At 44.1% G+C, this 108,317-nt stretch overlaps 2 protein-coding genes and 1 long non-coding RNA gene across 8 annotated transcripts in view; 1 reads left to right on the top strand and 2 right to left on the bottom strand.

Moving 5' to 3' along the window:
- Positions 1 to 3,517, top strand: part of LOC140740159 (uncharacterized) — a 10,739-nt gene extending 7,222 nt beyond the window's left edge. Inside the window, exon 3 of the long non-coding RNA XR_012101806.1 lies at positions 2,954 to 3,517. This is a non-coding gene — a long non-coding RNA (uncharacterized lncRNA). The remainder of the gene's footprint in view (positions 1 to 2,953) is intronic.
- Positions 3,518 to 9,598: 6,081 nt separating this feature from the next.
- On the bottom strand, positions 9,599 to 58,130 carry LOC140740157 (microfibril-associated glycoprotein 4-like). Of its 5 annotated transcripts, XM_073069126.1 has the most exons (8): positions 57,506 to 58,125; positions 52,618 to 52,729; positions 43,979 to 44,154; positions 27,453 to 27,549; positions 24,163 to 24,345; positions 18,393 to 18,511; positions 13,743 to 13,860; positions 9,599 to 10,536 (listed from the first exon to the last, which is right to left on the bottom strand). In XM_073069126.1, the coding sequence occupies exons 1-8, from the start codon at positions 57,515 to 57,517 to the stop codon at positions 10,490 to 10,492; spliced, it is 864 nt and encodes a 287-aa protein (XP_072925227.1). In that variant the 5' UTR covers positions 57,518 to 58,125; the 3' UTR covers positions 9,599 to 10,489. The 5 variants fall into 5 exon arrangements, 4 of the variants coding, with proteins under 4 accessions (XP_072925227.1, XP_072925226.1, XP_072925229.1 ...); XM_073069125.1 differs by lacking the exon at positions 9,599 to 10,536 and having other exon boundaries at positions 12,426 to 13,860; positions 57,506 to 58,130; XR_012101805.1 differs by lacking the exon at positions 9,599 to 10,536 and having other exon boundaries at positions 13,770 to 13,860; positions 17,472 to 18,511; positions 57,506 to 58,119.
- Positions 58,131 to 62,946: 4,816 nt separating this feature from the next.
- On the bottom strand, positions 62,947 to 106,560 carry LOC140740156 (shiftless antiviral inhibitor of ribosomal frameshifting protein homolog). Of its 2 annotated transcripts, none has more exons than XM_073069123.1 (8): positions 106,450 to 106,560; positions 81,648 to 81,792; positions 78,943 to 78,971; positions 76,172 to 76,201; positions 75,075 to 75,230; positions 65,863 to 65,966; positions 65,018 to 65,403; positions 62,947 to 63,389 (listed from the first exon to the last, which is right to left on the bottom strand). In XM_073069123.1, exons 1-8 carry the CDS (start codon positions 106,474 to 106,476, stop codon positions 63,181 to 63,183), a joined length of 1,086 nt encoding a protein of 361 aa, XP_072925224.1. In that variant the 5' UTR covers positions 106,477 to 106,560; the 3' UTR covers positions 62,947 to 63,180. The 2 variants fall into 2 exon arrangements, with proteins under 2 accessions (XP_072925224.1, XP_072925225.1); XM_073069124.1 differs by lacking the exon at positions 106,450 to 106,560 and adding an exon at positions 81,923 to 82,856.
- Between the last annotated feature and the right edge of the window lie 1,757 nt (positions 106,561 to 108,317).

The raw sequence follows: 108,317 nt of genomic DNA, 5'->3' as shown, positions 1-108,317 counted from the left end.
TGGGGTAAGAAGGGGAGGAGGGGCAGTAATGGAAGTTAGAGAAGTCAATGTTCATGCCATCAGGTTGGAGGCTACCCAGCCGGTATATAAGGTGTTGTTACTCCAACCTGAGTGTGGTTTCATCTTGACAGTAGAGGAGGCCATGGATAGACATATCAGAATGGGAATGGGACGTGGAATTAAAATGTGTGGCCACTGGGAGATCCTGCTTTCTCTGGCAGACAGAGTGTAGGTGTTCAGCGAAACGGTCTCCCAGTCTGCGTCGGGTCTCACCAATATATAAAAGGCCACACCGGGAGCACCGGACGCAGTATACCACACCAGCCGACTCACAGGTGAAGTGTCGCCTCACCTGGAAGGACTGTCTGGGGCCCAGAATGGTGGTGAGGGAGGAAGTGTAAGGGCAGGTGTAGCACCTGTTCCGCTTACAAGGATAAGTGCCAGGAGGGAGATTGATGGGAAGGGATGGGGCAGGATGAATGGACGAGGGAGTCGCGTAGGGAGCGATCCCTGCAGAAAGCAGAAAGAGGGGGGAGGGAAAGATGTGCTTGGTAGTGGGATCCCGTTGGAGGTGGCGGAAGTTACGGAGAATTATACGTTGGACCCAGAGGCTGGTTGGGTGGTAGGTGAGGACAAGGGGAACCCTATCCCAAGTGGGGTGGCGGGTGGATGGGGTGAGGGCAGATGTGCGGGAAATGGGAGAGATGCGTTTGAGAGCAGAGTTGATGGTGGATGAAGGGAAGCCCCTTTGTTTAAAAAAAGAAGACATCTCCTTCGTCCTGGAATGAAAAGCCTCATCCTGAGAGCAGATGCGGCGGAGACAGAGGAATTGTGAGAAGGGGATGGCCTTTTTGCAAGAGACAGGGTGGGAAGAGGAATAGTCCAGGTAGCTGTGAGAGTCTGTAGGCTTATAGTAGATATCAGCAGATAAGCTGTCTCCAGAGATGGAGACAGAAAGATCAAGCAAGGGGAGGGAGGTATCCGAAATGGGCCAGGTAAATTTGAGGGCAAGGTGAAAGTTGGAGGCAAAGTTAATGAAGTCAACGAGCTCAGCATGCGTGCAGGAGGCAGCACCAATGCAGTTGTTGATGCAGCGAAGGAAAAGAGGGAGACGGCTTACATGCTTACATGTTTTGTAACCTGTAATGCTTACATAGTTTTCAATTGATTTTGACTGCCAATGCCATTATTTTGATCATAAAATATAGGAGCAGAAATAGGCCATTTGGCCCATCGAGTCTACTAGTTAAGCCATTTGTCATCATTTCAAAACGTTTCAGCAGGCTTTACAGTGAGAATAGAAGACCTTAGGTACTTATGCAGAGGAGCAGTGGTGTAGCATAGTGTTTAGTACAATGCTGTAACTACACCAACTACCCGGGTTCAATTTGCCAATGTCTGCAAGGAGTTTTACCCCATGATCACATGCGTTTTGCCCAGGTACTGCAGTTTCCTCCCCTGTTCCAAAGTCTAAGGGTCAGTGATTGTGGGCATGCTCTGGTGGCAACACCTGCTGCCCAGCACAGCCCTCGCCGATTTTCATTTGACACAAATGGCACATTTCGTTTCTTTCAATGTACACGGGACAAATAAAGCTGAACCTTAGATCATTAAAAAATCTCATTTGTTTTTTTGGGAGAACACACAAGGGTAGCGGAGGGCTTTGGCAGCTCAGGCAGCATCTGTGGAGTGGGTGGTTGGTATGGAGAACCTTCCACTGAACCTGAAAGGAAGAGGAATGATTGCCAGTATAAATAGATTGTGGGTGGGGATGCGTGGAGCAAGAGTTGCAGGTGATAGGTGATCCAGGGGAGGGGAGTGTGAGGCAGGTAAGGGGGACGGGAAGAAAGTGGGAGTGATGTGGGAAGTGACAAAGGGGTGCAGAAGAAGGACTCTGATTGGGGAGCACAGTGCAGCATGGAATAAAGGGAAGGAGGTGGGGAAGGGAACCAGTGGGTGGAGTGTGTGGATGAAGCGGGGCAAATAGGGTAAAAGGGTAAAGAGATAGGATGATGAGAGCCAGTAGGATTAGGAGGGGGAAAAAGGAAAGGTCTTCATTTTTTCAGAACTGGACATCGTTGGAAGGCCAGCATTTATTGCCCGTCCCTGAACTGCCCTTGAACAGGATAACTTTCTTGGCCAGTCCATATAAGACATTGGAGCAGAATTAGGCCATTCAGCCCATCTGCCATTTGCCCAGACAAATAAGAAATCCTCCTTAGCGATTAACTCTAGGAAAATTTACTATGCTGTGGATGTCTATATATAATAGTTGCATTATATAATATACTGTGTATATAGTTGAGATGCATTCTATATTGAGTTGTAGTTTATAGCTAAGCAGCGAGGAATGTGTTTCTAATATTTCAGCAATACTGAGTAATCTTGTATATATATGTTGTTTGATTAAGCATTTTTGTTCATTTAAATAATTCAACACTGGCTTATATGTCATCGCGCTACCGTGTGATATGTGCGCGCCTCATTTAAAGTAAAAGACAAAGTTAGACTCGCATCTCGCGGCTCCTTGTTTTCCTTTGAATTCGTTTTGGCATTTTGAAGTTACAAAACTTAACAGGAAGGGGCTTGTTTTGCTGCTGTTGTTCTGCTGAACACGGTGGGGATGCTATGTTGGCGCTGGTAAGTGTGGCAACACTTGCAGGCTGCCCCCAGCACATCCTTAGGTTCTGTTAGTTGTTAATGCAAACAACACATTTCACTGGATATTTTGATAAACTATGATAAATGAATGAATCTGAGTCTGAGGATTAGGGGAGGAGTCTATAACTAGAACTCATTTTTAAGGACTCGATAATTCATGCTCTCAATAGTATTATTTATTATTATAATTATTTGCTTTTTATTTTCGTGACGTTTGTCTGCTTTTGTACGTTGGTTGTCTGTAGTTTTGTCTGTAGTTTTTCATTGACTCTATTGTATGTTTGTTCTACAGTGAATGCCTGCAAGAAAATGAATCTCAGCATAGATGGTGACATACACTCAGTAGCCTCTTTAATAGGTACCTCATGAGTGAGCTTTTGAGTCTATGTTCATGGTCTTCTGCTGCTGTAGCCTGTCCACTTCAACGTATAGTGCATTCATAGATGCTCTTCTGCACAACACTGTTGCATTGCATGGTTACTTAAATTTCTCTCGCTGTTGCCTTCCTGTTGGCTTGAACCAGTCTGGCCATGCTCCCCTGACCTCTCTCATCAACGAGGCATTTATGTCCACAGAACAGCAACAAGATCATTCTGGCATCAACAATCAGTCCATGGCCTGAGCAACAACTGAACCTCTTGACCACGTCGGCATGCTTTTATACACTGAGTTACTACCACATGATTGGCTGATTAGATATTTGCATTAGCGAGCGGATGTACAGGTGTATCTGATAAAGTGGCCACTTTGATAATAAACTGACTTTGAACTTGGGCATCGGCGGTCTGACAAGACCCAGCATAGCTCAGTAATTAATGACCACATCCACAGGCCAAAAGAGGCTTTGAATGATTTATTGTGTAACTGTAAAGTCTATTTGTAAAATAAAATATGAAATACTGATTTTTTGGGACAGGAAGCATCTTTAAGCTCTCACCTGAAGTGCTTTCTGGTGTTCACTGTAAACTAGGCCAAAATAAACTGGCACGTTCAAGCACTTTGCTCTACAACGGACTTCGTTATTTTGTTCTAATCGTATGCTTTTTTGTACAATTCCCATTTTTTTTCTTATCAGTATTGTGTATCATTAATAGTAATGATCTTTCAAGAATCATTAGATTCTGGAATAGTTCCAGAGAACTAGGGAATCACAAATGTCACTCCACACTTTAAGAATGGAGGGAGATAATTTTTAAAAAAAACAGGAAATTATAGGCCAGTCACAAACGAGAGAATATCTGCAGTTGCTGGAAATACGAGCAACACACACTAAATGCTAGAGGAACTCGACAGCCCAGGCAGCATCTCAGAGAAGGGTGCAGTCGACATTTCTGGCCGAGACCCTTCAGCAGAACTGGAGAAAAAAAGCTGAGGAGTAGAGTTAAAAGGTGGGAGGGAGGGAGAGAGAAAAACACAAGGTGACAGGTGAAACCTGGGGGGGGGGGGGGGGCATGGAGTAAAGAGCTGAGAAGTAAATTGATGAAAGAGACAGAAGCCCATGGAAGAAAGAAAAGGGGGAAGAGCACCAGAGGGAGGCGATGGGCGGGCAAGGAGATAAGATGAGAGAGGGAAAAGGGCATGGGGAATGGTGAAGGAGAGGCAGGGTGGAGGCATTACCAGAAGCTTGAGAAATCAATGTCCATGCCATCAGGTTGGAGGCTACCCAAATGGAATATGTTTTTCCTCCAACCTGAGTGTGGCCTCATCACGACAGTGGAGGAGGCCATGGATAGACATATCCATGGTGAGGTGGTACACTTTGGAAGGACAAACTCCAAGGCAAAGTACAAAGTAAATGGCAGGATACTTGGTAGTGTGGAGGAGCAGAGGGATCTGGGGGTACATGTCCACAGATCCCTGAAAGTTGCCTCACAGGTAGATAGGGTAGTTAAGAAAGCTTATGGGGTGTTAGCTTTCATAAGTCGAGGGATAGAGTTTAAGAGACACGATGTAATGATGCAGCTCTATAAAACTCTAGTTAGGCCACACTTGGAGTACTGTGTCCAGTTCTGGTTGCCTCACTATAGGAAGGATGTGGAAGCATTGGAAAGGGTACAGAGGAGATTTACCAGGATGTTGCCTGGTTTAGAGAGTATGGATTATGATCAGAGATTAAGGGAGCTAGGGCTTTACTCTTTGGAGAGAAGGAGGATGAGAGGAGACATGATAGATGTATACAAGATATTAAGAGGAATAGACAGAGTGGACAGCCAGCGCCTCTTCCCCAGGACACCACTGCTCAATACAAGAGGACATGTCTTTAAGGTAAGGGGAGGGAAGTTCAAGGGGGATATTAGAGGAAGGTTTCTCACTCAGAGAGTGGTTGGTGCATGGAATGCACTGCCTGAGTCAGTGGTGGAGGCAGATACACTAGTGAAGTTTAAGAGACTACTAGACAGGTATATGGAGGAATCTAAGGTGGGGGGTTATATGGGAGGCAGGGATTGAGGGTCGGCACAACATTGTGGGCCGAAGGGCCTGTAATGTGCTGTACTGTTTTATGTTCTATATCAGAATGGGAACGGGAAGTGGAATTAAAATGGGTGGCCAATGGGAGATCCCGCTTTTCTTGAGGGATGGAGTGTAGGTGCACGGCGAAGCGGTCTCCCAATCTACATCGGGTCTCACCAATATACAGGAGGCCACACCGAGAGCACCGGACACAGTATATGACCCAACAGACTCACAGGTGAGGTGTCGCCTCACCTGGAAGGATTGTTTAGAGCCCTGAATGGTAGTGAGGGAGGAGTTGTAGGGGCAGGTGTAGCACATGTTCCGCTTACAAGGATAAGTGCCAGGAAGGAGATCTGTGGGGAGGGACAAACGGACACAGGAGTCGCTTAGGGAGTGGTCACTGCAGAAAGCAGAAAGCGGGCGGGGAGAGTAAGGTGTGTTTGATGGTGGTAGCAAGCCTCCACCAACTTCCTCCAATTCCAAGTTGGTGTTTTACCTCCAACCTCCACCCTGCTCTCAAATTTATCTGGTTCATTTGCAACACCTCCCTCCCCTTTCTTGATGTCACTGTCTCTATCACTGGAGACAGCTTACCCACTGATGTCTATTATAAACCCACAGACTCTCACAGCTACCTGGACTATACCTCTTCCCACCCTGTTACTTGTAAAAACATCATCCCCTTCTCTCAATTCCTCTGACTCCACCACATCTGCTCTCCAGATAAGGCTTTTCATTCTAGAACAAGTGAGATGTCCTCCTTTTTCAAAGAAAGGGGCTTCCCTTCCTCCACCATCAAGACTGCCCTCAACCACCTCTCTTCCATTTCATGCACATCTGCTCTTACCCTATCCTCCTGCCACCTTACCAGGGACAGGGTTCCTCTTGTCCTCGCCTGCCACTCCACCAGCCTCTGCATCCAGCACATAATTCTCCAAAACTTACGCCATCTCCATGGGATCCCACCATCAAACACATTTTTCCCTCTCCCCACCCCCCAACTTTCTGCAAAGAGGTGTGATAAAGGTGGCCTTCTCTTTCACTGCCAGTGACTAGTGATGTTCAATAACAGTTGGGACTGCTTCTTTTCAAGTATATATCAATGATCTGGATGATAGAATGGATGGTTTTGTGGCCAAATTTGCAGATGATGTAAAAATAGGTGGAGGGACAGGTAGTGTTGAGGAAGTTCAAAGTTCAAATTAAACTTATTATCAAATTACATTTATGTCATTATATGAAACCTTGAGATTCATTTTTGCAGACATAATCAATAAATCCAATAACCATAATAAAATCACTGAAACACCACACCAACAGGGCAAACAACCAGTGTGCAAAAGACAACAAACTTAGCAAATACAAAAATATATACTGTATATATATATGATAAATAGGTAAGTAATGAATATTGAGAACATGATATGAAAAATCTTGACAGTGAGTCCATAGATTGTGGGAACATTTCAATGATGGGGCAAGTGATGTTGAGAGATATTCTATCCTTTGGTCCAAGAGCCTGATGGTTGAGGAGTACTAACTGTTCCTGAACCTGCTGGTGTGAGTCCTGAGGCTCCTGTTCTTCCTGACAGTAACAGCGGGATGAGAGTATGACGTGGCTGGTGGGGGTCCCTGATGATGAGGAAGCAGGGAGTGTACAGAAGGACATGGATAGATTTGGAGAATGAGCAAAGAAGTGGCAGATTGAATTGAATACAGTGTAGGGAAGTACATGGCTCTGGACTTTGGAAGAAGGAATGATCTCAGATGTAAAGGGGAGAGTCCCTAGTGCAGGATTGCAGGTTGAGTCCATAATAAGGAAGGCAAATGCAATATTAACATTTATTTTGAGAGACTAGAATATAAAAGCAATGGGCACATTTGGAGTATTGCAAGCAATTTGGGCCCCATATCTTAGAAGGAACGTGCTGGCATTGGAAAGGATCCAGGAGATTTACAAGAATGATCCTGGGAATGAAAGGGTTAGCATGAGGTGCAGTTGATGTCTCTGAGCCTGTACACGCTGGAGTTTAGAAGAATGAGGGGGAATATCATTGAAACCTGCCAAATATTAACCATATATAACCATATAACAATTACAGCACAGAAACAGGCCATCTCGGCCCTTCTAGTCCGTGCCAACGCTTACACTCACCTAGTCCCACTGGCCTGCACTTAGCCCATAACCCTCCATTCCTTTCCTGTCCATATACCTATCCAATTTTACTTTAAATGACAATACCGAACCTGCCTCAACCACTTCTACTGGAAGCTCGTTCCACACAGCTACCACTCTGAGTAAAGAAATTCACCCTCATATTACCCTTAAACTTTTGCCCACAAACTCTCAAAACATGTCCCCTTGTTTGAATCTCCAAACAAAGGCTTGAAAGGCTTGATAGAGTGGAAGTGGAGAGGATGTTTCCTACAGGGCCAGATGGTACAGCCTCAGAATAGAAGGATATCCCTTTAGAGCAGAGATATTTATTTCACCAGAGGGTGGTGCATCTGTGGAATTCATTGCCACAGATGAATGACATGGAGGAATTTCTTGAATTAAAAGGTGATGAATCTGTGGAATTCATTGCCTTTGGCAGCTATGGAGGCCAGGTCATTGGATATATATAAAACAGAGATTGATAGGTTCTTGAGGTGACAAAGGTTACGGAGAGAAGGTGGGAGAATGGAGTTGAGAGGTGTAATAAATCAGCCATGATCAAAAGGCAGAGCAGACTCGATGGGCCAAATGGCCTACTTCTGTTACTATGTCTTATAGTCTTTCCGATTGTCTGTGTCTGTGATGTTGCTGTGGATAATTTTCTCATTGTGCCAGTGCTTACCTGTACTTGTGTGCAGGTAAACACAATACCCCTCCGATGGGTGGTTTTGTTTCCAGCAGGGTGGTCACCGCTTGCTTCCTTATCTGGAAAGCATCTTTGTGCCTGACATCCGTCAGAATCAGGATCAGGTTTGATTTCACTGGCATATGTCATGAGATTTATTGTTATGCAGCAGCAGTACAGTGCAATACATAATAATAGAAAAAATGTGTATTACAGTAAATAAGTGTGCGTATATATTTAGTTAAATTAAATAAGTAGTGCAAAAATAAAAATTTTAAAAAGCAGTGAAGTAGTGATCATGGTTCAATGCCCATCCAGAAACCGGATGGCAGGGGGAAGAAGCTGTTCCTGAATCGCTGAGTGTGCGCCTTTGGGCTTCTGTACCTCCTCCCTGATGGTGGCAATGAGAACAAAGCATGTCCTGGGTGGTGGGGGTCCTCAATGATGGATGCCGCCTTTCTGAGGCGTCACTCCTTGAAGAGGTCCTGGATACTCCGGAGGCGAGTGCCCATGATGCTTGAGTCCCTGCTTTTGTTTTACCCTGTGTGATTGTATTGTAGTGTAACGGTCGGTACGATGCCTTTGCGGCTCAAAGCACTCCGGAGTTCGGTGCCGCCTGTAAGGAGTTTGTGTGTTCTCCCTCTGCTGTGTCTCATGATCATCACGCAGCGGGGAAACTCAGTGAACAAAATGGATCAAACTTTGGGTGGCGGTGACCGCAGCTGGTGGATGGTTGGATTATTGAGTACATTGGCAGTTACTGAAACAGGTTTGCCCATTCATCTGATGCAGCTGAGAACAGCATCCTGTCCAGATGCATCGCACCTGCTCTGCACGTGACCACAAGAAACTGCAGACAGCTCGGCACATCGCAGAAACCAGCTTCCCTTCTTCAGCCAGCAGGCGGTGCATCTGTGAAACTCTCTGCTGCAGGTGGCTGTGGAGGCCAATCACTGGTAGAGGTTGATAGGTTCTTGATTAATAAGGGTATCACAGATTACGGGGAGAAGACAGGAGAATGGGGTTGAGAGGGATAATAAATCAGCCACAATTGAATGATGGTGCAGGCTCGAGCCGTGGCCTAATTCTACTCCTATGTCTTATGGTCTTATTACCTTTGACTTTTTTTGTTACCCACAGCCTGTGTCTTTCCCATGTAAATACTTTTTCCTAACTGGGATGAAGACCTACTGGGTGTTATAGACCAGTTTAGAGATACAGCATGGTAACAGGCCCTTCCGGCCTAGCGAGCCTGCACCACCCAAACGCACTCACGTGACCTACTTTGGAATGTGGGAGGAAACCGGAGCACCCTGAGGAAAACACAAAGTCACGGAGAGAACGTGAGAAACTCTTTACAGACAGAGATGGGAACTGAATCCAGGTCGCAGGTGCTGCTATAGCATTATGCTAACTCTGGTTTGAATCCAATCTGCCCTGTGTGTAACCCTCTCACCAGAGGCTCGTAATTAGTTAGTTATTTACTGTGGATGCACACTAACAGTAACGTAAGTCGACGATGCCTGGGGATTAATGATGAGAAGGCTGTCTCCAATATATGAGCAGTTCTAGGGTCGATATGATTCAGGTAACACAACACATAAAAGTTTGAATGTCCCTTTAAGGAAAATTAGGACTTGCATCAATACTGATACACCCATGCAAATGTATCATTTGCCTGGAAGTGACAATTTAACACAGCAGTATAAGCTTAGATTGAAGTTGTTTTGACAAAATATTTTAAACTATAGGAAACACGCAATAAAGAAAAGGGCCCATTACACATATACTGCTTAGCTTACAGTGTGCACATAATTGTTGAAGCTGATTGTTGCATAATCAATCATGTTTGCTCTACTTTGTTTACTCACGGTTCTGAACAATTTTGCCTGAAAACACAGTCCAAATGAAACATAAATAAATGTCCAAGGACAAGGTGTCTCGAACTTTCTCCAAGGCCGTGTGAAAACTAGCTAATTAAAGGTTTTCTGTACGTTCCCTGTGAGACCATTGTCTGCATGAGGATTTTCTGGCAGTGGTACTGGCCCTTCCAAATGTGTTCATGTTCTTCTGCTGCATTTGTTCTCTATTTCCATTTTCCTTCTCCAGAAGCTGGCCACCCCCAATCCTATGAATGTTCTGTGGCAAATTGTTAACAAGACAAATCCTACTGGCTAACTCAACAAGCCTAACTTATCAATCAACTGAGTTACTCGACTGTGTGTGGCCTTAACTCCTGGTGGAGGAGTCGGGGCGCAGTCATGGCAAGCTTTTAGTACCGATCTTTTTGGTGATTGCTCATCGTGCGGCGTGTCTTGAGCCCATCCCTCTCCAAGTTTTTTTTAACGAGGTCGAGTTGCTAGCTTGACTCAACCCAGCACGGATGGAAAGCGTGCAAGGGAGCCGGCTGGATTCGAACTCGGGAGCCTTCGCTCAGAAGTCCAGCGCTGATGCCACTACACCACCAGCTGGTTCGACCATAAATCATTGCCAAAACCTGGGGTTGAACCAGGGACCTTTAGATCTTCAGTCTAATGCTCTCCCAACTGAGCTATTTCACACTGCAATTTGAGAAAATCTGCAGAAAGTAAATACGCAAGAGCATAACAGTATTAATAAAATAAAGCATGATCTTAAACCAAGGTATTACACATGTAATGAATGGATAGGTTCTCTCTTGTTTTGAAAACAGATTTCCTTAAGTCGATTTTGTCCACAGTTTGGAGAATTCACAAAATCACTCACCATAGGAACATGATATTGTAATGAATGACGTCAAAAGCATTGAAGACAGGTAAGAAGGAAGAGGTGTGAGAGAGAACAAGAGGCATGGCAGATGTGCTGGAATCCATGCTGGGTTGGGGGCTGGCTCTCCCATGAGTGCTGCCCTCCAGTGTTCGCTCCCTAGAACTCAAGCTGGATTGCCTTTGCCTGTAGCTGTTCCAGTGCGAAATGAAGAACTGCTGTGTGCTTGTTCTTGCAGAAACATAAGCTCCAGGACAATGTGCCATGCACACAGGAACTTGTGCTAACATAATTTTGTATGTGCTGTGTGTGGCTATATGTTCTATGTTTTGCACCTTGGCCCCAGAGGAACAATGTTTCATTTAGCTGGTAAATGATAAACTTGAACTTGAAGGAACAATGATTAAAAGTGGAAAGAAAGAAGAAACCCATTCAGCTTCTTATAGGAACAATGTACTTATGTATGATCTTTGAAGTTAATAATATTATTAATATTTAATTATTTAATTTAATATTAACAATATATTAATATTTAATTTAATTATTAATAATATTGTTTTACCTATGTATTTATTTATTATAGTATTATGTTAGCTCATAAGTAAAGGTGTCCTGAAACCCAGGGATGGACGGTGTTCACCTGCTGACCTGCCTCATAGTTTATTTACTCAGTGCACCATCTTCATACTGGTTTAGTCGCCTTTACCATGAAGACAGTGGTTCTCACAAAAGCTGTTAATAGAATACAAACAAAAGAAAATATGCTGATGCAGGAAATCCAAGCAACACACACAAAATGCTGGAGGAACTCAGCAGGCCAGGCAGCATCTATGGAAAAGCGTAAACAGTCAACGTTTCGGGCTGAGACCCTTCAGAGGGACTGGAGAAAAAAAGATGAGGGGTCAGAGTAAGGAGGTGGGGGGGAGAGGAGGAAGAAACACAAGGTGCCGGTGAAACTGGGAGGGGTGAAGGGAGATGTAAAGAGCTGGGAAGTCGATTGGTGAAAGAGATACAGAGCTGGAGAAGGGGGAATCTGATAGGAGAGGACAGAAGGCTGTGGAAGAAGGACAAGGGGGAGGAGAACCAGAGGGAGGTGATAGGCAGGTAAGGAGATAAGGTAAGAAAGGGTAAATGGATATGGGAAAGGTGAAGGAGAGGTGGGGGCATTTCCAGAAGCTCAAAAAAATCAATGTTCATGCCACCAGGTTGGAGGCTACCCAGTCAAAATCTAAGGTGTTGCTCCTCCAAGTGTGACCTCATTGCAACAGCAGAGGGTCCACGGACTGACACGTCGGAATGGGAGTGGGAAGCGGAATTAAAATGGGTGGCCACTGGGAGATCCCGCTTTTTCTGGCGAACAGAGTGTAGGTGCTTGACGAAGCAGTCTCCCAGTCTACATCAGGTCTCACCAATATACAGGAGGCCACAGCGGGAGCACCGGGTACAGTAGATGACCCCAACGGACTCACAGGTGAAGTGTGCCCAAAACGTTGACTGTACTCTTTTCCATAGATGCTGCCTGGCCTGCAGAGTTTGTCCAGCATTTTGTGTGTGTTAATTGGATTACAATTACAATTACTTCTGTGAGAGATAAAGCTTCGAATGGTTTGGAACTTTGACATTCGAGTTCTTTCGAAACCAATGAATACATAAGTTGGGTAATTAAATTGGTTTATTATTGTCACATGCACCGAGATACAGTGAAAAACTCGCCTACCATACAGATCAATTCATCGGCGTAGTACATGGGAAAGCAACAACAGAATGCGGAACAAAGGGTAAACACAAAACAGCCTGAAGCTGCTGGGAATCCAGAGCAACACACACAAAATGCTGGAGGAACTCAGCAAGTCAGGCAGCATCTATGGAAATGAATCGACATTCCGGGCCGAGACCCTTCTCCAGAACAAAGTGTTCCATTACAGAGAAGGTGCCGTGCAGTCAGACAATAAAGTACAAGAACATAACAAGGTAGCTTTTGAGGTCAAGAGGACATTTTATTACAATGCAGGACCATTCAATTGCCTTATAACAAGTGCTCTTGAGCTTGCAGGTTTGTGCTTTTGGGTTCTGGTATCTTCTGCCTGACAGGAGATGAGAGAAGAGAATGCCCCGGATGGGTGGGGTCTCTGTGTATGTCAGCTGCTTCACTGAGGCAGTAAGAAGTGTAGGCACAGAGTCCATGGAGGGGAGGCTGATTTCTGTGATGTGCTGAGCTGTGTCCATAACTCTCTGCAGTTAGGACTAACGATCTTGATGTGGGAAATCAGTATACTATAGGTGTGTGAAATGTACCAGGCAGCTCAGATCCAGGGAAACAGTTGAAAGATCTAAAACTGCCATTCTTGACTGGAGTTACTGTACTTAGTAGGTTGCAACAGATTTCAGAGGTAGACATGGCAGATTTATTTATTGAGATACAGCGTGGGATAGGCCCTTACGACCTTACATAGAAACATAGAAAATAGGTGCAGGAGTAGGCCATTCGGCCCTTTGAGTCTGCACCGCCATTCAGTATGATCATGGCTGATCATCCAACTCAGAACCCTGTACCTGCTTTCTCTCCATACCCCCTGATCCCTTTACCCACAAGGGCCATATCTAACTTCCTCTTAAATATAGCCAATGAACCGGCCTCAACTGTTTCCTGTGGCAGAGAATTCCACAGATTCACCACTCTCTGTGTGAAGAAGTTTTTCCTCATCTCGGTCCTAAAAGGCTTCCCCTTTATCCTTAAACTGTGATCCCTCATTCTGCACTTCCCCAACATCGGAAAAAACCTTCCTGCATCTAGTCTGTCCAATTCCTTTAGAATTTTATATGTTTCAATAAGATCCCCCGTCAATCTTCTAAATTCCAGTGAGTATAAGCCTAGTCGATCCAGTCTTTCTTCATGTGAAAGTCCTGCCATCCCAGGAATCAATCTGGTGAACCTTCTCTGTACTCCCTCTATGGCATAAATACGAGTTACGTTCCTCTGCAGCCCCTCATTTAATCCTAGTCTAGTCACGGGACAACTACAATAACCAATTAACCTACCATCCAGCACATCTTTGGACTGTGGGAGGAAACCAGAGCACCTGGAGGAAACCCACATGGTCACGGAGAAGACGTACAAACTCCTTACTGCCGGCAGCAGGCATTGAACCCAGGTCACCTGTACAGTAAAACATCATGCTGATGATTACGTAGAGTTAAAGTAAACACATGAACAACCTTTGAGAAGTCAGTAGGTCAAACAGAATCTTGAAATAAGTATTAATTCTTATTGCTGAATCAACGAGGGTTGGGACCAGGGCCTACTTTTACACCAATCCTAGCCCAATCCATCGTTTATGCAGCCGACATTCTCACCAGCTCCCAACAACACCCCCCCCTCCCCATTTTTTCATCTGCAAAATATGGGCGACTTACAACGATGGTCTTGGCTCGAATCATTGACTGTTTATTTCCCCTCCATGAGAGCTGTCTGACTTGCTGAGTTCCTCCAGCACTTTTTGTGCGTTGCTCAAGATTTCCAGCACTTGCAGAAACTCTTGTGCTTATGGCCTACCAACCTGCATGTCTTTGGAAACCCACGAGTTCACAGGGAGACTGTGCAAACTCCACCCAGACAGGCAGCAGCTGAGTTGAGGTGTGACGCCAGGTCACGGGAGGTGAGAGGCAGCAGCTCTATCATTGTGCCAACATGAAATTTACTGCTATCAAAATTCAGTTCCATTGAAGAAAACCTTTTTTGCCTCTTTTTGATTTATTGTCTGGTTCATTCAAATGATTATTTTTGAACACTTGGCCTCAGCTTATTAATGGAAGTCTGTAGACCGAACACAAGAGATTATGCAGATGTTGGAAATGAAGACCAACGCACAAAGTGCAGGAAAAGCTCAGCAAGTCAGGCAGCATCCACGGAGGGAAATAAAGAGTCGACATTTCAGGCCAAGACCCTTTATCAGGACTGGAAGGGAAGGGTGAAGAAGCTGGAATAAGAAGGTTGGTAGGTAATGGCAGGGGGAGGAGGAGTACAAGCTGGCAGAAGATAGGTGAAGCCATGTGATGGGGAGGGGGGGAATGAAACTAGAAGCTGGGATGTGATAGGTGGAAAGGTAAAGGGCTGAAGAAGAAGGAAGCTGATAGGAGAAGAGAGTGCATCATTGGAATACAGGAAGTTGAAGGGCCACCAGAGGGAGGTGATGGACAGGTACGAAGAACGGAAGGGGCAAGAGGGGAGCCAGAATGGGAAATGGAAAAGGAGAGAAGGGGAAGGGGAGAAACTACTGGAAGACAGAAAAATAACTAGAAATATAAATAGAAACATGCTAATGTAACCACAGCTCTGTGACATGAAGTGTTCTGAGTCCTACACAATCTTTTAAAACAACTTGGATACAAGTCCTGATAACCTAGAGGCCCTTTTACACAGTACCCCCACCCTGAATCTGGAATTGGCTCCATTGTTCGTATATACCGTAGATCTAGGTAACAGCAGAGCATCAGGAACAAAAATAAAGTCCGAAAAAGAAATCTATTGGCGGAAAAAAACGACATCTGGAGAGAATAAGGGTTTCTCTCCTGAAACACAGTGAACACCTAGTGGCCACTTTATTAAGTTCAGGAATATATCAAATAAAGTAGCCACAGGAGAGGATGCCAGTGTGGCCAGGACATCCACTTCAAAGTTCGATGTGTTATGTGTTAAGAGATGCTCTTCTGCACACTACTGTTGTAACGTGTGGTTATTTGAGTTAATGTTATCTTCCTGTTAGCTAGAACCAGTCTGGCCATTCTCCTCTGACCTCTCTCATTAACAAGGTGTTTCCATCCACTGAACAGCTGCTTATTGGATTATTTTTGTTTTTTGCACCGTTCTCTGTAAACCTAGTGATTGGTGTGTGTGAAAATTCCAGGAGACCAGCAGTTTCTGAGATACTCAAACCACCCCATCTGGCACCAACAATCATTCTGCAGTCAAAGTCTCTTTGATCAGATTTCTTCCTCATTCTGATGTTTGATCTGGACAGCTGCACCTCTTGACCATGCCTACATGCTTTTATACATTAATTTGCTGCCATGCGATTGGCTCATTAGAGATTTGCATTATTGAGCGGGTGTATAGGTGTACTTCATAAAGTGGCACTGAGTGTATTACCTGGTATGTTAATTTAAGTCACAAATAGAAGCATTCAACCCATCCTACATCATCCATGGAGTCAATCCATCATTTTTTTATTTAAGCAAAATTTTCTTTTGTACCAATGTTTCCGCAATTGCAAAGCAGCTTCCACATTTATTTTTAAAATGGTAATTCCACAGTGCATTTTGATTGGTTAGTATTTGATTAGTTAACATTTGATTGGCTAGCATTCAATCAGTCAGCCATTCCTTAAGCCCGTCTCCAGGTGGTTACCCTGTAACCAGTAGCAACCCTGCTCCTGTGCTGTTGATGATGGCATCTTTAACCCTGAGGCAGATGGTTCAAGCGGTGTCCGGAAGCTTATCACTGGCTGATGTTTAGTTTGTCTTGCTTAGCTGCTGCTGCAAATTATGATGTCTCATTCTTGGGAAATACTATTAACCATTCCTCTGGCACTATTTTGAAAGGGATAAGATAGTTGTGCCCAACATTTATACCTCAACTAATTACACTAATTCTCTCTCCACGTATGCTGCTTGACCTGCTGAGTGTTTCCAAATTTTTTTTAGTTTTATTTCAGATTTCTAGCATTTGGAGATTTTTTTGTTGTTTTCATTAAGACAAATTGGGAGATGTATTCTCTTAAATATCTCAATATTTAATTAGAGAAGAAAGTATGACCTAAAGCATAATCATTGAATGCAAATGGGATCTTTATATACACAGTACATCATGTACCTATGCAAATTCATCTGCATGCTCAGTACATGAGACTTGCACTAATACAGAGACTATGCATGTCAAATGACTTGTGAAGTATTTATGTTTATGCAAAACTCTTGAGCAAAATCCTGGTCTGTGGGTTCAGGACAGCTGCTGTCTCCAACAGAATGATTCTAACCCTACCAGCTTCCCTTTCAGGGTTTCCAAAACCGAGTGCTATGTATACATAAGCCAAAAATCCCCCCTTCCCCATGAATTCTGTCTACATTTCTTGCTGCCTCAGTAAAACAGCCAATATGATCAAATACCACCCCCCAGGCAGAAGATGCAGAAGCCTGTGTCTATAATCTTGTGGGTAAGCTCACTGTCACTGTGCTTCCACCTTCTTGTGAAGTCCTTGGGGTCCCACTCCCATAATTTCCTTCTGCAGCCCGGCGTGGTCCATCTAGCCAATTCTGTCTGGTCTAACATTACCCACCCAACTAGCCACCAAACTCCAGGCCTCACCAAGGCTCCCATTCATTCCTACTCAAGTCCCATCCTCTCTTTCTCTGTGCAAGCCCCACCTTCACACCCTGGAAGCATTAGCACGTAACAACTTGGCCCTTGTGTATGAGCCCCACAAACCATGCTGGTGTCGAGGTGCCGTCAAACTCTCATCAACTACTTGACGGTCACGCCATTGCTGGAATCTTGCCGTGCACCAGTTCACAGCTGCTTTCTCCGCATTGCAGCACGGGCCACGCTTCAACAGCGCATCCTTCAGCTGCGCTCAGATCACGGCGCTGGGGGTCTCCGTGAATGTTCTTCTTCCACAGTACAGGAGCTTGGAACAGCTGCCACTCGCAGAACAGGAAGGGAAAACTCCCACAAAGATCTCAGGGTGAGCAGAACAAACAAATAATAATATTAACCTGAATCAAAGAATTTATCCAAAGAACAATATCTCCAGTGAGTGTAGTTGAATGAAGGGGGAATCCAGTTTGACGGCTTCTGGCTTTGCATCTATCTGAATCATACAGCCGGCCGGTGGTGGAGTGGCACCTGCACCAGACTCCGAGGCGCGTGGTCGCTGGTTCGAATCCAGCCGGCCCCTTGCATGCTTTCCATCTGTACTAGGTTGAGCGTTGAACTAGCAACTCAGCCTCGTAAGAACAGACAAACGCTAAAGAAACAGTGAGGTTGCTACCTGGTGTACCACAGCGAACGACAACCTGAATCGTAGCATTAACTCAAAACCCAAGAAGCACTCAGCAGGTCAAGCGGCATCTGAGGAGAGAGGTAGGAGAACTTTATGCTTCAGTATGATAATGCAGTTGGGACACCAAGGGACACACACATTGTTGTGGCTTCTTTTAGCCCACACAGGACATCAGCAAAACTGCAAAGTGGTTTTAATATAACAAAGTAATAAGGATCTAGTGCATTTCCAGCGTATATAACAAACAAATTCTTCTCAGGTTTCCAGCTGGGTACGGGTATGGACTATAACCGATGTTTCGATGACAATCTCTGCCATTCCCAATGAAGATGGCAGAGTTTGTCACTGAAACATCGGTTAACATCGATAGCGTACCTGGATGGAAGCCCGAGAAGAGTTTATTTGTAATAAAATTCACATTCAAATTTTAACTTTAATGAGAATGGAACACAAGGACTGCGGGATGTAAACTGGAGACTGAAATTTGTTCTAGCACCTTCTACCCCACAGAGGTTGGCCTCATTTTCATAGCTGTGGCTTTGAGGGAGTAATAATACCCAGTCCATGTGGCCCAATGGATTCCATTGGCGTAGGAAGCATGGGGTCCCCTTAAATAGAGGCCATTAAGGTTTACCGTGTGGCATGACTTGTACCAAAAGGCTCCTGAGTTCTTCTGCGCACAGTTTATGGGGCCTTCTTGATTCTTGTCAAACGTGCTGAATTTGAGCCCATTATGATAGGCCAACGAGTCTCCTACAACAAAAGATATCAGCAACTAATTAGTTTATTGTCCTGTTCACCAGGATGTAATGAAGCTCACAGAGCAGCTTAACCGCAAATCAAGGACAAACTTAATCCAGGTACATCTTGTTTTATTTACTCCATCTCACCTTCCTGCCCCAAATATAGTAGTCAGTCCTCTATCATTGGAAGAGTTGGTATTGGTTTTCCTGTGGTATTGACCAGATATTCATTGCAAAATAGTCCCAACCTCGTTTTTTAACTAACCAGTGTTGCGTCCGGCTGACATCACTGAGCTGGCGACCGGTGATCAGAAAGATTAAGTCCCTAACTAACGTGTCACTGAAGTTGAACTGGGAAGGTTAAGTCACCACGCCGCTGATTCGTAGACCTAACAGCGCCTGTATGACACAGCTAGTAAAGTTGATTCCTCACACTCTGGTCCCTTGGGCTCAAAGCTGATCTCCGACACTGTGACCTTCTTGTGACTGTGGGTTTACTCTGGGTGCCGTGGTTTCCTCCCACATCCTAAATATGAAGCTGTTGATAGGTTAACACTCAAGGGCTGATAGATTAATAGGCAGCGGTTGATAGGTTAGTTGCCCTGGGTGTGTAGGTCAGTGGTAGAATCTGGGGAGATGAGAAAATAAAGTAGATGACCTATGCTCTATGACTATTCAAACGCTATGTCAAAACTCATATAAACTGGCCATGATGATCCATGGTAACACTCTGAGGGTTTCAATGATGGGTCGCTGATCTGAAACATTAACTCTCCTCTCTCTCCTCAGATGCTGCCTCACCTGCTGAGTGTTTCCTGGGGTTTACACTAACTTTATGACTCACGTGGTAGATCCAAAAGCAAATTAAAAAATAAAACATCTGAAAATCTCTGGAATGACGCAGATAAGCTGTAATTGTGCAATCCAGGAATAATTCACTCTCAACATCCTGCTTCAACCTTCTCCTAGCCCACTCTCTAGAACAATACTCCAGTCGTGGCTGAAACATCTCTCTACAGACTCTGTTGTATTCCATGCTATGCTCTCTTCGCAGCATCTACCTGATCTGACAAGAAAAAGGGGGCAGGAGAGGGACACTTGGGCCATCAAACCTAGCCCACCATTCAATATGATCATAGCTGATCTGCCTCAGACCTCACCTTCTCCACTGTGCCAGTTCCCCATAGACCTCGACCCTTCAAAAATGTACCAATTTCCTCATTGAATCTGGTAGTGAATTCCACAGAGTTTGCATAAATACAAAATATTGCACTAGGCGTTTGAGAGACCATTGGTTTAGTTCATTTGTTCATTATGCGCCATGTCATATGACGTGGGCGGTTATGTGGCCATGATTGTTCTTTTCTACAGAAGTGGTTTGCCATTGTCTTCCTCTGGGTAGTATCTTTACAAGACGGGTTACCCCAGCCGTTATCAATACTCTTCAGAGCCTGGTGTCAGTGGTGCATCACCGGGACTTGTGATACGCACCAGCTTCTCATATGACCATCCACCATCTGTTCCTGTGGCTTCACATGACCCTGATCAGGGGGTGGGGGGGGGGGGTGTTGCTACACTTTGCCCAAGGGTGACCTGCAGGCCAGCAGAGGGAAAGAGCCTCCTTTGGTAAAGAAGTTTCCCCACACCCCCCATATGGTTTACGGTTTAATATCTTATCTAAAAAAGCTACACATCCACCCTGGCATGTGTGGTCAAATGTCTGGAGCAGAATTTGAACACGTGACCTTTCAGTTACCCACTGAGTAACCTTGTCAATGTGAACAAGATAATGATATTGATCTCTGATAATCTATTAAATCCAAGTTCAAGTTTAATTGTCATTCAACCATACATGAATGCCATTGAATACGACCAAACGAAACAGTGTTTCTCCAGGGTAAGGTGCAAAACACAGCGCCAAGTCACACAGAGCACAAGGCACAAATAGCACATGAAAGAAATCAGTAAAATACAGTCACACAATGTCCATGAAAGTGGCAGCGGTTTGCAGTCAAACACAATACAGCTTGTCTTCTGCCAAGTGAACACAGGGGGGGCAGTACTGAGTCCAGCATGGACACCATGCCACACTAAGGCTATGTCCACACTACACTGGATAAATCCGTAGCCGAAGCTTTTTCTCTTCGTTTTTACCCTCCGTCCACACTAAAATGGCGTTTCCGTTCCCTGAAAATGGAGATTTTCAGAAACGCTCTCCAGAGTGTGTAATTTTGAAAATGCCGCTTGGGCAGAGCAGTGTAGACGGGGTAACTGGAGAAATCTGAAAACGCTGTCATGACGTGCCGGAACAGATGGTAACGGCAGCAGCGCAGAATTTCATGGTTTTCATGAACGCAATAGAACAACACCGCAGCGGAAACGGAAATAGTAAACCGCTTCCTCTTCAGTTCTTTTCTGTAGTTGTGTCCTGCACATGCCCAGGAGGAGGAGATTCGCCCAAATATCCATTTTAATGTGGACAGAGATATTTTTAAAAACACCTAGTGTGGACGCCTATCGTTTTTACATGAAACTGGCGTTTTCAAAATTATCCGGTCTAGTGTGGACGTAACCCAAGTCCAGTTTGGACTCTGATGCCCTCTGCTGGGCGGCTGTAAGCAGGTGATGCCGCAGCTTGAAGCCTATTCCTCGCTGTGACTGAGGCCACACAGCTCCCTGCTGTCCATCCCTGCAGCCCTCCAATAAATCAGTGAATCAGACGAGCGGCTTTCCACATTAACAATCTCCAACAGGGTGTTGCATTCCCAAGAAAAGCGGCTAAGATGATCATTCGTTGTTAGACTGCACACCACATGCGCACACCGACTCCTCTGATGCATCAAACATTTATCAGTATCATTACAACAGTATTAGTTATTTCCTGATGACGCAAACCAAAAGTTAAATCTTATACAGTATGCCTCCTCTCAGCTCCTAGGAACAGTGTCTGTCTGTGACTTTCGGTGCTTTCTGTGTGGGTTTTTGCATGCTGTCCCTATAACCATGTGGGTTTTGCTGTGTAATCTGGTTACAAGTTTGTTTAATTGTCATTCAACCATACATAAATACAGCCAAATGAAACAGTGTTACTCCAGGGCCAAGGTACAAAACACAGTACCAACAGTCTTTCACAGCACAAGGCAAACATAGTATACATAATACAGCTGTAAAATACAGTCACACTCAAAAAAAACATAGTCCAAGTCCCTGAGTCCAGGAATGTTGCAGCAGTCTGCAGTCGAACACAATACATCTCGACTTTTGCTGAGTGAACACTGGAGGTCAGCACCAACTCCAGCACGGACGTCACACCACACTGACTGTGTCTTGTGTTCGTGCTGCAAACAGGCGGCTCCTGGTCAGAGGCCTAGTCCTTGCTACGACCAGGGCCACGCAGCCACCCCCCCCCCCCTCCATTTGCCAGTAAAACAGTGAATCGGACTTGCAGCATTCCACGTTACTAATGTCCAACAAAGTCTTGCGATCACAAGAAGAGCTACTGAGACAATCACTCACTGTTAGACTACACACTGGCCTCACACTTTCTAACACAGGCAGTAGCATTATTCACATCGTCCAGCTCCCTCAGTTTCTCCGTCAACGAGCAACTTGCTGATGGGGTAGATCTACAGTACTTTAAGTTCGTAATGTTTAGCAGGGTCTTGCAAACATAAAAAAAAATATTTTGTGATTAATGTTGGTGGTGCCAGTCTAGTTGATATTCCAGACTTTTAGATGTTACTCCCTACCAATACTCCGGCCTTTTAACATCATAAACCTGCAAATTGTTTGTTATGTCTGCTCTCTTGCTGAGAAACAGAGACATCTCTTTCTCCCTGAGGGGAGAGAGAGAGCCTGTGGTATGTCGAATACCGGGTGAACGTGTAGTCTTTGGAATACTGCTCGTCCGTGTCTTTGCTGTTGCTTTGCTGCACACTTGAGTGCTCGGTGGTGGGTGCTGATGCTTTTTTTTGCTGGTGGGGGGAGGGGGGTTGTTGCCTGCTGCTGCTTACGTGCGGGAGGGAGGGAGGGGAACAGGGGGAAACTTTGGGTTTCTAACATTTAACTGTCATTCATTCTTTGGATCACTCCTCTGTTTTGTTGCGAAAAAAAAGCATTTCAGGATGTATATTGTATCCATTTCTCTGACATGAAATGTTCCTTTGAAACCTATCAAATCCATATCTTACCTTCCCCTCCTGTCAGATTCCACCATTTGTCATCTCCACCTATCACCTTCCAGCTTCCATCACAACTTTAATCCTTCTTACCCCAACTCTTCACCTGAATCCACCTATCACTTGCCAGCTGTACTTTCAACCCTTCCCTTTACAAGATTCAAGAATCAAGGCTGTTTATTCTTATTCTCCAGTATGCAAGTGTAAAGGAGAGTAAAATGGTTGTTACTCTGGATCTGACGCAGCATAAAAACACACAAAACTGTTTGAGTGTGGCCATCAATACATTAGATTAGCTTCCACACATAGACTGATTGTATGTTAATAAAGGGCACCTGGCACAGGAACGTAAGGTGACTGTGATGGGAAATGATGAAGTGCCCAAGTGACTCGGCGAGAGGAGCTTTTCTAGGCAGCAACTAGGCATATAAAAACACAGCAGGGTAGTAACAGTCCTGCCTCTTTATACTGGCTATCTCCCGTCTACTCTTTCAGTCCAAGTGAATTGACTTGACCCAAAATGTCAACTGCACATTTCCTTCCACAGATACTGTCTGACCTGCTGAGTTCCTCCAAGAGTTTTGGTATTTTTTGTTGCCCCAGATTCCAGCATCTACAGTTTCTTCTGTCTGTTCATTGCACCTATAGACAGTACATTTTACACAGTAGAAAAGCAAACCTTCCAGTGAAACCCGTACAGTTTATGAGATCAGTGAATAAGCAGGAAACAACCTGCTTCCACGCTGTATGACTCCGTGGTTCAGTAATCAGTGAGTCGGGATTGGGATTTCCAAACAATTGGGTGCTGGATTATCGAGTTTTATTGGATAGGACATTCTACAGGGGTTGTATTGAGAGCATCCTGAGCAGCTGCATCACTGCCTGGTTCGGGAATTGCACCGTCTCGGATCGCAAGACCCTGCAGCGGATAGTGAGGTCAGCTGAGAAGATCATCGGGGTCTCTCTTCCCGCCATTATGGACGTTTACACTACACGCTGCACCCGTAAAGCTAACAGCATTGTGAAGGACCCCACGTACCCCTCACACAAACCCTTCTCCCTCCTGCCATCTGGCAAAAGGTACCGAAGCATTCGGGCTCTCATGACCAGACTGTGCAACAGTTTCTTCCCCCAAGCCATCAGACTCCTCAATACCCAGAGTCTAGACTGACATCTACATCATTTATTACTATATTGAAATTTGTCCTCCACTGTGCCTATTGTCTTGTTTAGTAATTATTGTTTTGCCCTGCACTGTTTTGTGCACTTTATGTAGTCCTGTGTAGGTCTGTAGTCTAGTGTAATTTTTGCATTGTTTTATGTAGTCTAGTGTAGCCTTGAGTTGTCTCACATAGTCTAGTGTAGTTTTGTGTTGTTTCATGTAGCACCATGGTCTTGGAGGAATGTTGTTTCATTTTTACTGTACCAGCAGTTTATGGTCGAAATGACAATAAAAAGTGACTTGGCTTAATAAGCGATTTACCTGCTCCTCCATCAGTGAATCCCTGAACTAGGAGAGTGTAGCCATTTCCTTCAGCGTGAATGGAATCGGGGGCCACTGCAAACTGCTTATACTTGGCATGGACAGTCTGGTTCTCAAAGTCCTCCATGTCAATTCTTAGCTCATAGTTCCTCCTTGCTGTTAACAAATGTATGTTCTGCAGACCTGCAAGCAATAAAGATTTACGTTAAAAGTCTATTATAGGTTCATAGCCAAGAGAGAGAGAGCAGCAAGGGAGTGAGACAGAGACAGAGAGATAGAGAGAGAGAGGGAGGGAGGAAGGGAGGGAGGGGAGAGAGAGAGTGATAATATATAAAGATATAGGCAGATAGAGAGAGAGACAGAGAGGAAGAGAGAAATGAATGAGAGTGAGGGGGAATGAGAAACAAAGATGGAGAGACAGAGATATGGAGAAAAAGAGATATATAAAGAGATGGCGAGATAGGCAGTGATAGAGATATACAGTCCAAGATATAGACATAGAGAGAGGAGAGGGAGAGTGAGAGAGGAAGAGAGAATGAGAGAGAGAGATGGGGAGAAAGATAAAGATATTTAGACAGAGAGAGGGAGTCAGAGATGAAGAGAGAAGGGGAGAGATAGAGATGGAGAAAGATGGAGGAGAGAGAGAGAGAGAGAGAGAGAAATGACACATTTCACTGTACACATGATAAATAATCTTGAATCTTGTCATATGCTGCAGTTGAATGAAGAATTGATATTCATTGGGATGGTAATGTTCTTCAAGAGAGTAATGATTCATCAGGAGAAGAATGAGGAATAGATATTCAAGAGGGAAGGAATGTTCAACAGAAGAGGAATGTTCTTCAGGAGAGGAATGAGGAATAGAAATTCATCAGGAGAGGAATGTTCTTCAAAAGAGCCAGGGATTTTCTTTTATATATACACGTGACCGAGGAGCTACTGACTGCAAAGAACTCTGTTTGCACAGTACAGGTTGGTCAGTATAGATTTCTACAAGCAATCTCATGATACATAAAAATTGGCTTATGGTCAAAGGAATTAAGAAGCTCCTTTGGCAGAACCCAGACTAATTTCAAAAGGACAAATATCCAGTAGTACTTGTTATTTATAGAACACTGTAAACATAGTAGATAATCCTATTTGATACCAATCTGAATGGTCAAATATAAAGCTGTGGGAGGTTTGAGCTTTAAAGGATAGAGAGATTAAAGAGATAAAACATTGAATCCTGGGCACAGAGAAGCATTGATATCTTGAAGTTGTGGAGCTACAAAGTACCAAAACCAGACTTGTCACAAAGCCAAGTGAACTCTTAGAGTCTTTTGTACTTGTGGCCTTATAACAGTGTGTTATTAGCAAACATTCTGCTGGAGGAACTTGGCAGGTCAAGGGGCATTGGTGCAGGCCTGATAAAGGGCTTTGATTCAAATGTTCATAACTCATCTCCTCCCCACTGATGCTTCTCAGCCCATTAAGTTCCTCCAGCATCTTGGTTGTTGTTCCAGGTTCCAATATCTGCAATCTCTACAGTGCATTATTAATTCTAATGTAATAATTAATACATAGAACAGTACTGCACAGTAATCCCTTTGGCTCACGATGTTGTGTCGATCTTTTAACCTACTCCAACCTCAATCGAACCTTTCCCTCTGACATGGTCCTCCATTTTTCTTTCATCCGTGTGCCTATCCTGGAGTCTCTTAAATATCCCTAAGGTATCTGCCTCTACCACCATATCTGGCAGCTATGATTCTCTGTGTCACAAACCTACCTCTGACATCTTAAACGCAAGAGGTTCTGCAGATGCTGGAAATTCAGAGTAACACATACAAAATGCTGGAGGAACTCAGCAGCATGAATGGAGGAGAATAAATAGTTGACTGTTGCAGTCCAAGACTCTTCATAAGGAGTGATAAGGGTTCTTGGCATGAAATGTCGACTGTTTATTCACCTCCATAAATGCGACCCAAGAGTTCCTCCAGCATTAGTTATAGGGTCAAGGACCCAACAACTCCTGTTCTCAATAGTATTTATCATTTATTAATGTATTCTTGCATTTACATATTTTGTCTTCTTTTGCACGTTGGTCATTTGTCCATTTTTGCGGATAGTTTTTCAGTGATTCTATTATGTTTCTTTGTACATATTGCCCGCAAAACAAAAGGAATCTCAGGACTCTGTGTAGGTACCTCTGGGCATCATGGTAGTGGTTAGCTCAACAGCTCGGGGCTTTGGAGTTTAGAGTTCAATCCCAACATCCTCTGTAAGGAAAAGCAAATTGTGCAGACGATACGGAGAGTCTGCAGAGAGATATGGATAGGTTAAGTGAGTGGGCAAGGGTCTGGCAAACGGAGTACAATGTTAGTAAATGCACAGTCATCCACTTAGGAAGGAAAAATGGAAGATCAGGTTATTATTTGAATGGTAAAAGATTGCAGTAAGCTGTTGTGCAGAAAGACTTGGGAGTTCTTGTGCATGAATCGCAAAAGGTTGTTTTGCAATTGCAGCAGGCTATCAAGAAGGCAAATGGAATGTTGGCCTACATTGCTAGAGGGATTCAATTTAAGAGCGGGGAGGTTATGCTACAACTGAATAGAGAACTGGCGAGGTTGCATCTGGAGTACTGTGTGCAGTTCTGGTCTCCTTACTTGAGGAAGGATATACTGGCTTTGGAGGTGGTGCAGAGGAGGTTCACCAGGTTGATTCCGGAGATGAGCGGTTTAGATTATGAGGAGAGATTGAGTCACCTGGGACTGTACTTGCAGGAATTCAGAAGGATGAGAGGAGATCTTATAGAAACATATAACATTATGAAAGGGATAAATATAGGAAGCAGTGGAGGCTACCTCGGTAAACACACTTAAGACAAGGTTGGATAGATTTTAGCACAGTAGAGGAATTAAGGGTTATGGGGTAAAGGCAGGTAGGTGGAAATGAGTCCACGGCCAGATCAGCCATGATCTTATTGAATGGCTCCAGTTTCCTCCCACAGTCCAAAGATGTACTGGGTAGGTTAATTGGTCATTGTAAATTGTCCCCTGATTAGATTATGGTTAAATCAAGCCTCCTTGGGCCTCTGGGCAGTGGCTTGATGGACTGGAAGGTCATATTCTGCACTGTTTCTCTAAATAAAAAATAAATAAATATCCCCAAACTTTTCTCTAATAAGCTTTAATTATGCTTTCTTGTATTGGTCACTTCCTCCCTGGAAGAAAGGCACCGGCTGTTCACTGATGCCACTACTTCCCACCGTATATTGAACCAAACGGTCTGCAGGCTGTCCAGCTCACCCAGCCAATATTCACCGTCCGCTGTCCCGAAGCCTCGCTTGTAGTTGTCCCATCCTCTGTAGAAGTCAACAGAACCATCCATTCTTCTCTGAAACACCTGGTAAGCATAAGATTGAAGGTTCAGGTTTATTCATCACACGTACATTGAAACGCACAGTGAAATGCATCGATTGTGTCAACAACCAACGCAACCCAAGGAAGTCGTGGGGTGGGGGCAAGTGTCACCGCACATTCCGGCGCCTACAGAGCAATCCTACCATGTTCAGCAGAACAACACAACAGCAAGGCAAGCCCCCCTCTCCCACCCCCACCCACTCACACATCCAGACAGGACAGGCTGCCTCTGAGGCTTCCAGTCCTTGTTCCCGGATTCTTTGGCCTCCAACTTCAGACTTCATCCCAGGCCTCGACTTCCAGACCCGAACAGAAGTGTTGCAACAACTTGTCAAGAGCCCTTCCTATAGAGCTTTGCTTGAAGGAGTACCTTGCTGAGAGAGGTACATAAAATTATGAGGGGAATAGGTAGGCTGAGTGATAAAAATAGTTACCCTATCTTGGGTGTGTCTAAGGCAAGAGACTGCAGGTTTAAGGTTAGAGGTAGTGGATTTAGAGGGGATCTGAGAGGGTAGTTTTTCACAAAGAGGGTGGCTGGAGTCAGTAATAAACTAGAGTCATAGAGTCTTCAAATTATACAGCTTGGAAGCAGGCTCTTTGGCCCATCTATTTGTGACTATCCACCTTATCTATGCCCCTCCCTCTTCAGCCTCCTTTGCTCCAGGGAAAAGAGTCCCAGCCTTTCCAATCTCTCATTGGAACTGGGACATCACAGTAATGAGGTGCGAGCACAAAGTTTCACAGCAGCCAGCTGTAAGATTGGGGGTTCGATTCTGCTGTGGCCTGTAAGGAGCTCCTTTCCTCTCCCTGTCACTGCATGGGTTTCCTCCGGGTGCTCCGGTTTCCTCCCACATTCCAAAGTCGTGGGTATGCTACGTTGGCATGCCCAGCGCAATCATCACTGAATTGATTTGTCATAAACAATGCATTTCCCCATATATTGTGATGTGACAAATAAAACTAATCCCTCTCTTAAAATCTCTTAACTCAGTCCCACAATCCCAGCGCCAATGGGGCCAGACATTTAAAACCGAGGGGAAACTTACTTTCTCAGATTCCAGTCAATCTCTGGAATCTTCCACGCTTGTGCCAAGTGCAGACCAGATGATTGGGTTAACTTGAGGTGGAGGTAAAGAAATTTTTGAAATATCAAGGAGCCAGTACAGAAGCTGAATTGAAATCAGCTTAGGTCAGCCACAAGCATATTTGAATGATGGGTCAGGCATTGTGTCTTACTTTGGCATCTAGAAAAGGCATAAAGGTTGATCTTCATAACAAAGAAACCAGAGAACAGGAGCAGAATATATTGCTGCACGTATACAGGGAGAAGAGGTATGTTGTACAGTTTTCGTGTCTTACCTAAGGATATCTTCCCTATGGAGAATATTTAGTGAAGGTCCACTATTCTGATTTCTGTGATGATAGGACAGTGAATTAGGCTCATTCACTAGAGATTAGGAAAATTAGAATAGACAAAATTTCTAACAAAGCTGGGCCAGTGACAAGCACCAAGGAATGGTCAAGGGAGGCAGAGGAGTGCTTACACGACTGCTTTGAGTTGTGGACTGGGCAGTATTCAAGGGTTCAGCTTTGAATCTGAATGAATATGCCACAGTTGTCACTGACTTCATCAAGAATGTGTGCCTTCGAGGACATTCCAGACATACCCAAACTGAAAGCCATGGATGAACCAGGAGATTCATAGTCTGTTGAGGGCTAGATCTGTGGTATTAAAGAACTGTACAAGAAGTCCAGTTACGACCAATGGAAAACTATTTTAAAAGTGGGAAAACACCTCCGACTGAGGATACAGATGGAATGGGGCTTGCAAGTCATTGCTTCCTACAAAGCGAAGCTTAACATCTTGAATGGCTTTGATGCCTCACTCCTCGATGAGCTCAATGCCTTTTATGCATGCTTTGAAAGGGAGAAGAAAACTACATCTGTACAAATCCCTGTGCCACCTGGTGACCCTGTGATCCCTGTCTCAGAGGGCAATGTCAGAACCTCTCTTGAGAGGGTGAACCCTTGCAAGATGTCGGGCCCTGATAGTGTACCTGTTAGGGCTCTGAGAGCCTGTGCCAACCAACTGGATGAGTGCTCAAGGACATTTTCAATCTTCCACTATGTAGGAGGTTCCCACCTGCTTCAGAAGGGTGACAATCATACCAGTGCCCCAGAAGAATAGGGTGAGTTGCCTCAGCTTATCACCCACTTGCATTCACATCTACTGTGACAAAGTACTTTGAGAGGTCAGTCATGGCAAGAGTGAACTCCTGCCTAAGCAAGGACATGGACCTACCAGAAAAAATCTACAGCAGATACATTCTTACTGGCTCTCCACTCATCCTTGGATCATCGGGACAGTAGCAATACCCACGTCAGGCTGCTGTTTATTGATTACCGCTCAGCGTTCAACACAATCATACTCTCAGTTCTAATCAACAGACTCCAAAACCTGGGCTTCTGTACCTCCCTCTTCAACTGAATCCTTGACTACGTCTCTGGGAGACTAGTCTGCAGGGATCGGAAATAACATTTCCTCCTCACTGACAAACGACACTGGTGCACCTCAAGGATGCCTACTTAGCCCACTGTTCTACTCCCTCTACACCCATGACTATGTGGCTAGACTCAGCTCAAACATAATCCATAAATTTGCCAATGACACAACTATTGTTGGCAGAACTTCAGGTGGTGACTAGGTGGCATACAGGAGTGAGATAAATCAGCTGGTTGAGTGGTGTCGCAACAATAACCTTGCACTTAATGTCAGCAAGGCCGAGGAAATGATTGTAGACTTCAGGAAAGGGGAAGTGAGGAGACACACATCAGTTTTAATCAAGGGATCAGCAGTGGAAAGGGGGAGCAGTTTTAAATTCCTGGGTGTCAACATCTCTGAAGATCTCTTTTGGTATTACTTATTTAATTTCATTTCTTTTGTATATAACATTGTAACTTATATTTTTTATTTTATGTATTGCAATGTACTGCAGTCACAAAACAATACATTTCATGACATACGACTGTGATATTAAATCTGCCTCTGGTAAGATGGCCCCAGTAGATGGGGACCATGCACCAGAAACACCATCTAAGGATAACGTATACGCCATGAAGGGCTGAGAAGAGGAGAAACTCTTTCACCCTGTGGCACAGAAGCAAAATTGTTAAATTTATTCAGGAAGAAGTTAGACTTAGTTATAACTACTTTCTAAGTGGGGAACAAATTCAGAAATCAGAGGTGCAAAGAGACTTGGGAGTCTTCATGTAGCGTTTCCTCAAGGTTAACTTGTAGGCTGTGCTGCAGAAAGGAAGGCAAATGCAGTGTTAACATTCATTTCAAGAGAACTAGAATACAAAAACAAGGATGTAAGGCTGAAACTTTATAAGGCATTAGTCAGGTCGCATTTAGAGTATTGTGAGCAGTTTTGGGCCCCTTATCTGAGAAAAGATATTCTGGCGTTGGAAGTATTCCAAAGGAAGTTTACAAGAATTACCTCAGAAATGAAAGGGTTAATAAATGAAGTGTGTTGGCTCTGGCCGTAAGACAATAAGACATAGGAATAGAATTAGGATATTTGGCCATGGAGTCTGTCCCACCATTCAATCATGTCTGATCCTTCTTTTCCCCTCCTCAGCCCCACTCCCCATAACTTTTAAAGCCATGTCCAATCAAGAGCCTATCAAGCTCTGTCTTAAATACACCCAATGACCTGGCCTCCACAGCTGCCTGTGCTCACAAATTCTACAAATTCACCACCACCTGACTAAAGAAATTTCTCCGCATCTCTGTTTTAAATGGACGCCCCTCTAACCTGAGGCTGTGCCCTCTTGTCCTAGACTCCCCCACCATGGGAAACAACCTTTCCACATCTACTCTGTATAGGTCTTTCCGCATTTGATCCTCCTTCATTCTTCTAAATTCCAGTAAATATAGACACACAGCTATTAAATGTTTCTCATATTCCCTTACATTCCTGAAATTATATTTGTGTATCTCCTCTGAACACTCTCCAATGCCAGCACATCTTTTCTTAGATGAGGAGCCCAGAACTGTTAACAATACTCAAGGTGAGGCCTCACCAGCGCCTTATCAAGCCTCAGCATCACATCCCTGCTCTTGTATCCTAGACCTCTTGAAATGAATGCTAACATTGCATTTATCTTCCTCGCCACGACTCTACCTGCAAGTTAACCGTCAGGGTGTTCTGCACAAGGACTCCCAAGTCACCTTACATCTAGATTTTTGGATTTTATCTCGATTTAGAAAATAGTCTACACATTTATTTCTTCTACCAAAGTGCATAACCATACATTTTCCAACATTGTATCTCATTTGCCACTTCCTTGCCCATTCTCCTAATTTGTCTAAGTCCTTCTGCATCCTACCTGTATCCTCAACACTACCTGCCCCTCCACCAGTCTCTGTATCATCTGCATACTTGGCAACAAAGCCACCTATTCCATCTTCTAAGTCACTGATAGACAGCATAAAAAGAAGTGGTCCCAACACCAACCCCTGCAGAACACCACTAGACACTGGCAGCCAACCAGAAAAGGATCCTTGTATTTCTACAAGCTGACTCCTACCAATCAGCCAATGCTATAACCATGTCAGTAACTTTCCTGTAATACCATGGGCTCTTAACTTGGTAAGCAGCCTCATGTGTGGCACATTGTCGAAGGCCTTCTGAAAGTCCAAATATACAACATCCACTGCATGCCCTTTATCCATCCTACTTGTAATCTCCTCAAATAATTCCAACAGGTTCAGCAGGCAAGATTTTCCCTTAAGGAAACCATGTTCACTTTGTCCTATCTTGTCGTGTGTCACCAAGTACTCCAAAATCTCCTTAAAAATTGACTTCAACATCTTCCCAACCACTGATGTCAGGCTAAATGGTCTGTAATTTCCTTTCTACTGCCTTCCTCATCTCTTAAAGAGTGGAGTGACATTTGCAGTTTTCCAGTCCTCTGATACCATGGCAGAGTCAAATAATTTTTGAAAGATCATTACTAATGCCTTCACAATCTCGATTGCTACCTCATTCAGAACCCTAGGGTGCAGTTCATCTGGTCCGGCTGACTTATGTACCTTTAGGTCTTTCAGCTTTTTGAGCACCTTCTCCCTTGTAATAGTAACTGCACTCACTTCTCTTCCCTCCCACCCTTCAACAGCTGGCACAGTGATAGTGTCTTCCACAGTGAAGACCGATGCAAAATACTCAATTAGTTCATCTGCCATCTCCTTGGCCCCCATTATTATTTCTCCGGCCTCATTTTCTAATGGTCCTATATCCACTCTCATCTCTTTTTTATTTTTTTACATACTTGAAAAAGCTTTCACTATCCACTTTTCGCTCCTAATGATTCCTTTAGTTGCTCTCTGTAAGGTTTTGAAAGCTTTCCAATCCTCTGTCTTACGACTAATTTTTGCGTTGCTGTATGCTCTGTCTTTTGTTTTTACATTGGCTTTGACTTCCCTTGTCAGCCACAGTTGTACTATTTTGGCATTTGAGTATTTCTTTGCTTTTGGAATACATTTATCCTGCACCTTCCTCATTTTTCTCAGAAACTCACACCATTGCTGCTCCGCTGTCATCCCTGCCAGAAACTCCTTCCAATTTACTTTGACCAATTCCTCTCTCATACCACTGTAATTTCCTTTACTCCACTGAAATACTGCTACGTCAGACTTTACTTTCTCCCTATCAAATTTCAAGTTGAACTGAATCATATTGTGATCACTGTCTCCTAAGGGTTCTTTTACCTTAAGCTCCCTAATCACCTACAGTTAATTACACAACCCCTAATCGAATATAGTTGATCCCCTAGCAGGCTCAATGACAAACTGCTCTAAAAAGCCATCTCATAGGCATTCAACAAATTCACTCTCTTGAGATCCATTACCAATCTGATTTTCCCAATTGACCTGCATGTTGAGATCTCCCATGAGTATCATAACACTGCCCATTTGATACACCTTTTCCTTTCCCATTGTAATCTGTGGTCCACTGATGGGAGGCCTGTTTTTAACTGCTTTCAGAGTCCTTTTACCCTTGCAGTTTCTTAATTCAACCCACAAGGTTTCAACATCTTCCAATCCTATGTCACATCTTCCGACTGATTTAATGCCACTCTTCACCAGCAGACCCACACCACCACCTCTGCCTACCTTCCTATCCCTCTGATACAACTTGTAACCCTGGACATTATATTCCCAACTACAACCACCCTTTGGCCACGATTCAGTGATGACCAGAACATCATACCTGACAATCTGTAATAGTGCAACAAGATCATCCACCTTACTTCTTATACTCCGTGCATTGAGATATAGCACTTCGAATACTGTGCTACCCTTTTTGATTCTGCATCCTAATGCACTGATACTCACCCTGCTGGCTGCAATTGTGTCCTGCCCTTCCTGACATTCTGACTGCACGTAATCTTTGCTTTTTTTACCATCCATCCTGTCCTGAGTCCCTTCACTCCAGTTCCCACCCCCCCTGCCAAATTAGTTTAAATTCTCCCCAACAGCTCTAACAAACCTGCCCATGAGAATACCGGTCCCCCTCGGGTTCAGGTACAACCCGTCACTTTTGAACAGGTCATACCTCCCCCAGAAGAGGTCCTAATGATCCAAGAACCTGAAGCCCTGCCCCCTGCCTCAGTTTCTCAGCCACACATTTATCTGCCACATCATCCTGTGTCTACCCTCACTGGCGTGTGGCACAGGCAGCAATCCAGAAATTACTACCCGGGAGGTCCTGCTTCTCAGCTTTCTAAATTCTCTTTCAGGTCCTCGTTACTTTTCTTTCTTATGTCATCAGGTCCAATATGTACCAAGACATCTGGCTGCTCTCTCTCTCTCTATCCAAAATGCTGTGGACGCGAGCTGAGACGTACCTGACCCTGGCTTCAGGGAGGCCACATACCATTCGGTTGTTCCATTCACATCCACAGAACCTCCTGTCTGTCCCCTATCACTACCACTCCCCTCTTCTCCCCCTTTCCCTTCTGCGCCACAGACCTATGCTCAGTGCCAGTAACCTGGTCTCCATGGCATTCCCCTGGGAGGTCATCCCCCACAACAGTAAGCAAAACACTGGGCCAAGAGTTGTTGGAGTTTGGAAGAATGAGGAGGGATCTCTTTGAAACCTATCGAATATTGAAAGGCCTGGACAGAGTGGATGTGGAGATGTTGTTTCCTATGGTGGGGGACTGTAGGAGCACACAGCTTCAGGATAGGAGAATGTACTTTTAAAATAGAAATGAGGAGGAATTTCTTCAGCCAGAAGGTGGTGAATCTGTGCAATTGATTGCCACAGATGGCTGTGGAGGCCAAGTCATTGGGTATATTTAAAGTGGAGGTTGAAGGGTTCCTAATTAGTAAGAGTGTCAACGAAAGATGGGAGAGAAGGTATGAGAATGGAGTTGAGAGGGAAAATCAATCAGCCATGATTGAATAGCAGAGCAGATTCAATGGGCCAAACAGCTTAATTCTGCTCCTATGTGTGACGTAACTTTCATTGTCTGCTGCGTCTGTGATTTTTTGAACTTATAGTCCTTTAACATCTTTGGACTATTTTTACTGTGCCCATGGTCTGTTTTTTTTAAATCAATTATGCTATTGTTTGCACTGTTGTAACTATATGTTGTAACTATGTGGTTTTGTGCAGGTCTTGTAGCTTTAGTTTTTGGTCTTGTTTGTCTGGTGAATTTGGAGCTCCTTTCTGGGGGACGCGCTAAGACGGTAGCGCGATATTAATACGCAGCAGCCTCTCCGGACTCTGGATTGGGGATTGCCAAACATTACGTGGATTTTCTGGCGTAGTCTGTTTTGTCATATGCTTTTGTGATATCATTCTGGAGGAACGTTGTCTCATTTTTTAACTGCATTGCATTTGTGGTTTCTAAATGACAATAAACTGAATCTGAATGTCTTATGGTCTTATAGTTCTTGGGCTAAAGAGATCAAGAGACAAAGGAGAAAGAAGGAACTTGCATGATCAATATTGAATGGTGGACCAGGGCCGAAGAGTAAGATGGTCAAAGTATGTCTTAGGTCCTATGTTTCTAAGTTTTCTTGCTTCGGCTGCAAGAAACATAGTGATGTTCTCGTGGTAAATGAGAACTGGTAATAGGCTTATTCTTGTCACAAGGTACAAAAAAATCATTCCAAACATGATTCCATCAATGTAGTACAAATGGAAAAGCAATAACAGAATTCAGAATGCTTTATTTTAACAACAACTGACTGTAATGAAAGTACGTTTTTTGGGAGTGAAGTAGCTGGCTGTGTAAGGTGCCATAGAAATGAAAGGGGGCAGAATTGTCCTCAGCGGCCACTTTATTAGAAAAATTTGTACCCCTGCTCATTAATGTGGCAGCAACTCAATGCATAAAGCATACAGACATGATCAAGGGGTTCAGTTGTTGTGCAGAACAAGTATTAGAATATTGGGGAAGAAATGTGATCTAAGTGACTTTGACTGTGGAATGATTGTTGGTGCCAGATGGGGGGGGGGGTTTGAGTATCTCAGGAAATGCTGATCACCTGGGATTTACACACACAACAGTCTCTACAGTTTACAGGAAATGGTGTGAAAAACAAAAGAAAAGCATTCAGTGAGCATCAGTTCTGTGGGCAAAAACAATTTTTTAATAAGAGAGGATGGAGGAGAATGGCCAGAGTGACTCAAGCTGACAGGAAGGTGACAATAACTCAAATAACCACATGTTACAACAGAGGCGTGCAGAAGAGCATGTATGAATACACAACACTTCAGATCTTGAAGTGGATGGGTATCAGCCACAGAAGATCATGAACGTGCAACCAGAAGTTACTTTATTACATACAGGTGGTACCTGATAAAGTGGCCATTGAGTGCATCTCCACTAAGAATGCTGAAAGAATGCAGTAGGTCAGGCAGAATCTATGAAAGGAATAAAGAGTCGACCTGCCAGCCTGGCACCCTTCATTAGGGTCCTGATGCAGGGTATTGGCCAGAAATATTAACTGTTTTTTCCTCATCATAAATGCTGACTGATGTTATCAATTTTATGCTCAAATCAGACTTCTTTATTTCCACATGTACACATTAACCAAATCTGCCCAACCAATGAAGAGGAGATCACCCCACCAAATGACTCAACATGACAACAAACACCACAGTTTATTTTACATGCGGGTATTTGAGAAAGTTATTGTATAATAATGAGGTGTATCCCCAGATGTAAACTGAGTTAGAACAATAACAAGCACTGCAGTTGGTTGTACCTTTTACCTGTGGCATTTGAGTGAGATTTATAGTGCCAATGACCTGGGCTCAATTCCTGCCACTGTGTTACATTTTCCGCGTGACACTGCGTGGGTTTCCTCCCACGTTCCAAGGACATGTGCGTTAGTAGGCTACTTGTTCACATGGGTGTAATTTGAGGTGGTGGGTCTATTGGGATGAAGGGCTTGTTATCGTGGTGTATTTATACATAGTTAAAGGATGAGTTTCTAGACCGTCCGGTCAAGATGGCACCTGTGTACCGCGCTACTTCAGTTGAGATCTTCTGGATAAATCATGAAACCATATATTTCACTTCTTTTATTTTCTTTTACATCTGTTTTTCGTCTTGAATGTGATTCTGCAACTGCTGGAGCCTGTGGATTTCAGTTTGGAGAACTTTTGGGAGTTTCAGTGCTCTGCAGTCTCCGAGAGGATTCCGGGAGGTACGAACCTCCTGGCGAGAAAGCTGCAGGATAGGGTGTGACACAGTGTTTGACTCTGTGTCATGATTAAAGTTTCCATTGTTTACCAATCAAATGGACGAGGGAGAGTGAAACATCGGGGCAAATGTAGAAGGTGAGCGCCAGGTGGGGGATCACTCTGCTGTCAGAGAGGGGAGACTGCCTTTTGATCGCTGGTGGGATCACTCTGCTGTTAGAGAGGGGAGACTGCCTTTTGATCACTATGGGATCACTCTGCTGTCGGAGAGGGGAGACTGCCTTTTGATCACTGTGGGATCACTCTGCTACGGAGAGGGGAGACTGCCTTTTGATCGCTGGTGGGATCACTCTGCTACGGAGAGGGGAGACTGCCTTTTGATCACTATGGGATCACTCTGCTGTCGGAGAGGGGAGACTGCCTTTTGATCACTGTGGGATCACTCTGCTACGGAGAGGGGAGACTGCCTTTTGATCGCTGGTGGGATCACTCTGCTACGGAGAGGGGAGACTGCCTTTTGATCACTATGGGATCACTCTGCTGTCGGAGAGGGGAGACTGCCTTTTGATCACTGTGGGATCACTCTGCTACGGAGAGGGGAGACTGCCTTTTGATCGCTGTGAGATCACTCTGCTACGGAGAGGGGAGACTGCCTTTTGATCGCTGAGACTAAACAAAGTCTTTAGTCCAAGTCCATGCCCAAAATGCAGACAACCTGGGTAACATTCTCTGGGCACTGCTGCAGCCTCTCCCCTCTCCGACAGCAGAGTGATCCCACAGTGATCAAAAGGCAGTCTCCCCTCTCCGACAGCAGAGTGATCCCACCAGCGATCAAAAGGCAGTCTCCCCTCTCCGACAGCAGAGCGATCCCACCAGCGATCAAAAGGCAGTCTCCCCTCTCCGTAGCAGAGTGAACCCACGGCGATCAAAAGGCAGTCTCCCCTCTCCATAGCAGAGCGATCCCACAGTGATCAAAAGGCAGTCTCCCCTCTCTGACAGCAGAGTGATCCCACCAGTGATCAAAAGGCAGTCTCCCCTCTCTGACAGCAGAGCGATCTCACCAGCGATCAAAAGGCAGTCTCCCCTCTCCGACAGCAGAGCGATCCCACCAGCGATCAAAAGGCAATCTCCCCTCTCCGTAGCAGAGTGATCCCACAGTGATCAAAAGGCAGTCTCCCCTCTCCATAGCAGAGCGATCCCACAGTGATCAAAAGGCAGTCTCCCCTCTCTGACAGCAGAGTGATCCCACCAGTGATCAAAAGGCAGTCTCCCCTCTCTAACAGCAGAGTGATCCCACAGCGATCAAAAGGCAGTCTCCCCTCTCTGACAGCAGAGTGATCCCACAGCGATCAAAAGGCAGTCTCCTATTCATCTCTAACCCTGAGAAATCTATTCCAGCAGTCTTATCATTGTTGGCTCAATTTAGTGAGTTTTCTGGGTATAAGTTAAATCTTAATAAGAGTGAATTGTTTCCTTTGAATAGACAGGTCCCAAACTATGGTATTTTACCGTTTAAATTAGTTAAAGACTCTTTTACTTACTTAGGGATTAAAATTACAAAAAACCATAAAGAATTATTTAGGTTTAATTTTCTACCCTTAATTGATCAGATTAAAGGCTTGTTTACTAAGTGGTCACCATTATCTTTGTCTCTGATAGGTAGGATTAATGCTATTAAGATGGTTATTTTACCTAAATTTTTATATATTTTTCAAGCGGTACCAATTTTTATTCCGAAATCCTTTTTTACTAATGTTGATTCAAAAATTTCCTCATATATATGGCAGAATAAAAATCCCAGGTTAGGTAAAATATACTTACAGAAGACAAGGAAGGATGGTGGGTTGGCATTACCCAATTTCAGATTTTACTATTGGGCAGTTAATATTAGATATTTGATATGTTGGTTGAAAGAATGGGATGGTCCTTTTGGCCCTCATTGGGTGAGTTTGGAAACTAAATCGGTATCTGCTTATGCTCTGGGTTCTATTTTAGGGACATCTCTCCCTTTTGCTCTTTCTAAATTGCCGAATCGAATCGACAACCCGATAGTTAAATATACCTTACGTATATGGTTTCAATTTCGGAAATTTTTCGGGTTGACTCAATTCGTGTTAAATAGTCCTATTGTATCTAATTGTTTTTTCCACCCCTCAATTATAGATCAAGCTTTTTTGGCTTGGAAAACTAAGGGATTATTAAGATTTTCTGACTTATTTTTGGACAACTGTTTTATGTCTTTTGAGCAATTAGCAAATAAATATAATTTGCCTAGATTTCATTTTTTTAGATACTTACAGGTTAGGCATTTTTTAAGTACGGTACTTCCTTCATTCCCAAATTTTGTGTCTTCAGATATTTTGGAGAGTTTGTTTGAATTAAACCCTTTTCAAAAAGGGCTTATATCAAAACTTTATAATATAATTATGAAGATACGTTCAGTGCCCTTTGATAAGACCAAAAATGATTGGGAAAGAGAGCTTAATCTTATTATTCCTATTGAGAATTGGGATAGAATTCTTCAATTAGTTAATACATCATCTATATGTGCCAAACATTCATTAATACAATTTAAGGTTGTGCATAGGGCCCATATGTCCAAGGATAAATTAGCTCATTTTTATTCTCATATAAACCCTATTTGTGACGGATGTCAATCAGAAATCGCGTCTTTAACTCATATGTTTTGGTCATGTCCGATTTTGCAAAAATATTGGAAAGATATTTTTGATATTATTTCGGCGGTACTGAATATTGATTTACAACCCCATCCTATTACCGCAATTTTTGGTTTACCGATGATGGGCTCACTTCACTTATCTCCTTCCGCCTGTCGAATGATTGCTTTTCTCACTTTGATGGCTAGAAGATCTATTTTGTTGAATTGGAAGGAAATTAATCCTCCCACAGTATTTCATTGGCTTTCTCAAACTATGTTATGTCTAAATTTAGAAAAAATTAGAAGTGCTGTATTTGATACTTCTATTAAATTTGAAAAGATATGGAGACCATTTATTCAATATTTTCATATGATGTAATGGCCCTGTGCCAGGCTTATTGGTTTTTTCAGCTTTAATCGTATGTATGTTGAGAGGATCGGAGTTGACGACATTGATGTTTATGTATGCTTGTGAGATACTATGAACAGCCCTTTTTTTTTCTTCTCTTTTTTTTATTTTTTTTTAGTTTTTTCTTCCTTTTTTGTTTTTTTTTCTTAGATATTAGATTAATAGATTAGTTAACTTTCATATATAGATCTATTTTATTTTCTCTTTTTTTATATTATATATTATGGAATATCTAGACTTACCTTGTTCATATATATACTATATGGTTTATGTTTGGGAAAGCTTACTTATACTGTATTCATTGTTTATGTATTCCTTCATGTGTAATGGGAGTTTATATGTTTGTAATCCATTATTAATATTTTGATTGTATTTTGTTCATAATATTTTTAATACTAATAAAAAGATTAAAAGAAAAAAAAAGGCAGTCTCCCCTCTCTGACAGCAGAGGGATCCCACCAGCGACCAAAAGGCAGTCTCCCCTCTCCATAGCAGAGTGATCCCACCAGTGATCAAAAGGCAGTCTCCCCTCTCCGTAGCAGAGTGATCCCACCAGTGATCAAAAGGCAGTCTCCCCTCTCCGACAGCAGAGTGATCCCACCAGCGATCAAAAGGCAGTCTCCCCTCTCCGTAGCAGAGCGATCCCACAGTAATCAAAAGGCAGTCTCCCCTCTCTAACAGCAGAGTGATCCCACAGCGATCAAAAGGCAGTCTCCCCTCTCTGACAGCAGAGTGATCCCACCAGCGATCAAAAGGCAGTCTCCCCTCTCTGACAGCAGAGCGATCCCACAGTGATCAAAAGGCAGTCTCCCCTCTCTGTAGCAGAGTGATCCCACCAGCGATCAAAAGGCAGTCTCCCCTCTCCGACAGCAGAGTGATCCCACCAGCGATCAAAAGGCAGTCTCCCCTCTCCGTAGCAGAGCGATCCCACAGTAATCAAAAGGCAGTCTCCCCTCTCTAACAGCAGAGTGATCCCACAGCGATCAAAAGGCAGTCTCCCCTCTCTGACAGCAGAGTGATCCCACCAGCGATCAAAAGGCAGTCTCCCCTCTCTGACAGCAGAGTGATCCCACAGCGACCAAAAGGCAGTCTCCCCTCTCTGACAGCAGAGTGATCCCACAGCGATCAAAAGGCAGTCTCCCCTCTCTGACAGCAGAGCGATCCCACAGTGATCAAAAGGCAGTCTCCCCTCTCTGACAGCAGAGTGATCCCACCAGTGATCAAAAGGCAGTCTTCCCTCTCTGACAGCAGAGCGATCCCACCAGCGATCAAAAGGCAGTCTCCCCTCTCCGACAGCAGAGTGATCCCACAGCGATCAAAAGGCAGTCTCCCCTCTCTGACAGCAGAGCAATCCCACCAGTGATCAAGAGGCAGTCTCCCCTCTCTGACAGCAGAGTGATCCCACCAGTGATCAAGAGGCCGTTTCCCCTCTCTGACAGCAGAGTGATCCCACCAGCGATCAAAAGGCAGTCTCCCCTCTCCATAGCAGAGTGATCCCACCAGCGATCAAAAGGCAGTCTCCCCTCTCTAACAGCAGAGTGATCCCACAGTGATCAAAAGGCAGCCTCTCCCCTCTCCGACAGCAGAGCAATCCCACCAGCCATCAAAAGGCAGTCTCCCCTCTCTGACAGCAGAGCGATCCCACCAGTGATCAAAAGGCAGTCTCCCCTCTCTGACAGCAGAGTGATCCCACCAGCGATCAAAAGGCAGTCTCCCCTCTCCGACAGCAGAGTGATCCCACCAGCGATCAAAAGGCAGTCTCCTCTCTCCGACAGCAGAGTGATCCCACAGTGAGCAAAAGGCAGTCTCCCCTCTCCGTAGCAGAGTGATCCCACAGTGATCAAAAGGCAGTCTCCCCTCTCTGACAGCAGAGTGATCCCACCAGCAATCAAAAGGCAGTCTCCCCTCTCTGACAGCAGAGTGATCCCACCAGCGATCAAAAGGCAGTCTCCCCTCTCCGTAGCAGAGTGATCCCACAGTGATCAAAAGGCAGTCTCCCCTCTCTGACAGCAGAGTGATCCCACCAGCGATCAAAAGGCAGTCTCCCCTCTCTAACAGCAGAGTGATCCCACCAGTGATCAAAAGGCAGTCTCCCCTCTCCGTAGCAGAGCGATCCCACAGTGATCAAAAGGCAGTCTCCCCTCTCTGACAGCACAGTGATCCCCCACCTGGCGCTCACCTTCTACATTTGCCCCGATGTTTCATTCTCCCTTGTCCCTTTGATTGGTAAACAATGGAAACTTTAATCATGACACAGAGTCAAACACTGTGTCACACCCTATCCTGCAGCTTTCTCGCCAGGAGGTTCGTGCCTCCCGGAATCCTCTCGGAGACTGCAGAGCACTGAAACTCCCAAAAGTTCTCCAAACTGAAATCCACAGGCTCCAGCAGTTCCAGAATCACATTCAAGATGAAAAACAGATGTAAAAGAAAATAAAAGAAGTGAAATATATGGTTTCATGATTTATCCAGAAGATCTCAACTGAAGTAGCGCGGTACACAGGTGCCATCTTGACCGGACGGTCTAGAAACTCATCCTTTAACTATGTATAAATACACCACGATAACAAGCCCTTCATCCCAATAGACCCACCACCTCGAATTACACCCATGTGAACAAGTAGCCTACTAACGCACATGTCCTTGGAACATGGGAGGAAACCCACGCAGTGTCACGCGGAAAATGTAACACAGTGGCAGGAATTGAACCCAGGTCATTGGCACTATAAATCTCACTCAAATGCCACAGGTAAAAGGTACAACCAACTGCAGTGCTTGTTATTGTTCTAACTCAGTTTACATCTGGGGATACACCTCATTATTATACAATAACTTTCTCAAATACCCGCATGTAAAATAAACTGTGGTGTTTGTTGTCATGTTGAGTCATTTGGTGGGGTGATCTCCTCTTCATTGGCTGGGCAGATTTGGTTAATGCGTACATGTGGAAATAAAGAAGTTTGATTTGAGCATAAAATTGATAACATCAATGGCTAAATGGCGTGTCAACAGTTTTAGTCTGCAAATGGGTAAATGTCTCATTGGTGAGGTTCAAGATGATTGTCATACAGCATTGAAACATGCCCCTTGTCCCACTGGAAAGCAGCATCCATCATCAAGGAACCCTCACTATCCTGTACCATTCGGAAGGAAGCACAAGAGCCTTAGATCCCACACCACTTGGTTCAAAAACCATTATTACCCCTCAGCCATCAGGCTCCTGAAGAAGGGTGGATAGCTTTACTGGCCTCAACACTGAACTGATTCCACAACCTATGGACTCACTTTGAAGGACTCTGCAACTCATGTTCTCAATACTATCTATTACTTAATTATCATTATTATTATTATTTTGTTTTTCTTTCTGTATTTACATAATTTGTCATTTTTGCACAGTGCTTGTTTGTGTGTAGTTTTTCATGTGTTTCTGTGTATTTGCAATGAAAACAAACCTCAGGATAGTGTATGGTGACAATAAATTGATAATAAATTTACTTTGGACTTTGAACTTCGTATTTGGCAATAAGATTAAAGACTTCCAAGGTAAGACAAGGAAACTAAGTACCAACTTCTAGACAGACAGGAAAATAATTTCATTAGGGCTAAGGCCCCAACTTACAGTCCAGCCTCCGCCATCACTCTCCATGTCACAGTAAACACTGAGTGGAAGGAATGGTCCAGAGGGGTATATCCGATAAACGCCACTTGTGTGAAAGCCCTGGCGGTAAAGGTCTGAACAATCCAGGACAAAGTTAAACCAGAGAATCCCATTGTTCAAGGTATTTGCATCCACTCCTGGATGGGAATGAAAGTATTAGTGAGAGAAATACCTCAGGTTCAGCATCAAGCAGCATACTGACATCATCATTGCCTCAAAGTGATTTGGTTTTCATTTCACCCTTGGTTCTGCATCCTGCCCAACTCAATCCAAATTCAACTCATCAGCACCTCTCTTACACTCCATACTCGCAAAGGCCTGTTAATGATAACTAGCCCCTTTCCTTCACTACTAACATCTCGCTACATTACTCTTATTTCATCACCTGCTTGAACTTGTGACTTCCAATTGACTCTGTCCTCTTTGTAATGAAAGTGGAGTAAAGGAAACTACAGAGACATGGGAGAGGAGATGGGCAGAGTTCACTGGGAAAGAACGCTGGTAAGGATGACAGTAGAGCAGTAATGGTTGGAATTTCTGGAAGAAATTTGGACAGCACAGGATATTCACGTCCCAAAGAGGAAGAAGATTTCTACAGACAAAAAGACACAAGGGAAGTCAAAGCCAACACAAAAGCCAAAGAGAAGGCATATAGTAAAGCAAAAATTAGTGGGAAGTTAGGGGATTGGGAATCATCTAAATACCAACAGAAGGCAACTAAAAATATCGTTAAGAAGGTAAAGATGGAATAGGAAAGTAAGCTAGCCAACAATAATAAAGAGGATACCAAATGTTTTTTCAGATACGTAAAGTGTAAAATAGAGACAAGAGTGGATATCGGACCACTGGAAATGATACTGTAGTGGTAGTAATGAGGGACAAGGAAATGGAGGATGAACTGAAGAAGATACTAGCAGCATGGTGGAATTTCCAGGTGTCAGGGGTAATGAAGTGTGTGAAGTTACCATCACGTTACCATCAAGTGTGTGAAGGATCTTGGGAAACTGAAAGGATTGAAGGTAGATAAGTCACCTGGACCAGATAGTGTACCCCCCCACCAGAGTTCTAAAGGAGGTGGTTGGGTAGATTGTGCATGCTTTAGTAATGATCTTTCAAGAATCACTAGATTCTGGAATGGGTCTGGAAGACTGGAAAATTGAACATATCTCTCTACTCTTCAAGAACTGAGAGAGGGAGAAGAAAGGAAAAGATGGGCCAGTTAGTCTGCTTTTGGGGTACTTGAAGGCACATGATAAAAAAAGCCATAGTCACCATGGTTTCCTCAAGGGAAAATCTTGCCTAATTAATCTGTTGGAATTCTTTAAAGAAATAACGAGCAGGATAGACAAAGGAGTATCAGTGGATGTTGTGTACTTGGATTTTCAGAAGGCCTTTGACAAGGTGCCACACATGAGGCAGCTTAACAAGCTACCAGCTCATGGTATTACAGGAAAGATTCTAGCATGGATAAAGCAATGGCTGATTGGCAGGAGGCAAAGTATGGGAATAAAGGGAGCCTTTTCTGGTTGTGACGAGTGGTGTTCCACAGGGGGCTGTGTTGGGCCCGTTTCTTTTCAAGTTATGTGTCAAGGATTTGGAATGATGGAATTGATGGCTTTGTTGCAAATTTTGGTACGTGGATAGGTGGAGGGGCAGGAAGATTTGGGGAAATGGGGAGGCTGCAGAAGGACTTAGACAGTTTAGGAGAATGAGCAGATGGAATACAGTCACAAACAAGAGAAAATCTGCAGATGCTGGAAACCCAGGCAACACACACAAAATGCCGGAGGAACTCAGCAGGCCAGGCAGCATCTATGGAAAAAAGTACAGTCGATGTTCCAGGCCGAGACGCTTCATCAGGACCTGAATAAGCTTGTAAGGAGTTATCTCTTACTGTGAATACAAACTAACACCAACATAACTCAACACTGCACGGGAATAATGATGACAAGGCCATTTCCCAGTAAATAAACATCTAGGGTAAATATGATTTGGGTAAACACAAACATAAAAGTTTGAGTGTTCCTTTAAGAGAAAGTAGGACTGTTACTTACATCAACACTGACATATTCATGCATTTACTTTTCGCTAGGAAGCAATAATTTAACTCACACCAGTTTAAACTTAAAATTGAAATCATATTGACAAACTACAGTGCCTATAAAATGTATCACCCCCCCCAGAGGTTTTCATGGTTTATTGTTTTACAACATTGAGTCACAGTGGATTTAATTTGGCTTTTTTGACACTTTTCAACAGAAAAAAGACTCTTTTGTGTCAATGTAGATACAAAACAGATCTCTACAAAGTGATCTAAATTAGTTACAAATATGAAACACAAAATAAATCATTGCATGAGTATTCACATCCTTTAACACGACACACCAAATCATCACTAGTGCAGCCAGAAGTCACATATTTAATTAAATGCAGATCACCTGTGTAAAATCAAGCTGTTTCAATTGATTGTAGAAAAAAATACACCTTTATCTGCTTACTAACCTTTTATCAGTATATACAGCAGAATTAGTTGTCATCATTTTGGGCTTACAGTGGGTGGAGGGAATTTGTCCTTACAAAGTTGCAAATCATTCAGATTCTTTCTGGGTGTTGACTAGTCTTAAAACAGGTCAGTGGATCATATTTACTGCTGGAAGCTCTTCAAACTTTATTTCATATCCAAAGTACTTGTTTACATGGCTTTTTCTTATGTGTCTCTGCACATAGAGATGTTGAGGGTAATGAGCAGGTTGATTGTTTGGCCAAAAAAGCTATTAAAAGATCAACTGTAGAAATAGACTTTCCACTTAACAAATCAGAAGTTAAGGGGTTGGTGGAGCTAAGAATTAGTGGACTTTGGCAAGACTTGTTGGAAAATGGGTATAAGGGGAGACTCCTTTACAGAGTACATAAAACTGTTGGATTGATGGGGAAAGGGGGTAAAACAAGAAGGGAGAGAATTATACAACTTGACTTAGAATTGGGCACACTATGGTTAATTATTCCTTATACCTTGTTGGAAAACCACTCTGGGGTGTGTAGGTTTGGCCATCATTATGAAACACTTGAACTCGTTCTTTTACGATGTGAAGCATGTAGGGTTGAAAGAAAGCAAATGCAGGCTGCACTACTAGCTTTGAGGGGTTGATAGTTATAATTTTAAAACTTTAAGTTATGAAAGTAACTTTAATTTAATTCACAATATTGTCTTTCATTACTTACAAACTTTTGGGGGTAATTAAGCTTTCATTTGATAAAGAGCTAGAAGGGGTTTTAAATCCCAAATCTCTACACCACATTCCAGTCCAATTGATGGTAGTGATGGAAGAAGAAGAAGAAGAAGAAGAAGAAGAAGAAGAAGAAGAAGAAGAAGAAGAAGAAGAAGAAGAAGAAGAAGAAGAAGAAGAAGAAGAAGAAGAAGAAGAAGAAGAAGAAGAAGAAGAAGAAGAAGAAGAAGAAGAAGAAGAAGAAGAAGAAGAAGAAGAAGAAGAAGAAGAAGAAGAAGAAGAAGAAGAAGAAGAAGAAGAAGAAGAAGAAGAAGAAGAAGAAGAAGAAGAAGAAGAAGAAGAAGAAGAAGAAGAAGAAGAAGAAGAAGAAGAAGAAGAAGAAGAAGAAGAAGAAGAAGAAGAAGAAGAAGAAGCCAAAATTGAGCTATTTGACCATTAGACTAGATGCTATGTTTGTCATAAGCCAAACACTGCACATTATCAAAAACACATCATCCCTACCATGAAACATGGTGGTGACTGCATCATGCTCTGGGGATGCTTCACTGCAGCAGGCCCTGGAAGGCTTGTGAAGGTAGAGGGTAAAATGAATGCAGCAAAATACAGGGAAATCCTGGAGGAAAACCTGATGCAGTCCGCAAGAGAACTACAACTAGAAGAAGATTTCTTCTCCAGCAAGACAATGACCCCAAGCATAAAGCCAACACTACACAGGAATAGCTTAAAAACAACAAAGTTAATGCCCTGGAGTAGCCAGGTCAGAGTGCAGACCTCAATCCAATTGAGAATTTGTGGCTGGACATGAAAAGGGCTGTTCACTCATGATTCCCGTGCTATCTGACAGAGCTTGAGAAATTTTGTAAAGAATGGGGAAAAATTGCAGTCCAGATGTGCAAAGCTGATTGAGACCTACCCACACTGACTCAAGGTTGTAATTACTAAATTACAAAGGTGCATCTACTAAATACTGATTTGAAGGGGGAGAATACTTATGCAAACAACTATCTTGTGTTTAGTAATTGTAATAAATTTAGACCAATTTGTAGAAAATTGTTTTCACTTGGACACTAAAGATTCTTTTCTGTTAATCAGTGACAAAAAGCCAAATTACATCCGCTGTGATTCAGTGTTGTAAAACAATAAAACATGAAAATTTCCAAGGAAAGTGAATACTTTTTATAGGCACTGTATTTTAAATTATAACAAATACAATAAATTATATAATACAAAATCATGAAAAGGCCCATCACTCCATTATATAAGAGTCTATATCAATGACATAAACATTGTTGCATAATCAATTCAGTTTGCTTCATTTTGTTTACTCACAGTATTGAAATGGTTTTGCACTGAAGAATCCGTCCCAGAAAAAAAATATTTACGCACCGTCCAAGGAAAAGGCGACAAATTTTCCCCAAGGTCGTGTGCTAACTAGCTAACTAAAAGTTATCTGGACATTCTCCATGAGGCCATTGTCTTCACAAGGATTTTACGACAGCGATACCTGTCCTTCCAAGTGGGTTCGACAAGCATTTCGCCATGTTCTTCTGCGATGTTCAACGTCTGCTTCCATTTTCCTTCTCTGATCCCACACACTCTCTAAAAAATGGTTCCCCAATCTTTTTCCCGCGCTCTCTCTAGAATGTTCCCAAGACAAATCCATTTGGCTAATTCAACAAGCCTAATTATCAATCAACTGATTTAAAAAAAAATTTAAACAGCATAAATTGTATAATGTAATTATAGGAACAGCTCCTGCATTTTGAGAAAATCTGCAGAAAATAAAATACCCCAAAGCATAACTGTGTTAATGAAATAAAGCATAGTCTTATACCAGGGTACTACACCACATTCTCCTGCATTTCCCCCATAGCCTTTGATGCCCTTACTAATCAAGAACCTATCAACCTCAGCTTTAAATATACTGAATGAGTTGGCCTCCACAGCCATCAGTGGTAATGAATTCTTCAGATTCACTGCTCTCTGACTAAAGAAATTCCTCCTCATCTGCGTTCTAAAGAGACGTGCCTGCTTTCTGAGGCTGTGCCCTCTCCCACTACTGGAAACATCCTCTCCACGTCCACTCTCTATTCTCAAAATTCAATAGGTTTCAATGAGATCCCACTCATTTTTCTAAACGCCAGCGAGTACAGACTCAGAGCCATCAAACGCTCCTCATAGGTTAACCCTTTCACACCAGGATCCTCCTCTGGACCTTCTCCAATGCCAGCGTAATCTTTCTTAGCTAAGGGGCTGCTTGCCTGAACCAAAGCCTGAAGTGAACTCTGAAACCCGGACCCTTTCTGAGGATGCACTCTTCCTGACTAAAATAAAGGTTTACTTCTTTATGTTTTGTTATCAAAAATGCAGTGGCGATCTGAAGGGCCAAGTTTCTCCACTGAATGAGCTTTGAAACTGATTGAAAGATTTTACATGGTCTTTATTAGTAAAAGTGTTACTCCCTATTACTGCCTCCAAGCCTCCATCACTGCTGGTCTCTACGGTCCCTGCTCAGAACTACCTCAATGGGTTTCTATGCTTCAACATCCCATAATTAAATTATTCATTGTGTTCCATGTAGTGCACAGCCCACTAGAGCTCCATTTTACAACCAATTTATCCACTCTTCCCATCCAAAACACTTGCCAATCCAATTATTCACTATTACATTTCATAAGACAAAGCATCTGTGGTTAAAAACATCCTAGCAACTAACTCAGTTCAGAATTAGGTCATTCGGCCCATCAAGTCTGCTCCTTCATTCATGGCTGGTTTATTTTCCCTCCCAACCGCATTTTCCTGCCTTCTTCCTGTAACCTTTGACACCCTTACTAATCAAGAACCTATCAACCTTCACCTTAAATATACCATCACAGTCACCTGTGGCAAGGAATTCCACAGATGTACCACCCTCTGGGTAAAGAATTTCCTCCTCATCTCTGTTCTAAAGAGATGGCATCTATTCTGAGGCTGTGCCCTCTGGTCCTAGACTCCCCCACCAATGGAAACGTACTCTCCACACCCACTCTATCTAGTCCTTTCAATATTCAGCAGACAACTGCACCGATTGAGATACTGTAGGGGAACCTGGATCACATTGTGTCCCAAACACCCCACACTGGACATTCCACTAATCTTCCCAACACAATTCCAGATTGAGACATCTGCCAGGTGCTTCAATAGCCTGCCTTCATTCTCTCCCATCTTTCATTGACTGCCCCGTCACCATTTTCCTGCCCCACAATCTCCAAGCTCCAAGGTTCTAACTCACTAACTATCCCAGTCCCACTCACAGCCATCTGAAACTTCACTCATATCCTAATTCTACGATTTTTACCCTTGCACCACCAGCCCCAGAATCATTGGTGGGACCAGCATTCAATGCCCACCTCTGACAGAACAGCATGTGATGAGGCCATTTCACATTGAACCACATTATCAAGAGGCATTTTTACTACAAATCAATAGCATCAAGGTCACCATTACTGAGAAAAGCTGCTCTTTATGAAATTCTGGTTAATACTTTTTGATCTAAATGCTACATCTACCTCAGCAGGAATTGAACTCTCGGCTGAAGGTTAATTAATACAGCATGGAATCATGTCACCGAGTCCACATGGACCATCTGGCACCCATTAATACTAATCCTACACAAGTCCCATTTTTAATCTTCCTCACAGTTGGGAATGTCCAATTACATAACGAAGCCAGTGACCTTGCAACCACCAGTTTGTTGTAAAAAGTCATTGGGTTCCCTCCGAGAATATAAACCTGGCCTTCCCTACTACAGTAACACGGTTATCTCTGAAACATCACAGCAACTAATTATGAAGGGTTTTGGCCCAAAACGTTGTCACTACCTCCTCCCATAGATGCTCTCTGGCCTGCTGAGTTCTGCCAGCATTTTGTGTTTTTAATCAGCAACTAACTCTGTTCAGTTACCTGCACTTACAGTACGAGTGAAAATATATCTTAAAAAATAGCAATAATTGCATGGAAGAGAACATTCAGTTGGTATCTTGTTCTGACTAGTGTGCTTATTTCTAAAAAAGTAGAACAATTTGGACTTGGGCAGCAGGGTAGTGAAGTGTTTAGTGTTTACTGCACCAGATGATCACCGATTGGGGTTCAATTCCCGCCGCTGCCTGTAAGGAGTTCGTGCATTCTCCCCGTGACCACGTGGGCTTCATACCAGTGCTCCAGTTTCCTCCCACTTTCCAAAGTCATATGGTTAGGCTTAGTGAGTGGTGGGCATGCTACATTAGTGCCAGTAGTGTCGCGACATTCGTGGGATGCCCAGCACAATCTTCGTTGATTTTACTTAATGGAAACGACACATTTCACTGTATATTGCAATGGACATTTTGATTAATTAATCAAATCACATCAAATCAAATTCAAATTTAATTATCATTGAACCATACATGAATGCAGTCAAATGTAACAGTGTTCCTCTGGGACAAAGGTGCAAAACATACACAGCACATGAATCAAAATAGCCAGCAAGAAATATATGGTCACTCAGATAAACATAGGTATAGCCCAAGCCCCTGAGGGAAATGTCCCGCAGATTGATGGTACAGTTCTTGGCAGTGCATAGCCACTGCAATCCAGCCTGTCATTCCGCCAATCAGACACTGGAGGGCAGCACTGACTGGAGAGGCCAGCCCCCAACCGAGCTTGGACGCCACGCTACACCGCCTTGGGCACCTCCTCTCCTGAACCGCAGCAGCAGGCAAGGCTGCGGCTTGAGGCCTAGTCTCCTCTACAACCGAGGCCGCGCAGTTTCCTCACCATCTGCCACACCACCAATCAAGGGTAGCAGGCCTACGGGATCTTACCCTATCACTGTCCCACAGGGTCTTGCGATCGCAAGAGAAATGTCCAAGATGATCACCCACAGCTGCACCGCACGCCACCTTTGTGTACCAACTGTAATGCCCTCCTGTAGCAGGCAGCAACGCAGTCCAGCACCTTCTAACCCTGTCCAGCTCCTCCCACACCCAGTCCAGCCATTCCGATCAAGGAGCAGCTCCCTGACAGGATAGGCCTGCAGTACCCAAAGTTCCTGGAGTCCAGTATTGTCTTGCAATTCTTTAAAAGACATTTAACGAAGATTGGTTAGCCCTGAGAGGCCACTATGTATGAACACACCGCCATCTTACCTGAAGACACTAATCTCTCTCTCTTCTTAATCTCTCACCTGAGCTGTCCTGTTAAAATTCTCATTAAAGCAGGATCAAAATGCTCCCCCTCCCAACACCTTTGACTCAAAAGGCATCAGAGAAATGTGAGGGGTGGGAGTGGTAGGTCATGGGGTGGGGGAAGAAAGCAGTGCTAACTGAGAATTTGTTAAACCCAGTCTCAACTTACCCAGGGGTCTGGTGTGAAATCTCAGGGGCTGAGAATCCGGCTTCTGGTAGCTATGAGGCATCATCGTGACTTGGTAGAAGAATGAAGCAGCCAGGCAGAAACAGAGAGGAAACTGAAAGACAGTCAGAATCAGATCTATTATCACCGACATACATCGTGAAATTTGTTGTTTTTCAGCCGTACAATGCAATATATAAAATATACAATAAATGATAATATATGGAGTATCGTGTCCAGTTTCTGGTCGCCTCACTATAGGAAGGATGTGGAAGCATTGGAAAGGGTACAGGGAGATTTATCAGGATGCTGCCTGGTTTAGAGAGTATGCATTATGATCAGAGATTAAGGGAGCTAGGGCTTTACTCTTTGGAGAGAAGGAGGATGAGAGGAGACATGATAGAGGTGTACAAGATATTAAGAGGAATAGATAGAGTGGACAGCCGGTGCCTCTTCCCCAGGGCACCACTGCTCAGTACAAGAGGACATGGCTTTAAGGTAAGGGGAGGGAAGTTCAAGGGGGATATTAGAGGAAGGTTTTTCACTCAGAGAGTGGTTGGTGTGTGGAATGCACTGCCTGAGTCAATGGTGGAGGCAGATACACTAGTGAAGTTTAAGAGACTACTAGACAGGTATATGGAGGAATTTAAGGTGGGGGGGGGGTTATATGGGAGGCAGGGTTTGAGGGTCGGCACAACATTGTGGGCCGAAGGGTCTGTAATGTGCTGTACTGTTCTATGTTCTATAAAATTGTATTAGTTCAGAATAATTTTTGAAATCAAAATCTGTGGGTGTGGGTAGTTGTGGAAACATTGGAAAGGGTACCGAGGAGATTTACCAGGATGCTGCCTGGTTTAGAGAGTATGGTTTATGATCAGAGATTAAGGGAGCTAGGGCTTTACTCTTTGGAGAGAAGGAGGATGAGAGGAGACATGATAGAGGTGTACAAGATATTAAAAGGAACAGACAGAGTGGATAGCCAGCGCCTCTTCCCCAGGGCACCACTGCTCAGTACAAGAGGACATGGCTTTAAGGTAAGGGGAGGGAAGTTCAAGGGGGATATTAGAGGAAGGTTTTTCACTCAGAGAGTGGTTGGTGCGTGGAATGTACTGCCTGAGTCAGTGGTGAAGTTTAAGAGACTACTAGACAGGCATACGGAGGAATTTAAGGTGGGAGGTCATATGAGAGGCAGGGTTTGAGGGTCAGCCCAACATTGTGGGCCAAAGGGCCTGTAATGTGCTGTACTATTCTATGCTCTAAGTTCTATAAATATATACTTGTAAATAAATAAGCAGTACAAAAAGACCCACAAAAATGGATAGTGTTCATGAGGTCATTGTCCATTCAGAAATATGAAGGTGGAGGGGAAGAAGCTGTTTTTAAAATGTTGAGTGTATGTCTTCTGGCTCCTGTACCTCCTCTCTGGTGGTAGCAATGAGAAGAGGGCATGTCCTGGGTGATGGGCGTCCTTAATGACGGATGCCATTTTTTTTAGAATGGGAAACAAATTTGATCTAATTGTCTTTGACTGTGGAGTGACTGTTGGTGCCAGATGGGGTGGTGTGAGTAACTCAGAAACTGTTCATCTCCTGGGATTTTCACACAGCAAATTCTAACGTTTACAGAGAGTAGTGCAAAAAAAAAATCCAGTGAGCAGCTGATCCGTGGAAAAATGCCTTGCTAATGAGAGAGTCAGAGGAGAATGGCCAGACTGGTTCAAACTGACAAGAAGGCACCAGTAAATCAGATAAACACGCGTTACAATAGTGGTGTGCAGAAGCAACCATAAGGCATAGGAGCAGAATTAGACCATTTGGTCCCATCAAGAATGCTCCGCCATTCCATCATGGCTGATTTATTCTCCCTCTCAGCACCATTCTCATGACTTCTCCCCAAAACCGTTGATAACCTGACTAAACAAGATCCTATCGACATCTGCTTTAAATATACTCAATGACTTGCCTTCACAGACACCTGAGGCGAAGTAGTCCACAGATCTACTACACTCTGGCTAAAGAAATTCCTCCTCACCTCTGTTCTAAGTGGATGTCCCTCAATTCTAGACTATACCCTAGACTCCCCCACTATAGGAAGCATCCTCTCCACATCCAGTCTGTAAGCCTTACAATATTTGATATGTTTCAAAGAGATCCCCCCCCATTCTTCTAAACTCTAGCAAGCATCAAATGCCCCTTGTATGTTAACCCTTTCATTCCCAGAATCATCCTCATGAAACTCACAATACTCTAAGTGTGTCTGTCCAGTGCTTTATAAAATCTCGGCATTATGTCCTTGCCTTTATATTCTAGTCCTCTTGATATGAATGTTACTTTCACATTTGCCTTCCTTACCAACAACTCAACCTGTAAATTAGCTTTTAGGGAATCCTGCACAAGGACTCCCAAGTCCCTTTGCACTTCTGAATTTTGAATATCATGCCCTCTTAGAAAATAGTCTATGCCTTTATTTTTTCTATCGATGTGCATACCATAGAATTCCCTATACTACATTCCGTCTGCCACATCTTTGCCCATTCTCCCAATCCGTCTAAGTCCTTCTGTAGACTCCCTGCTTCCTCAACACTACCTTTCTCTACCTGTCACCAATTCGGTCATCCAAATCATTGACATATACCGTGAAAAGAAGCCGTCCCAACACAGACCCCTACAGAACACAGCTAGTCACTGGCAGCCACCCAATAAGGGGCTCCTTTATTCTCAGTCATTTGCATCCTGCTAGTCAGTCAATCTTCTATCCATGCTTGGATCTTTCCTGTAACACCATGAGCTCTTATCTTGCAAGGCAGCTGTATGTGCAGAGCTTGTCAAAGGCCTTCTGAAAATCCAAACGAACAATGTCCCACCCACTTCCCTTTGTCTACCCTGCCTGCTATTTTCTTAAAGAATTCCCACAAAATTGTCAGGCAAATTTTCCCCTTAAGGAAACCATGCTGACTTTAGCCTATTTTATCATGTGCCTCCAAATATCCCAAACCCTCCACCTTGATAATGGACTCCAACATCTTCCGAAGCACTGAAGTCAGGCTAACTAGCCTAGAATTTCCTCTCTTCTACTCTCTCCCTTTTTAAACAGTGGAGTGACATTTGCAACTTTCCAGTCTTCCAGAACCATTCCATGATCTAGTGATTCTGGAAAGATCATTATGAATGCCTCCACAATCTCATTACCTACCTCTTTCAGAAACATAGGTGTAATCCATCTGCTCCAGGTGACTTATCTACCTTCAGACCTTTCAACTTCCCAAGCACCTTCTACTTAGTAATAGCAACTACACTCACTTCTGCACCCTGACACTCTCAAACTTCTGGCGTTCTGCTAGTGTCTTTCAAAGTAAAGAATGATGCAAAATACATATTAAGTTTGTCTGCCACTTCTTTGCCCCCATTACCTCTCCAGAGGTTCAATATCCACTCTTTCCTCTGCCTTACTCTTTATATATCTGAAAAAAAATTTTGGCTAGCTTACCTTCATATTTCATCTTTTCTCTCCTTGTGGCTTTTTAGTGGCTTTCTGTTTCTTTTTAAAAGCTTCCCAATCGTCTAACTTCACACAAATCTTTGCTAAATTGTATACCTTCTCTCTTGCTTTTATGCCGTCTTTGGATACCCTTGTCAGCCACATCTGCCACATCCTCCCTTCACCTCTGGGCTGTATCTATCCTGCTCCTTCCGAATCGCCTCCAGAAACATGAGCCATTGCATTCTGCCATGATCGCTGCTAGTATCCCCTTCTAATCGACTTTGGCCAGCTCCTCTCTCATGCCTCTGTAATTCTCTTGACTCCACTGTAATACTGACACATCTAACTTCAGCTTCTCCCTCCCAAACTGCACAGTCAGTTCTGTCATATTATGATCACTGCTTCCTAAGGGTCCCTTTACTTTAAACTCCTGAACCTAATCTGATTCATTGCACAACACCTAATCCAAAATTGCCTTTTCCCTCTTGGGCTCAGCCACAAGCTACTCCAAAAACAAAATCTCATGGGTATTCTACAAACTCCCTCTCCTGGGATCTAGCACCAACCTGATTTTCCCAAGCTACCTCCATGACTATTGTAACATTGCTCCTTTCACATGCCTTTTCTATCTCCTGTTGTAATTTGTATCCCACATCCTGGGTACCGTCCAGAGGCCTGTATACTGTACAACTGCCATCAGGTCTTTTTACCTTTACAATTCCTATCTCTAACCACATGGATTCTATATCTATGTCATCTCTTGCTAAAGATTTGATTTCATTTTTGTTTTACCAAAACAGCCACCCCACCCCCTCTGCTTACTACCTGTTCTTTCAATACAATATGTATCCGTGGATGTTAAGATCCCAACTACGATCTTCTTTCAGCCACGACTCAGTGAAGCCCACAACTTCATACCTGCCAATCTGTAATTACACCTCAAGATAACCTACCTTATTCCATGTACTACACTCATTCAAATGTAACTCCTTTGGTCCTCTATTCATTACCGCTTTTGATTTTGCAATTTTGCCCTATCATCTTCCTGTCCTTCCTCACAGTCTCATTACACGTGGTCTCTACTTATCTATCAATTGCCCCTGTTCTGATCCTTATTATTCTGGTTCCCAACCCCCAGCCAAATTAGTTTAAGCCCTCCCCAACAGTTCTGGAAATCTCTGAATGCACCGCACGTCGAACATTGAAGTGGATGGCCCGCGGCAGCAGAAGGCCACGCACTTACAGGAGGTACCTAATAAAGTGGCCATTGTGCGCATACAGAGTCTGTTTCTTTTTTAAAAGCCGTGATGGCAAAGGTGCAAAGCAAATCCTTGGCTCTACTTCCTCTAACAACTGCCAAGCCAAAGCAAGTAAGTGTTCCATCGACTTCACTCCCAGGATCTGCTCTTACCTGTATTTTCATGCTGAAAGCCTGTCAGGTGTCTGAGAGCAGTGAATTGTTCCTGCAACAAAGTGCGACCCGAGCCAGCTGCTGTATTGGAATAAAATGGCTCAAGTCAGACGACAAGGCACCAGGATTATCGATGATTAAGTTTTAGATGAGAATCTTTACTTCCGTCTCCAGTGCAGCTTGTCCAGATTTCAAACAGTTTTTCTTCTATTTTGAGAATATAATCAAGAAGCAGCTTTCAATTTCCATGCCCACTTTGGCGCATTTATTTACAAAATCCTGATCCAGTCCATTCTACTCCCTCCCAAAGACAAACTAGCAGAGAGATGCAGGGGAGCTTCTTATAATTTGATTGAGCCAAAAGTTCAAAGTACCTCTAATTGTTGCACTTTATCTAACTTTTAAAGCACTTCACAGTCCAATGTATTACTTCCCCAGAATATGAAGGTGGGAGGAGGGAAAGGAGTACAAACTGGAAGCTGATAGGTGAGACCAGGAATCTTCTTATTCCGGCTCCCTCCCTCTCCCTTTCCAGTCCTGACGAAAGCTCTCAGCCCCAAATGTCGACTGTTTATTCCTCCCCGCAGATGCTGCTTAACTTGATAAGTTCCTCCAGCATTTTGTGGGTGTTCATCAAGATTTCCAGCAGCTGCAGAATCTCTTGTTTTAACCCCTTAATCACTTAATCCTCCTTTCATTGTGTTACTTCCATTCCCTCCTGTAAAGGTCACGTAAAAGGTTGCTGTGACTTATCAGGGGACATTGACAGGATGCAGATCTGGTCCGAAAAGTGGTAGGAGGAGTCCAATCCGGAAAAATGGCAAGTGGTACACTCTGGAAGATGAAATGTGAAGGTAGAATACAAGGTTCACGGCAGGTTTATTAGAGAGGTTAAGAAGGTGTATGGTGCGTTGGACTTCATTAGTCAGGTGATCGAGCCCAAGAGCCACAAGCTAATGTTGCAGCTCTATAAAGTCCTACTTAGACCACACATGGAGCATTGGACTCTTCATTACAGGATGGATATGGAGGCTTCGGAGGGGTTACAGAAAAGATTTACCCAAAGGCTGCCTGCATGAGAGAGTATGCCTTACGAGGAACGGTTAGCAAGACAGGAGGATGAGAGGTGACTTGATAGAGGTGTATGAGACAATAAGATGCACAGACAGAGTGGACAAGTCAGCACCAATGCCTTTTTCCCAGGACAAAAATGGCTAATACCAGAGGACATCCTTTTAAGGTGACTGGAAGAAAGTTTAGGGGAGACATCAGAGGTACATTTTTTTATAAATATAATTATATAACCATAAAACAATGCCATGATCAACAGGCCATCTCGGCCCTTCTAGTCCGTGCCGAACGCTTACTCTCACCTAGTCCCACTGGCCCGCACTCAGCCCATAACCCTCCATTCCTTTCCTGTCCATAATATAACCAATTCATATTTTTCCCACTATTTTTCCGGATTGGACTCCTCCTACCACTTTTCGGACCAGGTCTGCATCCTGTCAATGTCCCCTGATAACCCACAGCAACCTTTTACATGACCTTCACCAGAGGGAATGGAAGTAACACAATGAGAGGAGAGTTAAGTGATTAAGGGGCTAAAACGGTGGAGGCAGATACATTAGGGACATTTAACAGATTCTTAGATAGACACACGGATGAAAACAAAATGGAGGATTATTGGCTACGTAGGAGGGAAGGGTTAAATTGATCATGGCATTGGTTAAAATGTTGGCACGGCGTCATGGGAAAAAGGCTGTTCTGTGCTGTATAATTCTAATTTAACTCTTCCTCCCTTTCCACATATGCTGCCCGACTTGATGATCATATAGAGAACAGGCCCTTGGGCTACTGAGTCCATGCACACTGCTCCCTTTATTCTCCCCCACCCCCATTCCCATCAGCACCCCCTAAATACCACACCAGTTACCGTTTACAGCGGGCAACTAACATACGTACTCACGCACCAGCAGGACGCTCAGAGCACGCAAGAGGGAAACACGCACAGTCACAGGGAGAGTGGGCAGACTCCGCACAGAGAGCACCCGAGGTCAGGAACAAACCCAGGTAACTGGAGCCGCAAGCCAGCAGGTCCGCCACCATGCTGCTCAACTCCAGCAACTTTGGCTTTAATTTTCAGTAGATTTACGCAAAAAATTACAAAGAAAAATTCTAAAGCAGAAATGCGGCCTAACTCACAGGCTAATCCAGCAACTGTGCCTGAGCACTGGGAATTGATTAAAAGCCCAAAATTAACATTTTACTTTGCATAGTAAGTAATGTAATTATATAAATATATAACTATATAATGTTATTTGCATAGTAACTTGTTTCTTTCTGTGTACTGTTCTGAAATCTGAAGAATCCTGTTATTTTGTCTGACCTGCTGTCATTGCTGGCCTGCCCCCGAGGACTCAAGGGCGCCACATGGTGGTCAGCTGCGGTACTGAACAAAACCCAGTAACTCCAGTCATCCGTTCTGAGGACAGGTCTCAGCCCGAGACATCGAGGAGATTTCCCGGATAATTGTCGTTGATGGTGTGATGCAGCTGCAGCCTCCTGTGATCCTGTGCATCGGAGCCTTCATAGCAGGCTGTGATGCATCCAGTCATAATGCTCTCCACTGTACAGTGTATCTATAGAAACCTGCAAGAGTCTTTGCTGACATACAAAATCTCCTCAGACTCATAACAAAGTAGAACTGTTGGTGGGCCTTCTTCGCGATTGCCTCAAAGTGCTGGCCCAAGTCAGATCCTCGGAGATACTGACACCCAGGAAATAAAAGCTGTTCACCCTTTCCACTGCTAACCCCTCAATGAATACAGCCGTGTATTTTCACGACTTCCCCTTAATGAGATCCACAACCAGTTTCTTGACTTCCGTGTTAAACCAGTGCCCTCTGGTTCCTGACTCCCCGGTCCTGTGGAAAAGATGCTGAATGTCAATCCCATCAATGTCCTCCATAATTCTATAAATCTCTATGAGGCCATCCCTCAGCCTCCTTAATCCCAGTGGGAATGAACTCGGTGAGCAGATAGAACTTTGTGGGACCAGGTTTCATCTCCTCAACACTCTACCCAAATTGCTCACGGGATTCACAAATGGCTAACTTGTGTTTATGGCCCACTGCACCTTCTCCCTTTTTGGTCTCCCTCATAACAGAAACATTGTCCTCACATCCCACTTAACTACCAGATCTTATTTAACCAGGGGCGCAGTGCCAACTTTTTTAGGTGCCAGAGCTGTATGAGGGGTGATTGATAAGTTTAAGGCCTAAGGTTATACAGCTCTCGTTACATGCATGTGCAGTTCAACTCTGAGTGATTATGCAGAAAGTTTGAAGTTAATAACTTCTGTGGTATTTCCGTTTCAGATAATTGAAAATTGCTAGGTTTTCTAAAAGTGACTGCTTCCACCTTAGCCATGAACTTATCAGTCACCCCCTCATATATCACACCCAATTTGTGTACCTGCTCACTTCATGCACAAATAAAAATAGGGCTTCTTATTACGTCAAGCACTAAACCAAGATGAAAGAAATATATGAATTCCAGAGCTCCACAGAAATATAGTGATAGTTAAGACATTAACAAGATTATAGCCTATCACTACATTTCAGCATATAACTGGTGCAATAAAACGTCTGAACAGGGATATAAGCATGACTTCGAAGGACCATTACTTTCAGAACTGCATTTGGACTTGGTTAGAAAATTTGAACTACAGCTTTTGTCAATTTACTGTCATCCGTCTCTTGTATGTTATTCTTGTTACGCTCCTCAGCTTGTTTACGAAACAAAGAAGTTAACAGTGTTTGCTTAGAAGCCATAGGGTTGTTAGTGAGAAAAATTTATTTTTGTATTAGCAAGTAATCCACGGACCACCACAGATGTAGCTTTACTAATGCAACTGAGTCAGAGCAGACAGCAGGGCCCGCAGCACTTAGCAGTGTTCCTAAGCAGGTATAAAAATAACAGAAATAAAGCAAGTAAGCATTTTACACTTTTAGCCATGTAAATTGGAACCAAGTAATCAAGTATGAAGAAAAAGTCTAATGACCTATTGCTAAAGCCACGAATATTGCTGAATATTAGTATCAAAAGCGGTAGGTTGGCAACTCTGCCTCGTACGGTTTCTCTCGCAGAAATGGTTGGACAGGAAGTGTACTCACAATATCCTTACACGGCAGGTATTACATGGTTAGACCAATACAGATCCTGTTTAGTCTTCAAATATATAAAAGTTAAAGAAGCTTGAATCTTTACATAAATTATTATTGTATCTATACGAATAAAAAATATCATATTTTGGAAGTGACAAAAGTTAACGGGGAGGAGGGCAACTATTTGGGAGGTTGGGAAATACGTTTTGTCTTGTTCATTGGCTCACTAAATTATTCTTCTTCCTATCAATACAAAGAGAAAAAGAACCTCTTTCCAATCAACTACGGTTGGTGGAGCTAGGCCAAGGGGTTGATCCGCTATTAATGATAGTTGAAATGACGTAAAACTAGCTTATAGCCTGGAAATGTTCTTTTTCCATTTGGCTCGTAAAAAAAAAACTGATTTCACTTTATCCAGGTGTAGAAGAGGATTCTGGATGATCACCTTGAATATTTCATCAAAATCAGGCTGAAGATAAGCGAGCAGTGAATGTTTCTTTCATTATTTTTGACTTTTAACCTTAGGTTTTGATGCTTATTCCTTGCTTAATATAGCTCCTACCTGGAATCCAATGGTATCCATTGGAAGGAGCGGAAAATTGCTCATACTTGTGTACAGTCATCCCTCGGCTGGAGAGAGACTGAGGATCTGTGAAATGGCGGGAGGCTACAGCAGGGTATGCCAGGAAAACAACGGGTCGAGCGAGGACGAATTTCAGAAATACCTAAATAAAAAAGTCACAGCTCCAGGATTTCACCAGAAACGATCTAATCTCCTATCCTAATGTTATTAGTGGTATTTCCCCCACCAGACACCAACCCCTCTCCCCAACCCCCACTTCTGTAAAATTGCCTCTATTTAATATGCGGCTGCTGTTAAATTCCCAGCTTGTTTATTTTAACTTTTTTTTACAGAGGTGCCGGAGCGGTATTCCCTGCATCTGACTATCCCGTGATCGAGTAGTCTAACTGATGAGCAAAGCCGGAAGGTCGATCACAAGCCCAGAGGTCAAAGCCTGCAGACTAGAGGCCCGGAAACCTGTCCTGGAGTTGGAGATCTGTCCGTGTGGGAGGGAGGGGGGAAAGGGGCTTGTTTTGCCGTTGTTGTTTTGTTGCTGGTGGTGTTGTCCCGCTGGGTATGCTGTGTTGGCACTGGAATATGTGGTGACATTTGTGTGCTGTCCATACCACATGCTTGGGTGTGTTGGTTGTTAACACAAATAATGCTTTCAATGTACACGTGATGAATAAATCTGAGATATGAAAAGGGAGGAAAATTGTGAAAGAAATTTTTTATTTTGTGGACCATTTTACTGAAATATACAGAGCTTGAAGAGTGGTTTTAATTAAGGAAAGTGCCAAGCTTCCCCTCTCCAGTAAGCCTTGTGTGAACAAATAGAAGCCTTGTTTCATTTTCCCCGTCTTTCAAAGCTGCCGGATGCCTGAGCAGCCATCGTTCCTCCAGGTTAACAGCGCTGAGAATTCCACAGAACCTCTGGGCTGCAATTCATTCATCTCCATCTTCTTCCGGAATTCTCTTCAGGTCCTCCAGGATGATGTCCTCAACATCACACTCCATCATGGAGCCCTGGCTGATGCAGCTGGCCACAGTGGAGCCAGTGGACACGTGGTGGTCGCAGAGCAGCAGGTTCCTGGGGAGGCCACGAGCTCTCCGTGTTTCGGGGTGGATGCAGTGAGTCCCGGGGACATAGGGCTCTACAACAGGCAGGAGAACTTTGTTGAGTATTGATGTTAAAGCAAACAGTCTGCCTGTCATCACCCTCTGGTTGGGCAGTAAAACAGTTTGAATTCAATCTCTCCACCTTAACTTCCCTCTAACTTGTATGGGGTAGGTAGCAGATTCATCTACAGGATTGTAACAGGAAAACAATTCACTCCACAGTGATTTCTCAGTCTATGGTCAAAGCTCGATCACCCATTCTCGCTACCCTTGAGGAAGAGTTTCTGGGCTGTCTTAACTGGACCACTGCAGTCCATGAGATCATGGTGCCATTGGACTCCATTGGGGCTTATTGCCATCATTAATAGAGATGGAAACATTTTAGTTTAATGTCGCTTGTCTATTTGTAGTGTAGTAATTGTGTATACACTAGTTTGTGTATATTGCAGAACTGAATTTGTAATAAAGATATTTTGTAGAAAAAAATGAGAGTATGGTGCCCCACGGTACGATTGGTTGGTGTATGAAGTAAAAACTGTAATGATATCCAGTAATAAATGGGCTAAATTGTAACATACAGAGTTACATACAATCGATGGCCACTTTATTAGGTACATCTAGTCATTAATGCAAACCTCTAATCAGCCAATCGTGGCAAAAACTCAACGCATAAAAGCATGCAGACATGGTCAAGAGGGTCAGTTGTTGTTCAGACCAAACATCAGAATGGGGGGGAGAAAGTGACTTTGACAGTGGAATCATTGTTGTTGCCAGACAGGATGGTTTGTATTTCTTAGAGGCTGCTGATCTGCTGGGATTTTCATGTGCAACGCTCTCTAAAGTTTACAGAGAATGATGTGAAAAATCCAGTGAATGGCCTTGTGTGGGTAAAAAAGACCTTGTTAATGAAAAGGTCAGAGGAGAATGGCCTCCAGCTGACAGTAATACAGATAACCATGGGTTACAACTCTGTGTGCAGAAGAGCATCTCTGAATACACAACATGTTGAACCTTGAAGTGGATGGACTACAGCAGCAGAAGACCACGGACATATGCTTAGTGGCCACTTTATTAGTTACAGGAAGTAGCTAATAAGATAGGAATGTGTATTCCAAAGTCAGGATAGCCTGTATATTGGAGGGGAACCTACAAGTGGTGAGGTCCTTCTGGGTGGTAAAGGCAGTGGGTTTAGTTGGTTGCAAGTATGTAAAAACAATTTCTTGTGTACAGCTTCCATTACTCAGTCCGATGTGTAATACATTATTGAATCTAAAGAAGCAAACGTGAGCATTCACCAGAATTGAATTACTTAATAGTTGTATTGCTGGCAAAGACAAGCATTTATTGCCCATCCCACTGAAACACCACAATTTATTGTCCATCCCAGTAAGAAGGCCAGCATTTATTGCCCATCCACATCGGAAACACCAGTGTTTATTGTCTATCCCACTGCAAACATCAGCATTTATTGTCTATCCATTAATTGCTTCCGAGGACATCCGAGAGGCTAGTTTCTTAGGGTCAGATTTTTAAATAGTAAATAGAATTTTACAATAATGTTCATACTGGATTTAATTCTTGGTGTAATTTCTGGAACTACTATGGTAGGCTTTGAACATATCTCCAGAGCAGTATTCTAGACTGCAAGTCCCAAAGAAATTACCTTCTCTGTTGTAACAGTCTTCCGCACAGCAGCTGTGTCGATTCTGCCTGCCATTACCTCCTCTGTTGTAACAGTCTTCCCCATAACAGCTGCGTTGATTCCGCCTGCCATTACCTTCTCTGTTGTAACTGTCTTCCGCACAGCAGCTGCGTTGATCCTGCCTGCCATTACCTTCTCTGTTGTAACAGTCTTCCCCATAACAGCTGCGTTGATTCTGCCTGCCATAACCTCCTCTGTTGTAACTGTCTTCCGCACAATAGCTGCGTTGATTCCGCCTGCTGGTCCCAGGTGACCTGCGCTCCCGCACCCGTGGTATGATGCGGGTGGGTAGGACAACACCACGGCAGCGGTAACATGGAGCAGGAAGACCCATCTGACCGTACGCTCTGAAAATGTGAAACGGTGCCTACGTCATTAATGCTGGCTGATAATCACCTGCCCTCTAACTTCATGAAGATCTGCCATTGTTCGACCCCTGGTACTGAGATACGTTTGGCTCAAATCTGGTTCCGAGCACTGACTCAGTAGAGGGCTGTTCACCTTCCGGAAACGACTGGAATCTCCAGGTGAAATGCAGCAGCGCAGCCGTCTCAAATTTCCCAGCTTCTCACATTCCCCTCTCCTCACCCACCCACCTTCCTACTCACCTGTCACCTTGTACTCTGCCCCTTCCCCACCTCCTCATTCTGGTTTTTGCCCCCTGATGTAGGGCCTTGGCCAAAATGGTGACTGTTTATTCCCCACCATAGATGCTGCCTGACTTGATGAATTCCTCCAGCATTTTGTCCTCAGTATAGAACGGAGGACGGCCAACCATTTTGAGGTGTACAAAACATAGCTCTCACCTGAACGAACGGTTGCAGTTGGAACAATTATACTCAGCAATACCCCACTCCTGACTCCTCGGCACTGGCTCATAGCGGCGTTTGCATTCACGGCATCTTGATACCTGTGGAGAAACTCTATATAATATCCAAATCAAAGGTTGTTTACTGTCATTCTCTAGTACACGGGTGTAAAGGAGACCAAAATGATTGTTACGCCGGATATGATGCAGATATGAGCAGTGGATATTGCGTTCTAGCTGTCCACGTGATACACAAGCTGATACTCAAGCCCGCAGAGTACGATATGGAGAGCAAGCTGTGGCCCATGCAGCAGGCTCCCACTCTCAACGCAGCCGATGAATAAAAATTAAAAAATTGGCAGAGAAAATTACAGTTTGACACCAGGAGTTGCCAATCAGCAGTGAACTCAAAGTTAGACTGCTTTAGAAACACCAGCTCTGGAATTTTCCCTCAGGGTTTACTCCCAAAGAACTTCCTCATGGGTAGGTATAGCCACAAGGCAGCGGAGGTTTGAGATCAGAGATTTCCTTCTCCAAGGTGAGCTGCCGACCACGGCTGATGTGCCCCACCTGGTTTTAAGGTGACAGTAACCCACCTTTCCCTTTCATTAGAAACGGTCCCGCCGGGCTTCGTAGCCAAGGCCCATGTGAAGAGCTGGAGCTGGACTCGGTTGTCTGAGGTATTTGAAATGCACACCACTGGGAGCATTCAATAGGTGGTGAGAGCTTACCCCCTCTACCTCCCCCAGCTATGACAACCTTCAGAAACCAACATTAAAAAAAAGCATTTAAAAAACACAATAAATATAAATATAAAAGCGATTCTATAAAACACAGTGTAAAAGTAACTGTTGAGTTAAATACATCCACTGATTGTAGTACATAAAGTGACATAAGGTGAATCTGACAGGAAGTGATTAGTGACAAAGTGACTCTTGGCAAGAGGAGCCCCACTAGGTAGCAGCTGGGATCTGAAAACACTGCAGAGCAGTGACTGTCAGTGTATGTGTGGGGTGTGGAGTGCACGGTGGGGTGGGGGGTGCGAATGAAGGGTTCTCAGGGGTTTTGAAGAGGAGTGGCTGATGTGGTTGTAGTGATGGTGGTGGGGGGTTTGGGGGGATGGGTTAATGGGTGGAGGTATTGATCAGCCTGACGGTTTGGGAGAAGTAATTGTTTTTGAGTCTGGTGGTCCTGGCGTGGATACTGCATAGCCTCTTCCCTTACAGGACTGGGACAAATAGTCCATAAGCCGGATGGCTGGGATCCTTCTTGATATCCCTGCCCTTCCTCTGGCACCTTTCTGGATATATGTCCTTGGTGGCGAGTAAGCTGAGCCAGTGATGCACTGGGCAATTTTAACTACGTGTGTGGTAAAGGACTCCCACTCGCTCACATTAAACCACCTGACAGTAGATAAACATGATTATCAGAAGACACCACATGTAAATCTGAAACACTCAGCAGGCAGGCAGTAGCTCCGGAAAGAAAAACCAAGATTATCGTTTCAGAACCAAGACCCTCTGTTGGAATAGGGAAAGAGAGATCTAGGTTAGTTTTCAGTGGAGAGAAGTGCTATAAATGTGTGTAATGAAGAGCATTCGACTGGTTGCATTGGCATCTGGTATGGAGGCTCCGATGCACAAGGGGCTGCAAAGGGTTGTAGACTCAGCCAACTTCATCAAAGCAACAACCTTCCCCATCGAGAACATCTTTACTAGGTGGCCAATTGTCACTACGGATCCTCACCACCCAGGACATGCCCTCTTATTGCTACTGCCATTGGAGAGGAGGTACAGGAGTCTGAAGACCCACACTCAACGATTCAGGAACATATCTGAATGGTCCATGCACACTACCTCATTATTCCTTTCTTGGTTGCCCTATTTATGTTTTCATTGTAAGTTATTGCAACTAAATGCTTCACTGTTGAAAGACAACCAATTTTACATCATATCAGTCAGTGATAATAAATCTGACCCACGTTCTGATTCTGAAGTCGGGAGAGGGACAGACAAGATCATGTCAGGATGGTACATTACCTCCCTGGTGCCAGGATCAGGAATGTCTCGGATTGGATCCACGGAATACTCAAGGGCGAACGTAAGCAGCCAGAAGTCTTGGAGCATATTGGTGCCAATGACATAAGTGGACAAGGTAAGGAAGTCCTGAAGAGAGATTTTAGGGAGCTCGGCAGAAAGCTGTAGAACACAACCTCCAGGGTAGTAATCTCTGGATTGCTGCCTGTGCCAAGTGCCAGTGAGGGTCATAATTTGGCAGGTGAATGCACGACAGAGCAACTGGTGCAGGGGGCAGGGGTTCAGATTTGTGGATCATTGGGATTTCATCTGAGGAAGGTATGACCTATACAAAAGGGATGGGTTACACCTGAACCTGAGGGGGTCCAATATTCTTGCAGGCAGGCTTGCTAGAGTTGTTTGGGTGGGTTTAAACTGATTTGGTAGGGGGATGGGAACCAGAGTGATAGTGCTGAGGATGAGGTAGTTGGTTTACAAACAGAGGCAGAGTGTAGTGAGACTCCTAGCAAGAAGAGGCAAATGATAGGGCAAAATTGCAGTCAAAAAGGAGAGCTCCAATGTAAAAGGAGGACAAAATCGAAAAGGGCAAATACAGGAATGAAGGTGTTTTATTTGAATGCTTGCGGTATACGGAATAAGGTAGATGAACTTGCAGTGCAGCTACAGATTGGCACGTATGATGCTGTAGGCATCACTGAATCATGGCTAAAAGAAGATAAAAGCTGGGAGCTTAATGTCCAAGGCTACATGTTGTCTTGAAAGGACACACGGGAAGGCAGAAGGGGTGGTGTTGCTCTGTTGGTAAAACTGAAATCAAATCATTAGAAAGAGGTAACAAAGGGTCAGAAGGTGTTGAATCATTGTGGGTAGAGTGAAGGAACTGCAAGGGTAAAGAGACCCTGATGGGAGTTATATACAGACCCCAAAACAGTAGTAAGGATGTGGCCTACAAATTACAGCAGGAGATAGAAGATGCATGACGAAAGGGCAATGTTACAATAGTCATGGTGAACTTAAATATGCAGGTAGATTGAAAAAAATCAGGTTGGTGCCGGATTCCAAGAGGGGGAATTTAAAGGATGCCTAAGAGATGGATTTTTAGAGCAGCTCATGGTTGAGCCATCCAGGGGATCAGCTACTCTGGATTGGGTGTTGTGCAATGAACTGGAATTGATTAGTGTCGTGGTCCGGATCGGTTCCCCTTTAAATTTAGTTAGGTTGCGTTATGATCCGGACCATTGACTCTTTGTTCCCTTCTAATTCCATTTCACGTGTCCCTTGAGCTTGGCAATTAAGGTGATCGACTCTCGACCTGAACCTGCAGCTTATAAGCCCCTGGCTTTAGCCATTTGGGGCGAGAGTGTTAAGAAGCATTAGCAAGTCTCCATTGATACCACAAGCCAGAGTTATCCAGCCCGCATCAGAGTACCAGCAATTCGCTTTCCTTCGCCAGAGTGGGTCCGGGCAAGGTCAATCTGCCAGGGGTGAGTTAAAGGTAGAGTCCTGACTCGACATTCATGCCCCTTGTCTGTGTCTACCCTCGAAGAGTCCCGGCTCAGTGCCTGAGTTGAAGGCGGAGTTCCGGCTCCATGTTCATGCCCAGTGTCTGTGTCTACCCTCGAAGAAAAGTCCCGGCTTGATGCCTGAGTTGAAGGAGGAGTCCTGGCTCAAAGTTCCTTGTCCTGTGTTTTGGTGTCTACGTTTCTGGCGGCAGTGAATCAAGGTCCTAGTCTCCAAGTCCAAGGTCCGCGGCTGTCCATGTTCCCCCGTCCAAGGTCCGCGACTGTCCAAGCTCCCCCTGTCCAAGGTCTGCGGCTGTCCATGTTCCCCCTGTCCAAGTCCAAGGTCTGCGGCTGTCCATGTGCCCGCTGTCCAAGGTCCGCGGCTGTCCATGTTCCCACTGTCCAAGGTCCGCGACTGTCCATGCTCCCCCTGTCCAAGGTCTGCGGCTGTCCATGTTCCCCCTGTCCAAGTCCAAGGTCTGCGGCTGTCCATGTTCCCACTGTCCAAGTCCAAGGTCCGCGTCTGTCCATGTTCCCACTGTCCAAGTCCAAGGTCCACGGCTGTCCATGTGCCCCCTGTCCAAGGTCTGCGGCTGTCCATGTTCCCCCTGTCCAAGTCCAAGGTCTGCGGCTGTCCATGTGCCCCCTGTCCAAGGTCTGCGGCTGTCCATGTTCCCCCTGTCCAAGTCCAAGGTCTGCGGCTGTCCATGTTCCCCCTGTCCAAGTCAAAGGTCCGCGGCTGTCCATGTTCCCACTGTCCAAGTCCAAGGTCTGCAGCTGTCCATGTTCCCACTGTCCAAGTCCAAGGTCCGCGGCTGTCCATGTTCCCACTGTCCAAGTCCAAGGTCCGTGGCTGTCCATGTTCCCACTGTCCAAGTCCAAGGTCCGCGGCTGTCCATGTTCCCACTGTCCAAGTCCAAGGTCTGCGGCTGTCCATGCTCCCACTGTCCAAGGGCCGCGGCTGTCCATGTTCCCACTGTCCAAGGGCCGCGGCTGTCCATGTTCCCACTGTCCAAGGGCCGCGGCTGTCCATGTTCCCACTGTCCAAGGGCCGCAGCTGTCCATGTTCCCACTGTCCAAGTCCAAGGTCCGCGGCTGTCCATGTTCCCACTGTCCAAGTCCAAGGTCCGCGGCTGTCCATGTTCCCCCTGTCCAAGGTCCGCGGCTGTCCATGTTCCCACTGTCCAAGGTCCGCGACTGTCCATGCTCCCCCTGTCCAAGGTCTGCGGCTGTCCATGTTCCCCCTGTCCAAGTCCAAGGTCTGCGGCTGTCCATGTGCCCCCTGTCCAAGGTCTGCGGCTGTCCATGTGCCCCCTGTCCAAGGTCTGCGGCTGTCCATGTTCCCCCTGTCCAAGTCCAAGGTCCGCGGCTGTCCATGTTCCCACTGTCCAAGTCCAAGGTCTGCGGCTGTCCATGTTCCCACTGTCCAAGTCCAAGGTCCGCGACTGTCCATGTTCCCACTATCCAAGTCCAAGGTCCGCGGCTGTCCATGTTTCCCCTGTCCAAGGGCCGCGGCTGTCCATGTTCCCACTGTCCAAGTCCAAGGGCCGCGGCTGTCCATGTTCCCACTGTCCAAGTCCAAGGTCCGCGGCTGTCCATGTTCCCACTGTCCAAGTCCAAGGTCTGCGGCTGTCCATGCTCCCCCGTCCAAGTCCAAGGTCTGCGGCTGTCCACGTTCCCACTGTCCAAGTCCAAGGTCCGCGGCTGTCCATGTTCCCACTGTCCAAGTCCAAGGTCCGCGGCTGTCCATGTTCCCACTGTCCAAGTCCAAGGTCCGCGGCTGTCCATGTTTCCCCTGTCCAAGGGCCGCGGCTGTCCATGTTCCCACTGTCCAAGTCCAAGGGCCGCGGCTGTCCATGTTCCCACTGTCCAAGTCCAAGGTCCGCGGCTGTCCATGTTCCCACTGTCCAAGTCCAAGGTCTGCGGCTGTCCATGCTCCCCCGTCCAAGTCCAAGGTCTGCGGCTGTCCACGTTCCCACTGTCCAAGTCCAAGGTCCGCGGCTGTCCATGTTCCCACTGTCCAAGTCCAAGGTCTGCGGCTGTCCATGCTCCCCCGTCCAAGTCCAAGGTCTGCGGCTGTCCACGTTCCCACTGTCCAAGTCCAAGGTCCGCGGCTGTCCATGTTCCCACTGTCCAAGTCCAAGGTCTGCGGCTGTCCATGTTCCCACTGTCCTAGTCATGGCCGGGGCGATCCCAGTTCCCTGTTTCCAAGTCCCAGGTCCGCGGTGATCCAAGTCCCTAGTCCGAGGTTCATGTTCCCCTTTGTCCTCCTTGATTTCCCGGTTCTCTGTGTAGCGAGTAATAAATACTATTTTATTGAACCTAAGAAAGACGTGTTTGTGTCCTGCGTGTGGGTCCTCTCCCAGCACCCTTGTCCCCACCTCGTGACAATTAGAGAGCTTAAGGTAAAAGAACCCTTGGGTGAAAGTGTTCATAATATGATTGAATTCACCCTGAATTTTGACAAAAAGAAGCTCAAGTAAAATTGTAACAGTATTACAGTGGAGTTACAGAATTACAGATGTTTCCTATGGTGGGAGAGTCTAAGACCAGAGGACACTGCCTCAGAATAGAAGGACATCCTATTAGAATGGAGATGAGGAGGAATTTCTTTAGCCAGAGAGTGGTGAATCTGTGGAATTCTTTGCCACAGGCAGCTGTGGAGGCCAAGTCTGTATGTATATTTAAGGCAGAGGTTGATAGATTCTTGATTGGTCAGGAATGAAGAGATGCAGGGAGAAGGCAGGAGATTGGGGCTGAGAGGAAAAAATGAATCAGCCATGAAAAATGGCAGAGCAGTCTCAATGGGCCAAATGGCCTAAATCTGCTCCTATTTCTTATGGTCTAAGATGATGGAGACACTGGAGACTGCAGATGCAAGAATAAAGGGAATAACTGACTGGTTGAATAAATGAAGTTTATGTAACAGAGCAGCAGTTTGGATCAGATCATGCTGTTTGTGTAATGTGCCGCTCATATTAGTCAAATCCAAAATCAAATTTATTGTCACATGCACAAGTCCATGTCTGCACAGGTTCAATAAAAAAAACTTACCTGTAGCAGCATCAGTTACAAGAAAATCAGAAATTCAAAATAAATTATACACAATTTTTACAAGAAATAATACAATTAAGAACAAAGAATCACTGTATCTTAGTGATCAGATTGCTCAGTGTTGCTAAACTGCCGTGATTAGGGTTTTGCCGGATGGTTCAAGAAATGAATGGTTGAAGGGAAGTAGCTGTTCTTGAACCTGGTGGCATGGGTCACTAGGTTTCCGTACCTCCTGCTGATGGTGAGGAGGTCCGGCTATACTAACAGAAAAAGAAAAGCTGACACAAAATGATGACAGGCCAGTTTAAAACGTAAGAGTGAGGTAAATAAAGTTGGGGAATTCGACACCGAGTCCAGACGGCCGGAATCTACCCAGGTGGAAGGTGAAACAGAAAACTTGGGTAGTAGAGGAGTTAAAGGAAGTGAGGAGGGCAGTGCAACTGGGTCAAGAGAGAAGATCAGCCATATTCAAAGGAAGAGGAGACTTGAGGAGGCAAATGAATGACTCCTGTTCCTACTTCTATGAAAAGATCCAACTTTTCTATCTAAAGGAATGTCCGGCCTAGTGGCTAGCGTAACACTACTACAGTACCAGCAGTCTGGGTTCAATTCTCCCCACGTCTGGAAGGAGCTTGCACATTCTCCATGTGACCATGTGGGTTTCCTACAGGGGCTCTGGTTTCCTCCCACATTCCAAAGATGTAGGGGATTAGCAAGTTAAGTGGTCACTTAGGTGTCAATAGATAGATAGGTACTTTATTGATCCCAAAGGAAATTACAGTGTCACATTAGCACTACAAGTGCACAGGTAGAAATATTAGAAGAGATGTAGAAAGAATAAAAGATAGGTTATCACAATCGGTCTAACAGGAGGGGGTCATCACTTCCCTGGCTATAGGTTGACTCATTATAGAGCCTAACGGCTGAGGGTAAGAATGACCTCATATACCGCTCTTTGTAGCAGCGCAGTTGTCTTAGTCTGTTACTGAAAGTGCTCCTCTGTTCAGCCAAGGTGGCACGCAGAGGGTAAGAAACATTTCCCAGAATTGCCAGGATCTTCCACAGGGTCCTTTGTTCTACCACAGCCTCCAGCGTGTCCAGTTTGACTCCTCTAACAGAGCCAGCCTTTCTAATCTGTTTATTGAGCCTGTTGGCATCACCTATGTTGATGCCACAACCTCAGCACAGACTGCATAGAAGACTGGTACTGGCGACAACAGACTGGTAGAACATGTGAAGGAGAGGCCTGCATACTCCTAAGGGTCTCAGTCTCCTCAGGAAGTAGAGGCGACTCTGGACGTTCTTGTACACAGACTGGGCGGTGCATGCTATTTGGGCCAGAAGTGTTCATTATAGAGCTGTAACTAAATAACTACATAAACATGCGAAGACAAAAGATGAAACATGAATACTAGAGGAGTCCAGGAAAGTGGAGAGAGTGCAGGTAAATCGGCTTGAGGAAGATCAGGTATATTTTTACTGATATAAGTTGTGAAATTTGCTGTTTGCTGGCAGCAGTGCAATGCAATACATAAAAAACCATGTTACAATTAGAAATCTATAAAAATAAATATTGTGCAAAATGAGAGCAAAATACTGAGGTCGCATTCATGGACCATTCAGAAATCTGATGGAGGGGATTAAACTATTCCTAAAGCTCTGAGTCTGTGTCTTTTGGTTTCTGTACCTTCTTCCTGATGGAAGTAATGAGAAGAGAGCATGCCCTGGGTTGTGGGGGTCCTTAATAATGGATGCTACCTTCTTGAGGCAACACCTCTTGAAGATGTCCTCATTGCTGGGGAAGGCTAGTGCAATGAGAAAATTCCTGTTTCTTTTTCTATGTAAGGATAGCCACAAAAGGAGGCCATTCAGTCATTTATGGTCATGGCAGCTCTATTCAAGAACAATTTAACCAGTCCCATTCCACTGCTTCTCCTTTTAGACCTGCCGTTGATGTAGTGCATTTCATAGAACATAGAATAGTACAGCACATTACAGGCCCTTCGGCCCACAATGTTGTGCCGACCCTCAAACCCTGCCTCACGTATAACCCCCCACCTCAAATTCCTCCATATTCCTGTCTAGTAGTCTCTTAAACTTCACTAGTGTGTCTGCCTCCACCACTGACGCAGGCAGTGCATTCCACACACCAACCACTCTCTGAGTGAGAAACCTTCCTCTAATATCCCCCTTGAACTTCCCTCCCCTTACTTTAAAGCCATGTCCTCTTGTATTGAGCAGTGGTGTCCTGGGGAAGAGGCGCTGGCTGTCCACTCCATCTATTCCTCTTAATATCTTGTACACCTTGATCATGTCTCCTCTCATCTTCCTCCTCTCCAAAGAGAGAAGTCCTAGCTCCCTTAATCTCTGATCATAATCCATACTCTCTAAACCAGGCAGCATCCTGGTAAATCTCCTCTGTACCCTTTCCAATGTTTCCACAACTACCCACACCCACAGATTTTGATTTCAAAAATTACCCACACGGCTGCCAGTCTTAACCTATATTGATGAGTTACAAGTCATAGTCTTAAGAAGAAATCAACATTAAAATGCTTTTAACACTTGGGATAACCTGCATTGAGTTCCAAGACTTTCCAATATCGGTGTGGCTTTACCTGCTTTCTCTCAGGCACCTCCCGCCACCAATCCCGGTCAGCACATACGCAAGCAAACTGCCTTTGTACTCGGGGAACTTCATTCCTTTTCGCCAAGTTAAATATTCTCAAGTTCTCCTGTGTCAGCGGAAGAGTGCGTAAACGCTCCACAATATCCTGGTTGAAATCAGAAAATAAATGCATCTGCACTTCAAAACCTGGAGAAGGCATCAGCTATATAATGCAGAGTTTTACTTAATTAGTCAAACATGGGGGAGGCACCGAATATACTCGTCGCTATTGCCACACAACAGCAAAGACCTGATCGGTCCTGATGTCAGCTTCTGTCTGTGTGAAGTTTGCCCGTTCTCCCAACTTTCCCCCAGGTCCTCTGCTGTTCTCCCACCACTCAAAGACATGCATGTGGCAAATTAAATGGCCACTGTAAACTGAACCTCGTTTGTCGAATCTGGGGTCAATTGATGAGAAAGTGGGGGGGGGGAATGGGACTAATGTGGAATTGGAGTAAATGGGTGGCTGATGAACAGCAGCTAAAGAGCGTCGAAAGCAACCTTTTCTGTGATGTAGCTCGTTACGAATCCTTCAAGAATGATGCCGATGAGGAGAACGGGAAGGGGCGTGACGGAAGCCAAAATGGGGGATGGAAAAAGAGAGGAGGTGGAGGGAGGGGACGTTAGAGACTTCAACCTTCATGCCGTCAGACTGGAGGCTATCCCAAAGGAATATGAAATGCTGTTTCTCCAACCTGAGAGTGACCTCGTCATGGCAGTAGAGGAACTGCGGACTGACACATCAGAATGGGAATGGGAAACAGAATTAAAGAGGGTGGCCAACCATATGTATAATTAATATATAATAATAATAATATTATTTCTCACTGACCTGATCTGCAACAAGATAACTCCTGTTACAGCTTTTAGCCAGCTCAAAAATCTCGCAAACTTGTTAACTTCGCAGTAAATAAACACAGTTAACAATTTAAAGAATTGACAATAAGTCCCTTTCCTGTCATTTTCTCTGGAATCCACCAGGTAAACTACGTAAAAAGAAGAAACACACTGCCAGCACCCAGTATCTAATCTGCAGGGTTACGTTACCTGTAGGTCCCGATCCACATTATCTTCTTCCTGTGAAGAGAGAGATACAGTAGGTTCATGGTGCCAACAACCAAACGAGCTCATTCAGATGCCTTTGGGGAATGCAATTGCCCCCTTACAGCCAGATAACGCATTTAAAGATTAAAGATCCATTTTATTTGTCACATGTACATCAAAACATACAGTGAAATGTGTTCTTTTTTTAAAAAAATTTATTAGGATAAAATGTGGGGTTTGCCCTGCCAGCTCTTCAAGACGTGCTGCCCACCAGTCCCCCAATTTAATCCTAGCCTAGTCACAGGACAATTTAACTTACAACCGGGAAGTCTTTGGACTGTGGGAGGAAACCCACGTGGTCACGGAGATAACGAATAAACTCCTGACAGGCAGCGGCAGGAATTGAACCCGGGTCGCCTGTACTGTAAAGCGGTGTGCTAACCACTACGCTACTGTGCCACCCATTGTTCTGTGGCGGTGACCAATCCAGTCTGAGATGTGCTGGGGGGTGCACAAGAGAGTTGCCATGCCTACAATTCACTAACCCTAACAACTCATACACCTTTGGAATGTGGGAGGAAGGAGAGCATCCGCAGGAAACCTGGCCAGTCACAGTCACAGTACAAACTCCTTAGAGACAATAGCAGGGATTGATCCTGCCTCTTACAGCTGGTGATGCAAAGGGTTACACCAACCTCTAACTACATGCCACCCATTTAGACGGGTATGTGGAAAGAAAAGGCCCCGTAATCAGCATCGGAATCAGCTTTCTGTGCCAAACACAGGCAAATGGGACCAGCTCACGTGGGCATCTTGATTGCATGAACAGGTTAGGCCAACAGGCCCATTTCTATGCTGTACAAGCAACGCCAATATGAAGGAGCGCGAGAGTAGGCGTAATTGATGCGTGAAATAGGTCTAATTGTCAAATAAACATCAGCCAGAACTCAGCCAGGGGAATTTGTTGTTGAACTAGGCCCAGGGGATTGGCGAGCATTGACAAAAGATGGTTAAACTAATGCTTCATCTGTAAGATTGCTATTTTAACTGCAGACACTCTTGCCATAAAATGTTTTAGGAACAGCCTCTATCCCCAACAGATTTCTGAACGGTCCATGAACCTGTAAGCACCAGCTCATTCTCCCTCCGTCGCAGAATTTATTTACATGTATTTTAGTTCTTAATGTAACTTACAGCAATTTTTGTGCACTGTACCGCTGCCTCAGAACAGCAATTCGCATGATCTAGTAGAAATAATAAAACTGATGCTGATTCTGAACATTTACCTTTGATCATCTAGTGATATCTGGAAAAAGGGTTGAATTTATGATCTGATGAATCAGAGATGACGACCCAGGCACTGGTGAAGCCATACGTTAAGTGGTAGAGAGTAACACAAAAAGTGCTGGGGCAGCTGAGACAAACACAACTTGGTTGGAGATTCATTCACCATTTGAATGCCAAATCTGCTACAATAAAGTCAAGTGAAAGCGAAATGAGAAAGATACTGCATGATGCCACAACTGCCTCCATGTCAAACACCATGAACTGTTCCCCAACGAAGGACAAACAGGCGTTGGTGACACGAAGCTGGGCGGCGGTGTTAGCTGTGAGGAGGATGCTAAGAGGATGCAGGGTGACTTGGATAGGTTAGGTGAGTGGGCAAATTCGTGGCAGATGCAACTTAATGTGGATAAATGTGAGGTTATCCACTTTGGTTGCAAGAACAGGAAAACAGATTATTATCTGAACGGTGGCCGATTAGGAAAAGGGGAGGTGCAACGAGACCTGGGTGTCATTGTACACCAGTCATTGAAGGTGGGCATGCAGGTACAGCAGGCAGTGAAAAAGGCAAATGGTATGTTGGCATTCATAGCAAAAGGATTTTAGTACAGGAGGTTCTACTGGAGTTGTACAAGGCCTTGGTGAGACCGCATCTAGAGTATTGTGTGCAGTTTTGGTTCCCTAATCTGAGGAAAGACATTCTTGCCATAGAGGGAGTACAAAGAAGGTTCACCAGATTGATTCCTGGGATGGCAGGACTTTCATATGAAGAAAGACTGGATCAACTAGGCTTATACTCACTGGAATTTAGAAGATTGACGGGGGATCTTATTGAAACATATAAAATTCTAAAGGGATTGGACAGGCTAGATGCAGGAAGATTGTTTCCAATGTTGGGGAAGTCCAGAACGAGGGGTCACAGTTTAATGACAAAGGGGAAGCCTTTTAGGACCAAGATGAGGAAAAACTTCTTCACACAGAGAGTGGTGAATCTGTGGAATTCTCTGCCACAGGAAACAGTTGAGACCGGTTCATTGGCTATATTTAAGAGGAAGTTAGATATGGCCCTTGTGGCTAAAGGGATCAGGGGGTATGGAGAGAAAGCAAGTACAGGGTTCTGAGTTGGATGATCAGCCATGATCATACTGAATGGCGGTGCAGGCTCGAAGGGCCGAATGGCCTACTCCTGCACCTATTTTCTATGTTTCTATGTTTCTAACCTCTGTGCCTCTGGTTGGACCAAGGAAGGTCCTTGCAACTCCGAGGAATCGTGACAGTAATGAAAGTAATGGTCCAACTACAGTAATTTGTGTAGGCAACCTTTAAAAACACAAACGCAAGAGATTCTGCAGATGCTGGTGATCCGGAGTAACACATACAAAATGCTGGAGGAGCTCTATGGAGAGGAATAAAGAGAAAGCAATTCAGGTCGAGACCCTTCATCAAGCACAAAACAAAGTACAAGAAAGTTTGACAATATATGTCCTTACCGAATCTCCAGGGTCGTTACCATCAGCATCTATACCAGAGAATAAGAAAGTTGTCAAGATTATATTTGTCTCAACTATTCTGGTCAATTGAATGAGCAGATAGCAAGTCAGCTGGCCAATCCCTAATCACATTAACCATTCTTCCGGTTTCTGGTTGTGTCAAGAGTCATTTTGACAAGGAGCTCATCTCAACACAAGCCACCTTGTTGGAAAGAGATTAAAGTTCGGGGTGGCAACAATCAATACTTGGACACTTTGAACATCCAGTGGGGTTCAATTGCAAAAAAAAATACAGGCAACGCTATAGTGTAGGAGCAGACAGGAGAATCAGGCTGATGATCACCGACATCAAATTTCAAAATAAATGTGTTGTCCAAGTATGTACTGTATATGTCACCATATACTACCCTGAGATTCATTAGCTTGCAGGCATTTACAGTAAAACAAAACTTACGATAAAGTCAATGAAAATCTACACCCAAACAAAAACTGACAAATAACCAACGTGCAAAGAAAAACAAATGTGGGTGGGCGGATGGAACTGATAACGTGGAGTTGTAGACTCCTTGGAAGTTGGTCCATAGATTGTGAAATGAATTGTTTAGCAGCAGTACAGTGCAAGCTCATAAAATCACCACAAGGTGCAACACAACCTGAAGCCCCTCACCCAAAAATTCAGGAACATTTTGTTCCCTCAGCCAACAGGTCCATGAACCCATGAATGCTATTTCATTATTCCTTTTGTATTTGGACTTTATTTATTTATGAAATTTATACTGGGCATGAGCAGTTACCTTTTTAGAACAACATTAAACACAGAACAGTACAGCACAGGAACAGGCCCTTCAGCCCACAATGCTGTGCCAAATCAACTAAATAGTAAATTAAAAAATACCCCAGAAACTAATCCTTCCTACCTGTACAATGTCCACATCCCTCTATCTTCCTCATATTTATGTGTCTATCTAAACATCTCTTAAAAGCCTCTAATGTACTTGCCTCTACCACCATACCAGGCAGCTGTTACACGGGGGCGACGGAGGAGAACCCAAGTGCAGGACACTGGCACATCGACTCAGTTGGAGAGGCTGTCGTAGGCTTGAACATAGAGCAGGAAACCAGGAGGATCTTGACAAGGAGACGGGATTCACAGGGATTCTCTAGAACTAGGGCGGAACTTAGAATTGCCGATTCCAATCGGAATAGGGAACGAAGTATCACACAAGGATTGATCAATGAACTGGCAACCTGTGGTAGGGTCATCCTCGTATTTATTTTCCAGTCTCTGATTGAAAGCCAGATGTACGGCAATTGGGTAACTAGCAGCAATTAATTGAAATTGGGGCATGATCAGGGAGAAAGGGGTGTTAAAGGGGAACGGCTGACCGGAACCATGACAGCAGCACATTCCAGGCATCTGCCACTCTCTGAGTAAAATACTTACCCCTCACGTCCCCTTTGAGCCCCTCATGTCCCCTTTGAGCCCCTCACATCCCCTTTGAGCCTACACCCTCTGACCTTCAATGAATGCCCTTTTGTGTGACTTTCAGTTCTTTTATAGGGAACATCAGCAATTGGAGCGATTACTAATACACTTTGGCTAATTATTGTTTTGCCTGACTTCACACACAAAGGTTGGAAAGTGAGGCAAGTGTTAACTTGTAACCAGGTCCATTAATTAATAATCAAAATCATTGATAATAATGAATCACTCATCATTATGATCAGAGACTGGAGTTGGAGCCCAGTGTCTGTGAGACTGAAAATCTGGGGCCAAGGAGTGGAGGCCCAGATATGGCCTATCCTGGAGCTGGAGACCTTTGTTGGTGGGAGGGAAGGAAAGGGGCTTGCTTTGCTGTTGTCATCTTCTGTTCTGTTGATGCTGCTGTCTCCATTGTTCTCTGTCCTGCATTGTGTTGTTTTGAACATGCTGTGTTGGTGCAGGAATGTGTGGTGACACTTGCAGGCTGCTGGTTGTTGATACAGATGGCGCATTTCTCTGTATGTTTTGAAGTACATGTGATAAATAAATCTGAATCTGAAATTCAGGTTTCTGGCTGGGCCTTGTCATTGGAATCTCTTTCATATGAATTGGAATGTAGGAGCCTTTACTGGGACATTCAGAAACATAACACCTATTGAGAATTTGATCTGTGCTTGAGAAAGATCACCATACAATAAGATTGACACCTGACCTTACGGTTATGATCTTGCACTTTAATGTCTACCTGCACTTAAACTTTCTCTGTAGCTATTACACCTTATTCTGAATTGTTATTGTTCTGTCTCAATGCTTTGTGTAATGATTTGATGAATACCGTGCAAGACAAGCTTTTCACTGTATCTTGGTGTGTGTAATAAACAACAGCAATACCAATGCCTTAATTCCAAAGTTCCCTTCCAAAAGGGGTTAGATGAGGCAAGGTATTGCTCTACAACTCTAATAACTCAACAAAGAGAGCACTGAACTTCAGATGTTAAGTTTCCTCAAACCAAGCACAACCACAAACTCTCTCCTGAGTTACAGTAGGTGAGCCCCACTCTCTCCTGATCACTATGGCCTGATATCAGGGGGAGATCTCCAGTTCATCTTGGATAAGGAGCAAAGCTAATCATAATTCCAAGTATGCACCGGATCCTTTTTGGGATTATGAGCCAATGGGCAAGACACTGAAGAACAGATTGCACTACGGTCACCAGCCCACCTTCAGCTTGTTCCTTCAGCCGGATGATTTCTTCAGCCACCAGGTCATATTCATTGTCGTATCTACCCATCAAGGTTTCAGCCTTGCCCACGGGGATCTCCTTTGCATGGAACAGTTCTCGGAGCCTCCTGGTGCTTTTCTCTGTCTGCCGAGAAGAGGAGAGAGTTCTGAGATTTCACAGTTTTAATAATTGACTTTAAGCACCGACTTATGGTTAACAAGTTGGCAGGAGGCACTAAAACAGACGACAATGAAGAAGCACATCAAAAAATTACCAGGGGATCTTGATCGGCAAGGTAAGGGGGCTGAGGAACAGAAAGCAGACATTAATTCAGATTAGTGTGTGATGTTGCATTTCAGAAAGTCAAATCAAAACGGGACTTCCACAGAGAACAGCAGGCCCCTGCGAAGAGTTGTAGAACACAGGAACCTTGGAGTTCAGGTACATAGTTCACCGAAAGCAAAGTCACAAGCAGACAATGTGCTGAAGAAAGCTTTTGGCAAGCTGCCCTTCATTAGAGAAGGCTTTGAGTATAGAAATTGGGATTTTATGTTGCAGTTGTACACTGATGAGGCTACACTTGGTGTTGTGCATTTAATATTTGAGTTATATTGTAAATGCATTGTTTAGGTGTTCTTATTCATTCCAATAATTAATTATGGGGTATATATAAAAGTGAGGCCCCGTGCGTCCCCTGCTTTACAAATGTCCGTTTACGCCACTTTGCTTTTACAAAGGACCTACATTAGTAACCTGCTTTCGCATTACAAAGAGGATTTTCGGTTTTATGAAAATTTTTCCCATATAATTTCATGGTTCTTCGCTTTACGCCATTTCGGCTTAAGAAAGGTTTGATAGGAATGCTCTACCTTTGTAAAGGGGGGGGCACCTGTATATAAAAGTATGTAAATGGCATACATCATCATGCCACCACATCATATGTGTGCATCTTGCTGAAGTAAAGAACAAACTAAGACCCATTCTCCTGGGCTCCCAGCATTTGCCTTTCAATTAGTTTAATGTTTTGCAGTTACAAAACATAGCAGTGACTACGAGGTATTTTTAAAATGAACCCGAGATGACCACCTACCTGTTAAAGCACAATGAGATGTTCCAGTTTTTTTTTTAAAGGCACAATGAGAAACGGTTGAATTTTTTTTTAAGTGCAGCATATTTCCCTCACAAAAGGAAAGACAACCAAGTTTTGAAAAAAGGCAGAAAATAGAAGAATTCGGGGTTCATAAACGATCGGTACCAGCTTATGATAATTATATTAAAAAGAGCAAAAATAGCTGGATACATCAGAACGATAGACCCATTCCATTGCAAATTGAGCAGTATTTTAAAGCAAATGAAATGGCCAATTAGAAACAGGTTTTGCTGAGTGCATTAGATTTAAAAGCATACAAGTTGCTTAGAAATCTCATAGCTCCAACCAAACCAGTCAAAGTTAAGTTCGCCAATGGTTTGAAAGTAATGCAGGAACACTTAGAACCAAAAAACATTGTTCATTGCTGAACCCATACGTATGATTGAAGATTGAAATATCAAGGTGAAAGAGGTGAATGCGGTGGAGACCACAGCGGGCAGTAGCTGGGTCAGCTGCGTGGCAGTCACTCTTCATGGAAAGACTGAGTTTGAATGGCCACTCTCCTTGGTTCTGATGGGAGGATGTTTTCACAATTCTGAGATTTATGGGATTATTGGACTGTAGTTGGGGTCTGAGGTTCTTATTGCTTTATTCTGTGTGGTCAATCTGTTGGTTTTTGTGTGTGGGAGAAGGAGTTAGAGGTTTGGTGCTGTGGCACTGTTCCTTTTTGTAGAGGAGGGGTTGGGGCTTTGATGTTGTTGTTACTGTTCATTTTGTGAGGGGGGGTTGGGAGTTAGATGTTATTGTTGCTGTTTTTTTGCAAGGGAGGGGGTTGGTGGTTTGGGGTTTTTGGTGTTCTCGCTGCCATCTACTGGGTGGGCGATCTGTTGTTTTGTGTGCAAGGGAGGGGTGGGAGGTTTGGGGTTTGAAAGTTCTATTTGATTTTCTTTTTGTGCGGGGAGGGGCGTTGGTGTCTTTTCTTTCAACAGCTTCATAGTTTTTCATAAGGGGAATCAAAAGGAAGAATGTACATGGCTGAATTGAAGAAGTTGTCTGAGCATTGTCAGTACAGTGATGGGCTTAATGATGCACTGAGAGATTGTTTAGCTTGTGAAATCTTACAAGAAAACATTGAAAAGTGGCTCCTAACTGAAGCACAACTTACATTTAAAAGAACAGTTGAAATTGCTGTATCAATGGAAACGGCGGCAGAGAGGAAATTGAGGAAACACAAAGTACACTGCAGATGCTGTGGTCAAATCAACACGTACAAACAAGCTGGATGAACTCAGCAGGTCAGGCAGCATCCGTGGAAATGAGCAGTCAACGTTCCAGGCCGAGACCCTTCGTCAGAGTCCTGTTTGTACGTGTTGAGGAAATTGAGCTGCAGTCAGGAACGAAAGTGAGCACGGACAAAATTACAATGTCTAAACAGAAACCGGCCTGATTGAACAAGCTGTGTTACCGCTGTGGTAGGGGCTCACACACACCAGACCGATGCAGGTTTTGTTGCAAAGGACGACCTAACCCAAATGCAGGACACTGGCATGGAGACAGAGTTAGGATGCAGACGAGGGTGTGAGCGTGGCTGGAGCTGAACAGCAAACAGGAGGGTGAACGGAAAAGCAGGAGGCAGGCAAAACTTACCTTGACACAGGGCGTTGTTGTGGAGCTGGACGACAAACAGGAGACAGGTGGCAGGCAACACTTACCTTGACACAGAGCATTAAATGGAAAGGCAAATGGCAGGCAATACTTATGTTGACATGGAGAGACAGAGTTACACAGGTAAACCTTGGTACTGAAGTAAAACTTAGAATACACAATCCTAAGCTGCTGAGAATGTGAATTACCACACTGGCTAAAACAACAATCTAGCGATGAGCGGATGCAAAGCCAGGGATATTTATGCTGCAGGTCTAGATGAGAACCAGGTGTGCCGCAATCAAAGGGAATTAGGAGAATATGGGGAACTAACAGTCAGGAACATGACAGGTTTAAAGACGAAACCTGCAGGAAATGCAACAAAGGAAGACACATACAAAGGGCATGTCAGACAGACAAAAATAAATGGACTGCACAGGGAAGAGAAAAGGCTAAAAAGTCACGTTGCAGTTTCACAAAGAGCACTAATCTGCATACTGTTAATGAAAATCCTGAGAAGAGTGATGCAGGACTGGGTAGCCTTGAGATTTATAATGTGAAACTAACAATAGACAAACAATATCGCTTACACCAGAAGTGAACCAGCAAATTATTTAAAATGGAATCAGGCACTGACTAGGCTATTTCAGCAATTCCACAAAATGAGTTTGATCCTCTTTGTCAGGAAGGACTTTATTCCGCAGGAGTAAGACAAGTGAAATGGGTTGTTTTCATCAAACCAGCAAGGATTGTGCTGGGGCATCCCACAGTAGCGTCATGTTCCTGGCACCCACAACTCGTTAACCCTAACCTGTACATCTTTGGAATGTGGGAGGAATCTCAAGCACCCAGAAGAAACCTACGCGATCGTTCGAAGGCCACACAATCTCCTTAACACACAGTGATGAGAATTGAACGCTCATACCAGTCACTGTCGCTGTATATAGATTAGCTTATGCCGTATGGAAAATATATCGAAACCATATCGTGAAATGTGTCATTTGCGTTAAATCAAATCGGCGAGGATTGTACTGGGCAGCCCACAAGTGTTCCCATGCTTCCAGTGCCAACAAAGCATGCCCAAAACTCACTAATTCTAACAGAGTGTCTTTGGAACGTAGGAGGGAACCGGAGGAAATGTGGCAGGACTCCCGACCTTACGGCCAGTGCTGTGAAGCATTGCGCTAACGACTGAGCTACCGCGTGCGTTTGACAGGCCAGGGCTGTTTTCCTTGGTGCGGAGAAGAATGAGCGATGGTTTTATAAAGATCCAATTCAAAGGGCCAATATCCAAACCGGAAGCTTTGTCCTACCTGGAATCTGGGATTTGTGACCACAAATGCAGCTTCTCCTGCGTACTAGGCCTGCTCTGCCTGCAGAGGCCATTGCAATCGATGTCTCAGTTTCATAGCCTCAAGACCATTCCAGGCAGCTGACCCAAACAGAACATAGATCATAGAAGAGTATAGTACAGGAGCAGGCCCTTCTGCTCACAAAGTTGCGCCAAACTAGCTAAAAACACCCAAACACTAACCCCTCATACCTACATCTTGACCATATCCCGCCATCTTCCTTCAATGCATGTGCCATTCCAAAGGTCTCTTAAAAGCCTCTAATGTACTTGCCTCTACCACCATACCAGACAACACATTCCAGGCATCCACTACTCTCTGAGTAAAAAACTTACCCCTCACGCCCCCCCCCCCTTGAACCTGCCCCCTCTCACTTCAATGTATGCCCTCTCATATTGGATGTTTCATCCCTGGGAAACAGATACTCCCTGTCTACTCTATCTACACCTCTCATAACCTTGTAAACCTCTACCAGATCTCCCCTCAGCCTCCGGCACTCCGGAGATAACAACCCAAGTTTATCCAGCCTCAAAACCAGGCAGCACCCAGGTAAACCTCTTCCCCACCCTCTCCAAAGCCTCAACATCCTTCCTATGGTGGGGAGACCAGAAATGTATGCAATACTCCAGAGATGGCCTAATCCCTGGGTCTAAAGCTATCTATTTAATCAGAGAGCTTGGTGTTTTTCCTGGGGACAATCCCCACCACCCTTTCTCCAACTTCGTAATGTTGGTGTGGGGGTTCAGGGATCACCTGTACCATAACTATTGAAATTTTAGGTCAATGGCTCACACACAGTAGAGTTATCCCTGTGGAGTGGAAAAGAACACCCATTCAAGATGGCGCCAACTTCAGGTCAAGATGGCGCCTGCGTACAATGCTCCTTCGGTCAATGCCTTCTGGGTAGATCATGAAAGTTTATATATTTTTATGTCTTTTACGTTTTTCATCTTGAATGTGATTCTGGAGCTGTTGGAGCCTGCGATCTGCAGATCGGAGATAGTTTGGGTGTTTTAGTGCTCTGCAGTCTCCGAGAGGATTCCGGGAGGCAGAGGCAGTGTGTGCATGAACCTTGGGGCGAGAAAGCTGCAGGATGGGACGCGAGCCAACGTTCGACTCCATTTCGCTGATTAATGTGAGAAGGGAGTCTGAAACATCAAGGCAAATGCAGAGGGTGAACACTGGCTGCCTTCCCTTTCATCACTGGTGGGGTCACTCCACTGCTGGAGAGGGGAGACTGCCTTTTCATCGCTGGGGGTGGGAATCACTCTGCTATTGGAGAAGGAAAGGCCCGCCACTGTGTCTGGAGAATATTAACCAGGTTTTCTACATTTTCGATATGGACTTGGACCACAGGCTTGTTCTCAGTCTTATAGTTTTTTATGTTCAATGTTTATCGCTGGATCTTTCTCGGTTTTTTTTTGTGTGCAGGGCAGGGGGATTTGGGGGCCAATGTGCCTGTTCCATTTTTGCTCTTTTTTTGTGTGGGGAGGAGGGATTTTGGGGTTGATATTAATGCTGCCATTCTTTTTTTTTCTTGGTTTCCTGGCTATCCGGAGAAGAAGAATTCCAGTGTGTATACTTCAACAATAAATGAACCTTTGACTCAATGCACCTACAATACAGTGGCATGCAAAAGTTTGGGCACCCCGGTCAAAATTTCTGTTACTGTGAATAGTTATGTGAGTAGAAGATGAATTGATCTCCAAAAGTCTTAAAGTTAAAGATGACACATTCTTTTCAACATTTTAAGCAAGATTAGTGTATTATTTTTGTTTTGTACAATTTTAGAGTGAAAAAAGGAAAGGAGCACCATGCAAAAGTTTGGGCACCCCAAGAGGTTTGAGCTCTCAGATAACTTTTACCAAGCTCTCAGACCTTAATTAGCTTGTTAGGGCTATGGCTTGTTCACAGTCATCGTTAGGAAGGACCAGGTGATGCAAATTTCAAAGCTTTATAAATACCCTGACTCCTCAAACCTTGTCCCAACAATCAGCAGCCATGGGCTCCTCTAAGCAGCTGCCTAGCACTCTGAAAATTAAAATAAATGATGCCCACAATGCAGGAGAAGGCTATAAGAAGATAGCAAAGCGTTTTCAGGTAGCCACTTCCTCAGTTCGTAATGTAATTGAGAAATGGCAGTTAACAGGAATGGTGGAGGTCAAGTTGAGGTCTGGAAGACCAAGAAAACTTTCTGAGAGAAGTGCTCGTAGGATTGCTGGAAAGGCTAATCAAAACCCCTGTTTAACTGCAGAAGACCTTCAGGGAGATTTAGCAGACTCTGGAGTGGTGGTGCACTGTTCTACTGAGCAGCAACACCTGCACAAATATGACCTTCATGGAAGAGTCATCAGAAGAAAAGCTTTCCTGCATCCTCACCAGAAAATTCAGCGACAGGATTGCAAAGGAACATCTAAACAAGCCTGATGCATTTTGGAAATAAGTCCTGTGGACTGATGAAGTTAAAATAGAACTTTTTGGCCACAATGAGCAAAGGTATGTTTGGAGAAAAAAGGGTGCAGAATTTCATGAAAAGAACACCCCTCCAACTGTTAAGCATGAGGGGCGGATCGATCATGCTTCGGACTTGTGATGCAGCCAGTGGCACGGGCAACATTTCACTGGAAGAGGGAAGAATGAATTCAATTAAATACCAGCAAATTCTGGAAGCAAACATCACACCGTCTGTAAAGAAGCTGAAGATGAAAAGAGGATGGCTTCAACAACAGCATAATGATCCTAAACACACCTCAAAAATCCACAATGGACTACCTCAAGAGGCACAAGCTGAAGGTTTTGCCATGGCCCTCACAGTCCCCTGAGCTAAACATCATCGAAAATCTGTGGATAGACTCAAAAGAGCAGAGCATGCAAGACGGCCCAAGAATCTCACAGAGCTAGAAGCCCTTCACAAGGAAGAATGGGTGAAAATCCCCCAAACAGGAATTGAAAGATTCTTAGCTGGCTACAGAAAGCGTTTACAAGCTGTGATACTCGCCAAACGGGGTGTTACTAAGTACTGACCATGCAGGGTGCCCAAACTTTTGCTACGGGCCCTTTACCTTTTTTGTTATCTTGGAACTGTAAAAGATGGAAATAAAAAAGTAATCTTGCTTAAAATATCAAAGAAATGCGTCATCTTTAACCTTGTGCCTTTTGGAAATCTGGTCATCTTTTACTTGCTCAGCTATTCACAGTAACAGAAATTTTGACCAGGGATGCCCAAACTTTTGTATGCCACTGTATATGAACGATCTGGCGAGCTGATGTATTATTAGCTCTAAAGTCACAGGCAAATTAAAGCAGGAAGTGCAATCAGCTCTCAGCAGCTCAAGAACATTTGCGCTCAGAGGGGAAGAAGAGTTAATGTTTCAGGTCCCAGAAATGTCTCGGGCTTGAAATGTTATTACCATCGAGGAGGAGGAACATAAACCTAAAGACCCATGCTCAGTGCTTTGGAGACAACTTCTTCCTCTCTGCCATCAGCTTTTCAAATAGTCCAAGAATCTATGAACATCTTTTGCATTATTTAGTTACTTAGTAATTTTTAAGTCTTTGCACTGTATTGCTTTGACAAAATAACAAATTCCTCATCAGATAAGTCAGTGATAATAAATCCCATTCTGACTCTTTCCACAGATACTGGGATCTGGAAGAGGGGCCCGAGTGTAGTGTATCAATGCTTGCTGATGATACTAGAGTGAGTGGAAAAGCAAATTGTGCAGAAGATATGGAGAGTCTGCAGGGAGATAGAGATAGGTTAAGTGACTGGGCAATGGTCTGGCAGATGTGGTACAATGTTGGTAAATGTGAGTTCATCCACTTTGAAAGGAAAAATGGAAGCAGGTTATTATTTAAATAGTAAAACATTGCAGCATGCTGCTGTTCAGAGGGACTTGGGAGTGCTTGTGCATGAATTACAAAAGGTTGGTTTGCAGGTAGAGGAGACTCTCGGGAAGGCAAATGGAATGTTGGCCTTCACTGCTAGAGAGATTGAATTTAAGGGCAGGGATATTATGCCACAACTGTATAGGGTACTGGTGAGGCCGCACCTGGAGTACTCCGTGCAGTTCTGGTCTCCTTATTTGAAGAGGGATATACTGGCTTTGGAGGCAGTTCAGAGGAGGTTCACCAGGCTGATTCCGGAGGTGAAGGGGTTAGACTATGAGGAGAGATTGAGTCGCCTGGGATTATACTCGCTGTAATTCTGAAGAATGAGAAGATCTCTTCTAGAAACGTATAAAATTATGAAACGGATAGATAAGATAGAGGCAGGAAAGTTGTTTCCACTGGTGGGTGAGACTAGATCTAGGGGACATAGCCTCAAGATCTGGGGGAGTGGATTTAGGATGGAGATGAGGAGGAACTGCTTTTCCCAAAGGGTGGTGAATCTGTGGAATTCTCTGGCTAGTGAAGCAGTGGAGGCTGCCTCAGTAAATATATTTAAGACAAGGTTGGATGGATTCTTGCATAGTAGGGGATTTAAGGGTTACGGGGAAAAGACAGGTAGGTGGAGATGAGTCCATGGTCAGATCAGCCATGATCTTATTGAATGGCGGAGTAGGCTCGACAGAGAGGCCAGATGGCCAACTCCTGCTCCTATTTCTTATGCTCATATGCTGCCTGGCCTGTTGAGTGTTTACATCATTTTCTGCTTGTTTCCAGCAGCTGCGGTTTTATATATATACACTCAGTGACCACATTTCTTTTTAGGTACATCTGCTCTTTAATGCAAATATCTAATCGGCCAATCATCTGGCAGCAAGTCAATGCATAAAAGCATGCAATTCATGATCAAGAGGTTCAGCTGATGTTGAGACCAAACATCAGAATGGGGAAGAAATGTGATCTAAGTGACTTTGACCGTGGAATGATTATTGGTGCCAGACAGGGTGGTTTGAGTATCTCAGAAACTGTTGATCTCTGGGATTTTCACACACACACACATACACACACGAGTCTCTAGATTTTACAGAGAATGGCATGAAAAACAAAAAAAATCAAGTGAAAGGCAAGTCCATGGGTGGAAGCGCCAAGTTAATGAGAGAGGTCAAAGGAGAATGGCCAGACTGGTTCAAGTTGACGGGAAGGCGATAGTAACACAAATAACCACGTGTTACAACAGCGGTGTGTGGGAGAGTATCGCTGAATTCACAACACACCAAACCCTTAAAGTGGATGGGCTATAGCAGCAGAAGGACACACTGGGTTCCATTCCTATCCTAATAAAGTGGCCACTGAGTGTATAGTGTTAACCCTGTTGAGTGGGAGAGAATCAACAGATGAAAACACACAATGCCCTTATATAAAGGACCTAACAAACTGATGTGCTATTATAAAACCACAGTCTAATAAAAACAGGAAGAGCAATCACCTCCTAACAGCTCAGCAACATCTGCACTCAGAGGGGAAGAAAAGTTAATATTTCAGGTCCTAGAAATGACTCCAACAGTGATCTGATGTATATCAGTGAACTCTGCCCTTGTGTGTGGAGCTTGGGTGCACTTCCTGAAGGACTGCAGAGCTTCAAACTCCGAGATCTGTGTCAGATACCTGGGGTGGTCCTGAGGCTAGAATTATATTGGCCACCACTGACAAAGCAAATGAGAACGTGAGGAAATCTGCCGATGCTTGAAATTCAAGCAACAACACACACAAAATGCTGGTGGAACACAGCAGGCCGGGCAGCGTCTATAGGGAGAAGCGCTGTCGACGTTTCGGGCCGAGACCCTTCGTCAGGACAAATGAGAGGTTGCATTGAGCCATGCAGCATGGAGGACGCTGGTCTAAATGTTGAAGGAACTCAGCACGTCAGGCAGCATCTATGATGAAAAACAAAGTGTTGACGTTTCGGGCCGAGACGCAGGTGGTGGAAGTCCAGAGCAACACACAGAAAATGCCAGAAGCACTCAGCAGGGCTGGCAGCATCCATGTGAAGGAACAGAATGTTGGTGTTTTGGGCCGAGACCCTTCATCAGGTTGGGAAAGGAGGGGGGAAAGGCCAGAATAACATGATGGGGGAAGGGAAGGAGTACAAGCTAGAAGGTGATAGATGAAGCCAGGTAGGTAGGAGAGGGGGGATGAAGTGAGAAGCTGGAAGGTGCTAGATGGAAAAGTTAAAGGGGTTCTCTTGTGTTCGGTCTAACTGGTTCATGTCAACCAAAATGCCCACCCAAGCTGGAAGATATGCCCATGAAGTATTGTCTTAAGACATTCAAGATGGCCTGTAAAGACAAGCTGTGATGTTGGGAATTGATTATTTGCATAGTGCGATTATTGCACCAAAATCAGCTTCTGTTAATTGTAAATAAAACAGAAAATGTTGGAAAAACTTAGCTGCAAATGTCTGAGGAGAAACGTTTCAGGTTGAAGAGCATTTCTCAGAAATAAGGAAGAGTACAAAGATGGCGACAGTCGAGGACGACATCCTTAAGATGGGTCAGGAAGCAACTCCTTTCATTCCAGAAGTTGACCTGCCGCTGCTGGAGCCTCTTACCTCCATTCTGGCGCTGTGTTTCCGGGCCGACCGGGCAATCTGGTGCTTCGCTGTCTCCGCGACGGTTCTACGAGGCTGCATGCAAAGTGCGCGGGATGGAGACCAGGAAGACTGGAGACAGGGAGTAAGCCCACGATTGACTCCATCTCTCGCTGATTAAAGCGCCGAGGAAGACTGAAATCACGGAGGCAGATGCGGAAGAGAGCGAGTGTTCAGAGCCATCTGCCAGCCTCTCACTCGCTGCTGCCGGAGGAGGGAGTCTGCGTGTGGCGGTCTCTCTCCCCCTCTCGCTCACCGCTCCTGATGGAAAATCCTTCTGTTCGAATGCTCTCTCTCTCTCTATGTTGTCTTTTTTTTTTACAAATTTAGTGCTACAGTATATACAAACCAGTGACGAACACAACTACGAGACAAACGACATTAAACTAAAATGTTTCCATCTCTGTCTATAATGGCGCTAATCCCCCACGGAGCCCAAGGGTCCCGGAATGCCTCTACAGTCACCGTGGACACCACGTCTTCCCTCTCAAGGGTTACCCGGGCACTGACATACCCCTAAACATTGCCAGGCAGTCTGCCCGGGCAAATCCCTCTGTCACCCGCTTCTAGGACCCGCAGATAACTGTTCTCACCAGCCCCAGGAGCAAGTTGACAAGGACATCCTCATAATGACCGTATATAAATAGGTCGGGGCTTAAATGTAACCAGAGGCAAGGAGCAGGCCTCACAGATGCGTGAAAAGGGGCTGCAGCCTCACACAGGTCATGCACATGTGGTACATGGTCTCCTCCAGCCCACGAAAGCAACATGCGACTGGGAGATCCACTTACAAACTCGTTACAGGTCACTGCCCTATGCAGCAACCTCCACCCTAGATCCTTAAGGTGCAGGGGAAGAACTCCCTGGTAAAGGGACTTCCAACGGGAACCCCCTCACCTCCAGGTGGAAAGACAGCTTGTCATGGCGCGTCGGATGGTGGACGAGGGCTAGGAAGTAAGTGGAGGGTGTGGAGCAGCAGCCCAAACCTGCATCCCTGAAAGGGATTGTGGGTGCTGATGAGAGTCGGCTCAAGTTGTGTGGGCTCGGCTCTCGGATAAGATTGTGGGGCTTGGGCCCGAGAAGCAGCTCCGGCGGTGCAGAGGCGAACACAACCTGAGTATTCCACACACCTGAACCGCACCAAGATCCACTGAAGTAGGGCAGGGATCCACCCTCTGCCACAGGAAGGGATTCCTGGCCTGCAGCAACCATTTCCAGACTCTCAGTAGATTCTGATAGAAGCCGGGCAGACTCCACAAAGCAGCACGGCTGATGCCCACCAGTGGTAGCTGCATCTCTTCGTGAAGAAAGCAGCCCCATTGGAGAAAGTACGTCACCAACCTGTGCCACCTGGAAGGGTGTTCGGCCTACAGGGATCTCTGCAGGGTCCTGAGGTGGACAGCTGCCAGCCGCATATGGACGCACACCAGCTACTCTCCACCCTCTCCTATTGGGAGACTTGAGACTGCCATGTAGACCCAGTGTTTCCTGTTACCCCAGAAGAAGTCCACTAACTTCCTCTGCATTCTTGCGACAAAGGGACAGGTGGTGCCAAGGTGACCACAACATGGAGGCCAGCAGCTGGTTTAAGACCACAGCCCTGATTTGATAGAAAAGCACCCCAGTCAGTTTGCCAGCCACATCTCCCCAGAAGGACTCAGGTCAACTCCCAGATAGAGGAGATGCTTGGCGCTCTACTCAGAAGCTCTCACCTCCTCCAGCAGGGAGTCCACCTGCCACTGACCCACTAACGGAGGACACTGCTGAGAAAACTTCCTGGCACTAGCGCATCCTCAACAGGTCACTGGGATCTGTCATCATTAGGAGCATGTCATCGGCGTAGGCCAAGAGGACCATCTCCATAAATGGTTTGTGCAGAACCAGACCCATCAGCCTCCACCGAAGAAGGCACAGGAATGGTTCAACACAGGTGGCATACAACTGGCCGGACTTGGGGCACCCCGGATGTACTCCTCTTCCAAAGGGAATGAGCGCTGTCAATAATCCTTTGATCTTAACAAGGCACTCTGCAGCATAGCATAGGAGCAGAACCTGGGCTACAAAGTGTGGTCTGAGCCCAAAAGCCTGCAGAGTGCCCACCAGGAAATGGTGGTCTACCCGGTCAAATGCCTTCTCCTGGTCAAGAGAGAAATACAGCCGGGGACCCAGTCTCCTGGATCAGGTCCCATACTAGGTGGACATTGTCCTAGATGGAGCAGCCCAGGACTGTGTAAGATTGGTCAGGATGGATCACCTGTCTCAACACCCAGCCAAGACGGTTGGCCATTGCCCGGGCAAAGATCTTGCAGTCCGCACGCAGGAGGGAGCCCGGACATCAGTTCTCTTAGCATTCAGAACCGAAGTTCACAAAAGCTGCAGGCCACAGCCAGAGTTTGGTGCAGAGACAAGTCAACCTCATGGAGTAGTGAGTTGAAGTTCAGCGCGGAGACAAGTAAGCCTCGCGGAGCAGCGATTTGACCCAGCCTATGACCCCCCTCAGGCCCTGACACACTGTCCTTTTCAATCTGGCCTGGTGTTAAACTGTCCAGCCCTCACTCTCGGACCCAGACCCTGCCGCTTCAATACACTCTGCCTCGCCTCCTCAATTTGGCCCGTACCCACCTTCGCCAATTCAGCTTGGTGCTTAAATCGGTCTTTCCTTACTCTCAGGCACTCCGCCGTTGTCTGTGTGATGCGTTGCTAATATTCCAATCAGATTTCACCATCTGCAGCCCTTTGTCACTTCCTCCCATCACCTCCCAGCCTCTATCCAGCCTTCCCTCCTCCATCCACCTATCAGTTGCCACACCTCTTTATCCCCACTATCTTTCAGTTCAGCACAGCACATCATGGAACGTAGCTAACCCTCTATGGCCTCCGTCTACACCTCCTACTGCTTCAGTAAAGCAGCCAGCATAATCTAAGACCCCACCCACGCAGGACAATCTATCTCCTCCCCTCTTCCATCAGGCAAAAACCTGAAAGCCCATACCACATCACGGAGAGCTTCAATCCCACTGGTATCAGACTCCTGTACGATAGGACAGACTTGACCTCCAAATCCACCTCGTTATGATCGTGCACTTAATTGTTTACCAGGACCGCACTCTGCAACTGTTATGCTTTATTCTGCATTGTTGTTGTTCTACCTCATGATTCGATCTGCACGAACAGTATATAAGACGAGCTTTTCACCATATTGTGGTACTTGTGGCAATAATAGACCAAAACAGTACAAGGGTCTCGACCCAAAACACTGACGTTCCATTTCCTCTGCAGGTGCATCTTGTTTGTTGCTAATACTCAAAGTGAACTTATTACCAAAGTACATATATGTCAATACCTATATATGTCAGCACATACTGCCCTGAGATTCATTTTCTTGTAGGCATTTGCAGTGGAGCACCAGAGTACAACAGAATCAATGAAAAACTACACACAAACAAAAAGTGACTAACTGTCAGTGTACAAAAGAAGGCTATTAATATTAACTATTGACTACGATATTAATTGTGACCCTCAGGCTCACCCAGCTCGTGCTCGTTGAAGGGACTCAGTCTTTGGCCCCGCCAAACTGGGTAATCACGTTTGTGTGGATGCGGTGTAATGTAATCCCAGTTACAAACCCACAGTGCAAATTATGAGACAGCACACCATATGTAATTAAATGATAGACTTTATGAATCTTAATCTGAACATAGGGTTAGTAATGAAAATAAACAAAAGAGGGCCCAAGTCAAAGTCCCCGTTGGAGCTCACTCAGTCATCATCGATCTCCTCCGAACGTCGCCGACCTTCGGACCCTCAGATCCCAGTCCACTCCATCCGGTGGTCTGCCAGCTCTCTCCACATGCCTTCCCTTTTCATCTCTCCTTGACAAAAGACTGTGAAAATCCGGCTCCCAGACACACAAGAGAGAACATTTCCTCATTGGCTAACCCCTGCATACCAAACCCCGTAATCTCCTAGCCATAACCCAAACATTGCTGCTACAGAGAACCCGTTATATCAGCAGTGAACATTACAGAGAAGCCATTACATGATTATACTTTTTCTGAACTACGATCACTGCCATCTTCAGCCTGTGATTTCCCTGTGGGACTTGTGCTTTTGAAGTGTTTGTATAACCTGCTGTTTTTGTGGTCTCGCAAAGGACTCAGTGGACTGGATTCTTAGAGAATGCAAGTACGGCCGCGGCAGGGCCCGGGCCTGAGAGTGAAAAACGAACCAATGTTTGCCCATTGCTCGAGCAGGCTCAGGGCCGGATCGAAGTGGCAGGGCCCAGGCCTGAGAGTGAAAAACGAACCAATGTTTGCCCATTGCTCGAGCAGACTCAGGGCCGGATCGAAGTGGCAGTGCCCAGGCCTGAGAGAGAAAAACGAATAAATGTTTGCCCATTGCTTGAGTGGATTTGGGGCTGGATGGAAGTGGCAGTGCCCAGGCCTGAGAGTGAAAAATGAACCAATGTTTGCCCATTGCTCGAGCAGACTCAGGGCCGGATCGAAGTGGCAGGGCCCAGGCCTGAGAGAGAAAAACGAATCAATGTTTGCCCATTGCTTGAGTGTATTTGGGGCTGGATCGAAGCTGTGAGCCCGGGCCTGAGAGTGAAAAACGAATCAATGTTTGCCCATTGCTCGAGTGGATTTGGGGCTGGATGGAAGTGGCAGTGCCCAGGCCTGAGAGTGAAAAACGAATCAATGTTTGCCCATTGCTCGAGTGGATTTGGGGCTGGATGGAAGCTGTGAGCCCGGGCCTGAGAGCGAAACACGAACTGATGTTTGCCCATCACTTGAGCAGACTTAAGGCCGGATTGAAGTGACAAGGCCTAGGGTTGAAAGCGAAACATGGACCAATGTTTGCCCATTGCTTTTTTAAAAAAATTTTTTTTATTGAATTTTCAAATAGGTTACAGAAAGAAAAAAAAGTTGTCAACCCTTCCCCCTCCCCTTAACCCCTCCCCCAAACGTATCCAGAAAGAAAGAAAGAAAGAAAGAAAGAATTAATGCCTGGATATCGGAAGATCCCCACATGCTCCATGGAATTCATAATAGCTTTAATATGTATATTTAATTCTTTCCCCAGATAACCAATAATTTTATCTTCGGAGCACCTATATATTTAATCCTATCTTTCGTAAATAAGGGCGCCAAATTTTCAGAAATATTTCATATTTATCTCTTACATTATAAGTAATTTTTTCAAGTGGAATGCAGCTAAAATTTTCATTATTCCAACGATCTATACTTAAGTATGAATCCGATTTCCAAGTAACTGCAATAGCCTTTTTGGCTACTGCCAATGCAATTTTTATGAATTCTTTCGGATATTTATTCAATTTGGATTTTGATTTTATCCCTTCAATATCGCCTAGTAAAAATAATGTTGGATTATATGGAAGTTGTATTCCAATAATTTGTTCCAGTAAAACTCTTAAATTTGTCCAAAAAGGTTGAATTTTAAAACAAGACCAAGTAGAGTGTAAAAAAGTACCAATTTCTTGATTACATCGAGAACATTGATCAGATAAATTTGAGTTTAATCTATTTATTTTTTGTGGTGTAATATATATTTGATGTAAAAAGTTATATTGTACTAATCTTAGTCGACCGTTTATTGTATTTGTCATACTGTCAAGACATAATCTTGACCAACTTGTTTCATCAATTTTAATATTCAAATTAGTTTCCCCTTTTTGTCTTGACTTATGAATTCCTTGTTTAATTGCCTGTTTTTGAATCAAATTATACATACCAGAAATAAATTTTTTAATTTTTCCTTTGTGAATTAAAGTTTCTATTTCATTAGGTTTCGGCAATAACATTGTTTGACCCAGTTTATCTCTTAAATAAGCCCTTAATTGGAAATAACAGAAAAGAGTATTATTTGATATTTTATATTTATTCTTTAATTGGTCAAATGACATTAATATACCTCCTTCAAAACAGTCTCCTATATATCTAATCCCTTTGTGAAACCAGTTATATAAAAGTTGATTATCCATTGTAAAAGGGATAAGTTTATTTTGAATTTAAGATCTCTTTGCTAATAAAGATTTCTTTATCTCATCATCAACATTTATCTTATTCCATAAATCAATCAAATGTTTTAGTATAGGAGATCCTTTCTTTTCCTGTATCCATTTAGATTCCCATTTCTATATAAAATCTTCTGGTATATTTTCTCCTATTTTATCTAATTCTATTCTAATCCATGTCAGTTTATCTTCATCAAAAAAAGATGCAATAAATCTAAGTTGATTTGCTTTGTAATAATTCTTAAAATTTGGTAATTGTAACCCTCCTAGGTCAAATTTCCATGTCAATTTTTCCAACGATATTCTTTTTTTTTCTTGACATCTTAGCTTTCCAAAGGAATTTCCTCACACATTTATTTAACTCTTGAAAAAACTTCTGCGGTAATTGTATTGGTAGTGTTTGGAATAAATATTGTAATCTAGGGAATATATTCATTTTTACAGTATTGACTCTACCTATTAATGTTATTAGTAACATTATCCATTTATCAAGATCCTCTTGAATTTTTTTCAATAATGGCAAATAATTTAGTTTATATAAATTCTTTATATCATTATCAACTCTTATACCTAAATACTTTATACCATTTATCGGCCATCTAAATTGAGTTATTAATCAACATTGACTATAATCTCCTTTAGTAAGGGGTAAAATTTCACTTTTATCCCAATTTATTTTGTACCCTGATATTTTCCCATATTCTTCCAATCTAGAAGATAATTTACACAACAAATGCAATGGGTTAGTTAGATAAATCAGAACATCATCAGCAAATAAGTTAATCTTATATTCCTCCTGATTAACTCTGAAACCCATAATATCTGAGTCAGTTCTAATTAATTCAGCTAATGGTTCTATCGCCAACACAAATAAAGCAGGTGATAATGGACAACCTTGTCTCGTTGACCTTGTTAACTGAAATGATGTTGACATTTGGCCATTTGTCACCACTTTAGCTTTGGGGTTAGTATTTAAGGTTTTAATCCATTTTATAAAAGATACTCCTAATCCATATTTTTCCAATACCTTAAATAAAAAATCCCATTCCAATCTATCAAATGCTTTTTCTGCATCCAAAGCAACTGCCACACTCATTTCTTCCCTCTTTTGTGCCAAATGAATTATGCTAAGTAACCGAGTTACATTATCTGCCGATTGTCTATTTTTAATAAATCCTGTTTGGTCCATGTGTATTAATTTTGTTAAGTATTTAGATAATCTATTAGATAAAATCTTTGCTATTATTTTATAGTCTGTGTTCAACAAAGAAATAGGTCTATATGATGTTGGCTTTAAAAGATCTCTCTTTTTTTGGCAATACTATTAAAATAGCTGTCGAAAAAGATTCTGGAAGTTTATGCATTCTTTCCGCTTGGTGTATTAGCTCCATAAAAGGAGCTAAAGTTAAATCTTTAAACTTTTTGTAAAATTCAGGTGGAAAACCATCTTTTCCTGGAGATTTATTACTCTGAAGTGATCCTAGAGCTTCTTCGACCTCTTTTAATGTAAAAGGCACATCTAATCCCTTCTGTTCTTCCGAATTCAATTTTGGGAGAGTTATTTGTGATAAAAACCTTTCTATCTCAACAATATCATTTTGTGATTCTGATTGATACAGTTCAGAATTTAAAAAAAATTAAAGTTTCATTGATTTCTAAAGGTTTATAAGTAATTTTATTTACACTTGTTTTAATTGCATTTATCGTTTTGGAAGCCTGGTCTGTTTTTAACTGCCAAGCAAGAATCTTGTGTGATCTTTCACCTAGTTCATAATATCTCTGTTTAGTTCTCATAATTGCTTTTTCTGTTCGGTATGTCTGAAGTGTATTATATTGTAGCTTTTTATTAACAAGTTGTCTTTGTTTTTCTTCTGTCATATATCTTTGAGATTCTTTTTCTAATTTTGTAATCTCTTTTTCCAATTGATCTATTTCTACCATATATTCCTTCTTAATTTTAGAAGTATAACTTATTATCTGGCCTCTCAAATATGCCTTCATCGCTTCCCATAATATAAATTTATCATCAACTGAATGTGAGTTTGTATCTAAAAAAAACTGAATCTGTTTTTTCATAAAATCACAAAAATCTTGATGTTTTAATAATATTGAATTAAATCTCCATCGGTAAATCGATTCCTCCTTATCCATCATTATCATTGTCATTATCAAGGGGGAATGATCTGACAATATTCTTGCTTTATATTCCATATTTTTCACTCTGTCTTGAATATTCGCTGATAGTAGGAAAAAATCTATCCTTGAATAAATTTTATGTCTATTTGAATAAAATGAATAATCTCTCTCTTGGGTTAATTCTTCTCCATATATCAATCAAATTTAAATCTTTCATCAATGATAAAGTTAATTTTGCTACTTTTGGTTTTGTAACAACCTTCGTTCACCTATCTAAAACTGGGTCTAGACAAAAGTTAAAGTCTCCACCTATTAATATTTTATCGTGTGCGTCAGCCAAATTCAAAAAAGCCTCTTGTATAAATTTTACATCGTTTTCATTTGGTGCATAAATATTCATAAGAGTCCATAGTTCTGAAAAGATTTGACAATGTATAATTACATATCTTCCCGCAGAATCAATTAATACATTTTGTATTTTAATTGGTAAAGTTTTGTTGACCAAAATTGCAACTCCCCTCGCTTTTGAATTAAATGAAGGTGCAATAACATTTCCGACCCAGTCTCTCTTTAATTTCTGATGTTCTATCTCTGTTAAATGTCTTTCTTATATAAAAGCTATATCTATTTTCATTTTCTTAATGTATGTTAAAATTCTTTTTCTTTTCACCGGTCCATTAAGCCCATTAACATTAAAACTTTGAAAATTCAGTAAATTAGTCATTATTTTTAACGGAGTTACTCCAGTCTATAATAATACATAATATTTCAACTCTCATAGTACCTTGGGGAATTATTTTAAAATTCTCCATGTTGCTATGTGTCTCCCCTCCGATCATCCAGGCAAAGAAAGAAAGATAAAAGAAAAATAGATTTTAAAGAAAAAAAAAAGAAAAAACCCCCCTGCTAATGTTGTGAATGAAAAAAAACACAACATTACCCCCCTCCGTTGTGCAGGTCATGGCAAACGCCATGATTACACACGTGAATCCCGTAGCGATTGATCCGAAGTTCCCCCGGCTCCCCCGTAACATGAAAAAAGTATATATAAGAGAAGAAAAAATAATATCACTACTCTCGAATAATATTTCTCAAATTTTTACCTTTCTCCCCCTGTATCATATAATTAAAAGTATATTTAAATATTCTTCTGTCCTTAATGTCCATCAATTCACTTCACTGTCCCGTCAGCGAATATTTGGGAGTTCTTGTGCAAACTCCTCTGCATCCCGATGATCAGTAAGACTGATCAGCAGACTTGGGGCCAGGACGAAGTGGCAGGGCCCAGGCCTGAGAACAACACACGACCTTGTTGTTTGGCCGGTTTAAGCAGTGAACCAGATTAAAAATACCAACGTGTCAAGGCTGAGGATGAAGGACAAGCAAACGTTCAGCTCACTACTCCATGAGGTTTACTCATCTCAATGCCAAAATGACTCTGTACTTATGGCTTTTGCAAACATTGACCATCACCTCAGCACTGAACTGCCCCATGGCTGTGGACTTAACTTCGCGGATTCTGCCGTTCACGTTCTGTGTGTTATTTGTTTACTTTTGATATTGTTTGCGCAATTTGTTCATTTCATTTGTATATTGGATGTTTGATTGTCTTTGTTGGGTGGGTTTTTTTAATGGGCTCTTTTGAGTTTCTTCATTTTGTGGCTGCATACAAGAAAAATCTCTAGGCTGTATATAGTAGACATACTTTGGAAAGAAATGCATTTTGAGCTTTGAACTTCAAAACTGCAAATACAAAAGAAAAAGTAAATATATCATACTACTGCCAAGAATAGTGTTGTAATTCTGGGTGATGCTTCATAGCCTGGCTTACTGATGCAGCTTGTGAGCCACTTTTGTTGGGAAAGCACTGGAAAGGTAAACAGCCGAAAGAGCTCTGCAGGTCAGTGTGTTATCACCTCAGTGGGTTCTGGAAACTTCCACACAAGGCCACTACTAGAAGGACAGGCTAATCGAGTGGGAAGGGCAGACAAGGACAGCCCAGGAAAGGGGAGGCGATGAGATTTTTTTCAAAATGTTGTCTTCTATAAAATCTTGAGGGAGGAATAGAGTACGAGAGTAAAACAAAAATCCTGTCTCACAAAGATGGGACTGTATCTGTTAATTACTGCATAGTTATTGATTGTTCAGAATCAGGCTCTTGATCGTTGACATACTGCATGTCTTGAAATTGGTTACTTTGTGATAGCAGTGCATAAAAAAACTATAAATTCCTATCATATATACTTGTGTAGTCTTCAGGCTCTGTGGTAGTAATGAGAAGAGGGCGTGTCCTGGGTGGCCGTGCCACCTTTCTGCAGTATCATGTTTTGAAGATGGCCTCGATCCAGGGAGGCAAGTAGGAGTGACAATTCTTTGCCTTCAACTCTTACTATCTGCTTCATCCACACTCATGGACAGGTTTCTGGTATCTGCTCAGAATATATTGGGGAGGGTGGGGCGGTCTTGCAGCCGAAAATAGGAAACCCCTTATCATTATTGCACAGCGTCTCATATACCGGGGTGATTGATATGTCTGTGGCCTAAGGTAGAAGGAGTCAATTTTAGAAAACCTAGCACATTTATTTTTCAACATAGTCCCCTCCTACATTTACACACTTAGTCCAGCGGTCGTGGAGCATACGGATCTGGGACCTCCAGAAAGTGTCCACAGATGGGTGATTGATAAGTTCGTGGCCTAAGGTAGAAGGGGATGAGTTATACAGCTCTCGTTACATGCACATACAGTTCAACTCTGATTATGCAGAAAGTTTGAAGTTAATAACTGATCAAGGGTGATTGATGTTTGTGGCCCAAGGTAGAAGGAGTTGAGTTGACCTGTATGTGCATGTAACAAGAGCTGTATAACTCATCTCCTTCTACCTTAGGCCACGAACTTATCAATCACCCATCTGTGGAAACTTTCTGGAGATCCCAGATCTGTATGCTCCACAACCAACCACTGGACTAAGTGTGTAAATGTAGGAGGGGACTATGTTGAAAAATAAATGTGCTAGGCTTTCTAAAATTGACTCCTTCTACCTTAGGCCACAAACTTATCAATCACCCCTCATACGATAAATTATTTCTGGTACGTGGGCACCCTTGCAACAACAAGAACACAACCAAATTCTCCCACAGCGAGAGCAACACTGGGAAAGGACGACCTCTCATACACAGCCATGGAGAGACAGAGCACAAAAACAGGCCCTTCAGCCCATCAAGTCCAAGCCAAGCATTGAGCACCCATTGGTAAACTAATCCAACCTTCACACATTTCATTCTCTCTCATTCCCATCAATCGAGCCCTTTCATTCTATCTACCTGAACTCTAAGAGCAATTAACCTGCCAAAATACGCACCCTTGGGATGTGGGGGGAAACCACAATGTACAAAGGAAGCCCACAGATTTAGTTTAAGTGACTCACAGCAACGTAACAGCCCCAGTGCACGTGTCCAATTGACCTACTAATCCATACAGCAGGTTATACAAACACTTCAAAAGCACAAGTCCCAAAGGGAAATCACAGCACCCAGGGAAAACCTATGCGGTCACAGGGAGAACATACAACAGTGATGGAAAATCAATCCATTGGCACTGCAATAGCATAGCAGAGACCATTATGCTACCGGGCCACCCCCTAATGTGGTTCACATGGAATCATGCAAACTCCACATAGACAGCATCGGAAGTCATAATGGAATTAGGTCACCGGCAGTGGCTCCATCTGTTGCTGTAGGATCTGCTACATCCCCCCATTCACTGGGACATCAGAATCTCTGCCAGCGGCGGGGTGAGCGGCCTAGACCAAACACTACCACTGAAGTGCCAGGGGCCCTCAAGCATGCGGCAGAGCACCATCGGTGGGAGGAAAGGAACTGTCCTTGTCTCAGGTCGACACACTTCATGTCCCGACTTGTCACCAGTTCTTTCCCCTGACCGATGCTGAGCCCCTCCAGCCTCGTGTTTTTGTTTACTCGATCCAGCTTCCACCATCTCACGTCTCCTCCCTCACAGCCTTCAGCAGCCCAGCTTGGCATCCACTGAACCTCCGGGATGTTCCTGGGAGATAAATGATGCTGCTAATTAAGCAGTTTCTCTGCACCCAGTGGCCACTTTATTAGGGTACCTCAGAAACTGCTGACCTCCTGGGATTTTCATGCACCGCATTCTCTGGAGTTTGCAGAGAATGGTGCAAAAAAACAATCCAATTCTGTGGGTGAAAATACCTTGTTAATGAGAGCGGTCAGAGGAGATTAAAATTTTCAAAAGGTCAGAGTAAATTTGTCACCAAAGTACATGCACTACGTGTTACCGTACAGAACCCTGGCATTCATTATCTTGAGGGCAAACACAGCGACTGCAAGAAACACGATAAAATCAACAAAAGACCACACCCAAAAGGATGGACCAGCGACCAGCGTGCAAGACGAAAATCAAACTGTGCGAATACTAGAAGAAAGAGCAGAAACAAAAGAAAAAAGAAAAAAGGGAGATTGGAGCCAGACTGATTTGAGGTGACAGGCAGGAAGGCGACAGAAACTCAAGCAACCACATGTTACAGACAATGGTGTGAAGAGCTTCTCTGACACACCGCATGTCAGACCTCAAAGCTGGTGGGTTACAGCAGCAAGCATTCGCTCAGCAGCCACCGTGCTAGGTACGAGGTAGGTAATAACATGGCCCCTGACAGCATAAGCAAGTGTGTATACGCATGCAAATACAGACAGTACACGCGCCAACACTCACATCCGTCGGCACAGGGGATTCTCCGGGTGCTGGACACTTCGAGCAACGCAGACAAACAAGCGAACACGTAAATAAAGAAATAAAATGCTGTTGGAATTCTGCAAGGCAGGCGGTCCCTCCGGAGGGGAATAAACAGTCAATGTCTCAAGCCGAGACCCTTCATCTGGACAGTACATTTTCCTCCACAGATGCTGCCTGACGTGCTGAGTTGCTCCAGTTTTTTTGTGTGTTACAAGCACACATTCACACACACAAAACCAAATTACTCACACATATATACCACACACACATATACTCATGCATGCACACACACACAAACAACTTGTGACTGACTGATTCTCCAAATCCACACCCCACCCCTTACGGAACTTTAGCTCCTGACTCTGCACAGAGGGAAAAGCACTCTGTTCACTGTACAGCCATGGGGCCACAGGTGCAGATGGGTTGCCACATCTCTTTTAATTCTTACGTGAACGACACCTAGATCAGCACACAAAGGAAAAAAATGCTGGAGAAACTCAGCAGGTCAGGCAGCTTCAGTGGAGGGGAATAAACTGTCGATGTTTTGGACTGAGGCCCTTCATCGGGCCTGGAAGGGAAGGGGCCAGAAGCCCAACGAAAGGATGCAGGGGGCAGGTGATAGGTGAATCTCAGTGAGGGGGTGCAGGAGGGTGGGGAAGGGGGAAATGAGAGAAGCTGGGAGGTGATAGGTGGAAGAGGCAAAGCACTGATGAAGGAGGAATCGGATAGGGGAAGAGAGCAGAAATGGGAATAAAGGGAGGGAGAAGGGGAACCAGAGTGAGTAGGGTAGTGAGGGCAAGGAAGGGTAAAGAAAAGGGCTAACAGAGCCACAGAGTTATCGAAAAACAGAGGATTGGGCGGGGGGCAGAGGGAAGTGGAAGTCAGAAATATCTTTTTTTTGGGTGAGGAGGTTGGCTGGGGATCTGGAACTTGAATTGGTCGATTATTGTCACGCATACAGTGAAAAGCTCCAGTGCACGCCATCCAGAAAGATCACAAGTACAATGAGGTGGTAAAAGAGAACGCAGAATGTAGTGTCAGCGTAACAGGGAAGGGAAAGTGCAGTCAGGCAGACAGTGTAAAGGAAATGGAGGGACCCGACATTTTGTTGAACGTCCTGTTGTCATTCCTGATGGCTCCAATCACCCTCAGCACAAGCCGTAATCTAGAAACAGTCACAACTCTGTTGCAACTGCCCAGTCTCTGCTACACAACCAAAATGATTGAAAGCGTAAACGATACCTCAACTTCGTCAACGTTTTGATGCATGGTGGCAATGAAATGAAGTAGCACGGTCTCTGTCACCCCTTCACTGCTTATCCTCTCTGCCTTTGGCTCTGTTTTCAGTTTCAATTTCCTGGCTGCGTAGCATTTGAAATGGGTTGGAGTTTTGGTGCATAAATTAAAGGTGGAGCTACTTGTTTTGTGTGTGACTGACATCTCAGTCTCTGAGCAGCTGGAACATTGTTATCCCTCTGAATTATGTTTATTTTTGCAACAGCAGTAGTTGATTTTAATTTAGATATCTGCCTGGGTATTAAAATAAAATCCTGAGCAACACACAGGGAGCTAGAGGAACTCAGTGGTTCAAGAACAACGATTTCTCTAACTTCCAGTGACTCCCCTACCCCTTCCCTCTTGTCCCATTTCCCATTCTGTCTCCCCTCTTACCTCTCACCTCCCCCACCCCCTCCGGTGCCCCTCCTCCTTCCCTTTCTCCCATGGTCCACTCTCCTCTCCTGTCAGATTCCTCCTTCTTCAGCTTTTTACCTTTTCTACCTATCATCTTCTCCCTTCACCCCCCTCTCCCCCACCACCTGTCTTCACCTATCACCTGCACTCAAGAGGTATTGCAGATGTTGGAAATCCAGAGGAATCAACCTCCTCTGCCTCCCTTCTTATTCCAGCTCCATCCCCCTTCCTTTCCAGTCCTGATGAAGGATCTTGGCCTGAAACGGCAACTGTTCATTCCCCTCCATAGATGCTGCCTGACCTGCTGAGCTCCTCCAGCACAATGTGTATCACCTTCTAGCTTGTCCTCTTTTCCCTCCTCCTACTTTCTTACTCTGCTTCGTGTCCCTTCATTTCCAATCCTGATGAAGGGTCTCGACTCCTTATCCCTCTCCACAGATGCTGCCTGACCGGCTGAGTTCCTCCAGCATGTTGTTTGCTTTACTCTGGAATTCCGGCATCTGCAGAAGTTTTGGGTTTATCTATGGAGGGAAACGGATAGCCGACATTTCCTACCAAGACCCTGAATCAGGGTTCCAACCATCTCAATCTAACTTTACCTCAGAGGCGGAAAAATAAAGGCCCAGGGTAGAAAATCTTCTAAACTTCAAGGGAAGTTCATTATCGAGGTACGCCGTTACCATATACTGCCTCGAGACTCATTTTCTTGCAGGCATTTAGAGGGAAATGGAGAAATACTATAGAATACTATAGCAATCATTACATAAACAGACAATTAGGCCTATTTTGTAGTCTTTTCTGTTCCTGGGCATTGATGTTTCCATACCAGGCCAGGATACAAGAAGCTAGGATGCTTACCACTGACATAAATTTATAAGTAGATACCCTGTCATGCCTTCGTTATGATGACACTTAGATGCTGGTCCCAGGACAGATCCCCTAATATTCTATGTCAAGGGGTTTCTTTCTTTCTTTTTAAATCTTTTGATTGATTTTCAAACGAAGCATAGAAACACAGAGAGATTGGGAATACATAGTTAATACAACAGTATATACAAGTATAAACTATTGATAACACAGATGTACTAAACCTCCCAAACTCATGCTGCATTTGCATAGTAGAAAGAAAAACCCCCAAATTGAAGGGATTTAAAGCTACTGAACCTTTCCACCTCCGATCGCCTGATGAGGACTGACTCATGGACCTCTGGCCTCTTCCTCCTGTAGCTGGTAATCAGCTCTTTGGTTTTGCTGATGTGAGTGAGAGGTTGTTCTTCTAGCACCACTCAACCAGACTTTCAATCTCCTTTCTATTTTCTGATTCGCCTCCAACTTTGGCCAACAACAGTGCTGTCATCAGAAAACTTAAATATGACATTGTCAAGTACTCGAGGACATGAACTTAAGGCGAGAAGGAT

This window comes from Hemitrygon akajei, chromosome 16 (assembly GCF_048418815.1).
Source record: "Hemitrygon akajei chromosome 16, sHemAka1.3, whole genome shotgun sequence".
Classification (NCBI taxonomy): Eukaryota; Metazoa; Chordata; class Chondrichthyes; order Myliobatiformes; family Dasyatidae; genus Hemitrygon; species Hemitrygon akajei.
This window is presented reverse-complemented; position numbering and strand designations above follow the sequence as displayed.

Excerpts from the sequence above, each read along its gene's own strand:
- LOC140740157 (XM_073069125.1), bottom strand. Across the intron at positions 44,155-52,617 it reads ATTTCACACCAGACCCCTGG|GAGTGGATGCAAATACCTTG; the intron begins GTAAGTTGAGAC and ends ATTCCCATCCAG. Across the intron at positions 27,550-43,978 it reads GTGATGGCGGAGGCTGGACT|GTGTTTCAGAGAAGAATGGA; the intron begins GTAAGTTGGGGC and ends TATGCTTACCAG.
- LOC140740156 (XM_073069123.1), bottom strand. The coding sequence starts at position 106,476 with ATGCATCAAAACGTTGACGAAGTTGAG. Across the intron at positions 65,967-75,074 it reads AGGTGCCTGAGAGAAAGCAG|GTATCAAGATGCCGTGAATG; the intron begins GTAAAGCCACAC and ends GTTTCTCCACAG. Across the intron at positions 65,404-65,862 it reads AACTGCAACCGTTCGTTCAG|AGCGTACGGTCAGATGGGTC; the intron begins GTGAGAGCTATG and ends TCACATTTTCAG.